Genomic DNA, 144179 nt, shown 5'->3' on the forward strand with positions numbered 1-144179 from the left:
GAAAGCTGATCCTATGCCTGTTTACCGTGTTGGCACACCATTGCTTCAGTCAGGCTGGGGATCTGTGCTGTTCCCTTTGTTCTGTGGAGCAGCAGATGACTAGGGTGAAGACCGTTGCTCCTTCCTCAGGTATTACTATCATGGGGGATTGTATTTGAAGTGCTGCTGCTCTTGTTTCTCATCTGGATCTGAGGTAGAGTTGCATAAACTCTGGTCAAGCTGCTGAGAAGGCTGGAAAGTGCAAATCAAAGTCAAAATATTCCAAAATAGCAGAAATAAAACTTCCAAAGTTTTTGAAATCATCTCTAAAAGTGAAATCACGCTGTCAGAATAAGTCCTCTGAGCAAAATTATTTCACTTAAACAAAGAAGCTCTGCATTTAAAGGCTTTCTAGCTGATGAATTATTCAGTCACATCAATCCCTTTTTGCTTTCATCTTGTTGAACTTGACATGTTTCAAACAGTGTAGGGAATCTGTATGTTGGCAGTTAAAGCCAGAATCCAGAGTGAAAGGTGTAGTCAATCGGCATTTTGCATATTTAAATTTCAGTCCCTCCAGTTGCAAGGGTGCTTTCCGGTGCTTAGAATTGTGCCTTAGTTAACTATGGAAGTCATCTGGTTCCTACAGGGTTCCCAACACATGTTAATACCCCCACACACACTGACACTCAAACCTTACCTCTCCACTTTGCAGGTTAAAATCCCTCCCAATATACTCCTAAAAGATGTAAAGAAATTAAAGTTCTGTGGATGAAGAAAGAGATTAAGACTAAACTGAAACTGAAATGACAATCTACAGAATGTTCAGTGGAACCTTTTATTGTGATGTGTGGCTGCTGTTTAGTTTTGAATATAATAACCAATGAACAGTCTTCCTTGATGGTGAGGCAATACATGTAAAAACCAGTGCCATCTTCCCAAGCCCATTTTCTACACAATCTGAATATTACCAGGTTCCCTGACAGCAAGCCTCTGAAAGCAACATTACTTTTTCAATAACTGATAAATCTCTCTGAGATTGACACACCTGAAGGTCATCAGACAATTGAAATGGCTTCATCAGTTTTCACTGCCAGTTATGCATCTACCAACATATCGCAAAGTGAGAAACTGGCAACAGTGGAGAGAAACTCACTGTATATGAACCTTCAAGACCTGCAATGCTTCCTCAATAAGGTATGGCACCATTCATTAGTGATTGCTAAGGGTTAGGTTCATTTAGGGCTCTACTGGGAATGTGTCCATCAGATAAAGTTGTGATTCGATTGTTAACGTTGTGGCTTTCCGAAGCCCACAATAAAAAGTAAGTTATTGAGGGCTTCCCAGTGAAGAGTCTGTAAACCTAAATCACCCTTGGAGAGAGGGGCATTGGACATGAGGTTACATCTGAGTGAGACTTAGATTGATTGAGGAATTGGGAATTTGATCCAGGTGGAAATACAGAGGGGCAGTTTTTCCACTTTTTATCGACCTTCAATGTTTAGTGAGTTTCATTCCTTGCCTTCAGGCTAGGTGAGTGCAACTTTCTATTACTTTATCCATATAAATTATTAACTAGTTGACTAATTAAATAAAAACGTTCAACAGAAATGGCAGGGCTGGCGGTGTGCCGTGACTGCGGCATGTGGGAATTTGGAGAATGCACTAGATTCCTTGTCCACCATATCTCTGGAAAGTTTGCAACTTAGGCAACTTCAGCTCAGATCTAAATTGCAGGCATTGTAGGACATCAGGGAGCAACAGAGTTACCTCAATACTTTGTTCCAAGAGGTTAGGCAGAACTTTAGAGCTGATCAATGATAAGGGACAAGGGTTCTGACTGCAAGTCAGAGAACCAGCTTGTAGTGGCGGAGGAACATCAACCCCTGATTTTTTTAATAGTGAGGTGCCTGTTAGCTCTGTAGATGAGCAACTGACCTTGCCCTCGTGAAGGAGGTCATTTAAGTGGGAGAGGCAAGAGCAATATAGTAGTGATAGGAGACAGGATAGTCAGGGTGATAGGTATTGTTCTCTGCAGCCATGACCGGGGGCTCTGAATGTTGTATTGCCTGCCCAGTGTCAGGGTGAAGGACATCTCCTCGCAGCTGGAGAGGAATTTGGAATGGGAGGCGAAGGATCCAGGTATATTAGTCCACGTGGGAATCAACCACATAAATAGAACCAGGAATGATGTTCTGCTGAGAGAATTTGAGGAGTTAGGGCCCAAATTAAAATGCAGAGCATCAGTGGTAATCATTTCTGGATTTTTATCTGAGCCACAGACAAATTGGCATAGGGTCAAGCAAATTAGAGAATTAAACACATGGTTCAAAGAGTGGTATAGGAAGAAGGAGTTCAGTGATGGGGCAGTGAACATAGGAATATAGGAATTAGACGCAGACATAGGCAATTCAGCCCTTCAAGCCTGCTCCGCCTGTCAGGTTCGTTTTTCAGAGGCCCCTATGTACTTGATACAAGAGCAAGACACTGATCTGTATAAGAAAACCCAATCCTTTATTTTCAAACAAGTACAAACTTCTGGAGGATCACTGTACTAACTCAGCACAGTGTGCTAAGCTTCACCAAGCAATACTCTCCAAACAGGGGGCAGTCCCACCCTTTATATGCTTTTTACAATTAGTCATGTTCACGCAGTATAATTTCACCCAGATCACGTGCTTAGCAACAGCAAGAGTAAGTACAAAGACAGTATGTGAGTAAAACCACAAATGTGGTGAAAACACATTTTGGTTGCCATCGAAACTGCATGTCTGCCATTGCTCGAATGTGAGATAGCAACCGTTCCCATATATCTTGGGACACTGCCTTCCTCATAAAGCGGATGTTATCTCCTTCAAACAAAGACAGCATCAGCCAAGTTCCATCTAAACCGGTTTACTCGAGAGGAGTTGTTATTTGCAAGGCCGTGGTGACAGTTCAGAATAGGGAATATGTGCTGATACCAGCACAAATTGTTCCAAACAGCAAGATGCAGTTAATCACAGCTTTCAAGCTAAGAATTTACTTCACTTTATCTTACAGCAGTTTTGCAGAAGCTCAGCTTGCACACCTTTTGTACAAATGGCCAAGATCATAGGAAATTCATGGGATGTTAACCCCTTAACATCTCACGCCATTCAATCAGATGATGGATGATCTCTTCCTGGTCTCAAATTCACCTCCCTACCTGTTCCCCATATCCTTCTAACCTGTTTTTTTTAAATCAGAAATAAATCTAACTCCATCCTAAAACCATTTAATGATTCAGAGAGTTCCACAAATTCACCACCCTCTGGAAAAGTAGTTCCTCCTCATTGAGTTTTAAATCTATCGCCTCTCATCCTATATTTGTTCATTTTGCCCCACAAGGGGAAATATTTGGTCAATGCTTACTTTATCAATCCTTTCAGTATTTTATACTAAAATATAGTATAGAGGATGGCACAATGGCACAATGGTTGGTACTGCTGCCTCACAGACCAGGGACACCAGTTTGATTCCTGGATTGGATCACTGTCTGTGCGGAGTCTGCATGTTCTCCTTGTGTCTGCATGGGTTTCCTCTGGGTGTTCCAGTTTCCTCCAAAAGGTGCACTGGTTAGGTGCATTGACCATGGTAAATTCTCCCTCAGTGTACCTGAACAATGCTGGAGTGTGCGGTCTAGGAGATTTTCACAGTAACTTCATTGCAGTGTTATTGTAAGCCAACTTGTGACACTAATAAATAAACTTTAAATATACCTCAATCAGATCTCCCCTCATCCTTCTAAACTCCTGTGAGTGTAAGCCCAAGCTATTTCATCTCTCCTCATAAGTCAACACTTTCATCCCCAGAATCAATCTTGTGAATCTCCTCTGAACTGCCTCCAATGCCATCATATCTTTCCTCAAAATTAAGGAGGCCAAAACTGGACACAATACAACAGATGTGATCTCACCAACACTCAAAACAATTGCACAACAATTCTCTACTTTCATACTCCAGTCCCTTTGCAATAAATGCTAACATTCCATTTTCCTGTTTTACATGCTGTACCTGCATTCCAACTTTCTGTGATTCATCCCAGATCCCTCTGCGCAATTGCATTTTGAATCTGCTTTCCATTTAGGTAATAATTTGCCTTTCTATTTTTTTGGCCAAAATGGATAACCTCACACTTATTCACATTAAACTCCATCTGCCAAATGTTGGTCCATTGTCCGTGCCTATCTATAACCATCTGTAAAATCTTTATCTCCTCTTCACTGCCTGCTTTCCCACCTATTTCACTGTCATCCACAGATTTTACTATGTTACTACTCTGTCCCTGTTTGCAGATCATTTATATAGATTGTAAACACTGACATCCATATTCAGGGAAGAGTAAGGTATTTTGTTGGTTAGGCTCCAATTTGAACTTCTGTCAGCTGGAGTACAGTGTGGGAAGTGCAGGTGTTTTGGGGGGAAGAATAAAAAAGCAGAGCATTATTAAGTGGAGAACAACTGCAGAATGCTGAGATGCAGAGTGGATTAGGTATTCTCGTGCAAGAGTCACAAAAGATTCGAATGCAGATACAGCATGTTACTAAGAAAACAAATGAAACTTTATCTTTTATTATGAAAGGAATTCAATGCAAAAGTAAGACTGTTATTCTTCAGTTAGACAAGGCCGTGGTGACAATGCATCTCAAATACTGTGTGCAGTTTTGGTCTCGTTATTTAAGCAAAGATGTAAATGCATTGTAGGTGGTTCAGAAGCAGTTTACTAAATTGACACCTAGCATGAGCATGTTGGTTTATGTGAAAAGTTGGAAAAATCACTAGAGTTTAGGAGAGTGAGCAGTCATTTGGTTGAAGTATATAAGATCCTGAATATTATTGTAAAGGATATTTTCCCTTGAGGCTGAGTCCAGAACTAGAGGACACTGTTTTAAAATTAGGGATTGCCCTTATTGACAGAGAAGAAGAGAATTTTTTTTCAAAGGGTTGTGCGACATTGCAACTTTCTGTCTCACGAAGTTGTGGGATCACTGAATACATTCAAGGTGGAGTTAGATAGATTCTTGTTAGGCAAGAAAATCTAAGTTTATCAAGGGTAGATGGGGATTGCAAAACTCAATACAAACAGATCAGCCATGATCTTCTCAAAAGGTGGCACAGACTTGAGGGGTCAAATGGCCTACAGCTCCTATTTTAGATGTTTGTATGATAGTGTTGTGGGAAATTCACCGCTTTGGAGTCAGACTTGGCGGTTCAACAAACAGCTTTATTTGGACAAAGCTTTGGGAGAAGCACTGGCACTCTGCAGTACAGGCAGCCACTTCTCAACTATATAATGGTAGTTGAGCATCTTTTATACTTTGTAGATAATAGACAGTACGGACATTAGCCATTAGCATATCATTACAAGTTGAGTAGACAGTACAGACATCGACAGTTAACACACATTGTTATACATAGACAAGTACGGACATTGACAGTTATCACATCATTGTACATAGAATAGATACATTTATGCAGTTATGTCCTCTATCAATGACTGATCTTGTTATATACATTTATACATTAATGTCCCCATCAGTGGCTGATCTTGTTATCAAACTCATTGTTCTGTGTCTGCTTTTATCTCAAGTTTAAGATGCCTCAAGGTCTGACCTGTTTCCTGCAATAATTTAAACACTACAGGTTTAACTCTTTGTGTAATGTCTGAGCCCAAAGTCAGTGCTTCTTAATGTCCCTTCCCAGAGTCCATTTTGTGTGCCAGGTAACCATTTTGTATCCTTCACTTTGATTTCACTCCAACAACTCCCCTTTTTGGTCAGGATTATAATTTAATAATCCAGAGACCAACAACAGCAGCATTGTTCAAAGGTAGATGTTCATCTTCTTTCCTTGCCCGTATTCCTTGGTATCTTCGGGGGTTCCCATCATGTATTCTTCCTCAATGATTACATTAGCTCCTGACACAATTTGAGTCATCATTACTTTGCAACAGACATTAAGGCATCCAACAATTAGCCAACAATTACTAATGCAATGAGAATGGTCAGTCCATGTATTAAATAGGATCCCCAGGATTCCACCCCCCCCAACCTCGCTGCCCCCCCACCCCCACCAACCCAACTAGCCATTTGAGCCAGCTACTCCCTTTCTTGGGTCCTTGTCTAAAGTCATCAAGCTGTTTTCTTATGTTATTAATGACTTGGGTGATGTTATAGGATTCATCTGTGACATGTGTTACACATTTGTCTCCTATTATTGTGCATACTCCCCCTGTTGGGCTAACTGGTAGTCTACTGCATATCGGGTCTGCTGTGCGTATAATCTTAATTCAGCCATTTCTTGCTTGACAGCTTCCAGTGCTTTTGACGTACTGTTTCCCAGGACTGTTAGTCCCAGATAGTATTGTTCCTGTTTTTGGCACTAATTACTCCTGCTGCTCCCCCCTCCCCCCCTCAGGACTCCAAGGAACCCGTATCCCAGTGATGATCCCAGTGTGCCCTGGGTTTCCCAATCAGGATGTGGGTATGCCAGCGTTGGACTGGCGTAAACACAGTAAAAAGTCTGACAACACCAGGTTTTAGTCCAACCGATTTATTTGATAATACTCACAAGCTTTCGAGGTTTCCCTCTTCGTCAACTCTCCATTCACCTGACGAAGAGGGAAACCTCGAAAGCTTGTGAGTATTATCAAATAAATCGGTTGGACTAAAACCTGGTGTTGTCAGACTTTTTACTGTGTTTCCCAATCAGCACAGAATTCTTGCTGATGGCCTGGGTTACTATCTTTCTCCGGATATAACCCCTCTGAGGGCATGGAATAGTGAGTGGTCCTATTGTTCCTACTGCAAAAAGGATCAGAAGGGAGAGATGGTGTTGCTGTTGTGTAGATGCCATTGAAGAGGAATACAAATTACCCCTTAGCCCAGTAGCGTTTAGTGTCCTGATTATTGGTTTGTGTATACTGCCAATTGCTCGGTTTACTTGACTCCCCGTTTGATCCCACCACTTGGTAAGTATCAAACGGGTATGTCCTTTCGGCTGAGCTGGCATGAGTCCCATTACACTGTCCACAAATGAGCTGCCTCCCCGCGGTTACATTCGGGCATCTCTACTCGTTATAGGCACAAGTAAACTGACCTCTATTTACCTGACAGTGCTGATGGACACACTATGCCTGTACACAGGAATCATTCTTGGGGATCAAGGCATATGCATATTCCCATTCCTGCCCCGAAAAACAAAGCGGGTAGCTTGCATTATCTGAGCAAGTTTTTCCTCCCACCCCCGGAGCTCCCTGCACACAGGATCTGTGGGATTTACAAGTTCCACACATCTTCCCTGTATACCCCTTTTATATTTGCCAATTTGTCCTTCACTTGGTGCATCTGAGATATCTGTTGTATGTAAGTCATGGTGGGGAATCCACCCAAGGGTGGCCACAAATAGGGCTTCTACAGATTGGGCTAACGGGTAACATACAATTGGATTCCCGTGTAAATGTATATGAGCCTTGTAGAATAGGTTATCCTTTAGCCCAGTCAAGTTTGCAGTCGCAACAACACAAAGTAGTTCAATTACATACACGATCTTATACATGTCCGCAAAAAGCAGGTATCAATCTTATTAATTTAACAATTTTCTGAAAATTAGATTGCCAACCCGAACACATTAGTTACTCTTGCTTGTATTCAATACCTGCTTTGGGAAAAGCACTCTGGTCACTTTAATTCATTCATTAATTTCTTTGTGTAATTTCAGCTGTGTCCAATGTTTCCATATACCTTTCCTTCTTATGTCTAGTCAGGCACAGGTGTCTCCACTAATTATACCTTCATATGGCCCATTCCATTTTGGTGCAAACATTACCCTGATTTTTCGGGTAATGTTTTTACGAGGACGTGACTTCCCACTGTTGGGACATCAGGGAGCATTTCAAGCTCTCTTTGTGTGCCTCTTTCTTCCTGATTATCTTTCACTAAGTTACGCATCCCTTTTAGTTGGGCGCTTAGTTCCAAAACATATTTTTTGATTTTTTTTAATGGACTTACATTGATCCCACCTGTTATGATGCTTTCTGGTAATTGCATCACCCTTCCTGTCATTAGTTCATAAGGGGTTAATCTGGTTGTCCGGTTTGTGGTAGCTCTTAGCCTCATTAATATAGTAGGCAAAACTTCTGTCCACGTTTTTCTTGAAGTTTGTATGGCATTAGCCAGAGCATTCTTAAGGGTTCTGTTCATATGTTCCACCATTCCAGAACTCTGTGGGTGGTGAAGGATGTCAAATTTTTGTTTTATTCCTATCAATTGGCACACTGTTTTTACCACCTTTCCAGTGAAGTGCATCCCTTGGTCCAAATCAATTTGTAGGGGTACTCCCCATCTAGAGATTACCTCGTCTGCCAATATTCTAGCCACTATGGTAGCAGTACAATTTGTAGTAGGGAATGCTTCTACCCACCTGGTAAACTGGTCTATAATAACCAGACAATAGGTTTTGCCATGGGATTGTGGTAGTGGTCCTGTGAAATCTATTTGCAGCTGTTCCCAGAGCCCCTTTGGTCGGGGCTGGTGTCCCATCTTAATTTTTATGGGTCGACCAAGGTTATGTTGTGCACACATCACGCATCGGTAACAATGTTGGGCTTTGTCCCATCCCATTCCTTTCCATCGCCATTCCTTTCCATCACCATTCCTTTCCTATACTAGTTGCCATGGACTCTCTTCTCGCATGTGAGAGTCCATGGTGTAGTTCCAAGAGGATGTATTGTATGCACTCCGGTGCCATTACCTTATCATTTCGTCTCCAAACATTATCAGTCCCTTTGCTTGCTCCCTTTGCTTCCCACTTCTCCTTTTTCCTCTTTCGAGGTATCTTCATGTAAGTCCCGAATATCTACTTCATCTCCTGTCTGTCCCATTACTGCTATTGGCAGCTTGCCAACTACCTCCAGCTCTAAGGCTAATTGTGCTGCTCTATCTGCGGCTTGGTTCCTTTTGAAATTTAACCAATCTGGGTTATCTCTTCCTGGTTCTTTCTGGTGCACTTCAATTTTTATTATTGTAGCTTCACAGAGTTTCTCACTAGCTTTTAGCAATGCCTCGATCCTTTGATTGATAGGAGTTCTTCCCATGGTTACAAACCCCCTTCTACCCTATGCTGTCATATAGTCGTGTATTATCCCGAATGCGTACTTATTGTCTGTATATATGTTTATCGTCTTATCTTTAGCTAACTCTAGTGCCTTTGTAAGTACCACTAGTTCTGCCACTTGCGTGGGTAGACCTCCGTCAATTCTTTCTGATCTTACAGTTTCTTATCCTTCCACATATTTGCATGAACCATCTACAAACAGGGTCTCCTCAGCTGTTGTTAAAGGTACATCCTTTATTCTACCTTCTTCTATCTATATCCCCACAATTGTGTGGCTCTCCTGTGTCTAAAATCCCTTGTGCTGGATTATTCCCTATGTCCCTTATTATTATAACTGATTTGCTTGGAGGTAGGAGGACAGCTTCCCATTTAGCCCTTCTCATGTTTGAGATGGACCTTACCTTTCCTGTTTTCAGCATTTCCACCGAAGTGTGTTTGGTGTGGAGGATTATATTCCCTGTCATTATTATTGGCTTGCTAACCTTTACGGCCCAGTCAGCGCAATCTAAGGTGGCTATGCACTTTGGCAGTCCGGTGACTACTGGCCCTTCTGCTGTTGAAAAGTAACCTGTGGGTCTCCTTTTATCACCATGATTTGTGTTACCACTGCGGAATAGAACCCTCCCTTTGTTATAAGCCTCTTCCTGCTCAGGTCCCCATTCTATGGGGTTTAAAGCTGGTTTTCCCCCTTTGAATAGTCTTTGTATAGGTTCTGCCAATTTTGCAAATCCTGGGATAAAACTTCGGCTATAGTTAAACCGTCCCAGCAACTTCCTGACCCCTCCTTACGGTTATGGGCCGCGGCATTTGTTGTATCGCCTTCTTTCAGTCTGTTGGCATTTCTTCAAGCCCTTGGGGTATTAGGTGTCCTAGGTACAGGACGTGTGTTTTCCTGATTTGTGCCTTTTTGGGGCTCAACTTTAACCCTGTGGTTTTTAGTTCATTTAATACTAGGCATAGTGCTTCCTAATGTCCTGACTTAGATTCTGAAGCTATTAAGATATCATCTACATATTGTAGAATCGTGCTACCCTCTGGTAGTCCTACCCTGTTCAGGATGTCACTCATTACCCAATAGAAGAAAGCAGAGCAATTATGGAATCCCTGTGGTAGGCAAGTCCAAGTGTACTGTTTGTCTCCCACTGTAAAGGTGAATTTGTCTTGGGATTTGGGATCCAAGGGTAGAGACCAGAATCCATTGGCTATATCCAATACCGTAAATATTTTATGCTCCGGTGATAGTCCATTCAGGATTGTCAAGGGGCTTGCTACAATGGGAAGCAACTTGGACGTGACTTTATTGAGTCCGGTGTAATCTATTGTGAACCTATAACTTCCGTCGAGTTTGCCCACCAGCCAGGCTGGGGAGTTAGTGGTACTTATGGTTTCCTTCAGAATTCCTTTCTCCGCTACCCTTTAATTATCTCCACTACAGCTGCCCCTGCTTCTGGTTTTATTGGGTATTATCAGTGGGGCTTATGCTCCGGTCCAGGTATCTTTATCAGGTCCGTTTTAGTTAAGCCAGGATCTAATTTTGTCTCAGCCAATACTCCGAGGACGAGGCACAGATGGCGCCGAACTCTCCTGTGTCTAATTCCCAATCTCTGGTGGTGGCTGTGGCCACCTTAATAGTTTCGAGGTGACTTGTGAGTTTCCCTATTCTAGTTTTCCAATGTCCCGTTTTGGCCAGATTAATTCTCCCTTTCAACAGTCCATCAAAATCTTATATTCTTTCATTAAATTATGTCCCATTATTGTACTCTTGTTATTTTTACACACATAGAATCTCATCGGTATATACAAATTATTTATTTCTAGTAACATGGTCTCGCTCAGGTAGGCGAGTGTTTTGTTCCCTCCTATCCCTGTTAGGTAGATCATCCTACTTGTAGTGGGTAAGGGTAGGTCAGTGACAGATATGTGTGCTCCTGTGTCCATGAGCATCTCCCATTGTCTGCCTCCTACTACTGCAGACACATAAATCCTTCCTTCCTTCTTACCCTTATGAATGGGGGCTGCAGACCGTCAATCTTGCTGACCTCAGGGGTTCCTTAGTTCCTCCAATTCTGCTGTGGTCATGGATCAGGTCAGGGGTCTCCTATGTTTGTTCCAACACACTGCTTCTGTATGTCCATTTTTATTACAGTGATTACACTGTTTCCCACTGCTTCCAAATTTGTTTTCTTTTCTCAGGACACCGCAATCCCTTGCAAAGTGTCCTTGTCGGCCACAATTGTGACAGGTCCGTTTGGACTTAGTTGCACTCCTGCTACTGTAAGTGGCTACTCTTTCTTGTCTTACTCTTGTCTGGGATTTTCCTCTCCGCCTCCCAGTATGCCACTAGCCCATTCCACTAATTCATCATAATCCTGGGATATAATCACTCCCATTTTTAGGATGGTTTGGTGAGCACTAGAAAGCCCATCCTTGAAAACCTGGATGAACATTTGATCCCCTCGGCCTGGGTTTCCTTGCCCTGAGCATTCCTGGTATACTTGGAACAACCATTCCTCGTACTCAGAAGCTCCCTCCCTCTTTAGCTGCTTCGTCATTGTAATTCTATTCCAGTTAGTAGGAGCAGTTCCTAAAACTCTCTGGACTTCTGTTTTAAACTGGGTGAAGGGTGCCTGTTGGGCATTTATTTCTGCTGTTATGGTGACTACATGTGTCCAATGTCCCCCACTGTAATCTTGTGCTGGGGGAGTGGCAGGTCCTCCTGCCTCCACTTATCCACTGGACATGCTGCCCTGACCAATTGGTGTATGTCCCTTAGGTGCAGTTGGTGGCCTACCCATGCCGTATCTAATTCTTCCCAAAATTTAGAGTTTGTGCTTCCAGGTTGTAGTTTACCCAGGGAAACCATTATCTGCTGTCTTTCGCCTGGGGTGAATGGTTTATAATTTGCTGTTGGCTGTGCGTCTGTACCCCCTTGGGTTACTGGCACTAAGTTGTGTTCTAGCACTTCCTATTTCTCTGGAGGGACAGTTGGTCCCTGCTGTGTATACTCATAAGAGGGCAGAGGAACAGTTTCCCCTCCCCACTGATTCTCCTCTAACACTCGGTTTCGTTTCTCCAGATCCCTTATTCTAGATTCTAACTTTCTAATCTTCTCTTTATCTTCGTTCCACTTTTTGATGGAAGAGACTACTTGTTCAATTAGTCCTGCTAATAGATGTACTAGTAATACGCCTGCCTTCTTTGTCTTGTCTCTCTTTTCCCCATCTATCGATTTTCACTGCTGTTCTAAGGTTTGAGAAGCATCCCAGTCATCACTTTGCTTCCTCTTCATTAACGCATGTTTGTCTGTCATGTACATTTCAATAAGAGATCCTGCAGGTCCCCTCTTAACTTTTTTATCTGCCATCTTGCAGACTTCATTATCCCCCGGTCACTGTTGCCTCCTTGGCAATGTGTTTCATACACTGTACAGCCACGATTACTTCCTAGCTATGTGTTTCTCCTCCGTAAGGGACTTCACTACTTCCAGCCACAATTACTACCCTAGCATTGTGTTTCTCCACCATTAAGAGTTTCTATTTATACTCACAGCTACTATTACCACCTCGGCAACGTGTTTCTTCACCGGAGTCCAGCTCTAGATCAGAGTGATCAGTTCCTTTTTCTGCACCGCTTTACAACATTGACAGTCCAGTACCCAACTTTACAAACTTTCGTGCAAACAGGTGGCAAACGCTGCGTTTGTTCGCCACTACAGAGTTTGATGTTAACCGACCTTTGCCATTTGTGCTTCATGATCCTAAGTGCCCTTGGTGCCTCTAAGTCCAGGGTCCTGACCTTTCCGTGGGGGACTTCCCCCTCTTAACAATCAGTCTAATGCGGCGGGTTTGAGATAGGCACTTCCTTGTCCTCTAGTCAGTCAGCACAAGTAATAATCAATCAATACTTATTACTATACCATCAACCATCAGTACTTATCGCTACAATACCCCTTAATTTTTACCCCTTATAAACTGTATTGTTAACTCCACCTGACTCCCACAGATTCAATGATCTCTACCCTGGTTTGCCGATCATGGCCAACCGATCGAACTTACCACCAGTAGTGAGATCCTGCCCGACTACGCCAATTTGTTGTGGGAAATTCACCACTTCGGAGTCAGACATGGAGGTTCAACAAACAGTTTTATTCGGACAAAGCTTTGGGAGAAGTGCTGGTACTCCACAATACAGGCAGCCACCTTCTCAACCATATAATGGTAGTTGAGCATCTTTTATACTTTGTGGATAATAGACAGTATGGAATTAGCTGTTAGCACGTCATTACAAGTTGAGTAAACCATTTGGATATCGACAGTTAACACATCGTTATACACAGACAGGTACAGACATTGACAGTTATCACATCATTGTACATAGAGTAGGTACATTTATGCAGTTATGTCCTCTATCAATGGCTGATCTTGTTACATACATTTATGCATTTATATCCCCATCAGTGGCTGATCTTGTTATCAAACTCATTGTTCTGGGTCTGCTTTTATCTCAAGTTTAAGGCGTCTCAAGGTCTGACCTGTTTCCTGCAGTAATTTAAACAATACAGGTTTTAACTCTTTGTGTAATGTCAGCTCAAGAACAGCTTCTTCCCTGCTTACATCAGATTTTTGACCTACCTCATATTAAATTGATCTTTCTCTACACCCTGGGTATGACTGTAAGACTACATTCTACATTCTCTCCTTTCCTTCTCTGTGAACTGTATGCTTTGTATAGTGCACAAGAAACAATACTTTTCCCTGTATACTAACATATATGACAATAATAAATTAAATCAAATTAATACATAGCATATATGCATGCTTATTAAAACACAACTTTGCCAATGAAATTGTACTTCTGGAATTAAATATGCAGCAAAAGAACAGCATGTGCCTTCAGATTCACCACTGTTTAAAGGTGATTGTTGGAGGCAAGGTCATCTTCTGGTGGGTTTGGACTAAGTAAGAGCTTCTGTTTTTGTGTTGGGATCTTCATTGAACTGGGAAGAGAAAGCAGTGATGCATTAAGATCATATGGTGGGTTGTGAAAGGAGAAAAGGCATGGCTGACTGAAGGAGGTGATAGCTCTATAAAGATGCATGGAAGGATCGAGGGAGGAAACTGGACTAGATGGAAAAGTCAATGTGTACAGACAATTGGTCAAGCATTAATTTTGGGGACAGCAAGGGTTTTTTATGGAAGATCAATGGTGAGATCCTGAGATTCTAGTGTAAGGGAGTGAAGGTTGAGGATGACGGTTGACAGGTCGAGACTAACAAGGACGGTTTCAGTGTTCCAGAGTGTTGCCCAATGACGCTAAGGGGATGTTCTAAGGTTAACGATAGTTGGTCAAGGATGACGGTGGTTGTGGGTGGGTTGAGGATCACCAAAGGCTTTAGCAAGGGTGATAGAATGAGGGCCTTGGGGTGATGGAGGGAAGGTCAAAGGTGACTGAGAGGATTCAGGGTAATGACTTTCATTGCCAAGGATTTAGGGGAGTGAGGGTGTGGGGGGTGGGGAGGCAGAGGTGGTGGTGACAGAGGTGGGAAAGGTTGCAGCATATCCCAGAATTACAAACTCCTCATAGGCAGCCAGTGACGCTGCCTGGATGCTATTTGAATATTTGAGACTTTCGATCCCATGAGGTAATGCCCATATCCGCCCATAGTTGATGAAAGCCCAAACACTGCATGTCTAATTAACTGATTGCCATGTAATTTCCTGTGACCAGTCACTCTGCCTCCAAGTGGAAATGCTGTGCACTTCTGGTCCCACTGTCAAGGCCCTCAATGAGAAAAGAATTCCACCCAACATGTGGGGGTGTTTGGGGAGAGGACATCCAAATTATCTGGCTCACATTAAGTCCCAAGTACTGCCTCAAGAGTTTTTTTAGCGACTCACAGTTCAAGATTCATGATGTGACACCTTTAAATCATTGCAAATGTCAGTTTTATCAACAAATTAAAGTTGTATTGTGGTTATACCTCAGAGTTCCTCTAATACCTAAAGAAAATCCAGAGGTAAAACAGGTGAGAACCTGAAACACTACATCAGTGTTTCCCTCCCTCCCTCCCTCCTCTAATCAAAAGAAAGGGCACTGTGAGGAGGACAAGCAAGGTAAAAACAAGGTGTGGTCTTGCCCTGCTGCAATATTAGAGGACACAAGGGAAAGAGCTGATTGGTAAGTAGAAGTTTGGATAAATATTTAATAATTTTATCACTTGTAGTCTTAGAGGTAATTTCTGTGGTTTATAGTTTGTAAAAGTTATATTCGGCAGGCAGTGAAGGGATCTCCTGTGGCTATACCCTGCAAAACGGATGTACGATTTTGGATACTCTTGAGGAATGGCCTCTCAGGGGAAAACAGCAGCAACCAAATCTGTTGCACTATGATTGGTTCTGCTGCAGAAGGAGTAAAAAGTGTGGAAATGCAATAGTTATGGGGGATTCTATTGTAAGGGGAATAGGTTGTCGTTTCTGTGGCCGCAAATGAGACTACAGGATGGTATGTTGCCTCCCTGGTGCTAGGGTCAAGGATGTCCTGGTTTGGCAGAAGGACATTCTGTAGGGGGAGGGCAAATAGCCAGTGGTGATAGTACATGTTGGTACGAATAACATAGGTGAAAAAAAGGATGAGATCCTAAAACAGAATATATATAGCAAGCTCGGAAACAAGCTGAAAAGTAGAACCTCAAAGGTAGTGATATCAGGATTACTACCTGTGTCATGTGATAGTCAGAGTTGAAACAGCTGAATACATGGCTGAAAAGATTGTATTTGGAGAAAGGTTTCAAATTCCTAGGACATTGGAACCGGTTCTGGGGGAAGTGGACTTATACAAACTGGACGGGGTTACATCAGGGCAGATCGGGAGTGATGTCCTTGGGGGGCTATTTGCTAGAATGGTTGGGGAGGGTTTAAAGTAATATGGCCCGGGGATGGGAACCTTTGCAAGAATTCAGAGCAGAGGGAATTAAGAATAAGAGGAAAAGTAAGGCGAATAAAGAAAGTGATAGGCAGAGAAATCAAGGGCCTAAATCAGATAAGGACCAGGTAAAAAATGTAAGAAAAGGAAAAGAAATGTTAAAAGTGCCCACCTTAAGGTTTTGTACCTGAATGCTCGGAGTATTTGAAACAAAGTGGATGAATTAGTTGCACAGACATATGTAAAGGGTATGATATAGTTGGCATTACGGAGGCAGGGCTCCAAGGTGAGCAAGGATGGAAAGTAAACATTGAGGGTTATTCAGAAGGGTAGGCGGAAAGAAAAAGGTAGTGATTAAAGATGATATTGATATGCTATTTAGAAAAGATGATAGATGATGTGGAATCTGTATGGGTTGAGTTAAGAAAAAACAAGGGGCAAAAGCATTGGTGGGGGTGGTATACAGACCACCAAACTATAGTGGTAATGTGAGGAAAAGCATTAGACGGGAAATCAGAGGTGCATGTGTTAAAGGAGCATCTGTGATTATGGGCAACTTTAATCTGCAAATCAACCTAGTCTATACAATAGAAGAGGAATTTCTGGAGTGCATACGGGGTGGTTTTCTGGAGCAATACATTGAGGAACCAACAAGGGATGAGGCCATATTGGACTGGGTATTGTGCAAGAAAGGATTAGTAGCAATCCAGTTATGAGAGAGCCCTTGGGGACGAGTGACCATTATATGGTATAATTCTTTGCCAAGGTGGATAGTGACATAGTTGATTTTGAGACCAGGGTCCTGAATCTCAATAAAGGTAACTATGATGGTATGAGGCATGAATTGGCCATGATGGATTGGAAGCATTACTGAAAGAAAAGACAGTGGACAGGCAATGGCAGGCATTTAAGGAATGAATAGGTGAACTCCAGAAGTTGCTTATTTCTGTTTCACACAAGAGTGGTAAGGGAATTGTGGCCAAACCATGGCTTACAAGGGAAATTAGAGACAATATCAGATTCAAGGAAGAAACATATAATTGGAAAGAAAAAGCAATAGGCCTGAGGATTGGGAGCAGTTTAAAATTCAGCAAAACAGGACCAATGGATTGATTAAGAAGGGAAAAATGACATATGAAAGTAAGCTAGCAGGGAACGTAAAAACTGACTGTAAAAATTTCTATAGTTACGTAAAGAGAAAAAGATTGATAAAAACGAATGTCGGCCCCTTACAGTCAGAAATAGGAGAATTCACAATGGGGAATAAAGAAATGGCTGAGGAATTAAATTATACTTTCCTTCAGTCTTCACAAAGGAAGAAGTGAATAATATGCCAGAAGTGACAGATTGGAGGGTAGCTAATGTAAGTCCACTATTCAAAAAGGGAGGTAGTGAGAAAACTGGGAACTATGGACCAGTGAGTCTAATGTCAGTACTGGGGAAGTTGCTTGAGTCTAACATCAAGGATTTCATAACTCAGCATTTGGAAGCCAGTGGTATAATCAGATAAAATCAGCATGGATTTGCTAAAGGGAAATTATGCTTGAAGAATCTATAGGAATTTTTTGAGAATGTAACTAGTCAAGTTGACCAAGGAGAACCAGTGGATGTGGTTTATTTACACTTCCAGAAGGCTTTCAACAAGGTCTCACATAACAGACTACTATGTAAAGTTAGAGCATATGGGTTTGCAAGTAATCTTGAGATGGATAGAAAGCTGATTAGCAGATAAGAAGCAAAGAGTTGGCATAAATGGGACTTTTTCTGATTGGCAGTCAGTGACTAGTGGGCTTCCACAGGGATCTATGCTGGGACTCCAACTGTTCATAGATATATTAATGATTTGGAAGAGGGAACTGAATGTATTATCTCCAAATTTTTAGATGCTACAAAGTTGGGTGGGAGGATGAGCTGTGAGGAGGTTGCAGAGGTGCTTCAGCGTGATTTGGACAGGCTGAGTGTGTGGGCATCTGCATGCCAGATGCAGTATAGTATGGATAAATGTGAGGTTATCCACTTTGGTAGCAATAATAGGAAGACAGATTATTACTTGAATGGGTGTAAATTGAGAGAGATGGATAGTCAACCAGACCTTGGTGTCCTCGTGCAGTAGTCACTGGAAGATAAATTATTTAAATGTCTTGATGCGATTTTGATCTACAGTTTTCCATTTTAACAGAAATTTATTCTGCACAGATTAGTTTACATCAGTGCATTTGATCCGGAGATGTCAGACAGGAAACAAATTGCAGGTATGGAAACAGTTAGTTCATAAATAATTGAAGAAATATCAGGTAAAAATGTTTTACGACTTTGCTGTTTGGAAATAGGCAGCTTTGCCGGAATTATCATCTTGATGTTCACATGGTTTATCAGAGATTGTCCATATGAAGGTAAGGAATGTAACGAAGTATGTTAATGAAGGATTTAGGGTTCCCAACCAAGCAACTTATAGTTGTGAATCTTGCTAAAAGCCTAACCAGAAACATACTATAGCCATTGGGGAATTCATTGATTTGCAGGTTCATCTGGAACCAGGTGGGAAGAATTGTGGCTCCCAAAAATGGATCCACTCATCCAGGTCCCAATCATGATCCAAGATGGTTAATTATTCATTTACAGTGATGTTAGAATACTGAGAACTGTGCACATTTATTAAATCATTGAGTCTGCTAAGGAAGGTTTACTTGGTTCTAAGCTTCCATCATTGAGGTTGTCATATTGTGCTTGGAAACTCTGTTTACCTCCAACTACCTCCAGAGGAATACTGGAAAGAATAATACAGGTTTTACAGTAATGGTGCAGCATATAGAAAATATTACAGTGAAGAATTGTGTGCATGTGTATGTGTGTGGAGGGGGAGGGTCAAGTATATTACAAAGAAGAGTGTGATTTATATTAAAAATAGAGAAAGTTCAGAGAGGGTGTGGGATATATAAGAGAGCTTTATAGTGAAGGGAAACAGAAAGGGATACAATGAAGAGAATAGCACACCCTTTCAAAGAACAAAGGAAAGTATTGCACAGGAAAAGGCCCTTCAGCCCTTCAATCCTGTGCTGATCATGATGCCCTCACTCTGTCTTACTCGGTCCGTCTCCCTCTATTCCCTCCCCATTCATGTACCCAACAAGATGCCTTTCAAATGTTGCTAATGTGCCTGCTTCTACCACCTCATCTGACAGCACGATCCAGGCACCCACCACTCTCTGCATGAAAAACTTCCCTCACACATCTCCTTTAAACATTCCCCATCTCACCTTGAACCTTTGCCCCCTTGTAATTGGCATTTCCACCCTGGGAAAAAACCTCTGACTATCCACCTGTGTATGCCTCTCATAGTTTGGTAGACCTCTATCAAGTCTCCCTTCAACCTCCATCTTTTCAGTGAAAACAATCCTTGTTTATTCAACCTCGCCTCATAGTCAATGCCCTCAAGACCAGATAACATCCTGGTGAATATTCTTTGCACTTTCTCCAAAGCTTCTGCGTCCTTCTGTTAGTGTGGTGACCATAACTGCATGCAATACTCCAAGTGCAGCCTAACCAAGGTTTTATATAGCTGCAGCATGATCTGTCAACTCTTGTAGTCAGTGCCCCAGCTGATGAAGTCAAACATGCCATATGCCTTCTTAATCATCTTGGCCATCTATGTCACCACTTTTAGGGAACTGTGGACCTACACACCTGATCTATTAAAATGCATCATCTTGCATTTGTCTGTGTAGCGGGGAATTTTTTCGATGGTGGCCTAACTTTTTGAAAACTTAAAATTACCTAAAATAAACTCGCAAGGGCGAGGTCTTTGCTCAAAGATGTAACTAAAACTTACTTAAAGCATAAAAATTCATACAAGACAAACAAACATTAACCAAAGGCCATGGAAGGCCTTTGGATGGTCGAATAACTCTGGTTCAGTACTACAAGACCCCTCCAAAGATCTGAGGGACTGAGTCAAAATACGGTACAATTATGTCTTCTGTTATCTAAGGTACTCCTTCTAATTAACTTAGATTCAATTTCATTCCATATTAACATGTCAGTCCAGAAAATGACAAATTACCTCTGCCAATTGCGATATGCTACTTAACATAACGATATTTTATTTGTCCGTCTAATTCTGGACTTCTTCCCTTTGGCAAAGCTCATTTCCTGGTTGCTATGTTTTTAAGGATGCCTCTATACCAATCCTTTTCCCACAGGCATATTGCCAAGGCAATCAGATAAGTGCCTTCTCTGGGCCCATAAGAAAGACACCTTTTCATGTCTGGACAATAGATGCCTCTATTTAATACATTATGTTTCAATAACTTTTGTGGGATTTTGAACATTATAATGTTCATTCTGCTGACCAATGGACTCTAGTTGTTGAACTCCTGAACTCGATCATTTTTGCAGCATTTGCATTTTTGACTGAGATGAGCAAATACTTTTATATATTAAAAATACTTTTAATATGTTAAAATACAGAATCGCTTGATATTTCAATATATAGATACTTTTAAAATCACAATTCATTTATTTTAATTCTGTTATTGCATTCACATATGAGCAAACCATTAACATTTTCTTGTTAGGTGGAATCATTTTAATCCTTTCCTGCCACACTGTCACTAAAACTAAAAATCTGCCTGTGGATCTGCTAGCTGATCTAAAACTCTTCTTCAGTCTGGATTAAACTCCATCTGCCATTTATGTGCCCAAGTCTCCAATCTATCATATCCTGTTGTATCCTCTGACAATCACCAGCACTATCAACAATACCACCAATCTTTGTGTCACCTGCAAACTTACTAATCAGAACACTCACATTTTCTTGCATATCATTTATATATACTACAAACAGCAGAGGTCCCAGCAATGATCCCTGCAGAACACCACTAACTACAGATCTCTAGTCTGAAAAATACCCTTCCACCACTACTCTCTGCCTTCTATGATCAAGTCAAATCTGTATCCATCTAGCCAGCCCACCCCAAATCCCATGTGATTTTTGTTTCTTACTAGCCTGCCTTGTGGGACCGTGTCAAATACCTTACTAAAGTCCATTCACAGCCCTTTTCAGTGAAAAACAAGTTGTATCAAAGAACATTATAGTGAGCTAGATATAAAAATGTAAGTAATGGTGTAGAGGTGTCAGGGAATATAACAATTAATATTAGAGTAATGAGTGGACTAGAGGATAATGTAGGCAAAGAAGGATTTTTATGCTATTTTTGTATTTGTCTTAAATATTTTGCAGTTTAAATGTTACGAATTGTGTCTAATTTTTAAGTGGAATTCATCCTCTGCTACTTTGTAGATTACTATGAAGCACTGACTCACAAATTACACTCCCAATATCAGGAAATGCCAGTAACAGGATTACTACTGATGCACTCAACCCATTATATCCATCTGCTGGAGGTGAGCGCATAATTGTCTCACTTTGAACCTGATACCATCACAATTTGCAAGAATGACTCACACTGAAATCATAGGGTTCACTAAAGTTCAATCATTCAAAACAGATTCACAACTTTAAAACAAATTGTAAACTGTTCAAGTGTTTGTCACCTTAGATGCATGAACCTCAGGAGTAGTCTTTGCAATAACTAAAGGTAGAAAATGCACTGCAATAGGGTGGAATCGTGTGTAGCTTCCGAGAATGCGAAATAACGTGGGCTGGAGAACTTAATTGTCCTGGAGGCCAAAAATCAGCTTTCCGACAGCAGGATCGTACTACAATATCACATTCTCAGAAGTTTGAAGGCAGATCAAGCTTCCCAATGGCAAGCATCAGGAAGCTCTTCCGCATTTACTTGCACGTCGTGTCTGCTCATTAAAAGGCAATCTTGCGAGAATTAAGTAGTTGGGAATGAGAAATGCATGCCTTCAAATAGATGATTGTATATAAGTGGCGTGAAACAGGCAAGGTTGTATACTTGCTGGAGTTGGAGTGAGTAGCCATTGCTTTTTTCTCTGAGAAGTGTTCAGATTGAGTGATGGCAGTCAAAAGGTAATGGGGCAGGAGGGTATGAGGCAAGGAAGCAGGGAGGGAAGGCCATGGTGCAAGGACATCAGAGGAGGAAAGAGCCTAGCATCATGGGTGGGGGTTACACTGTAGTAGAGAGGGGCAATTCAAGGCAGGGCTATTCAAAGATAGATAGCCCTCAAGGGTGAGGCCAGTGCTGTCAACAGTGGAGTCCCTTGGGTTAAACTAAGGATACTGAGCAACAGAGGGAACAATCACAGTGAGAGAGGAGAGTGGACTGCAGTATGGTAGCAGGGCCAGGGATTGTGAAACATATAAAAAACCTGGTGCAGATAAAGGGAGGGGTCAGAGTGAGTATGGAGATGGTAACAGGTGTAGTCACCTCTGAGAGAAGAGAAGGCATGCGGAGGATGATAGTTAAAGAGTCAGATGTACTGGGGGGAGGTTCAAGGATAACAGAGGAATGAGGATTGTTTGTTTTCATAGAACCATAGAATCCCAACAGTGCAAAAGGTGGCCATTCAGCTGATCAAGTATGTACCGACTCTCCAACAGGAGATCCCGCCCAGGGCCGTTTCCCATAACCCCATGAATTTAGCCCACTAATTCCCCTAGCCTACATATCTTGGGACAATAAGGGGCAATTTAGCCTGGACAATCCACCTAACTTGCATATCTTTGGACTATGGGAGGAAGCTGGAGCACCTGGAGGAAATGCACACAGTCACAGATTCTGCACAGACAGTGACCCAAAGCCAGAGTTGAACCTGGGTCCCTGGTGCTGTGAGGCAACAGTGCTAATCAATTTGCCACTATGCTGCCCTTATTCAGTGGGTCAAGGATGATGGGGCAAGCTAATAGGTGTTGAAGCTAGAAGGCAGTGGAGTGTATCTGCAATTTAACATACACCATTCCTTAAATATCATCTTAGGAAAGCAGTTGCTCTGAAAGTCTGACCATTTGAAGTGGGAGAAGGACTGTTTTGGGTGGATAGTTGATGGTGAGCACAATTGGCCAACTAAAAGGACCACCAGATAATCAAGAGTTAAATCGATGAGAACCATGGTCATGTTCTCATCTCTATAGTCAATCTCTGAACACAATAGCATTGTTGTTCTGACCCAAGGGTCTCATTCGACTGAGATCCCAGCAAAGTTGGGAGAGGGAGGAGTGGTTATGCTAAAAGATAGCTCCTGCTGACTGATGGAGGGAAGAAGGGAGGGAGGTAGGTAGGTGGCAGCCCTACAATCTCTCATGAGGGACAGAGGGAGGAAATTGAACCATGCTGTTCACTTTATATATTGCTGATTTGGAAGAGGGAACTAAATGTATTATCTCTAATTTGGGGATGATACAAAGTTGGGTGGGAGGGTGAGCTGTGAGGAGGATGAGATGGTTCAGCGTGATTTGAATAGGCTGAATGAGTGGGCAGATCCATGGCAGATGCAGTATAATGTGGATAAATGTGAGGCTATCAACTTCAGTAGCAATAATAGGAGGACAGATTAATATATGAATGGGTATAAATTGAGAGAGGTGGATACTCAGCAAGACCTTGATGTCTTTGTGCATCAGTCGCTGAAAGTAAGCATGCAGTTGCAGCAGATAATAAAGAAAGCAAATAGTATGTTGGGGTTCATAGCAAGAGGATCTGAGTATAGGAATTGGGTTGTTTTACTGTAATTGCATAGAGCGTAGGTGACACCACATCTGGAGTACTGTGTGCAGTTTTGGTGTCCCTATCTGAGGGAGGATATCCATGCTATAGAGGGAATGCTATAGGTTTGAAGGTTTACCAGGCTGATTCATGGGATGTCAGGTCTGTCATATGAAGAGAGACTTAAATTGGTTAGGATTATATTCATTGGAGTTAAGAAGAGTGAGAGGGGATCTCATAAACTTGTAAAATTCTAACAGAATTAGACAGGGTAGATTCAGAAAGAATGTTCCTGATGGTGGCGGCAGTCCAGAGCTAGGGATCATAGTTTCAGGATAAGGGGTAAACCTTTTAGGACTGAGGTGAGGAGAAATTTCTTCACCCAGAGAGTGGTGAATCTGTGGAATTCACAATCGCAGAAAGTAGTTGAAACCAAAACATTGTGTATTCCAAGAAGAAATTAAATATAGTTCTTGGGGCTAAAGGGATCAAGGAATATAAGGAATATTGAATTTGACGATCAGCCATGATCAAAATGAATGGCGATGCAGGCTCAAAGGGCCAAATTGCCTACTCCTGCTTCTATTTCCTGTGTTTCTTTGCAAGGAGCTTCATTGTCAGAAGGCCGTAGGTCCAGAATGTTCCAGACCTTGAAGGAAAAGGACAGCAGATGCATGGAAACACTGCCATCTGCATGTTCCCCGCTAAGCCACATTCCATCCTAACTTGGAACTATTTTCACCGTTGCTAGGTCAAAATCCTGGATGCCTGTTCCTAACAGCATTGACGGTGTACCTACATCATATTGAATGCAACAGTTCAATAAGCCCACTTCTCGAGAACAATTAGGTACTTGAGCAGTTCAGTTGGGATTCTGTCCTTGCGGCGTGCCCTTCTTTTCACTAGGCAATCTACAGCATTCTTGAGTTCAAATGAGAATAGTTCTTCATCTAGCTTATCTGTAATTGGAAGCTGAAAAAGAGCATCAAGCTCTCAAATATCTATGAGATACTGGCAGATATCTGACTTATAGCACGAAAACTCACAATAATGCTCAGCCCAGCACAGTATCTGTCTACTCATGTTGATGTGTACTTCATCATCTGCCAACATCCAGGCAATCTAACTCTTGTTGGTAAGGCCCAGTGCCCAATGAATTCCTTCATATATAGCTTGCAGCTTTCCATTGACACAAGCAGTTTTGGTATCTTGACATGAAGTTTGTGCAGTATCTCTCTATATTTTGCAAGGCTGTCTTGGATACTTTCAGGTCCTGCAGTGTTTTAGCTGTTGGGTTTATGTCGTGCATCATCAGTGTCAAATATCATCTCAACTGAGGAGGTCTCAAACCATTTCTTGTTGCAGATTCCACCTTTACCAAATGATGCTTCATAGATGATTGGGTTTATCTACTTGAGAGCTTCATCGATACCAGCATCTATGCTTCCTGTGAAACTTTTGGCGGATAATTGTTCTAGCAAGATGATCATCAATGTGCATCTAATATACGAAAGCAGGCGCTCTCAGCCGAATAGTGTCTATAGTACCATAATCCACAGAAAGCAGCAATGCTTGGAAGTAGAAACCTTGCAGAAAGGCTTTGGACTGTGCCTCCAGCAGGACAACAAATCAGTAGCATTTGGATCAAGGAATCTATCACCTGCCCAGATTAACTACTCAAATATTGAATGTGAGAATACCACTTGCTTTTGAAATCACTGGATTCCGGAGTATGTTTGGTAAGGAAATCATGGTTAAAAAAGTCCAAAATCTCTCAGAATTATTCAGAGGAAACCATTTATCTGTGCACTACCTCGACTCCAGAATTGGCTAATAAAGATCCAAGGATACAAAAAAAAATTGCGACACCAGGTATGAACTTGGCAGCCAGATGGTTCTCATTAGATTGCCTAAACCGGGAAAGGCATGGGACATGCCATTGGACCTCCAGGTGGATGAGGTATGCAAGGACATATAGGATGTGTACAAAAATGAACTGGTGTGTTTTAGTCATATCAAATGAGAGAAAGTCCAGAGACTTCTCAGGACTCTGCATTCAGAACCCTGTACCATCAAAGACACATTACATGACCTGATGATATTCTGGCCATATCATATTGACATTTTGAAGGGAGTGCTCTTCAGGCACTGTCAGGTTTTCATTCCAGTGATGCTTTGGATTTTTAAGAAATTCATTTACAGATGTGAGCATTGCTGGCTGGGCCTGGTATGTTTTTATGACAATTGTTTCATGGTCATCATTAGACTTTTAATTCCAGATTTTTATTGAATTCAAATTTCATCATCTGCCATAATGGGATTTGAACCCAGATCTTGGCCTGAGTTTCTGGATTACTAGGTCAGTGACAATGCCACTGTGTCACTGCATCACTACCTCCCTACTGAGAAGATGAGATGCTTTGCTCAAGAATCAGAGTTCTGGCTTGACATTAGCAAAGATATTAACTAGGTTGCAAAGGCTTGCCAATCCTGCCTCATTAGAAATAACCTATTTGTAAACATAGCAATGTTAAACTGAATTGATCCACTCAAGGAGGGTGTGGTGACAGTGAAAATAAACAAAGCGATTTGAATACATGTTTATGCCTTTGTATGCGTGACAGCTGAAAGTGGTGCAATCACCCATGTAGTGTCGTCATAATGCCCAGTTAGGGGCACATGTAAAAACAGTCTCTCATTCAGACACCAAGTACAACACCTATACTGATTCTTTGACTGAGTTATTTTGATCTAAACACTGATAATAATACAGTTCTGATATATGCTTTTCCCATTTTCATTTCAGTCTTCTATTGATGTGCTTTATTCTGTAATTCGGGATCTCGCCAATCAATCTACTGAAGAAGGGTGAGCACTTTTTTATGGAATCTTCTGTAGATTAGACAACCTTTGCTTGGCTGAAAAATATGACCATAAGAGCCACTATAGCATAGAAAGTGGTCTGTCAGCCCATCAGGTTTATGCTGGTTCCTTACTTTTTTAACCATGAATTTCTTACCAAACATACTTAGTCAAATCCCCATATTCATTTCCACCCGCTCCCCCCGCCCCCCCAACTCCTGTCTCTGTATTCCTGCAAGTTGCTTATTTCAAAGGTCTAACCAATGTGCTTTTGACATCATTGATTTTTTTTCCACTACCCCCACTAGTCATGAGGTCCAGGTCATTACTACTATCTGAATTTTAACAAATTCTTTATAAGTTCATAAGATATAACTTTAGGGTGAAGACATCAATATAGATCTTCCACTCTCCAGATTATCGGAGACAGGACATACGGCCCAAGATGAGTGTCTGGATCCTGTGGAAGTCCTGATGCACTGACTCTGTGGGAGTTGCACTTAAAGTTTGAACTTTCAATAGACAATTTCCCTTCTCTCCATGATCCCCTGTAAATGGCGTGGTGTGGGAAATAGTGGTTCCATTACGTGGGGCGCTGGCATCAGTATTGGAACAGGAGAGAACTCTACCCATGGGACAGGATCTACCTGAAACATTCTTGACCAGGACCTTAGCAGAAAGGCTAAATAGGGAAGTCACAAGGACTTTAAACTAGTTAATGGGAGTCAGGGTTTAGTAGAAGTTAATAAAGTTTCCAGAACTAGTCATAGAATAGAGAGTATGGAAAATGGCAGGAATAAAATTTCAGGCAAAGCAGATAAAGGGACAACTATGGGAAGGGGAACAGTCAACACAGCACTGAGAGTGCTGTACCTAAATGTGCGCAATATATGGAACAAGGTAAATGAGCTGGAAGCACATGTTGTAATTGGAGGGTACAATGTTGTGGGCATCACAGAGACGTGGCTGCAAGGGGATCAGAGGTAGGATCTGGATACCCAAGGATATGTATCCTATTGATGGGTAGAGGAGATGGGGTTGCCTTGTTGGTAATAACTTAAATTAAATCATTAGCAAGAAGTAATATAGGGTCAGACAGTGTAGAATCAGGCGTCTGGCAAAAGTCAGAATGTCAGACAGAAAATAAATCAGGAGATAGGCAAGGCATGTAAGAAAAGCACTATTACAATAATCAAGGGGGATTTCAATATGTGGTGACTGGGAAAATCAAGTTGATAGTGGACCCCAAGATAAAAAATTTGTGGAATGTCTACAGGATGATTTTTTGGAGCAGCTTATGCAAGCGCCCAGTAGGGAACAGGCACTTCTGTATTTGATGATGTGTAATGAGGCAGATTTGATCAGGGAACTGAAGGTGAAGGAACCCCTAGGAGACAGTGACCACAATATGATAGAATTCACCTTGCAGTTTGAGAAGGAAATGTTGGAATTGGATATAATAGTGCTACAATTGAGTAAAGGAAACTGCAAGGCCATGAGGGAGAAGCTGGCCAGATTTGATTGGAAAGGGAGCCTAGCTGGAAAGATTGTGGAACAACAATGACAGGACTTTTTGGGGATAATTCAGAAAGCACAACATAAATTCATTCCAAGGAAGAGGAACATGTTAAGGGGAGGATGAGGCAACCATGATTGACAAAGAAAATCTGGGATAGCATAAAAGCAAAGGAAAGAACATACCGTGAGGTGAGGAATAGTGGGAAGCCAGAGGATTGGGAAGCCTTTAAAAGCAAGCAGAAAAAAACAAAAAGAAAGATAAAACATGAGGGTAAGCTAGCCAGTAATATAAAAGAAGATTGCAAGAGTTTTTATGGATATGTAAAAGGTAAGAGAGAGGCAAGAATGGACATTGAACCACTGGGAAATGAGACTGGAGAAGTAGTAATGGGAGACAAAGAAATGGCAGAGGAACTGAGTGGGTACTTTGTATCAGTCTTCATGGTGGAAGACACCAGTAACATGCCAGAACTTCAAGGGAGTCAGGGGGCAGATGTAAATGTAGTGGCCAGCACTAAGGAGAAGGTACTAGGGAAACTGAAAGGTCCAAAATTGGATAAATCACCCGGACCAGATGGACCACTCCCCATGGTTCTGAAGGGGATTGTGGAGGCATTGGTGATGATCTTTCAGGAACCACTAGAGTCAGGAAAGATCCCAGAGAACTGGAAAAAAGCAAATGTAACACCCCTGTTTAAGAAGGGAGGGAGGCAGAAAATGGGAAATTATAGGCCAGTTAGCCTGACCTTGGTCATGGGTAAGATCTTGGAGTCCATTATTAAGGATGAAATTGCAGAATACTTGGAAATGCATGACAAAGTAGGGCTTAGTCAGCGCAGCTTCGTCAAAGGGAGGTCGTGTCTGACAAATCTGTTAGAATTCTTTGAGGCGCTAATGAAGAGGTTAGATAAAGGAGATTCAGTGGACATGATTTATTTGGATTTCCAAGAAGCCCTTGTCAAGGTATCTTTGGAAGAGGCTGTTAAATAAGCTAAAAGCGAATGGTTAGAGGCAAGGTACTGGCATGGATAGAAGATTGGCTGACAGACAGAAGGCAGAGAGTAGAGATAAGGGGGCCTTCTTCAGGTTGGCAACCGGTAACTAGTGATGTTTCACAGGGGTCAGTTTTGGGACCACAACTTTTCACTATATACATTAATGATCTGGAAGATGGAACTGGTTGATGGAGATGGCTGCTAAATTTATGGATGATACAAAGATATGTCAAGGGACAGGTTGTGTTGAAGAAGTGGGAAGGCTACAGAATGACTTGGACAGGCTAGGAGAGTGGCAGATGGAATACAATGTGAAAAAGTGAGGTTATGCATTTTGGTAGGAAGAATCATTTCCTAATTGGGGAAAGATTTCAGAAATCTGAAACACAAAGGGACTTGGAGTCCTGGTTCAGGACTCTCTTCAGGTTAACATGTAGGTTCAGTTCGCAGTTAGGAAGGCAAATTCAATGTTAGCATTCATTTCTAGAGGGCTAGAATACAAGAGCAGGGATGTACTGCTGAGGTTGTATAAGGCTCTGGTCAGACCCCATTTGGAATATTGTGAACAGTTTTGGGCCCCATACCTAAGGAAGATTGTACTGGCCTTGGAGAGGGTCCAGAGGAGGTTCACAAGAATGATCCCAGGAATGAAGGGTTTGCATATGAGGAGCAATTGAGGAGTCTGGGTCTATACTGAGTGGAGTTTCGAAGGATGAGGGAGATTCTAATTGAAACATACAGAACACTGAGAAGCCGAGATAGAGTGGACGTGGAGAGGATGCTTCCATTAGTGGGAGGGACTAGAACTTGAAGGCACAACCTCAGAGTGAAGGGACGCTCCTTTAAAATGGAGATGAGGAATTTCTTCAGCCCGAAGGTAGTGATTCTGTGAAACTCATTGCCATAGAGAGCTGTGGAGGCCAGGTTACTGAGTGTCTTTAAGCCAGAGATACATAGGTACTTGATCAGTAAGGGCTTCAAAGGTTACAGGGAGAAGGCAGGAAAATGGGGATGAGAATCATATCAGCCATGATTGAATGGCAGAGCCGAATGGCCTAACTCTGCTCCTATATCTTGTTGTCTTGTGGTCTAAATGTCTCTGATACTGAGTTAGAGTTATACACTTTGGAAATTCCCATTTGCTTACCTGGATTGTTACCTGGGAAATGTTGACAGAAAAATCCTCATCTAACTCCTGGGGAATTATATAACTGATCCCCCAATCACTCACACTATTTACCCCAACTTCTTTCTCCACCTCCCCTTCACTACCCCCCACTCCCTCCTGACCCTCTGATCTGATCTGACCAGCCCCTGACTTGACAAGCTCTCCCAACCTGACCAGATTACCCTGCAACCCACCTACCCACTCACCTATCTGCCCACCTCACCCACCTGCCAATCTATTCCTTTCCATCCTATCTTACCTGCCATCCCACCCCTCACCCACCTGCCACCCTATCAATTTATCTTGGCCACTTTCCCATTCACTCATTCATTCACTTACCATTCACTAACATTCACACTAGACATTTAAACTTACCTTGGGGCAGCAAATGATAGTTTTGGTTGCGTGTGAAAACTGTCGTATATACTAATGCATTTCTGTATGGCTGGTGTGCTCAATTTAAACAGCTATGATTTCTCCATTCTCTACCTGTTTGTAAACAGAACAATATTTTTCTACCCTCATTTCCCCTTTATAAATGGTGGCATATTTTCCCAACCCCTAAATTTGTAAATACTCCAATCTCTATTAATAACTTGCACAGCAAATTCAAGCTAAGATGAAACAAAAAGGGTTGGTTTATTTTTACACACATGCTCAGGAAAAGAGTTTTGCAAGTCTACCATTTTTTACATTTGCTCATTAAATGGGGGATAAGGAAAAAGGAAGGTGGTTCAGGACATGACCAGAATAAAAAGTACAAGGTTAGGTGGATTGCCCATGCTAAATTGCCCTTTAGTGTCCAAAGATGTGCAGTTTAAAGTCTTAAAGTTTATTTATTAGTGTCACAAGTAGGCTTACATTAACCTTGCAATAAAGTTACTGTGAAAATTCCCTAGTCGCCACACTTCGGCACCTGTTCGGGTACACTGAGGGAAAATGTAACTTGGCCAATGCACGTAATCAGCACATCTTCTGAACTGTGAGAGGAAACTGGAACATCCAAAGGAAACCCACGTAGATACGGGGTGAATGTGCAGACTCTGCACAGACGGTGACTTAAGCCAGGAATTGAACCCAGGTCCCTGGTGCTGTGAGGCACTGTGTCACCACTGTGTCACCATGCCACAGTCATAAATCTTGCTGAAGTTGCCAAATACTCCTAAATCATTGTGCTTTGCAAATAATTTTTAACTCTTTTCAGTATGTAAAAGAACATTCACCAGAAGCATTTGTTCCAAAATAATTTCAGAATGGTTTCCACATTTGGAAAGGTTGCCTGCAAACCATCACATGTGAGTCGGTATAAATCAGCCCGTGATCTCGAAACAAAGCTCATCAATATCAATGAAATGAAAGAATTATTTCCCTTCATCTTCAAAAAGATTTGTGATCATATCCTCCCGGTAAAATTCACTTAATTTCGTACTTCAGCAGCTTTTAGCATTTTCATCCAAACTTCTCACAAAAATACGCAAAATCAATCAGCTTTCTTTAAAAATTCATTTCTGCTCTGCAATTGCACAATTATTGTGTCATAAATACCACTGACAGTCTGAACAATGATCTCCTCTTTCCCTTTTGAAGTGAGTTCACTGTCTTTGATTTAATTGAAAATGCATCGTGTACATTTTTCATCATCAGACGGACTGATATTTTTTGTTAATGTTAGTGCCTCTGCTTCCACTGAACTATCGTCATTGTAAACTCCATGTCAAAACTTTTAACTGCGGCTAACAAATGCGCAGCAGTCAGTAGAGTTGTATCAACATTCTGCTGATTTGCTGATGGCATTAATTCTTTGAAATGGCTTACAAAAGAGAAAAAAACAGCAATATTGTATTTTACAAACTTCTTAAAAAGGATTTTGCTTCAGCTTTCATATGTGGTTTTTCTGAATTTGATGTGACAATGTCTAATAAGATTATTTTTATATCAGCAAAGTTCATTTTGAAAGCCAAAAGAGCGTCTGCGCAAATGGACTGGGTCACAGATTCATTTGACTGTCAAATGTTTTCCATTTTTCTGTTCCAAGCATGATTGCAACATATTCCATGATGCAGAGAAACAAAAAAAAATAGGTATACATGTTTTGAACAAAGTCAATAAAATGTACAACTTCCTCACAGGATTCAGTTGCAGTGCTGCAAGTTAATTTCAAGGAATGATTTTGATTTGATTTGATTTAGTGTTATCACATGTATTAAACACAGTGAAAAGTATTGTTTTTTGCGCGCTATACAGACAAAACATACCGTTTATAGAGAAGGAAACAAGAGAGTGTAGAATGTAGTGTTCCAGTCATAGCTAGGGTGTAGAGAAAGATTAACTTAATGCAGGGTAAGTCTGTTCAAAAGTCTGACAGCAGCACACTGGAACATGGATTGAATAATACACAGGGGCTTTTACTGTTCAGTCGTGCTTCTAATCCTGAATATTATGAAGCTCTACCGACAACAATTTTTGTTGTCCAAATCTAAATTTGCAATGATTTACAGTGCAGTTGTCTCTGGATGCCCAGAATTGTGAAATTGTAGCTGAACAAAACAAAGAAATTACTCCACCACTATCACTAATCACATATCTAAAATTAATGTTAATTGGTGCATTTGATTCTCATCTGGTGTTGGATCAACAAATGTGGAATTATTTGGCATCTCTTACTTCATTAGTAAATTGTTTTCTGAGCCATTCAGCCATTCTAGTGATGAAGTCATTGTAGGTTTGCATTAAAAATTTGATCTTCCCTGTGCCACAATATTGATAAATTTTAAAATGTACTTTGAGAAGTTCATCAAGTTCACTGAGATATTCAAGTTGGCTAAAATGTTACCTCTGATTAAAATGTCAGCCAAACTTCATAGAATCCCTACAGTGCAGAAAGAGGTCATTTGGATCATTGTGTCTGCATCAACTCTCCAAAAGAGCATGTTACTTAGGCCCTCCCCTCTGGCCTATGTACGCAACCCCATGCATTAATCATGCTAATCTACCTAACCTACACAGCTTGAGGCACCAAGGAGCAATTTAACATGGCCAATCCATCTAACCTGCGCATCTTTGGAGTATGGGAGGAATCCCAGAGGGAACACACAGAGTCACCCAAGGCTGGAATTGAAGCTGGGTCAGCAGTACTCGCTACTGTGCCACTCTTGAAATGCTAGCTCTGTTCTCTCTGCACAGAACACACCCATCAACTCAACAGATTGATCAAGACCTTTGATCTGGACCTTCAGAGCAGCCTCCGTGCTCTCATCCCATGTATGAAATCTCTACTGCCTCCCAAAGATACACACTTGGCTGGCCCATTGAATTGGGCAATGGGACCCTGTGTGAGAACTTCTCCGGCTACTTTGAGGGCATCCTGAAATCCATTGTACAAAGAACCTCCAGCTTTTGTCGCAACACTATGGACTTCCTACAGAAACTCAGCACACATGGAGCAGCTGAACCTGGAGCAGGAGCACTCCTCGTCACAATGGATGTCTCGGCACTCTACACCAGCATCCCCCATGACGATGGCGTTGCTGCAACTGCCTCAGTACTCAACACCAACAACTGCCAATCTCCAGATGCAATTTTACAATCATCACTTCATCCTGGACCACAACGTCTTACCTTCAACAATCAGTTCTTCATCCAGACACACGGAACAGCCATGGGGATCAAATTTGCACCTCAATATGCCAACATCTTCATGTACAGGTTCGAACAAGACCACTTCACTACACAGGACTTTCAATTGATGCTATACACTAGATACATCAATAACATTTTCTTCCTTTGGACTCATGGTGAACAATCACTGAAACAACTATATGATGACATCAACAAGTTCCATCCCACCATCAGACTCACCATGGACTATTCTCCAGAATCGGTTACATTCTTGGACACACACACCTCCATCAAGGACAGTCACCTCAGCACTTCACTGTACCGCAAGCCCACAGATAACCTCACAATGCTCCACTTCTCCAGCTTCCACCCTAAGCACATTAAAGAAGCCATCCCCTAGAGTCTCTGTGGGTGGTAGTTTGGAACAGGAAGGGGTCGGTAACTTTGCTGGGTGTATTCTATAGGCTGCCCAATAGTAACAGAGATGTTGAGGTGCAGCTAGGGAAACAGATCCTGGAGAGATGTAGTAACAACAGAGTTGTCGTCATGGGGGACTTTAATTTCTCAAACATCGATTGGAATATCCCTAGGGTAAGGGGTTTGGATGGAGAGGAGTTTGTTAGGTGTGTTCAGGAGGGTTTCCTGACACAGTATGTGGATAAGCCTACGAGAGGAGAGGCTGTACTTGATCTGGAACTGGCTAATGACCCTGTGCAGGTGTGTCGGATCTCTCGGTGGGAGAGCATCTTGGGGATAGCGATCATAATTCTATCTCCTTCACGATAGCATTGGAAAGAAATAGGATCAGGCAGGCTAGGAAAGTGTTTATCTGGAGTAAGGGGAAATATGAAGCCATAAGGCAGGAAATTAGATGAATAAATTGGAAGGAGGTGTTCTTGGGGAAGGTGACAGATTTTCAAGGAATGTTTGTCTGGAGCTCTGCACGACGACGGTCCGATAAGACAGGGAGGTTTTGGTAGGTTACAGGAATCATGGTGCACAAAGGTTGTAATGAACCTAGTCAGAAAGACAAGAAAGGCGTACAGAAGAGAGCTAGGCGATGTTAAGGATCTAGAGGAGTATACGGGTTGTAGGAAGGAGCTTAAAAAGGAAATTAGGAGAGCCAGAAGGGGTCATGAGAAGGCCTTGGCGGGTAAGATTAAGGAGAATCCCAAGGTGTTCTACAAATATGTGAAGAGTAAAAGGGTGAGAAGTGAAGGGATAGGACCTATAAAAGGTGAAGGGGGAAAAGTCTGTGCGGAACCGGTAGAAATGGCAGAGGTGCTTAATGAATACTTTACCTCGGTGTTCACAGTGGAAAATGATCTGGGTGGTTGTACTGCAGGTTTGCGACAGACTGAAAAGATTGAGCATGTGGACGTTAAGAAAGAGGATGTGTTGGAACTTTTGAATTGTCGATGGAGACGGGAGAGGTTCTGGAGGATTGGACGATTGCGGATATGGTTCCTATTTTCAAGAAAGGAAAGAAGGATAGCCCAGGAAATTACCGACCGGTGAGTCTGACTTCAGTGGTTGGTAAATTGATGGAGAGCATACTGAGGGACAGGATTTATGAACATTTAAAGAAGTTTAGTATGATCAGAAGTAGTCAGTGTGGCTTTGTCAAGGGCAGGTTGTGCCTTACGAGCCTGGTTGAGTTCTTTGAAAATGTGACTAAACACATTGGTTTATGTGGACTTCAACAAGGCGTTTGATAAGGTCCCCCATGCAAGACTTCTTGAGAAAGTGAGAGGGCATGGGATCCAAGGGGCTGTTGCCATGTGGATCCAGAACTGGCTTGCCTGCAGAAGGCAGAGAGTGGTTGTGGATGGGTCTTTTTCTGCATGGAGGTCGGTCACCAGTGGAGTGCCCCAGGGATCTGTTCTAGGACCCTTGCTGTTTGTAATTTTCATAAATGACCTGGATGAGGAAGTGAAAGGATGAGTTGGTAAGTTTGCCAACGACACAAAGGTTCGTGGTGTTGTGGATAGTCTGGAGGGATGTCAGAAGTTGCAGCAAGACATAAATAGGATGCAAGACTAGACAGAGAAGTGGCAGATGGACTTCAACACGGATAAATGTGTAGTGGTCCATTTTGGCAGGTCCAATGGGATGAAGGAGTATAATATCAAGGGTCGGACTCTTAGCAGTGAAGAGGATCAGAAGGATCTTAGGGTCCGGGTCCGTAGGACTCTTAAATCGGCCTCGCAGGTGGAGGATGTGGTCAAGAAGTCATATGGTGTACTGGCCTTCATTAATCGAGGGATTGAGTTTAGGAGTCAGGAGATAATGCTGCAGCTTTATAAGACTCATGTCAGACCCCACTTGGAGTACTGTGCGCAGTTCTGGTCGCCTCACAATAGGAAGGATGTGGAAGCTATTGAAAGGTTGCAAAGGAGATTTACCAGGATGTTGCCTGGATTGGGTGGCATGCTTTATGAGGATAGGTTGAGGGAGTTCGGTCTTTTCTCCCTGCAGAGACGAAGGTTGAGAAGTGACCTGATAGAGGTTTATAAAATGTTGAGAGGTATAGATTGGGTGGATTCTCAGAGGCTATTTCCCAGGGCTGAAATGGTCACTACAAGAGGACACAGGTTTAACGTGCTGGGGAGTAGGTACAGAGGAGATGTCAGGAGTAAGTTTTTCAGTAGAGTGGTGGGTGAGTGGAATTGGTTGCCATCGGTGGTGGTGGAGGCGAACTCATTGGGGTCTTTTAAGAGACTTCTGGATGAGTACATGGGATTTAATGGGATTGAGGGTTATAGATAGGCCTGGTAAGTAGGGATATGATCAGTGCAACTTGTGGGCCGAAGGGCCTGTTTGTGCTGTAGTGTTCTATGTTCTATGTTCTAACATCCTTGTAAACCTTTTCTGTACTCTTTCAACCTTATTAATATCATCCTGTAATTAGGTGACAAAAGCTGCACACAATACTCTGGTCTCACCAATGTCTTACAGAATCTCACCATAACGTTCCAACTCTTATACTCAATACTTTGATTTATAAAGGCCAATGTACCAAAAGCTCTCGTTACGACCCTATCTACCTATGACGCCACTTTTAGGGAATTATGTATCTGTATTCCCAGACCCCTCTGTTCTACTACACTCTTCAGTGTCCTACCATTTACCTTGTATGTTCTATCTTGGTTTGTCCTTCCAAAGTGCAATACCTCACACTTGTCTGCATTAAACTCCATCTGTGTAGAGATGCCAGCGTTGGACTGGGGTAAACACAGTAAGAAGTCTCACAACACCACGTTAAAGTCCAACCAGTTCATTTGATAGTAATCCCACAAGCTTTCAGAAATGGTGTTCCTTCGTCAGGTGTGTGGAAGGTTCTGATAAGAGAAAGGCATATAAAGCACAGACAGTTTACAGATTACTGATTAGAATGCAAGTCTTTACAGCTAACCTGCTATTCAAGTCTTAAAGATGCAGACAGTGTGAGTGGAGATAGTATTAGCATAGGTTAAAGAGATGTGTATTGTCTCCAGACAGGACAGTCAGTGAGATTTTACAAGCCCAGGCAAATCATGGGGGTTACAGATAGTGTGACATGAACCCAAGATCCCGGTTGAGGCCGTCCTCATGTGTGCGGAACTTGGCTATCAGTCTCTGCTTAGCAGCTCTGCGCTGTTGTGTGTCGTGAAGGCCGCCTTGGAGAACACATACCCAAAGGTCAGAGGCCGAATGCCCGTGACCGTAGAAGTGTTCGCCAACAGAAAGGGAACAGTCTTGCCTGCTGATTGTCGAGTGATGTTCATTCATCCATTGTTGTAGCGTCTGCATGGTCTCCCCAGTATACCATGCTTCGGGACATCCTTTCCTGCAGTGTATTAGGTAGACAACATTGGCTGAGTTGCAAGAGTATGTACTGTGTACCTGGTGGGAGGTGTTCTCATGTGAGATGATGTCATCCATGTTGATGATCCAGCATGTCTTGCAGAGGTTGCTGTGGCAGGGTTGTGTGGTATTGCAGTTACTGTTCTCCTGAAGGCTGGGTAGTGTGCTGCGAACAACGGTCTGTTTGAGGTTGTGCAGTTGTTTGAAGGCAAGAAGTGGGGGTGTGGGGATGGCCCTTGTGAAATGTTCATCTTCATCAATGATATGTTGAAGACTCCAGAGAAGATGTCATAGCTTCTCCGCTCCGGGGAAATACTGGACAACGAAGGGAACTCTGTCCATCGTGTTCCATGTTGTCTTCTGAGGAAGTCGGTGCGGTTTTTCACGGTGGTGCGTCGGAACTGTCGATCGATGAGTTGAGCACCATATGCTGTTCTTATGAGGGCATCTTTCAGCGTCTGGAGGTGTCTGTCACCATCCTCCTCATCTGAACAGATCCTGTGTATATGGAGGGCTTATCCATAGGGGATGGCTTCTTTAATGTGTTTAGGGTAGAAGCTGGAGAAGTGGAGCATCATGAAGTTATCTGTAGGCTTGTGGTACACTGAGGTGCTGAGATGACCATCCTTGATGGAGATGTGTGTGTCCAAGAATGCCACTGATTCCGGAGAATAGTCCATGGTGAGTCTGATGGTGGGATGGAACTTGTTGATGTCCTCATATAGTTGTTTCAGTGATTGTTCACCATGAGTCCAAAGGAAGAAAATGTCATTGATGTATCTAGTGTATAGCATCAGTTGAAGGTCCTGTGTGGTGAAGAAGTCTTGTTCAGGCCTGTGCATGAAGATGTTGGCATACTGAGGTGTGAATTTGGTCCCCATGGTGTTCCGTGTGTCTGGTTGAAAAACTGGTTGTTGCAGGTGAAGACATTGTGGTCCAGGATGAAGCGGATGAGTTGTAAAACACAGCCTTCACGACACATGACAGTGCAGAATCGCTGAGCAGAGACTGATAGCCAAGTTCCGCACACATGAGGATGGCCTCAACCAGGATCTTGGGTTCATGTCACACTATCTGTAACCCCCATGACTTGCTTGGGCTTGTAAAGTCTCACTTACTATCCTGTCTGGAGACAATACACATCTCTTTAACCTATGCTAATGCTATCTCCACTCACATTGTCTGCATCTTTAAGACTTGAATAGCAGGTTAGCTGTAAAGACTTGCATTCTAATCAGTATTCTTAAACTGTGTGTGACTTTATATGCCCTTCTCTGATCAGAACCTTCCACACACCTGATGAAGGAACACCGTTTCTGAAAGCTTCTGGGATTACCATCAAATAAACTGGTTGGACTCTAACCTGGTGTTGTGAGACTTCTTACTGTGTTAAACTCCATCTGCCATTTTTCAGCCCATTTTTCTAGCTGGTCCAAATCTCTCTGCAAGCTTTGAAAACCTTCCTCACTGTCCACTACACCTCCAATCTTTGTATCATCAGCAAATTTGCTGATCCAATTTACCACATTATCATCCAGATCATTGATATAGATGACAAACAACAATGGATCCAGCACTGATCCCTGTGGCGCACCACTCATCACAGGCCTCCACTCAGAGAAGCAATCCTCCACAACCACTCTCTGGCTTCTTCCATTGAGCCAATGTCTAATCCAATTTACTACCTCCCCATGTATACCTAGTGACTGAACCTTCCTAACTAACCTCCCATGTGAGACCTTGTCCAAAGGTCTTACTGAAGTCCATGTGTTGTGAGACTTCTTACTATGTTCTCTCCACAGATGCAGCCAGACATACTAAGATTTTCCGGAATTTTCTTTTGTTATTTCAGATTCCAGCATCTGCAGAAATTTGTGTTTATATTAAAAAATTACCTTTTTGATTTGATAGTAATGACTCATCATGTCCTCTTAGAGATATTGCCTAAGAAGACTGTTTGACTGTGGCAACAACACATCTCAACACTTTCCTCCAATAAGAACATTCATTTTCAAACTGAGCCAGTAACACATAATCAGTTGTTCCAGATAATTTATATCTTTGAATGAACACAACCAGCTTTGATATGAGATTTGGAAGTTTCATGATCAGCAGTATCTCTTCCAACAGTTCTCCAGTTAGAGTACTTTTCGACAAATGCTTGTTTCTATTTACTGGGGGTCAAGGAATAATTTGCAAACATAGCAGTAGCCTGTCTTAGAGGTTTCTAAAAAAAATTTCTAATTTCCATCATCCCATTTCTCTTCAACTTCACAAAATGGGACTCATGAAGATTTCTTTCCTGTTTTCAGTCTCCAGTCTAAAATTCATTTTTCAAGTCTTCCATATTATTTATGTTTTCTGGTTTATGTAGCACAAAATATTCTATCATACCCAATGGTATAGATTTTGGCCATTGACAATGTCTTCAGGATAGGTTTCCTCCCTCACTTCAACAGAAGAATCAGTAATATCATGAAGTTCTGTTGTCATTTCAGAGTTCTCTTCTTATTCAACTTTTTCAGATGATGTGGTATCGATGAAAATCAGTAAGTCTAGTTAGATAATTCATTCTATTTTTGGATGAGGATGAATGTGCATTTTCTGCACCGTTCAATACTTCAAACATTTTAAAATAAAATGACAAACTGCCTTTTGGCCTAGCTTCATCCTCTTGTTTCACCTTCAATTTTCTGTGTTTTTGACTGTAAGATTGACAGTCACTTCATATTGCTAAAGAAACTAATCTTGATTTTAGTCAGCTAATAGTGTCTGAAAGAACAGGCATTTGCACAGTCAATCCCACATTTTTATCAGATCCAAGCGCTGCAAAAATTGGATTAATCTTTTAACAATGAAGCTGTGATTCTGATCATGGATTTCAAACAACACTCAGTCTACACTCCTCCTGCTCATTTGTCCCTCACAAACTTTCCAATCCCATCACAAACTCTTCTTCCCTCCATAATCCAACCCAGCTCTCACACAGTCTCCCTCATTGCAAGTGTGCAACACAACTCCCTCAGATACTGTCCTCCCCAACACTCTCACACTCTTCACTCTCACCCCCTGAGTCTCCCCCCACCCCTCTCACTCACCTTGCTCACCTGTATTCTTCACTCTTCTAAGCCAACCTGCCTCATTTGTTTTAGCCTCCCTCATCTCTCTTTTGTGTCTGCATGGATTTCCTCCAGGTGCTCCAGTTTCGACCCACAGTCCAAAGAGGTGCAGGTTAGATGGATTGGCCATGCTAATTTGCCTCTTGGTGTCCCAAGATATGTAGGTTAGATAGATAGATTAACCATAGGAAATGTGTGGAGTTATGGAGATAGGGTGGGGGAGAGGGACACTCTGTCAGAGAGTTGGTGCAAAGTTGATGGGCTGAATTGCCTCTTCTGCACTGTAGGGATACTATACACAAAGTCTGAGATCCAGTCATCACAATTACTTCTACTATTGCTTTATAAGCTGTGGTAAGATATCACAAACCTTGAGTCATTTCAGATTTTTTTTTGCTTCTCACTTGCCAACTCTTCAACTCTGTCTGTGGCTTCAATGAACATATCCTGTTCTAGTTCCAGTTTTGTCTGTTACTTTAACTTCAGGCTTCCTGGAAACTTTTAATTTTTTTCTAATTTCCTTAACCAGTTCTTTAGATTTCTGGCATTTGCTACCTTGTTCCTTGCTCCATTGTATGGCTTTTCTTCTAGCAAAGCTACAGGAGATTTTCCCTGTCTCACTGCATAGCTCCTTTTACCCTTGTTTCCAATTAAACTAAACCCTAAAATTGACCCCTGGTTACTAAGCAACATTTCATTATTTCCCAAGCTCATGTTTACTTTCCCATCATAAACTCTCAGCACAATGGAAACACTGTTTGAAATTAAACCAAAAGCCCCCACATGTACAAAACCTTTGTTTAACATGAATTTAACAACCTACACAAAACACAAAATTAAACCCATTTAAAACAACACCTTATTTCAAATATTTAACAATACAAATATACATATATAAATTATTCAAACTACCTATGCTACTTGATGTGAGCAATAGGTAAAGATGCTGTTAACACATATATCTGTACAGCATAGAGAAATAGCTTAAAGTTAGGTAGACTGGATATAGCCAGGCACATTGATAACACACATTATGGAAACAACTGTGAGTTTAGTCACAAACATAGGACATAAGGTTCGATGCTGCTAACACAGCAATAGTTAGGGATAATAAAAAGACTGCCTGTGGTGTGGAGATAACACCAGAGGTGTGATGTGCAGTGAAGCATACACCACATCCTGAAGGAATGTAAGAGGCCCAAGTTACAAAAAGCAAATGGTCTGCAAGATGTGTTGTTTTTACAACTAAGCATAAAAGGGGGAAAAGGTCACTGAGATAGTCGGGACAGCAGTGATTAAGTTGGCAAAGGATTGATTACCGCCAATCTGAACTGGACATGTAACAGTGTTAGATAAGATGGATGAGTTTGCTAATGCACTCTTGTGATAACAGGAGACATTGTTAGATGGGGAGTAGAGGGGATGGGAACTTGGGGCACCTCGAGCCAATAGGGGAATGACAACACATAGATGGGACAGGGACCACCAATTGGGGAGAACAACACATTGCAAAGCCATTACAATGCTTGTATAAAAAGTATAAAATGTGCTGCAAATCTATGTAAGGTGTGCCTATTTTATTGGACACCCGGTCTTGCAAGAACGTTAAATAAAATATCTTGCTCCTTCAGAACTTGACTTGACTAAATTGTTTGACTGTGAGCTGCGTTTCCCACACTTGACACACTATATTAGAACATGATGCCAAAGTGGGAGTAGTGTTGTGATGCTTGCAGGAAGTGGAACTAACTCTTAATAATAAATGAGCTCTCACAACTATTACATTTATAGACACGTTGTTCATGCATCATGGTTGATCCTCAGAAAACCAAGGAAATCACAGATTTTTCATCACCTCTCAATGTCATGGAGCTTCAGCACTTCATGGTCAATCAAATAGGAAATTTCTTACCTAATCTGGCACATGTCCATGAATCAATGTGATAATTACTTAAGCAAGACCAAACATGATGTTGGGAAGAAAATCGACAAATTCATTTCACCAGACATATTGACTCCTAATACAAAACTGCTTTTAATTGTTGCAATAGATGCATCATCGACTGGATTAGGAGCAGTACTCTTTCAAATTCAGAGAGATGTAAACACAGACTCAAATGCAATGTATTTCAATCACTGACTGACTGAAACAAAACAAAGATACATTGTAATGGAAAACGAAGCGTTAGCAAATACATTGGCTTGTGAGAAGTTTGCCAACTCTGTCTTAGGCCTAAAGTTTACCATTGAAACAGACCATAAGACACTGGCTACATTATTAAATGTAACAAATTAACAAAGATGCTACCAAGAATCCAGAGATTTTGCTTGAAGTTCATGGGATTCAATGTTGCAAATGAGTATGTCCTAGAGAACAACAATTTACGGTGGATACATTGCCCAGATTTCCTGTTCACAATTGAATAAAAGGCATAAATTCTGTTGAAGAAGTGGAATCCTATTCTTCAATGACTACAATATGTCTACCAGCAACAACATAAAGGCTAAATAAAATTCAAAAGGTACACCAAGCAAATGAAGAATGTGTTCAATTTTGGAAATACTGTACCATGGAGGCATCTATGGATTCTGTTGATCAAAGGATGGCCAAATAATCTCATTCTGAAGTAATACTTCAAGCAATGAAGAACCCTCAGTGATGGATGAGTTGCTGCTTTAATATAGGAGATTATAGAGTGATCCATCTTTCCAAAGGAGAGGACTTCCATTATGGGAGAAGGCAAGCGGAGATGAATTAGTCTTGAAAGCACAGTTACAGATGTCCCAGTAGTTCACAGTGCAGATGAGGGCCAGGCAATGTACCTGGACAGAGCTCTTTCTGTACTACTTGTTAGGTGGTTGAAATCATAGACTGCCTGTGTTCAGTTCCACTTGGAAATATTGCAGATTCTAGCAGTTGGGGGATCTCATGTAACATAGCTCCCACTTTTTCACCTGGGTACTGGACAAGGAATTAATTTTCCTAGATCTGAAATCTTGAGTTGTTTAAAAGGTGTCCCTTTTGTCCTTTGTAGACATTCCATTTCCCTTGTCCATGGATTATTATTTGGTGTTTGTTTGGAGTCAGAGAGAGCATTAACACCTCATTAAAGATAATGAAGTGTCTGTTGGTTTCTGGAGGTCAGAAATTCCTCTAGTTATGAGTCATGTTAGTCTGGTTAAAGCCTTGATCCATTTTAAAAATAAAAATAATAATTTCATGGAGTAGCCAGTTGACGTGTTAACCTGGATCTCTTCCACCTTCTTCCTTTGGGAAAAAGATACAAAAGCCTGAAATCAGGTATCAACCGGCTCAAGAACAGCTTCTTCCCAGCTGCAGCCAGACTTCTGAATGGACTCACCTTGCATTAAGTTGATCTTTCTCTACACCCTAGCTATGACTGTAACACTACATTCTGCACTCTCTTGTTTCTTTCTCTATAATAGTATGTTTTGTCTGTATAATGCATAAGAAACAATACTTTTCATTGTATGTTAATACATGTGACAATAATAAATTAAATCAAAATCAAAGCCAGAATTGAATTTGGGTCCCTGGCGTTGTGAGGCAGCAGTGCTAACCACTGTGCCACTGTGCTGCGCTCTTGGTATTGATCCTATATGTATACCCCTTGATCATTAATGGTAGAAATAATATTTTTCACTATTTGCCCTTTCAGACTTTGCCATCATTCTGATGCATTGAAGAGAAAGGGACGTGGGAACAGTCACCTGCAGTCGACTGGTATTTTGGTCATATTTTATCTGAGACCATGAACAATGAGCATAATTTGGACATCATCCCAGCTAACCTCAACCTGTTTTTAATTGATGTCCTCACTTGCATGTGGTCCCATCCTTTAAGACTTTAGCTACCTGACCTCCCCTTACAGCACGTGTTAATCGAGGAGCTTGTCAAAGCTGCAGGTCTACCATCACTCACAATAAATCTTGGGCAAGTCTGCCAGTTCCCAGCTTTAAAGCCTATGGAATCATTGCTTCTCATTCAACCCTGTTTCTTTTGCCCCTGTTAGGTTTAGATTGTTTCAGTCAGATATTAGGGTCCTGGTATTATCACACAATATCCCAGACCGACTTTATCGACAATGGCTGCAGCGGCCAGTAAATCTGCCCCTCACCCTAATGATGGACACTTCGGAAATGGAACCGGTGGAGAAAGTGGTCTCAGAATGCCTCACTCTCCTGTTGAAACTTGGAAATTTCATCCAGCAGAATCCAAAGGTCAGCATTTTAATATAGCATGCAGGTACTGAATTGATTGCAATTTTGTATTCACATACTGTAACAGAGTATGTCTATTAGAGTGAAATTGCTGCCAGCTTCACTGAAACTCCACACTTAAGTCTTCCATTGCTCAATGCAAAAGGAGCAGAAGTCACCAGACACTAGGTATTGGGCGTTTTCCACACTTGGTAAAGAAATATTGCAGGAGATTGTTTTGGGTATATACAGAGCACTGCTTTGTTCTAATCAGCCCTGTCACGTATCAAGCTCACAATCAGTTTTATGAATATGAGTAGCACTGTTGCATCACCAGCATTGTTAAGTAAAGTGGAATCCATCCGTTTGGACATAAACAGTGAGGGCGGGGTGACGCTGAAGGAGGGAGGAAAGTCTTTCATAAACAATACATTTCCAGCTTTGGTAAGGAATATTCAGTTTAACCATTCCTTCATCATTTTTGAGCCTGGATGTAAACTCTATCCCAGAGTTTGACAATCACTGCCCACCCTTAAGAATCTCACAATACAGTGAACACACGAGAAGGTCTCTACTAGGCACAGAGAGGAAACACAAATTACCAAGTGAACTGAATGCATTGTAGTGTAAGAAGAAAGTAGGTACCCCTTTTTGTTAAATTAATAGTTTAAACTAAACCAATTGAATTAATTACATAAAGCTTTAATTAATTAAACATATAAACAAGGTTAAATAGTGATGGTTATATGATAGTTGTGCTGCATGTGCATCTTACATGGGCTGGTGGAGAACAGTATTAATCCAGGCAAGCACATCCACAGCATTAGTCCAGAACCAGAGGAGCATTGTCTCAAAGTTGTCAAACTCCAGTCCAAGATGCAGACAATGCAATATATGCCTAGATAGTTAGCTGAAACTTTTACCCAGGATTAGGTTAGATCAGGGGCAGGAGGATGTGACTGCAAATCAGATAGATAAGGAAGTTACAAATAATAAAGCTAGAGGCTGTTAGAAACCCTCAGTAAGTTTGGAAGCATCTCTGGAGATCTTTCAACAGAATGGGATCCCAGATGCAATGATAGAACAGCCTGAGCCTTTGTCATTATCAGCAAGTAGCAGGTATATTCCATTGGTGTGGATGAGAAAAAGCTGCTGGGAGAATCGGCAAATTGATCATGGAATTGAGAGGAGGGCATTCAAGTAGGGGGGGAACATGTGGAATCTGGTAGTTGTAGATTCTCTGTTTGGAGGGATGTGGTGGGGGGAAAGTGTTGTCATGTTCAGCTTTGAGCTCTCAAGGCCATGTTTACTGACTAGTGCCAGGGTTAAGGAGATAATCTTTGCACTGGAAAAATAACTTGAAGAAAGGGGGACAGGAGCCAGCTGTTGTGGACTACATGGCAACAGTGACACAGGATTGCATTGCTGCTGAGGGAGTTTGAGGAGTACCAGGTAAAAAATTTAAAACAGAGCCTCAAAGATAATAATTGTTCCAGTTCAGAAACCTAGCTGGTAAAGGAAAAAACTAGAGTAAATTTTACATTTACGAACACAAATTAGGAGAGGGGAGTGTGCAGCATTGGGTGACCTTGTGCACTAATTGCTGAAGGTAAGCTGCAGGTACTGCAGGCGGTAAAGAGGGCAAATAGTATGTTGGCCTTTATTGTGAGAGGTTGAATACAGGAGCAGGGATGTGGTGTTGCAATTATACAGGGCCTTTGTGAGGCTACACCTATAACATTGTGTGCAGTTTTGGTCTCCTTTTCTGAGGAAGGATGTTCTTGCTCTCAAGGGAGTGCAGTGAAGGTTTACCAGGCTGATTCCGAGGATGGGGGAAATTGATGTATGAGGAGAGATTGACTAAGTTAGGATTGTTTTCGCTGAAGTCAGACGAACGAGGGGAGATCTCATAGAAACTTATAAAATTCCAACGGGACTACACAGAGTAGATGCAGGAAGGATGTTCCCAATTGTGAGGGTGTCCAGAACTAGGGGTCACAGTCTGAAGATTCAGGGTATATCATTTAGGACAGAGGTGAGGAGACATTCCTTCACCCAAAGAATGGTGAGCCCGTGGAATTCATTACCACAGGAAGTAGTTGATGCCAAAACATTGAATATATTCAAGAGGTGATTGGAAATGGCACTTGGGGTCAACGGGATCAAGGTTATGGGGAAAAAGCAGGATTAGACTAGGACAATCCGCCATGATCTTAATGAATGGTGGAGTGGGCTCAAAAGGCTGAATGGCCTTCTATCTTCTATGTTTCTATGTAACTCCAAACTCAAGCACCCCACTGTTTCAGTAACTATCTTTTTATAGGTGTTCATATGAAACCCTGATCAATACACTCCACCTTAAAATTCTTCAATACAACTAACAATAATTTCTAGATTACCAGTTGAACCACAGGCAAAATGGCATTTCACCAAATCTTTTGTGCAAGTGGCTACATTTCAATCTTTTCTAACTCCAGGGATCAATGAGCAAAGTTCAAAAAGATATGATTTGATGTAACATTAAATAAAAATTTAAAAGGTTGGCATTTGAAGAAAATAAACAATTTTTTGAGCTAAAATAAAGCAATATCAAAGCAATAAATTGATTATTTCAAATACTGAGTAATTAATAAAGATGACCATGAGTGCATGAGGTGGTGAAATTGTGTTTTCCTGTCTCACTCTCATACTGTGAAAATTGGGATGTGGGAGTGGAGGGTGAGCCAGACATTTACACACACACACACACACACACACACCAGACAGTCTTTTCCCCCCCACCAGCAGCCAGTGTCCGTCCTTGGCCCGATAGTCTCTTCCTTCTTTCTGTTCAGCAGCTACTTTCCCACCATCCAGCAGCCCCTTTCCCCCTGCCCAACCACCACTCCTTCCCTACTCAGGAGCCACTTTCCCCATTCTTATTCCCCACCTTTATGATCCTTATTCCTCTTTTCACTTCCATTTTTCCACTTCTCTATTCCTGCACTCCTTATCTTCTTCCATCCTCCCCCGCACCCCATCATTCCCACCCTCGTAGTATAAATCTCTGCTGATTTTCTTTGCTCTTAGGTCTGATGAAGGGCCATTTAGACTCAAAACATTGGCTCTATTCAGATGCTGTCAGACCTGCTGAGATTTTCCAGCATTTTCTGTTTTTGTTACCACTTTCCCCTGTCTGATAGCCACTCCATCCCTGTGCCAAGCCACCACTTTGATTCCTCTCCCTGCCTCCCACACCAGTCTCACTATTGCTATTGCACCATAGTTAGAATCAGAGAGGTTACAGAATGGAAACAGGTCCTTCGACCCAACTTGTCCCTGTTTTTACCACTAAGTTAGTCCCAATTGCCTGCATTTGGTCCATATCCCTCTATATCCATCTTACTCATGTAACTGTCTAAAAGCTTTTTAAAAAACAAAATTGTACCCACCTCTGGCAACTTGTTGCAGACACTCACACCCTCTGTGTGAAAAAATTGCCCCTCTGAACCCTTTTGTATCTCTCCCCTCTCACTTTAACTTTATACCCTCTAGTTTTAGATTCCTCTACCTTTGGGAAAAGATGTTGACTATCTGCCTTATCTCTGTTCTTCATTATTTTATAGACCTCTATATGATCAGTCCTAAGCCTCCTACACTCCAGGGAAAAGTGTCCCAGTCTATCCAACATCTTCTTACAACTCAAACCATCAAGTCCGGGTCCATCCTAGTAAATGTTTTCTGCACTCTTTCTAGTTTAATAATATCCTTTCTATAATAAGGTGACCAGAACTGTACCTAGTGTTCCAATGTGGCCTTACCAATGTCTTGTACAACTTCAACAAGACATTCCACCTCCTGTATTCAATTTCTGACCAATGAAACCAAGCAAGCTGAATGCCTTCTTCACCACCCTGTTCACCTGTGACCCCACTTTCAAGGAGCTATGAACCTGTATTCTTAGATCTCTTTAATCTATAACTCTCCCCAATGCCATTAACTGAGTAAGCCCTGCCCTAATTCAATCTACCAAAATGCATCATTATGGGCGGCACAGTAGCATAGTGGTTAGCACTGCTGCTTCACAGCTCTGGGTTTGATTCCTGGCTCAGGTCACTGTCTGTGTGGTGTTTGCACATTCTCCTGATATCTGCGTGGGTTTCCTCCGGGTGCTCTAGTTTCCTCCCACAGTCCAAAGATGTGCGGGTTAGGTTGCTAAAGTTGCCCCTTAGTGTCCTGAGATGTGTAGGTTAGAGGGATTAGTGGGTAAATGTGTAAGGATATGGGGATAGGGCCCGGGTGGGATTGTGGTCAGTGCAGACTCGCTGGGCCAAGGACCTGTTTCTGCACTGTAGAGTTCTATGTTCTATCACCTTGCATTTGTCTAAATTAAACTTCATCTGCCATTCATCAGCCCACTGGCCCAATTGATCAAGATCCCTTTGCAATCCTAGATAACCTTATTCAGTGTCCACTATACCACTGATCTTGGTGTCATCTGTAAACTTACTAACCATGCCTCCTAAATTTTAATCCAAATCATTAATGTAAATGACAAATAACAGTGGACCCAGCACCAATCCCTAAGGCACACTGCTGGTCACAGGCCTCCAGTTTGAAAAACAACCTTCTACAACTACCCTGTTTTTTGTTGTCAGCAATTTTGTATCCATTCAGCTATCTCACCCTGGATCCCATGAGATTTAAACTTATGCAACAACCTACCATATGGTACCTTGTCAAAGGTCTTGCTAAAGTCCATGTGGACAACATCAACTGCACTGTCCTCATCTACCTTCTTGGTTACCATTTCAAAAAACTCAATCAAATTTCCACTCACAAAGCTATGCTGCCTGTCCCCAATCAGTCCTTGCCTCTCTGAATGCCTGTAGATCTTGTCTCTCAAAATACCTTCTTACAACTTACCCACTACAGATGTGAGGCTCACCGGCCTGTAGTTTCCAGGCTTTTTTATTAAACAAAGGCACAACATTTGCTACTCTCCAATCTTTAGGCGCCTCACCTATAGCTGTTGATGATTCAAATATCTCTGCTAGGGACCTGCAATTTCCTCCTTAGCTTCCCACAACATCCTGGGATCAGAGTGAAGAAAGCTGCCTGTCCCATCAGAGATTGGTTTTTCCCCACATTTATTGCTGATTAACTAACAAGTGATTCTAGCAATAGAAAATGATGGTGAAGAAAAGCCTGTGACTGGAGGAGCAGTTTTTCAAATTCACTTACTGTTATTTTGAATAGGGGTCTACAGCCCGGGTGGACGGGCCTGGCAGCCCCAGTGGAGAGACCTGACAACACGGATGGAGGGGCCTGGCAGCACGGGTGGAGAGAGCTGGCAATCTGGGTGGAGGGGCCTGGCAGCCTGCGTGGAGGGGCCTGGCAGCCCAGGTGGAAAGACCTGGCAGCCTGAGTGGAGAGGCCTGGCAACCTGGGTGGAGGGGCCTGGCAACATAGGTGGAGAGGCCTGGCAGCCTGGTGGAGAGGCCTGGCAGCCTGAGTGGAGAGGCCTGGCAGCCCAAGTAAAGAGACCTGCCAGCACGGGTGGAGAGGCCTGGCAGCCCAGGTGGAAAGACCTGGCAGCCCACATGGTGAGGCCTGGCAACACAGGTGGAGAGGCCTGGCAACATGGGTGGAGGGGCCTGGTAGCTCTGGTGGAGAGGCCTGGCAGCCCGAGTGGAGAGACCTGCCAGCATGGGTAGAGGGGCCTGGCAGCCCAGGTAGTGGCCTACAGGCCATGCATTGGCCACACCTGGGTTAGAGGTTGCAACATGTGGGTCAAGAGTGGTATGGGAGGCAAGTGTTTCAATTCTCAGAGAAGGGGCACCAGTACCTGGTAAAGTGAGCTGTTTCATTAAGATGGATTCTACTTCAGGCTGAGACCAGCATCCTGGCAAATTGAATAACTAAGGCTGTAGTGACAGAGGATTCAGATAGGGTAAATTTATAAGTCTGAAGAGGATCAGAGGGCCACCTTCATCCTACCTGTATACAGTCACATCCGGTTTCCACCAAATTTGGAGACAGTGCACATATAAAAATCATGATCACTGCTCATTTCTCTCATGCAGAAAAACATAACTGGACCAAATTACACTGTGTCGGAAGAAATCCGCCATCTGATCATCAAAGAGAATACCATCAAATATCTGTGTGGCCGTTCAGAACTCATGACTCCTCAGAACTTCCTTGAATATTATGAGAAATCAACATACGTTGTTCTAGACTCAGGTAACTGGACATATTTTTTTTCTGGGCAAGCTATATTCATGGTGCAGGATATTAACAGTCCTAAAAAGATCAGAAGGTGATGAATGTAACCATTTTGAGTGATTGGGGAAACTTGAGGGATAAACACTACAAAAAGCAGCAATTTCAATCAGGTGATGATGCCAGGAAGAGGTCAATTGTAGGACAGTTCAGTTAGAGATTGGGAGGAAAGAGAAAATTATTCAGGCCAGGGAAGCATCAAGTTAATAAAATAGAAATTCAAACAGGATTTCAACTACCCTAATATTAATTGGACAGAAGAAGTAGCTAAAGGGGATAATGAAATGGAGTTCCTATATTGTGTTTAGGACTTTTTCCAAAGTGATTATGTACAAAAGCCAACAAGGGAGGAATCATTGGCTCTCGTGGTGGCTTATGAATTACAGTAGATAGATAAGGAAAGTAAAGGGAGGGGAACATCTGGCAATAGTGACCAATATAATCCTTGAGGTAATAATAGATAAAGACATAAGTGTGATAACATGGTAGAAAAGCTGATTTTGAGGGGCTAAGAGTAAGACTTGGGGAAAACAAAATGGGCAACAATATCAGCAAACAATGATGTAGAACAACAATGGAAGACATTTAGAATGGTATTCAACAGATTGGGTTGGGAATGGGGTCATTAAGGGCTAGATAGTATAATACCACAGGAAATAATAGATAACAGAAACATTAATTAATTGTTTTGGTTTGATATTTAATAGAGATATGAACAGGTGGACATGACATTGAATGATGAAATGACAAATAAATGCATTTAAAACAAAAAGATGATGTATGAAACAAACCAGTCAAATTCAAAGTGGTTAGAACCCCAGGTATGGACAAATTGCATTCATGCTTATTAGAGGAATCCAGGAAAGTGATTGCTGAGATATTACAACACAAATTTAATAAATTGTTAGACAAAGATGTGTACCAGAATACAAGCAGGTTGTTAGCACAATACCTAATGGGCAGATTTTCCAGTCCTGTCAAAGTCAATGGATTTTTGAACTGTTCACCATATTTTACATCCCTGCCCCTGTAAGATTGTCCCCATTGTTAAGAAGGGCAATATAACATGTCCAGTGGATTATAAGTTAACATCGTTGGGAGGGAAAACAATGGAATGCTTCGTAAAGGAGAGAATAAAGAAACCTGAGGATTGGGAGCCTTTTAGAAACCAGCAAAAGGCCAGCAAGAAGTTGATAAAAAGGAAAAGAAAATTAAAATGAGAGTAAACTAGCTAGGAATATGAAAAAAAATGGATTGTAAGAGCACATGCACATAAAAAAGGAAAGTAGCTCAGTAGACATTGATCCCTCAAAAGATAGAGACAGGAGAAATTATCATAGGGAATGAGAAAATGGCAGTGATATTGAAGAAATATTTTGGGCCAGATTTCACAGAGTTGGATCAATTCCAGAGGTCTTTAAAAATGGTGGAACCAAGTTTTGGGATTCCCACCCTATTCCCAGTAACAGCGATTTTTGCTGGCACAGGATAAGATACTAAGTTTGAACCCTGCACTCTCAACATAGCCTGTTTAACGATAGGGATAAGCATCTCATAATTTTCATGGAGTCGTGCCACAGTAACTTCATTGCAGTGTTAATGTAAGCATACTTGTGACACTAATAAATAAATTTAAAATTATATTTCCAAGTTTTGTGTCAGCTACAAATTTTAAAATTGCCCCCTGTACCCTGCAATCCAAATTATTAATAATGCCAGGAAAAGCGGTGGTATTAGTACAGACTTTTGGTCTTAGTACATACTTCCAGTCCAAAAATCAATTGTTTGTCACAATTGTCTATTCCCTGTCACTTAGTCAATTTTGTATCCATGCTGCCACTGTCTTGTTTTTAAAAAAAGCTGTGACGTCACTGGCTAGGCTAGCATTTGTTGCCCATCTATGGTTGCTCTTCAGAAGGTGATGGTGAGCTCCTTCTTGAATCACTGCAGTTGATGAGATGTAGGTACACCCAAAATGCTAATAGGAGGGAATTCCAGGATTTTGACCCAGTGGTAGTGAAGGAATGGAAATATATATCTAAATCAGGATGGTGAGTAACTTGGAGGGGAACCTTCAGCTGATGTTGTTCTGCGGCTCTTGTCCTTTTAGATGGTAGCAGTCATGGGTTTGGAAGGTGTTCCTTGAAGAGTCTTGGTGAGCTCCTGCAGTACATCTTGTAGATGGCTCATGCTGCTCCCACTGTTTATCATTGGTGCAAAGGCTGAATGTTTGTGAAAGGGTCAGCAATCAAGTCAGCTGCTTTGTCCTGGATAGTGTCAGGCTTCTTGAATGTTGTAGGAGCTGCACTCATCCAGCCAAGTGGAGAGTATTCCATTGCACTGCTGACATGTGCCTTGTAGCTAGTGGACTGGCTTTGGGGGGTCAGGAGATGAGTTATGTGCCACATGATGCTTTGTCTTTGATCTGTTCTAGTAACCACAGTATTCATATGGCTAGTCCAGGTTAGTTTCTGATCAATGGTAACCCTCCAGAATGTTGATAGTGTGTGATTCAGCAATGGTAATTCCATTGAATATCAAGGGGCACCCCCATCCCGCACCCACCCCAACCACCCACCCCCACCCCGCACCCACCCCAACCACCCCCACCCCCACCACTCCAACCACCCCCCCCCACACCCACCACCCCCACCACCACCACCACAACAACCCCCCCCACGCCCACCACCCCCACCACCCTACACCCCCCATCCCCACCCCCCCAACCCCCAGCTCTCCAATCCCCACCCCCCCAGCCCCCACCCCCACCCCCAAACCTCCAACCCCAACCCATACCCCACCCCCCACCCCCCACCCCCCACACACCCCCTCCCCAACCCCACACCCCTCACCCTCCCTACACTCCCCCACCCTCCCCACACTCCCCCACCCTCCCCACACCCCCCTCACACCCCCCCCCACACCCCCACCCCCCCACACCCCCCACCCCTACCCCTTCACCCTCCCCACCCTCCCCAACCCACCCCCCAACCCCCCCACACCCCCTCGTCCCCCCCACCCTCCCCACACCCCTCCCAGCCCCACCCTCATCCCCACAACCTTGCCCCCACCCCCACCCCCACAAGCTCATCCCCACCCCCATGACATCCCCACAACCTCATTCCCCACAACCTCACCCCCCCACACCGTCACCCCACCACACCCCCACACTGTCAACCCCCACACTATCACTGCCCACCCCCCACCCCAACCTCCCCACCTCCCACCGGCCCACCCCTCCCCCTGCCCCACCCCCCTCCCTCCCCCCTGCCCCACCCCCCATCTCCCTCCCCACCCCCCCACCTCCCCCCACCCCCTGCCCCACTCCTCCCACTCTCCACACCCTCCACCCCCCCACCCCCCCGCCCCACCCCCACCCCCCCCTCCGCCCCCCACTCCCCACTCCCCCGCCCCACCCACCTACCCCCTCCACCCCACCCCCCCACAGCCCCCCACCTGCCCCAACCATGCCCCCCCACAACCCGACCCCTGCCACCCCCACCCCACCTCCCCCCTGCCCCACCATGGACTTGACGTGTGGGATGGCTTCTTTCTTCACTGTCGGGATCCTATGGTGCAGGATATACCTGGGCACTTTTACACATTGCCAGGTAGATATCAGTGTTGTAACTGCGCTAGAACTGTTTAGTTAGGAGCACAGAAAGTTCTAGAGCACAAGCCTTAGGACTATTGCCAGAATCTTGTCAGGGCGCAGCATCCAGTGCCATTTACTGATATTACATGGCGTGAATTGAATTGGCTAAAGACTGATATCTGTGATCACCGAATCTCTACAGTGCAGAAGAGGCCATTTGGCCCATCGAGTATCTTACCTATGCCCTCACCCCTGCTCTATTCCTGTAACCCTACACATTTACCGCAGCTAATGCATCTAACCTACACTTTGGGATATTAAGGGGCAATTTATCCCCATCTGGTTTCATTTCTTTTTGTTTTCTTTGTAGTGGTTGAATACAACTGAGTGGCTTGCTAGGCTAGAAGGCATTTAAGAGTTAATATGTAGGCCAGACTAGGTAAGGATGGCAAATTTCCTTCCCTGAAGGACATTAGTGAACCAGGTGGGCTTTTATGACAATTGACAATAGTTTCATGGTCATCACTAGAATTTGAATTCCAGATCACCCGTCATGGGATTCAAACCTGAGTTCCCAGAGGATCATTAACCTGGGTCCAGCAAGAATGTGACTGCACCACCACCTCCCCTTTATTCCATAAACTTCAAACTTACTGGCAAGCCAATTATGAGCCACTTTACCAAAAGCAATTTAGGAATCCACATTAAAAAAAATTATTCATGGGACTTTGCTGGTTGTGCCAGCATTCATTGCCCATCTCTGAATGCATCTAAGAGTCAATTACATTGCTGTGGATGTGAAGTTATATATAAGCCAGACCAGGTAAGGTTTTTATCACCATCAACAATGGTTTTGCCATTAGGCTTTTAATTCCAGATTGTTTTTAATTGAATTCTATTTTCACCATTTGCTGTGGTGGGATTTGAACAGAATCCCCAGAGCATTATCCTGGGTTTCTAGATCACTGGTCTAACAACAATATTATAATACCACTGCTTCTCCTTCATCAACCTTCTCTGTTGCCTTATCAAACATCTCAATGAAGTTACTTAAACACGATTTGTCCTTCACAAATCTACATTGGCTGTTCTTAATTACTTGTTCAAGTGATTGTTTTGTTTCAGGTAATTGTTTCAAAAACTTTCCCACCACAGCTATACTGACAAACCTGAAGTTGCTGGGTTCTGGGTTCATCTTTTATGAACAAGGGTGTAACATGCAGTTCTTTAGTCTTCTGGCGCCATCTCTCGACCTAAAGAGGATTAGGAGAAGATTATCGCTGATACCTGGACAATTTCTGTTCTTAGTTTCTGCAGCATGCACGATGCATCCCAACCAGTCTAGGTTCCAATCAACTTTTCGTAGACAATGTGATGGAATGGATGAACACAGGTTGGATGAAATTGAACTCGGGAAAGTGTGAGGGGGTACAATTTAGCAGGGAGACCAAAGGAAAACTAATACAAGTAAATGGTACAAATTTAAAAGTAATCATCTAAAGGTACACAAATCTTTGAATAGGTTAATTATAATGACACATATGATTTTCAAGATTTTAAAGGTAGACAGGCTGGAATTTTACTGAAAGTAAGGAAGGCCTGCTGCTGGGATCAAAAGCAGGTGGTGTGCCTGTGCAAGTGGGAGGCAAAGTTGCAATTGCAATATTCTCAGGGCTGGCAAGGGTGACAGGTGGTGTGGGCTGTAGAAGTTGCAGAAATTCTGGTGCTGTCTTTAAAAGGCAGCCAGCAGGGCTTATCTCATAGCAACCCCCAAGGAAGAAGTGCGGGAGCCCTGTCGGCCATACCCATTGTTGAAATAGGATCACAGAATGATTACAGCACAGAAGGAGGCCATTTGCCCATCATGTCTATGCTGGTTCTCTGCAAGAACTTAACGAGTGCCACTCCTTACTATTACCTGTAGCCCTTCAAGCTTTTCTCTTCAGATAATTGTTCAGTACACAATTGAAAACCATGATTGTCTCCACCACATTCTCAGGCAGTGAATGCCAGATCCTGACCGCTCACTTGGCCTAAGGGAGATCAAAAATCACTTGAAGAAAGGTACTCATCTTATTTTCTCCAAGCAGAAAACTTGGCAGCGATGACTCCAACAACAATTGCTGACTGGCTGCATGCAGGAGACATACCTATGATACCAAGTAGGCTGCCAGCTGCATAGGAGTTGCGCATCTCCTTGATGGCTGAGTAACAATGGAATTTATATGCCCATAGGTTTAAAAAACTCAGAATTTAGAGGAAAGTGCCAAAAACTGGAGCCGGCATGCCCTGTGTATCCATCCTTAGAAGAACAGGTGGCACAGTAGTTAGCACTGCTGCCTCACAGTGCCAGGGATCCAGATTCAATTCCAGCCTCAGGTCACTGTCTGTGTGGAGTTTGCACATTCTCCCCTTGTCTGTGTGGGTTTCTTTCAGGTGCTCCAGTTTCCTCCCACAAAAATGAGTGGGTTAGGTTGATTGACCATGATAAATTGACCCTAGTGTCAGGGGATTATCAGGGTAAATATGTGGGGTTACAGGAATAGGGCCTTGGTGGGATTGTGGTTGATGCAGACTCGATGGGCTGAATGGCCTCCTTCTGCGCTGTAGGGATTCTATGATTCTATGAAGCTGGGGAAAAATGGCAGCAGGAAGGCAGTCCTAAATTGTGAGAGGCATGTGGACTCCTGAGAAATTGAGTGACCTAATGGATTGATACAAGACACCTTCTGTTGAATGTAAAGCATAATGCCCATTGTATACCACCAGTCATCTGGATGATGAGTAGTCAGTAGAATTTGTTGTTAAGCGCATTGACCTCATCACTCCCGTCTGTTGTAGGCCATGGACAAAGGTAATTAACATGTCAAGTCTGAGTGACAGCTCCTCACTTCTGAGGAGGAGAAGACGCCAGAGTGTGCACTGTCATATCATTGCTTCCAGAGCAGATATTCTTATGTAAATAGTCAGTCTTATTTGATTAGTAATGGGGGTCACAATCTGGTGCACACAGCATAGCTGTGCTCAAGCAGCTGACGGAAAAAATGACAGTCAAGACCACTTGCATTCAAAAAGCTCTGAGGGTAACTGGGCTGGCCATCCTCAGGCTGATGGTATACCTGCAGAGCTATCCACAAGGTGACATATTCTGAAGTTGCAGCATGAGGTGAACATCTGGTAGAGCCTCCAGCAGCTATCCACAGATATATGAGGATGATGGGGTGTCCGTCCAAGCAATGAATCCAGCTATGATTCTGGTTGATGCACGCAAGGCTTTCTCCATCGGGAATTAGTGACCTTCATGGAGAGCCATATCCAACATAATACAAAGTGGATGTTGCAAATGCGTGTGACCTGCATGCTTTCAGCCACTTTGTGAGCTTTGTGGAGAGATAGCCAGGTCCTCAAATTCTCAGATAAGCAATGAAGACCATATTGAAATTAAAAAGTAGAGAAATAGATGTCCGCAGTATCTGTGTGCTCCTCTCAGGATACTCTCATATGGATGGTGGCTACTCAGTCAATCTGATGGTGACACCAGTGCCTTAAGCTGTGACAAAAACAGAAGGAGTTGATGCACCTTCACACGAGACCTTCACTATGCCCAGATCCTCAATGTTCAGGCTAGAAGAAGATGATCACCATGGTCATTGACAGTCACTGAGCAGCAATGTCAGCAGTCTGTCTCCATCTCTGCTAACAGCAATGGAGGAATATCATGTAGGAAAATCTGCATGGGCAAGAAAATGTCCACCTAAGTGTACTTGGGTTTGCCAGTTTAATATTTTGATATTAGATCTCACCTGCTATGTGTGTCTCTTCAGTGAATTCTGAAATATGGTGCACCACTAAAGGAATCCTTTATTCTTTTAAACATTATGGGCCATTTATGTTTCCTGGCTCCCACAAAAAGTGCGATGGAAAGGACCATGCTGGATGAAGCCATGCTATTGCCTCAAGTAATGAAGGGTTTGGGGAAATGGTAAGGACATTCAGGAAAATGCAACAGGTTTGCAGAAGATTGAGGATTTATTTGGTTGACTGGGCGTATAGGTAAGGCTTATACGGAGTTGAGGAGGAACTTCTTCACTCAAAGGGTGGTGAATCTCTGGAATTCTCTGCCCGTTGAAGTGGTGGAGGCTACCTCGCTAAATATTTTTAAGACGCGGGTTGATGGGTTTTTGATAAGAGAGGGGATTAAGGGTTATGGGGAGAGGGCGGGAATGTGGAACTGAGCCACGACAGATCAGCCATGATCTTATTGAATGGCGGGGCAGGCTCGAAGGGCTAGTTGGCCTACTCCTGCTCCTATTTCTTATGTTCTTATGTTCTTATGAAATGTACCTGCATTAGCAAGTTCTGAGTCTCCCTTATTTAGACCTCATTGTGCCTTACCTACCATGGTCTTAAACTTGTTGTGCATGCTTACCAGTCCCTCCTTATTCTTGGAAAAGGTATCACTTTTGACGAAATACTTATTGTTCAAGGTTCCTCCCTTCTGTATTGCTAGGTTGTAAACACAGTAAAAAGTCTGACAACACCAGGTTTTAATCCAACCGATTTATTTGATAGTAAGCGCACAAGCTTTCGGGGTTAGTCCCTTCGTCAGGTGAATGGAGAGTTCTGGCCTCAGACAGAGCATATAAAGCACAGACTGTTTAGAGATTACTGATTAGAATGCGAATCCTTACACCTAACCTGCTGTTCAAGACCTGAAGTGGTTGACAATGTGAGTGGAAGGAGCACTGATCACAGGTTAAAGAGATGTGTATTGTCTCCAGACAGTACAGTAAGTGAGGTTTTGCAAACCCAGGCAAGTCACGGGGGTTACAGATAGTGTGACATGAACCCAAGATCCCTGTTGAGACCGTCCTCATGTGTGCGGAACTTGGCTATCAGTCTCTGTTCAGCGACTCTGCGCTGTCGTGTGTCGTGAAGGCCGCCTTGGAGAATGCTTACCCGAAGGTCAGAGGCTGAATGCCCATGACCACTGAAGTGTTCGCCATGGGCAAAGTCATGGGCATTCAGCCTCTGACCTTCGGGTAAGCATTCTCCAAGGCGGCCTTCACGACACACGACAGCGCAGAGTCGCTGAACAGAGACTGATAGCCAAGTTCCGCACACATGAGGACGGTCTCAACAGGGATCTTGGGTTCATGTCGCACTATCTGTAACCCCCGTGACTTGCCTGGGTTTGCAAAACCTCACTTACTGTACTGCCTGGAGACAATACACATCTCTTTACCCTGTGATCAGTGCTCCTTCCACTCACATTGTCAACCACTTCAGGTCTTGAACAGCAGGTTAGGTGTAAGGATTCGCATTCTAATCAGTAATCTCTAAACAGTCTGTGCTTTATATGCTCTGTCTGAGGCCAGAACTCTCCATTCACCTGACGAAGGGACTAACCCCGAAAGCTTGTGCGTTTACTATCAAATAAATCGGTTGGATTAAAACCTGGTGTTGTCAGACTTTTTACTGTGTTTACGCCAGTCCAACGCCGGCATACCCACATCATTGCTAGGTTGTGTCAGCACAGTACACAACCACAGTATGTGAGACCTTTACTGCAGAATATTACATGGCTCTACCAGATTTATCCCAGCAATTGCAACTCCATCTTTAGACCTTTGGCATTTTTGATGGTTGCACAAGGTGTGCCATGGCAACTGTTGTATTTCACTGTGCATTTGTGCATGGGTTATTCACAGGCATAAGTAGCCATCTCTTCAATGTATACCCCTTAGCATCCATCCTTGAAGGCATATGGGGGCTTGAAAAGATTGGGCACTGTCTTAGTTTGAAGATACTGTGAAAGTTTCCCAGGAACCTTGTACAGACTTAAAGCATTCATTTGAGGTGGCTATAGACTAGTTGTACATTGAGGAGTGGAAGCTTTTTCTGCTGATTAAGGATGCTGCCTCGTCTCTCCTGCTTCCAAGCACACCATCAATTGCTGGTAAAATTCAGTTCACAGAATACAAAAGTCAGGAAGTTATATCAACTACAAATTTGGCTCTGGTTGGAGTATTGTATCCAATTTGAGTGCCACACCTTTGGAAGCATGTGAAGGCTTTGCAGATTGTAGAGATTTATTATAATGGTTCCAGGGATGAGGGACCAGTTATCTTGCTAAATTAGAGAAACTGGAGTTGCTCTCCTTAGAGCCGAGATGGCAGAGAAGAGATTTGAAAGAAGTGTTTAAAATCATGAAGTAGCTCATTTCTTACCAGCTGCAACAATCCACTTACACCACATCCTCCTAACTTTTACTTTTAGATAGTTTCTCTTCATTTCGTCTATTTCCAATGGCTGAAGAATCAATAACATTTTGGCACAAATTTAAGGTGATTGGCAAAAGAACCAAAGGTGACGTGAGGAAAATAAAGTCTATGCAATGGGTAGTTAGGATTTGGATTGTGCTATGTTATCCAGTTTCAAGATGTTAGCCACCTATACTCTTTATTTAAAGCCAAAGTAAATATTCTTCAGATTCAATAGTAACTTTCAGGAGGGAATTAGATGTATTTCAGGAGAAGTAAATTGCAGGGATATGTGGAAAAGAAGGACAAGAGGGATTAATTAGATTTCTTCTTGAAAGAGCTGGTGTAAACTCTTTGGGCTGAATGGCCTCTGTCTTTGACATGCTGGCAGGTTCGATATGGTCTGTGAAGAAACACGTGAGGAGCAGCAGATTTGTGAAACCTCTCATTTGAAAGTAAGCCTCCCTCCAATTAATATTCTGCAACTCCTCTGCATCAAGCTTCCTTAGAGCAAGAGCAATTCCCAGCAAAATGTCCACTCTACCAATATAAACTGTTTGAACAAAGAACAAAGAACAACACAGCACGGGAAACAGGCCCTTCGGCCCAACGAGCCCGCGCCGCCGTCCCACTGTCTCAGTGACCTATTCATGATTTTAGTCTACGCCTAATGTGCGAGGATCAGGGAGGTCCAATTTAGGGACAATTTAGTACCCAATCAATCAGCCTAAAAGCACATCTTTGGGGATGTGGGAGGAAACCGGAGCACCCGGAGGAAACCCACGCAACCACGGGGAGAACGTGCAAACTCCCACAGACACAGGCCCAAATCCATGTGTCCGCACAGTAACAGAGATAGTCTCTGAGCTGTCATGTTGCCCTTGTGATGGTCCAGTTTAAGCACACGAACGACATGAAGCAATAGGCAACTCCCGAAGCAATGTCCAAGAGCAGCCCACTACAACCTGCCGCATGCATGCCCCTTGCTGGACTTAAATGCCTGTGGAGACAAAAAAATTCATTATTAAACAGGCAAAGACTAACATCCCTGAGGCGAAACGTATTCCCAAGCCTACAATGTTTAGTAAGGCCTACTATATCCCCCTATATGTAGCCCGCTCATGTGGCTGTCTAAGTGACTCTTAAACAACCCTAGCGTGCCTGCTTCCACCACCTTACTCGGCAGTGCATTCCACACCCCCACTACCCTTTGCGTGAAAAACTGCCCTCTAATATTTGTCTTATACCTAGCCCCCCTCACCCTAAGCCCGTGACCCCTCGTTCTATCCATTTCTAATAGCGGAAAAAGCTTACCACCATTTACTCTATCTATCCCCTTCATAATCTTATAAACCTCTATTAGATCCCCCCTCAGCCGACGTCTCTCAAGGGAAAACAGCCCAAGTTCATTCAATCTTTCCTCGTAAGACAGCCCTTCCATACCAGGCAACATCCTGGTAAATCTCCTCTGCACTCTCTCCAGGATCTCTACATCCTTCCGGTAGTACAGCGACCAGAACTGGACGCAGTACTCCAAGTGAGGCCTAACCAACGTTCTATACAACTGCAACATCAGACTCCTACTCTTATATTCTATACCTCTTCCTATGAAGGCTAACATACCATACGCTTTCCTCATCACATTCTGCACCTGCACCGACACCTTCAGGGACTTGTGCACTTGCACCCCCAGGTCTCTCTGCGTATCTATACTCCGGATAGTTCTACCTTTTATCGTATAACTCCCCTCCACATTATTCCGGCCAAAGCAAAGTTTGATTTGAGAAAGAATGCTCTTCATTCAAAATGGAAAGAAAAATTAAATGTAATATAAAAAAAAGCTGCATAAATGCATCCAACAGCCAAATAGCATAATCACAATCTGCCCAAAGTTTAAAGAGAAACGCCAAGTGACTTACCAGATGTACCAAGGGACATTTGTGATGGACTTCAGCAACTAACCCCAGAAGTGAAATAGTAGGGATTAGTCTTGTTTATACTTTTTTCAAGCTCTTAATGATGCTCACACACTCTAACTGAACAAGCCACGTATATCCTCAGTGCAGACTGGTTAAAAAATCCAGGGCCTGATTTTGTTCCCTTGGGCGCATGGGCTCGGAGGGCCAAGAAGCAGGTGTGAAATGAGCTACTGGCTGTGATAGGCCTTAAAACATGATTTCACTGGCTGGCCAATTCATGGGCAGCTATCCTGAAATGTGGAGGAGGGTGAGCACTGAGAAAAGGGAGGGTAGATAGGAACAACCACTCTGGAGCTGTTTCAGGGAACTGCAGGCATGTACAAATTTAATCCCAATGAAAAAACACAGCAAACAGTGTCAAGGCAGCAGATTCAACACAAACTTCAGTAACCAGACACCTTTTTAAATTTTATTTTCAGCTCTGACATTTCATTCCACTTAGATCGTGGTTACAACTAAAACGTAAAGGCCATCTGGCCAATCGGCCTGCCCACCAACTGTAAAAATGGATGGGTCACGAAGAATTGCTTTCAACTTATTCCTTAATAGGTTAAATTGTCTACTTAATTGTCAGCAGATGGTGCTTCTGATACTCACTGCCCGCCTGGGATCAATGCTGGACCTTTGCTGATATATATAAATGATTTGGAGGAAAATATAACTGGTTTCATTAGTAAGTTTGCGGATGACACAAAGGTTGGTGGATTTGCAGATAGCAATGAGGACCATCAGAAGATACAGCAGATCGGTTGGAGACTTGGACGGAGACATGGCAGATGGAGGTTAATTGGACAAATGTGGGGTAATACACTTTGAAAGATCTAATACAGATGGGAAATATACAGTAAATGGCAGAACCCTTAACAGTAGTGATAAGCAGAGGGATCTGGGTGTACAGGTACACAGGTCACTGAAAATGGCAATGCAAGTGGAGAAGGTAGTCAAGAAGGCATAGAGCTGGAGCACTGAGTTAAAAATTGGCAAGTCATGCTGCAGCTTTATAGAACTTTAGTTAGCTCGCTCTTGGAATATAGTGTTCAGTTCTGGTCACCACACTACCAGAAGGGTGTGGAGGCTTTGGAGAGGGTACAGAAAAGATTTGCCACGATATTGCCTGGTATAGAGGGCATTAGCTATGAGGAGAGGTTGGAGAAACTTGGTTTTCTCTCACTGGAACGATGGAGGTTGAGGGGTGACCTGATAGAAGTCTACAAGATTATGAGGGGCATGGACAGAGTGAATAGGCAGAAGCTTTTTCCCAGGTGTAGAGTCAATTACTAGGGGGCATAGATTTAAGGTATGAGAGGAAAGGCTTAAAAGAGATGTACAAGGTACATTTTTTTTAACACAGAGGGTGATGAGCGCCTGGAAGTCACTGCTGGGGAAGTAGTGGAAGCAGCTATGATAGTGACTTTTAAGGGATGTCTTGACAAATAATGTGAATAGGGTAGGAATAGATAGATATGGTCCCCATAAGGGTAGAGGAATTTCAGTTCAATCAGGCAGCATGGTCAGTGCAGGCTTGGAGGGCCGAAGGGCCTGTTCCTGTGTTGTAACTTTCTTTGTCCTTTGTTGACTTAAATATTGTGTTATGATGTTGGGATATGTTCCCTACAAATTCTCGTGCAATTTCACATTCCTCCACATCGGCTGTGCACCCACTCTGTGAATTTAAATTCTAGCTTATTTCTTACCAGCTGCAACAATCCACTTGCACCAGAACCAATTCATCCTCACTCTCTCATATTTCACCTTGGAGTTTCAACATTCCCTTTGCTCTTCCCCATTCACCATCACCCCATGCACTCCTCCCCCACCCACCTGATCCTTTCCAGATGTAGTGTGTAGGAGAAAAGAGTGTCTTTAAAATGAAACATGATCAGTTTATCCCCTGTATAAAAGGGGGAGGAAATGGCATGGGCCATAAAGAAAAGCATCAGGAGCTGCAATCACATATTGGAGTTACCTTTTTGAAGCTAGTGAATATGATTCTACTTCACACTGCATGAATTGCAATTGTAATATCCCTTTAATATGAAGTTAAAGCTGGAAAAGTACAAAGAATCTTGCTGATAAAATAGCAACTTAAAGCCATTTGTTAAGTTGTGGCAGGTCACTTTTAAATATGGGTCGGAATTTGATTCCTATATTGTGTGAGAGAGAAATTATGGCATTATTTGAGATTGCAGGTTGTCTCAAGACTTAAAAGGAGGAACATTTATATCGCTTTTATTAATTTTTCAACATAGTTCTTTCTACAGTGCTCATAAAATGGAAGCATTAGAAAATACATGGCCAAACTTTAGATTTCATCTACTTCACCATCAAGATCTGCAGAAGAGCAGAGGAGGATTTCACTATGGCTGGTTTTCCTTTGTCATTCCTATTGATTAAATGCAAACAAATGAAAAGTTTGATTCAGTTGTCTGGATATTTGTTATTTAACATAGCAGATAAGTGCCTATTACTATTAATATCTAATTTTTGGATGTGACATTTTGAGATGTGATGCTCTGGCATCTAATAATTTTAAAGTAAGACATTTCAGAGACCACACTTGCAGATGGGACATCTTTAAAAGCTATGACAAGGCAAAAACTTCAACAAGATTTTTAATTATACAGATCATTGAATGATACAGAATAGGAGGCAGTTTGGCCCATCACACCTGTGGTGTCTCTCTGAAAGAGCTATTAACTCCTGTTACATTTAATAACTAATTCACTCAGAGGGCAATGCCTATAAAGTAACATTGAAGAGTAGACAAATTTCGTGAACCTTGACCAGTATGTTAAGTAGGCAACAGAAATCTTCTTTCCTTAATTTACTGGTGTGAGTTGCCAATGTTTTACCCAGAGTTCTCCACAATCCACAGTGTGTTTAGTTCTTAAAGGCACATTTGTTACTTCATGTAATACCATTAGTTAGAGATGATCCATCACTAATCAATAACAAAAAGAACACAACACCCAAGCGATGAATGAATGTATAATTCATCTGTGAATCAAGACACCATCTTGAGATCCTGTGGATAATACCAGATTGCAAAAAATCGATGTTTGAAACAATAAATAAATAATGCAACACTCAGCTCTTGAAAATAGATTTAAGGATTTCTACCCAAGAAGTTAAAATTTTTTTATCTTAAAATATTCAGGCTGTGGGACTGTACTGCCATCAACTGGTGGATTGCATAACGAACAAGCTTGCTGTCTTATTCTGTTCATTTAGTTACCAGCAGCTGTACTTGGCTGATGATGCATTAACACAGATGTCTATGCTGGAATATATTTAACTGACAGTGTGAAGTTTGTTAATTCTTTTCTTTTTCAATTTGCAGAACTTGTTTGGCCATCTCCTCTTCATCTGTTCCTTGGGGATTAACAGATTCCTCTTGACTCTCTGAGACCAAGCAACCAGCTTCCTGACAGATTCCCTACACATTTAAATGCTTACAGTGAATTACAACTATTTTTATTATTACATTTAACTGTTAGTTTTCAAATTAAATAATCTTGATCTTAAGCATCTACATATTCATCTTTTGAGCTGTGTATGGATTCATTAAAGGGAAGAATCACTGATGTCTGTATGGTAGAGACATCCAAATGCTGTTAGAGAGAATTTCAGGATTTTGACCAGTGCCAAGAAAGGAACTGTGATATAGTTCCAAGTCAGGATAATATGGAGTTTGGAGGGGAACTTGCATGTCCTGGTGTTTTCATGTATCTGCTGCCATTGGCCTTTTAAGTGGTAGTTATGGATTTGGAAGGGGAGCAATGGCCAGTTTCTGTAGTGCATCTTGTGGATGATACACATTACAACCACTATGTGCCCATGATGCAGGGAGTGACTGCTTAAAGTGGTGGTTGGTGTGCTATCAAAGTGGACTGCTTTGTCCAGGATAGTTTCAAGCTTCTTGAGTGTTGTTGGAAAGGCATTCATAGAAATCATACAGTACAGAAAGAGGCCATTTGGCCCATCAAGTCTGCACTGACCACAATCCCACACAGGCCCAACCCCTATATCCCTACATATTTACCCATTAATCTCTCTAACCTACACATCTCTTGACACTAAGGGGCAATTTTTAGCATGGCCAATCAACCTAATCCACACATCTTTGGACTGTGGGAGGAAACCGGAGCATCTAAGGATAACCCACGCAGACATAAGGAGAATATGCAAACTCCACACAGACAGTGACCCAAGCCGGGAATTGAATCCAGGTCCCTGGAGCTGTGAAGCAGCAGTACTAACCACCGTGCTACCGCAGGCAAGTAGAGATAATTCCATGACACTTCTGTCTTGCACCATGCTGATGATTAACAATCTTTGGAAGTCAGGAGCTGAGTTAACTGCCACAGTCTTCCCAATCTGACCCATTTTTATATGGTTGATGCAGTTAAGTTTATGGTCAATGGTAACCCCTAGGATGCTGATGGTGGGGGAAGTCACTGATGGTAATCTTGTTTAATGAATATCAAAGGGGGATAGTTCAATTCTCTCATTTGAGATGGTCATTGTCTATCACCTGCTGTTTATCAGTCCATGCCAGAATATTATCCAGGTCATGTTACATGCAGGTACCAACCCATTTTGCTGTCTGAAAGGATGCAAATGGCACTGAATATTGTATAATCATCAGGAACATCTTCATTTCTAACATTATGTTGAGGAGGGTTATGGGTGAAGTAGCTGAAGATGGTACATGGTGGGCTTAGGACACTTCCCTGAGAAACTTGTTTTATAGCTGAAATGATTGGCTTCCAATAACCACAATCATCTTTCTTTATGCCAAGTAAGATTCTAACCAATGCAGAGGTTTCCCAGATTCCCATTTACTTCAATTTAGCTAGGCGTCCTTGATACCACATCCCATGAAATGATGCCTACTGTCATCTCTCTCACCTCACCTTTAGCATTCAGACCTTTTGTCCATGTTTTGATCAATGCTGTAGTGAGGTCTGGAGCTATGTCACCATGGCAGAACACAAATTAACTGTCATAGTGTGGCAAGCATATGTATTTGTTATGTCAAAACATTTTTTTCTAAACTCTCCTCTACTTATTGTGATTCTTTTGCATGTGTGTACTTTTTAATGGCCCACGTCGTGATACTTTCAAGGGCTCAGCTATGCTGTGGATAGAAAACCCCTGTTCAATTTATGAGAGGGAATGAGATTCATTTTGCTTTTAGATTGTGATTGGTGATATCAGTGGTGTAATTAGCAAGATGTTTAATTGCTGCCCCTGAAAGCAGGAGAACAATAATTATCCAGCATTTTGTCTCGAACGTGCAATCTAATGCTGCTCACACACTTCATCGGCCTGTATAAGCGGCCCAGCTTGTAAATACAACACTTATTCAGCAGAGATATCGAGAACTTCAGTAGACAATGTCAATGCAGTACTATTAGTCTAAAACCTGACTAAAGTTATAGAGGTTTACAGCATAGAAACAGGCCCTTTGGCCCAACTTGTCCATGCCACCCTTTTTTTCAAAAAAACCCTAAGCAAGTCCCATTTGCCTGCATTTGGCCCATATCCCTCCATACCATCTTATCCATGTAACTGTCTAAATGCTTTTTAAAAGACAAAATTGTACCTGCCTTACTACTACTTCTGGCAGCTTGTTCCAGACACTCACCCACCTTCTGTGAAAAAACTGTCCCTCTGGACCCTTTTGTATCTCTCCCCTCTCACCTTAAACCCTCTAGTTTAGCCTCTCTCTACCTTCGGGAAAAGATCTTGACTATCTAGCTAATCTATGCCCCTCATTATTTTATAGATTTCTATAAGATCACCCCCTCAGCATTCTATGCTCCAGAGAAAAAAGTCCCAGAATATCCAGCCTCTCCTTACCTCAATCCATTAAGTCCCGGTAGCACCCTAGTAAATCTTTTCTGCACTCTTTCTAATTTAATAATATCCTTTCTACAACAGAAAGTTGACCAGAACTGTACACAATATTCCAAGTGAGTCCTTTCCAATGTCTTGCACAACTTCAACAAGACATCCCAACTCCTGCATTCAATGACTACATCACATGATATTTCTTCATTAGTTACACCTACAGTGTAACTAAGCTCAGCCTTTATATTATTTTCATTCTGTACACAGGTTTTCTCAGTTGTGTTTAGTTATAAGCAGCTACTATTAATAAGCAAATCATGGTATATTATTGAAGTGAAATTTCATGCAGTCAGGCTGTACACTGACTACAGTATTGAATTCTCTGGAAAGCTAGTCACCAAACAAATTATTGCTCTTTAACACTTGTCATTTTATCTCCAAACTCACATTCATCTTTTACTGCTCTTGTATGCCTCCACCAACCAGCAATGGGAGACAGTTACCAGAGTACATTGTAACATATTCACTGATATTCATCCCTCTCTCTTGTCAGACAAGGTGGCCCATAACCATAGGAAGCAGCAGAGAATAGACCAAAAGAGAAAATGCTGGAAAATCTCAGTAGGTCTTGCAGCATCCGCAAGGAGAGAAAAGAGCTGACATTTTGTCAAAGCTAAAAGTGGGAAATATTTATGCTGCAGGGTGAGGGAATGAAAGATGAGTCATAGATATAAAAACCAGGGAAATCAGTCACTAGCTGTCCACAGAGAGAATAAAACATGTGAATGGCCAAACGGCAGAGAAGCTAAAATGAAAATGTTAGAGGGGAATGGATGGGGCAGAGGCAAGATTTAAAAAAGAAGTAAAGAATGGGAAAAGGTAAGGGGTGTAAAGTAAGGCGAAAGAGTGGGAAGGAAAATGAAGAAAGACAATAAAGAAATACAAGGTAGAGAACAGTTAAAAAAATAAATAAAATAGAATAAAAGGAGTGGAGGTAGGGTAGAGCAAATCATAACTTGGAGGTGGGGCGGGTTATAAACAATGAAATAAATGATGCATGCAGAAATGGAGCGGCGATAATTATGGGGGATTTCAATCTGCATATTGATTGGTTGACCCAAGTCAGACGCGGTGGGCTTGAGGAAGAGTTCTTGGAACGCTGCTGGGATAATTTCCTTGAACAGTGTGTGACGGAACCAACGAGGGAGCGAGCTATCTTAGATCTGGTGTAATGTAACAAGGCAGGAAGAATTAGGGATCTTGTTGTGAGGGATCGTCTTGGGACGAATGATCATTGTATTGTTGAGTTTTTGATGCAGATGGAGGGTGAGAAAGTAGGGTCCCGAACCCATGTCCTCTGTTTGAATAGAGGGGAGTACAATAGGATGAGAGAGGAATTGGCAAATGTAGATTGGGGGCGCAGATTGGTTGGTAGGACTGCTGAGGAACAGTGGAGGATCTTTAAGGAGATCTTCTTCGGTGCTCAGCAGAAATATGATAATAATGTTTTTTCTCTTTTCATTCACAGGTTTTAAGTTGGTCCACCTTATGTCCAACGAGGGGCATACACGCGATGGGTTGTACTTGGGCTGCTCTTGATTGTTCGAGATTGGCCTAGTGCTTCATGTCGTTAGTGTGTGCCTTTTAATTCGCATTTTAATCAGTAATCTCTAAACTGTCTGTGCTTTATATGCTCTGTCTGAGGCCAGAACTCTCCATTCACCTGACGAAGAGGGTAACCCCTCGAAAGCTTGCGAGTATATTATCAAATAAATAGGTTGGACTAAAACCTGGTGTTGTCAGACTTTTTACTGTGTTTACGCCAGTCCAACGCCGGCATACCCACATCATGCCTAAACTGGACCAGATACTGGGCAAGATGACAGCTCAGTGACTATCACTGATTGCTGTGCAGACACATGGATTTGGGCCGGTGTCTGTGGGAGTTTGCGCATTCTCCCCGTGCTTGCGTGGGTTTCCTCCCACACCCCAAAGATGTGCTGTTAGGCTGATTGGCAGGAATAAATTGTCCCTAAATCAGTTTCCCTCAATCTGGATGGCCATAAAACATTAGACAGGGGTCGTGGGTAGAGAGGTGGACTGGTGGTGTTGAGATGGCAGCGCGGGCTTGTTGGGCCGAAGGGCCTGTTTCCCGGGCTGATTTTGTTCTTTGTTCTTTGAAATATATTCCAATGGTAAAGAAGGAATGTAGGAGAAGGGATAACCAGCCGTGGTTATCGAAGGAAATAAAGGGGCATATTAAATTAAAAACTGATGCATTTAGAGTGGCTAAAAGTAGTGGGCGAGTAGAAGATTGGGAGAGGTTTAAAAATCAACAAAGAATGACTAAGAAGTTGATAAAGAAAGGAAGGATAGACTTTGAAGCTAAACTAGCACTAAATATAAAAAAGGACAGTAAGAGCTTTTACAAATATATAAAGAAGAGGAGGCTGGCTAGATGAGCGGGGGGATTTAGTGGTGGGAGATGAGGAAATGGCGGAGGCCTTAAATAAGTTTTTTGCCTCGGTCTTCACGGAGGAGGACACGAATAGTTTGCTGGATATTAAAGATAGAAGGATGGTAGGAGTTGAGGGCCTGAATGCGATTACTGTCACTAGAGAGGTAGTGCTTGATCGACTAGCGGGACTGATGGTGGACAAGTCCCCAGGACTGGATGGAATGGATCCCAGGGTTCTGAAGGAACTGGCAGAGGTGATAGTAGATGCCTTAGTGATTATTTACCAAACTTTGCTGGATTCCGGGGAAGTGCTGGAAGATTGGAAAATGGCTAATGTTACGCTACTGTTTAAGAAAGGTAGCAGGCAAAAGGCAGGGAATTATAGGCCGGTTAGTTTAACGTCTGTAGTTGGAAAAATACTTGAATCCATCATCAAAGAAGAAAAAGCGAGGCACCTAGAAAAGAATGGTTTGATAGAGCAGACGCAGCATGGATTCGTTAAGGGGAAGTTGTGTTTGACAAATTTATTGGATTTCTATGAGGATGTGTGACTAGTGCGGTAGACAGAGGGGAACCGGTGGATGTGGTGTTTCGCGATTTTCAAAAGGCATTTGATAAGGTGCCACACAAAAGGTTGCTTCAGAAGGTTAGGGGGCATGGAGTTGGGGGTAAGGTGTTAGTGTGGATAGAGGATTGGTTGTCTAATAGGAGGCAGAGAGTTGGTATCAATGGGTGCTATTCTGATTGGCGGTTGGTGACTAGTGGAGTGCCGCAGGGATCGGTGCTGGGGCCTCAGCTATTTACCATTTATATAGATGATCTGGAGGAGGGGGCCAAGTGTAGGGTAACGAAATTTGCTGATGACACAAAGATGAGTAGAAAAGCAAATTGTGTGGAGGGTGTGGAAAGTCTGCAGAGGGATCTGGATAGGCTGAGCGAGTGGGCAAGGACCTGGCAGATTCTTGAGGAGAATTGTTTGGTAGAGCAGACGCAGCACTGTTTCGTTAAGGGGAAGTCGTGTCTGACGAATTTATTGGAGTTCTATGAGGATGTGTCTAGGGCAGTGGATAGAGGACAGCCGGTGGATGTGGTCTTTCTTGATTTTCAGAAGGCATTTGACAAGGTGCCTCACAAGAGGTTGTTGCAGAAGGTCAGGGGGCATGGAGTTGGGGGTAGGGTGTTAGCGTGGATAGAGGATTGGCTGTCAAATAGGAGGCAGAGAGTGGGGGTCAATGGGTGCTATTCGGATTGGCGGTTGGTGACTAGTGGAGTGCCCCAGGGGTTGGTGCTGGGGCCTCAGCTATTCACCATTTATATAGATGATCTGGAGGAGGGAACCGAGTGTATGGTGTCGAAATTTGCTGATGACACCAAGATTGGTGGAACGGCAAATTGTGCGGAGGGTGTGGAGAGTCTGCAGAAGGATCTAGATAGGCTGGGCGAATGGGCCAGGAATTGGCAAATGGAATTTAATGTTGGCAAGTGTGAGGTGGTCCACTTTGGTAGGAATAATGGTAGGAAGGACTATTACTTACGTGGCAAAAAACTGCAGCATGCGATGGTGCAGAGGGACCTCGGGGTCCTTGTGCATGAGTCGCAAAAACCCAGCCTGCAGGTGCAGCAGGTGGTCAGGAAGGCGAATGGGATGCTGGCTTTCATAGCGAGGGAGATTGAATATAAAAGTAGGGAGGTCTTGCTGCAGCTGTATAGGGCATTGGTGAGGCCGCAGCTGGAGTACTGTGTGCAGTTTTGGTCGCCGTACTTACGCAAGGATATTTTGGCCTTGCAGAGGAGGTTTACTAGGCTGATTCCGGAGTTGAGGGGGTTGAACTATGAGGGGAGGTTGAATAAACTAGGCTTGTACTTGTTAGAGTTTAGAAGAATGAGGGGAGATCTCATTGAGATGTATAAGATGTTGACTGGGATGGATAGGATAGAGGTGGAGAGGCTCTTCCCGCTCTGAAAGGACAGTAGGACTAGAGGGCACAGCCTCAGGATAAAGGAGGGGGGGGGGGGGGGTGCGGTTTAGAACAGAGTTGAGGAGGAACTTCTTCACTCAAAGGGTGGTGAATCTCTGGAATTCTCTGCCCGTTGAAGTGGTGGAGGTTGCCTCGCTCAATATTTTTAAGACGCGGGTTGATAGGTTTTTGATAGGCAAGGGGATTAAGGGTTATGGAGAGAGGGCGGGAATGTGGAACTGAGCCACGACAGATCAGCCATGATCTTATTGAATGGCAGGGCAGGCTTGAAGGGCTAGATGGCCTACTCCTGCTCCTATTTCTTATGTTCTTATGTTATGTTCTTATGTAGATGGAGTACAATGTCAGCAAGTGTGAGGTTATCCACTTAGGCAGAAATTATAGTAGGAGGGATTACTATTTAAAGGGCGAAAAGCTGCAGCATGCTATGGTGCAGAGGGACCTGGGGGTCCTTGTGCATGAGTCGCAAAAACCCAGTCTGCAGGTGCAGCAGGTGAACAAGAAGGCGAATGGGATGCTGGCCTTTATAGCGAGGGGGATAGAATATAAATACAGGGAGGTCTTGCTGCAACTGTACAGGGCACTGGTGAGGCCGCAGCGGGAGTACTGTGCAGTTTTGGTCACCGCACTTGCGCAAGGATATTTTGGCCTTGGAGGGAGTGCAGAGGAGGTTCACTAGGCTGATACCAGAGATGAGGGGGTTAGACTATGAAGAGAGACTAAATAGACTGGGTCTGTACTCATTGGAGTTTAGAAGGATGAGGGGGGATCTTATAGAGACGTATAAGATAATGAAAGGGATGGATGGAGTAGAGGTAGAGAGATTCTTCCTACTTAGAAAGGACAGCAGGATTAGAGGGCACAGCCTCAAGGTAAGGGGGGGTTGCAATTTAGAATGGAGTTGAGGAGGAACTTCTTCACTCAAAGGGTGCTGATTCTCTGGAATTCTCTGCCCGTTGAAGTGGTGGAGGCTGCCTCGCTAAATATATTTAAGTCATGGGTAGATAGGTTTTTGACAGACAAGGGGATTAAGGGTTATGGAGAGAAAGCGGGAAAGTAGAACTGATCCACTTCAGATCAGCCATGATCTTATTGAATGGCAGGGCAGGCTTGAAGGGCTAGATGGCCTACTCCTGCTCCTACTTCTTATGTTCATCTGAAGTTGTTGAATTTGATGTTGAGACTGGAAGGCTGCAAAATGCCTAGCCGGAAGATGAGATGCTGCATTGAGCTTCATTGGAATATTGCAGCAAACCAAGGACAGACATGTGGGTATGGGAGCAGGATTGTGTGTTAAAATGGCAAGCAACCAGAAGGTCAGGGTCCCGATTGTGCACAGACTGAAGGTGCTCAGCAAAGCGATCGCCCAATCTACGCCTGGTCTTTCCAATATAGAGGAGACCACATTGGGAGCAGCGAATGCAATACACCAAATTGAAAGAGGTGCAAGCAAAACACTGCTTAACCTGGAATGAATATTTTGGACCTTGGATGATGAGTATAGAAGAGGTAAAGGGACAGGTGTTACACCTTCTGCAATTGCATGGGAAGGTGCCATGAGTGACAGGAAAGGTGTTGGGTATAGTGGAGGAGTGGACTCGGTTATCTTGGAGGGAATGGTCTCTACGGAATGCTGACAGAGGGAGTGAAGGAAAGATGTGTATGGTGATGATATCACACTGGAACTGGTGAAAATGGCGGGGTTGGGGGGGGTGTGGAAATTATGCTTTGCATGCGGAGGCTGGTGGGGTGAAATATAAGAACATGAAATTCTATCCTTGTTCTGGGAGGGAGGGTGAGGGCCGTAGCGCAGGAGATGGACCACCCACTTGAGGCCCCTGCTGACTTTGTAGATGGGAATCCACGGTTGAGGAGAAAGGAGCACATATTAGAAGCCCCACTTTTGAAGGTGGCACCATTGGAACAAATGCAATGGAGGTGAAGGGGGTGAGAGAAAGGGATGGAGTGCTTCTCGGATGTAGGGTGTAAAGAGCTATAGTCCAGACAGCTGTGGGAGTCAGTGGGCTTGTAGTGGATATTGGTAGATAGCCTATTGCCAGAAATGGAGACAGAAAGCTCAAGGAAGTGAAGTGTCTGAAGGCGATGGAGGAGTGGAAACTGGAAGTGAAGTTGATGAATTTTTCAAGGTCTGGATAAGAGCACGAAGCGGCACCAAAATAGTCATCGATGTACTGGTAAAAGGAGTTGTGGGAGGGGACCTGGGTACAAAGAACAACACAGCTCGGGAAACAGGCCCTTCGGCCCAACGAGCCCGCGCCGCCATCTTGACAATGTATTTTTCCTACACCTCCCTTGACCCATGTCTATGCTTACGGTACCCCATTGGAAACCAGATTCAGGGGAGAATAACTTAGGGACAATTTGTTGCACCAATCAGCCTAAGAGCACATCTTTGGGAGTGGGAGGAAACCGGAGCACCCGGAGGAAACCCACGCAACCACAGGGAGAATGCGCAAACTCCCACAGACAACTGGCCAAATCCATGTATCTGCACAGCTAGCAGTGATAGTCACTGAGCTGTTGTGGTGCGCATCTGCTGGTCCACTTTTAAGCATACACAAATGACGCAAAGTACTAGGCCACTCTCGAAACATCCAAGAGCAGCCCTCACATGACCCACCGTGTGCATGGCCCTCGTTCGACGACAAGGTGGACCGACACACCTGTGGAGTAAAAGAGACAAAACATCAACACATGTAGCATTAGATTTCTAGGAACGTCCCGAGGCTATGACCCTTATTTAAAACCGTCTCCTCTAACCCTCCATCCCTGTTTTGCTCATGTGTCTATCCAAGTAAACCTTAAACAAGTCCAGTGTGCCTGCCTCCACCACCTTACTTGGTAGTGCATTCCATACCCCCACGAACCTATGTATGAAAAACCTCCCTCTAGCATCCAAATTATATTTCTCCCCTCACCCTAAGCTCGTGGCCCCTCGTGATATTTGTCTCCAATCTAGGAAAAAGCCTGCCACTGTTTACCTATACCCTTCATTATTTTATATACCGCTATCAGATTCCCCCCTTAATCTCTGTCATTCTAAGGAAAAGAGCCCCAGTTTACCCAATCTTCATAACCCAGTCCTTCCATACCAGGCAGCATCCTGGTAAACCTCCTCTGCACTCTCTCCAGGGTCTCCACGTCCTTCCGGTAATAAGATGACCAGAACTGGATGCAGTACTCCAAATGCAGTCTAACCAATGTCCTGTACAACTGTAGCATTAGACGCTAGCTCTTATACTCTATACCCCTTCCTATAAAGGCTAGCATACCGTAAGCTTTCTTCGCAACCTTCTCCACCTGAGTTGCCACCTTCAGAGACTTGTGCACTTGCACTCCCAGGTCCCTCTGCATTTCTATACTCTTAATAGGTCTACCCTTTATCATGTAACTCCTCCCTACATTATTCCTTCCAAAATGCATCACCTCGCATTTATCAGGATTAAATTCCATCTGCCATTTATCTGCCCAATATACCAGCCTATCTATATCTGCTATGTCACTTGACACTCCTCCTCACTATCCACCAATCCTGCCATCTTTGTGTCATGTGCAAACTTGCTGATCACACCACGTACGCCCACTTCCAAGTCATTTATATATAATTACGAATAGAAGAGGTCCCAGTACTGAGTCCTGCGGCACACCACTGATGACAGATCTCCAGTTAGAAAAGGACCCTTCCACTACTACTCTGTCTCCTGTCGCCTAGCCAGTTTTCAATCCATCTAGATACCTGTTCCTGTATCCCATGAGCCTTAACCTTTTCTACCAGCCTGCCGTGAGGGACTTTGTCAAACGCCTTACTGAAATCCATATAGTTGACATCAATGACTCGTCCTTTGTCAACCGTTTTTGTCATCTTCTCAAAAAATTCTACCAGATTTGTAAGGCAAGACCTCCCCTGAACAAAGCTATGCTGCATATCCCTAATCAGATCGCAACGCTCCAAATGCTTATACATCCTATCCCTAAGAACATTTTCCAACAACTTTCCTACCACTGTCATCAAACTCACCAGCCTATAATTGAACAGAGGGGAGTACGGTAGGATGAGAGAAGAATTGGCAAATGTTGCCTGGGGGAGCGCGTTGGAAGGTAGGTCTGCTGAGGAGCAGTGGAGGATCTTTAAGGAGATCTTTCTTGGTGCTCAGCAGAAATTTATTCCGATGGTCAAAAAGGACCGTAGGAGGAGAGGTAATAAGCCGTGGATAACGAAAGAGGTGAAGGAAAGTGTTAAATTAAAAGCGGAGGCGTTTAGAGTAGCTAAGAGTAGTGGGCGAGAAGAGGATTGGGAGAGGTTTAAATGTCAACAGAGATTGACAAAGAAGTTGATAAAGAAGGGTAGGAGAAACTATGAAGCTGAGCTAGCGCTTAATATAAAAAAGGATAGCAAGAGTTTTTATAAATATATAAAAAGGAAGAGGCTGGCTAGGGTGAATGTTGGACCCTTAGAGGATGAGAGGGGGGACTTAGTGGTAGGGGATGGGGAAATGGCTGGGGTCTTGAATAACTTCTTTGTTTCGGTCTTCACGGAAGAAGACGTGAATAATTTGCCAGCTGTTAGCGATGGAAAGGTGGTAGGACTGGAGGGTCTCAATGACATTATTGTTACTAGAGAGGCGGTGCTCGACAGACTGAAGGGACTGATTGTGGACAAGTCCCCAGGACCGGATGGAATGCATCCAAGGGTTCTGAAAGAAACGGCGGAGGTGATAGTGGATGTCTTGGTGGTTATTTTCCAGATGTCGCTGGATTCCGGGGAAGTGCCGGAAGATTGGAAAGTGGCTAATGTTACGCCGTTGTTTAAGGGTGCCAGGCAAAAGGCAGGGAATTATAGGCTGGTTAGTTTAATGTCTGTTGTAGGTAAAATGTTAGAATCCGTCATCAAGGAGGAAATAGTGAGGCATCTTGAGGGGAATTGCTTGATAGAGCAGACGCAGCACGGTTTCGTTAAGGGGAAGTTGTGCTTGATAAATTTATTGGAGTTCTATGAGGACGTGTCTAGGACGATGGAGAGAGGAGAGCCGGTGGATGTGGTCTTTCTTGATTTTCAGAAGGCGTTTGACAAGGTACCTCACAAGAGGTTATTGCAGAAGATAAGGGGACATGGAGTTGGGAGTAGGGTGTTAGCGTGGATAGAGGATTGGTTGTCAAATAGGAGGCAGAGTGTGGGGGTTAATGGGTGCTATTCAGATTGGCGGTCGGTGACTAGTGGAGTGCCCCAGGGGGTCGGTGCTGGGGCCTCAGCTATTTACCATTTATATAGATGATCTGGAGGAGGGAACCGAGTGTATGGTGTCGAAATTTGCCGATGACACCAAGATTGGTGGAACGGCAAATTGCGTGGAGGGTGTGGAGAGTCTGCAGAAGGATCTAGATAGGCTGGGCGAATGGGCCAGGAAATGGCAAATGGAATTTAATGTTGGTAAGTGCGAGGTGGTCCACTTTGGTAGGAATAGTAGTAGGAAGGACTAGTACTTACGTGGCAAAAAACTGCAGCAGGCGACAGTGCAGAGGGACCTCGGGGTCCTTGTGCATGAGTCGCAAAAACCCAGCCTGCAGGTGGTCAGGAAGGCTAATGGGATGCTGGCCTTCATAGCAAGGGGGATTGAATATAAAAGTACGGAGGTCTTGCTGTGGCTGTATAGGGCATTGGCGAGGCCGCAGCTGGAGTACTGCGTGCAGTTTTGGTCGCCGTACTTACGCAAGGATATTTTGGCCTTGGAGGGAGTGCAGAGGAGGTTTACTAGGCTAATACCAGAGTTGAGGGGGTTGAGCTATGAGGAGAGGCTGAATAAACTAGGCTTGTACTCGTTAGAGTTTAGAAGAATGAGGGGAGATCTCATTGAGACATATAAGATGATGAATGGGATGGATAGGATAGAAGTGGAGAGGCTCTTCCCGCTCAGAAAAGACAGTAGGACTAGGGGGCACAGCCTCAAGATAAAGGGGGCGGGGCGGTTTAGAACAGAGTTGAGGAGGAACTTCTTCACTCAAAGGGTGGTGAATCTCTGGAATTCTCTGCCTGTTGAGGTGGTGGAGGCTGCCTCGCTAAATATTTTTAAGATGCAGGTTGATGGGTTTTTGATAAGCGAGGGGATTAAGGGTTATGGGGAGAGGGCGGGAATGTGGAACTGAGCCACGACAGATCAGCCATGATCTTATTGAATGGTGGGGCAGGCTTGAAGGGCTAGATGGCCTACTCCTGCTCCTATTTCTTATGTTCTTATGTGCTTATAATTACCAGGGTTATCCCTTCTGCCCTTTTTAAACAGCGGTACCAAATTAGCTATCCTCCAGTCCTCAGGGACCTCACCTGTGTCCAAAGAGACAAAGATTTGCGTCAGAAGCCCAACAATTTCATCTCTCACCTCCCTAAGCAGCCTGGGATAAATGCCATCAGGCCCCAAAGCTTTATCAGTTTTTATGTTGCCTAAAAACCCTAACATTTCGTCCCTCGTAATGGATATTTCCTTCAACTGGTCTACAGCTCCCTCCAAGACATTACAAGACACCAAGCCCCTCTCCTTCGTGAATACCGATGCAAAGTATTCATTCAGGATCTCCCCCATTCCCTCAGACTCTATGCACAGTTCATCTCCTTTGTCCCTGAGAGGTCTGATTTTCCCTCGAACCACCCTTTTGTTCCTAATGTGAGTAAAATGCCTTTGGATTTTCCTTAATCCTATCAGCCAAAGCAATTTCATGCCCCCTTTTCACCCTTCTAACTCCCCATTTGAGCTCCCTCCTGCTCTCTCTATATTCCTCCAATGCTCTCTCCATTCCCAGTTGCTTAGACCTAACATATGCCTGTCTCTTCTACCTGACCAAGTCCTCAATATTCCCTGTAATCCACAGCGCTCTAATCCTGCCTTTCCCATTCTTCCTCTTTACCGGCACGTCTTTCCTGCAACTTTTTCAGTTTTCCCTCGAAAGCCTCCCACTTGCCAACCGTGGACTTACCTGCTAACAACCTCTCCCAATCAGTTTCCATCAGCTCCTTCCTAATCCGGCTATAGCTTGCCTTCCCCCAGTTCAGCACCCTCCTCTTCAGACAGCACTCATCCTTTTCCATTTTTATCCTAAAGTAGACAGACTTGTGGTCACTGTTAGCCACATGTTCGCCTACTGCAACCACAACCACCTGACCCGGCTCATTACCCAAAACTAAATCCAGTATAGCCCCCTCCCTAGTCCGGCTAGTTACGTACTGCTCCAAGGACCTTCCATCACACATTTTACAAATTCCTTCCTATCCGAACCCCCAGCTCTAGGCACCTTCCAATCCATTCCGGGAAGATTAAAGTCACCCATTACAACAACCCTATTCTTTCTGCGCCTATCTAAAATGTCTTTACATGTGCCTTCCTCCACTGCCCTTGGGCTGTTGGGTGGCCTATAGTACACCCCTAGCATTGTAATCGCTCCCTTCCTATTCCTCAACTCTACCCACAGTGACTCAATCCCTAACTCCTCCATATTATCCTCCTTCTACACTGCTGTGATGTGCTCCTTAACTAACAATGCCATGCCCACCGCCTCTCCAACTCTCCTCTGCCACACCTAAAACACTTATACCCAGGAAAATTCAGCTGCCAGTCTTGCCCTTTAAACATGTCTCTGTCACTACCACCACATCTAAATTCCTCACGAACATCAAGGCCCTAAGCTCATCCATTTTACCCATTACACTCCTCGCATTAAAACAGACGCAATCCAACCCTCCAGGCCCACTCGGATCCTCCTTCCCCCAGATAATTTTCCTTTCAACCAAACCTACCCTGTCACCCAACTCGCTCCCAATCCCAGTACCTAATGAGCTATCAGTCTCATCCCCACCCCCCCCCCATTAGTTTAAACCCTGCCGAAACACTCCAGCTAACCTCCCAGCTAAGATATTTGTCCCCCTCCCATTCAAATGTTCCCCATCCCTCCTGTATAGGTGCCCTTCTCTCATAAATACTTCCCAGTAATCGACAAAAGTAAAGCCCTCTACCTTGCACCAATCCCTCAGCCATGCATTCAGCTGCATGATCTCATTATTCCTAGCCCTGCTGGTGCTAGGCAGCAGCCCAGAAAATGCCACCCTGGAGGCCCTGCTCTTCAGCTTGGCCCCCAACTCCCTGAATTGCCTACGTACATCCCCCGTGCTCTGCCTTCCTACGTCCTCTCCTATGTGTATAATTACTTCAGCCTGGTTCTCTTCACCCTTCAAAATTCCCTCTATCCTCTCTGATACATCCTGTACCCCTGCTCCAGGGAGGCAGACTACCATCCTGGAGTCACGCTTTTGCCCACAGAACCGCCTATCAATTCCTTTAACCCTCCCATCCCCCACCACTATCTCATTGCCAGCCCCTTTCCTTCCCTCTGAGGCATTCTGGTTCTATCTTACCTTTTGTACCCCTGTCAATGCCTTTTGGGGGGCCACTGGGGTAGTCTTTGGACCAGGACTATTCTTCTTCTTCCCCTTCCTAACAGTTACCCACCCGTCCCGTCCTCCGGGCCCTGGGACCTCCACTTGACCATGGTTCATAGCCATTATCACCTCGTTCTCCCTGACCAGAAATGCATCCTCTAAACGCAGGTCTAATTGCCTGACCCAGGCCCTCAAACGCTGCAGCTCTAGACATGTTCCACATACCCCATAAAAAGACAAGTGTAGCTAGGACCCATGTAGGTACCTATTACTATTCCTTTGATTTGGAGAAAGTGGGATGAGTTAAAGCAGAACATAGACCCAAGACAGCATGCCTGCATCACTGAGCATATACAGGATGACAGCATTTTCCTGCCTTATGTCCCTTCTGAAATTTGTTCTCAGCCTTATCCTGTTATCAGGCATGAAGTGCAACCACCAGATGGTGCAGCAGTGAACATCTGGTCTTCCACCCCCACCCTCCCCCTTTCTCCATTCTAGTTACTTATACACAAAAGTGGTCACCTAGTCAGCTATTGACACTGCAAGTACTTTAGAGAGATTTATGATGAATCATGAGTGGGCTGCAGCTATCCAAGGGAAAAGTATGTGCCAACTCATCAGAGGATACGGTTGCAGATGAATTCTGTTGCCGAGAAATCAGATGAATACATTGATGGGGTAGTATATGGAAAAACACTGATTTGCATGCAACTAAAAATGCTTGCCACATTGGCAGGCCTACCACAGAACCATGTCGTTGTCAAGGAACATGGATAACTCCGGTTCAAAATTGGTACAGAACTTTCATACAAAGATAGAAACTAAAAGGGGTAGGCCATTCAGCCCTGTGAGCTCTCCGCCATTCATTTGGATCATAGCTGATCATCAAATTCAATATCCTGATTTCCCCCCCTCCCCAACCACTTCCTCTCATATCCCTTTTTATCCCAAGAGCGATATCAAAAATCTTTTTGAAATCAGATGTTTTGGCCTCAGCTGCATTCTGTAATCATGAATTCCACACATTTACCACCCTTTGGGTGAAGAAATTTCTCCTCACCTCAGTTCTAAAAGGTTTATCCCTTATCCTCAAACTATGACCCCTAGTTCTGGACTCCCTGCACTATTGGGAACATTCTTTCTGCATCTACCCTGTTTAACCTGTTAGAATTTTATGTTTTTGAGATCCTCTCGCTTTAAACTTCAGTGAATTATAATCTGAACTGACTTAATCTCTCCTGATATGACAGACCTGCCATCCTAGGAATCAGCCTGGTGAACCTTAGCTATACTCCCTCTATAGCAAGGACAACCTTCCTCAGATAAGGACACCAAAACTGCACACAATACTCCAGGTGTGGCCTCACCAAAGCCCTGTACAATTGCAGCAATACTCAATACTATACTCAAATCCTCTTGCTATGAAGGCCAACATATCATTTGCCTTTTTTACTGCCTGCTGTACCTGTGCGCTTACTTTCAGTGACTGATGCACAAGGACTCCAAGGTCTTGTTGAGTATCCACCTCTCAACTGTCCCTATTATACGGCATCTGCTGTACAGATGCCCACCCACTCAGCCTGTCCAAATCACATTGGTGCATCTCTGCATCCTCCTCACAGCTCACACTCCCACCCGACTTTGTAACATATGCAAATCTTAATATATTTAGTTCACTCTTCCAAATCATTTATATATAATGTGAACAGTTGGGGTGCTAGCACAGATCCCAGCAGAACCACACTAGTCACCGACTACCAAGCAGAAGAAGATGCATTTATGCCAACTCTTTTGTTTCCTATCTGCAAACCAACTTTCTATCCATCTCAAGACATTACCTGCAATCCCATGTGCTTTATTTTACATAGCAGTCTGGTATGTGTGACCTTGTCAAAAGCCTTCTGAAAGTCTAAATAAACCACATTCACTGGTCAGGATATTCAATTCGACTAGTTACATCAATAAAATTCCAATAGATTCGTCAAGCATGATTTCCTTCTGTAAATCCATGCTGACTTTGTCCGCATGCCAAGTTATGAAATCCTTGATAATAGCCTCTAGCAACTTCCCCACTAGTGACGTTAGGTTCACTGATCTACAGTTCCATTTTCTATCTGCCTCCCTTTTGAATAGCAGGATTACATTAGCCACCGTCCAATCTGTAGGAACTATTCCAGAGTCCAAAGAATTTTGGAAAATAACTACCAACGGGTCTACTATTTGGTGACGATTCTTTTCAATGAGCAAGTGGTGAGCAGCTCCATGGTAGCACTTGTGGGTGATGGCCCAGCTTCCACTGAAAAAGACTGTAATCATGAGATCAATGCAAGCTCAGACTGCTGCCATCATGGCTACACAGATTCCTTCAGCAGTCTAGCAATTCATCCTTCAACAGTTTATTGGGATTGTTGAGATGCCTCAGGCAATGAAAGTGGTTCCATGATGAATGTATCTCCTGCCTTCTCAAAAGAGGACATAATTCATATTTCAACCACTGCTGCTCTCTTTACACCCTCATTGTTGCCTCTCAACAAGTCAGCTGAGATTGCTGTCACCTATACTGACATCAAGTAGTCCAAAGCCAGGTTCACAAGAGCTGTTTGAAGTCTTGGGCAAAGCCACCTGCTATTTCCCCTAATGAAAGTCAACAGCTTTCCATGGGACAACACTGCATAGGAGAAGACATCCATAAGTCAGGTACAAAAGGAATGCACTAGGATGAATAGTTCAGTTTTGCATGCTTTATCCAAGACACTTCCAATAAAGTTATTCCATAACTTTATCCAAGACACTTCCAATAAAGTTATGGAATAATTTATTGTAGTTTTTATTTCAAGTTTTCTAACATGAGGATGCTGTGATGGTACAGAGCACATGCATTGAAAGGTGGGAAATTTGGAGCAATTTTGCCGAGTGTATGACATTTCAGGGGAACTGGAGTTTGAGTATCCACGAGTTGATAACATGTCCATAGTAGAGACATTCCAGATACCTTCTCCTGAGGCAGCCTCCAAAGGCTGGTGGCAAGGGCTGTATGCTCACGACAGCAAAGCTGAGAGGATGCAGCAGACCACCACAAATTTGGAAACATGCTCCAGGGAGCACTGGAGAGTACTACCAGCACACATGAACAGTTCAGGCAGCAGGATCACTGTTTCAGGATGCTGATTGTTTGCACATTGGTTCTCAATATTGTACATCTGGATTTGGATGGTAAAAGGGGTCATGAATCATGGCATAAAGTAAGTATCCCTCATTGCTCCATAAGTCTTCGTAATTGACGAAAAATAGTGGTTATGGCTAACTGGCACAGAATGAATACATCTTGACTGCTGCTAGCATAGCAGGTAGTCACTGACAATCATGTACCAATCGGATGTCAATAGTCTGGAAGCCCTTGCAGGTCAGGTATACCTCCTTATTAACATGAGGGACCCACTGAGCCACGCATGGAGTCAATTGTACCCTGTATCACTGACAATGCTGCTAGCTATGGGCTCTCTCTTCTTTCTGGTCAATGACAACACCATGAAATGCCCTCATACACAGCCTCTGTCAGATTACTGATGTTGTGATGGATCACAAAATGAGGTATGCTGCTTATGTCACCTGCTCCCACCATGAAGGAACCATGAGCATAGAATGAACTGGGTGATCCTGATGGTCAATGACAAAACCATCCTCACTCTGTTGTGTGGCAGGATGTAATACAGTTCAGTCACCATCTGCCTGGCAAAATACAAACACCTATCTACCAGACAGCTCCTGGCTGAGGTGAAGTCATGCTTCCCAAAGATTCTTGGTGTGTTGGACCTCCTCCCTCTGCACACCCTTTCTCTTCTCTCTGCTGCTTGTGCACTAATTGCATCAGTAACTTCCACTTACGCACCTAATAAATAATTGTTTTCCAATATATGAACAAAGTTGGCCTATCCAAGATTTGAGTACTGCTGTCACATCTGGGAAACTTTTCTAATATTATACACAACTTGCTGTCGAAAAGATTCTCTCTCAGGATAACTTTTCATAACTATTGAGACTACTGCAGTCAATGCACTTCAGAACTCTTCTGTCTTGTTTCTCAATCAAGAAATATATGGACCCCCACGCGCTTTCTCACTGCATCCTCAATATGTTGAAATGAAGATTACTTGTATCATAACATTGTTTTCCCCAGAACCTTAAAACTATGGAACTCCTTACCTTCAATAGTTTTCAGGGTTTTCCAAATCCAAATTTGGCATGACCTATTCACCGCTTATTTTGTATCCTCTTCTGCCCTTTCAGTTTAGTTGCTGTCTGAAAATATGAATCTTAGTCCTTCACCTGGGTGTGTCAATCTTTTTTAAAAAGTGCCATGAACATCAGGCACATGTCCAGAAGCAACCAGCTTAATGGTTTATTTTATTTCCTTTTTAGTACACAAATGTAATTTATACACATTTTTAGATGTTTATAATTCATAACAGATTTTCAGTTTAATGAAAACAGCAGTAAGATTATTTGTTCAGATTTAATCAGTTATAAAATTGCCTTGTATGCAAAACAAGACCTAAGGCAAGACATGCACTTTACATTAAACAAAACATAGCAAAGTGACTACCAACCGATTACAATCAGTTTAGCATTAATCTTACAAGCAAACTGCATCAAGGATAAATATAAATGTACAGATTGAGCAGACTCAGTCTCAGCCCAGTACCATTTTCTCATAAGTGTTGAGCTCAACACAGAAATAATTAACATGTACAAAATCTGGATACAGCTCAAAGTATAACTTTTAAAAAAGGGAAAAAATGTAAAACCACAGTGAGTTTCCATCCAGAAACTTGGTGACAATCGAACAAGGCACTGTTTACCCAACTGTAACCAAACGATTGGCTGTTAACCCAGTCAAAATCCCAGAGAGAGATTTTCATGTAATCATAGTTACCTGCAATAAGTGAATGTCTTTCGGAAGCATCTCCGGTCTGAACCAAAAGCAAAAAGCATAGGATCAGTCCAGAGATCATAATAGTGGCATTAATGAATCCATGATAGTGGCATTGATTAGGTCATAGTGGCATTGATGAGACTGTGGTAGTGGCACTGATGAAACTGTTAATTATATTCCATGCAACATGAGCACATCCAGTAGAAAATAACCAAGAGGGATATTTTCTTGACTTCTTTTGCAGATGGCATATTCTTAGAACAGCAGCAGAATCAAGCTTCTTAGAGGACAGTTTAGCGGTGCAAATGGCAGAGTGTTGGGTCTCTTCACAAAGCAGTACTCTCTGAGTCATCGTCAATGTCTTGCTGCTCGTGTTTTCTAAGTTCCATGTTGCCTGCAGCAGGCATCAACTCCACAGGAGACTTAGATTCATTCGAGTCCTGCTCTTGAACAGTAGAATCAAAATCTAGCAACAAACACAAAACATCAGCGATATCTCATGCAGTCAGGATACCATTCCAGAATAATCTCCCCCTAATCCAACCTTCTGAAACTTCCACCATCACAGCAAAGGCGAAGGCTTTAAACACACGCACCAAAGGTAATTCAGTGAGTAGTGCACAACATTGAAAATCTAACCTTTATAAACTAAGAGGAAACATTCCTAGAATTTTACAATCTAGTCTATATAACTTTTCCCCCGGAAATAAAACATCATGGACTCTCTATCATAATTTTACTGTAGTATTTTGGTACCCTCCTACTGGGATAGTTCATAGCACTAATATAACCCTATAAGGTATAAAAGTTGGTTACAATGATATTACACAGAAATTAAAGCTACCAAACTGCTGTCATTTGTACATTAGCCACTGAACAGCCTAGCTGGATGCTTTTAACAGTATAAATAATTCAGTGTACATGTAGGCATTTTCCCTGATGTCTGAGAATCTGCTTTACCCATGCATTATTAGTATAAGTGCAGGCAAGCTGTGTGATGAATGGTTAGTAACAGGGCTGGAAAGCATGCACTAAATTAACATTGAATTAGCAGGATTAATTGGCCAAGCATTTGCCTAAATCTTACCATTAACTCTCCCCATTCTGCTCAAACAGTACTTTTCTTGTCAAACATCTGCATTTTTTAATAAAATAGTTGACAATTAGAAGCGATATTGCTGAAAGGCTTTTTCATATTGACGGAAAGCCTATACAGTGGTTAGATGCATACTAATGCATATTATCATGCTATATGTATGCAATATCCAATGGCTCTGTGCCAGTTATAGGGCTGTCAGCTCTTTCTGAAATTAAAAAAATGCCAGTTCATCAACTATCAGGAAAGATCAACTTGTTCTCAGGCAGTGTTTCTTTGAAGTGATCACTATCATGCCCAACAGTCAACAGACCACAACTATCAGCACAGATCCACAACAGAGTAGCATGTTATTCAACTGGAGGCAAATTTGACCTATTCTCTTCAAAGTAAAGAACGCAAGACTTTGAAAGCAACTTAACCCATTCAGCCTAAAGGAGCATAGAATTCATTGATTATTCAACATACACATCTTTCAATTCTGGTGTAGGGATCACACAGTATCTATTCTAATATTACTCCTGCGTCTTGTTACATATGAACAAGTGAATTAGGTGCAGGAATAAGCCAATCAACGCCATGAGCCCGCTCCATCATTCAATAAGATTATGGCTGATCTGATTGCAACCTCAATGCCACATTCCTGCCTACCCCTGATAACCTTTCACCCTGTTAATCAAAAATTGATCTAGCACTGCCTTAAAAATATTCAAAGATTTGTCTCCCACTGCCTTGTGAAGAAGTTCCACACACTCAACCCTCAAAAAAAACTCTCATCTCCATCTTAAACAAGTGACACTTTATACAGTAATCCCCAGTTCAAGATTCTACCAAAAAATGAAACATCCTCTCCACATCCACCTCTATTAATACGCCTCAAGATCTTAAAGGTTAAGACCAAGTTGCTTCTTATTCTTCTAAACTCTAGTGAGTACAAACCTAACCTTTCCAATCCTTTCTCAAAAAGCAACCTGTTCATTCCTGGTATTAGTCAAGTAAATCTTCTCTGAACTGTTTCTAATGCATTTACATCTTTTCTTAGATCAGGAGGCTAGTACTGTACTGTACTGTACACAATACACCAGATGTGGCCTCACCAATGCCCTGTACAACTGAAACAGTTTTGTTTCTAGTTTTGTAATCAATTCCACTAAATAAATGATAACATTCTATCAGCTTTCCAAATTACTTGCTGTACCTATATACTAGCCTTCTGTAATTCATGCACGTGGACACCCTTGGCATCTCATGAGCTTTGCAATCTCATACCACTCAGATAAGTCTGCTGCCATCAGACTTTTGAATGGACCTACCATGCATTCAGTTGATCTTTCTCTACACCCTAGCTATGACTGTAACACTATATTCTTCACTCCCTCCTTTGCTTCTTTATGAATGGTACGCTTTGACTGTATAGCACGCAGGGAACAATATTTTTCACTGTATACTAGTACATGTGACAATAATAAATCAAAAAGTTTCTTTTTTATTCTTCCTGCCAAGATGGACAACTTCACATTTGTCCATATTATACTTCATTTGCCAGATTTTTGCCCATTTACTTAACCTACATCTGTCCTTTTGTAGCCTCCTTAGGTTCTCTTCACAATTTACTTTCCTACCTATTTTTGTGTCATCAGCAAATTTAGCAACTGTACCTTCAATCCCTTCATTTATATAAATTGTAAAAAGGCTCAGCACTGATCCGTGGCATGCCACTTGTCACATATCTAAGGAAAGATATACTGGCATTGGAGGCAGTCCAGAGAAGTTCACTAGGTTGATCCCAGGTATGGAGGGATTTTTTTTATTTTAAGTAGGTTGGGCCTGTATTCACTGAATTTTAGAAAAATTTGTTTTTTTTGAGACATATACGATTCTCAGGGGACGTGTCAGAGTAGATGCTGCGAGGTTGTTACCCTTGTGGGAGAGTCTAGGATCAGAGGCATAATCTCAAAGGGGTCGCCAATTTAAAACAGATAGGGAGGAAATTCTTCTCTCAAAGTAGAGAGTCTGTGGAATTATTTACTGAAGAGAGCTGTAGAGGCTGTGTTGTTAAGTATATTCAAGGCTGTGATAGATAGGTTTTGACTCAGTAAGGGAATTGAGGGTTTTTCCAGTAACACAGGAAAATGGAGTTGAGGATTACCAGATCAATCATGACATCATTGAATGGTGGAGCAGACTTGACAGAAGGGTCTACTTCTGCTCCTATGTTTTATGGTCAGTCCTGCCAACCAGTAAAAGGCCCATTTATGCCAACAAATTAGTTTCCTAATAGCCAATCTTTAATCCATGCCAATATACAACCCCCTATACAATGAGCTTTTATTTTGTTACTTTACATTTTATCACCTTAATGGTTAGCTTTTACCATGGGCTGCTTGTTTTACATGAAGCAATCTTTTCTAAGGAGTCTTGAACCTTTGTGATGTCAAGGAGAACCTGATAATATGCAATCAAAAATGTAATATAAATTTTTAAAGCAGTTGTACTTGAGTGGTCAGGAATCATCCCTTCTAAAATATATGAAGCACTAGCAACTTAGCAAAAAAAGTACGGATCACATAAAAGAACCACCACACCCAACAAGGCAAACTACAAATGCAAATCTTCAGGATCTGGATGAAGTGAATTTTTTTTTGAAGATAGAAAGTTACTGTTTTTGGATTCTTACAATGATCTGGCTTACGCACACTGGGGAGGTGTCAGCATTCTGGAATACTAGAAAGATTTTAACATCTGAGAGCAGAAGGAAATTCTGTTCTGCTCTATTTAACAAAAAACATATGCTTAAACCTTCTGATAGCAAGCGTTTGATATAACTAATCTAGTTTAAACTCAACAAATATCCTCTGAATGATGGATTCAAAATTAGACTCAAATGATAAAGCGTCAGGAGCAACATACATCCTGGTACATTGAAAGTAATTGCTTTTCCTGCTTAACACCTTATCATCTCATCAATGCACAAATAGCATCAATAGGCAGCTAATCGAAGTTTCATGGGGAGAAGACATGTGCATGTAGATATTTATGAATGTAGAATTACTTTTAGAATTATGCTTTGTGAAGGGAGCTTATAATTTATTTATAAGCTTTTATTTGTTTTAAATATTCAATTTAATTTGTCAACAATAAAAAGCAGATATTCGCTAGCAGCTGATTATGTTCAACAGTTTGACTGACATTCAGGAAAAGCCAACCAGGAAGTCTTTTATTATCAATTTTGATCCTAAAATGAAAAAATAAGCACTTGGTGAAAATTATAAATAAACATATCTTAAATAATCTACTTAGCTTGTCAGCCCTCCCAGTTTATTTTCAATCATTTTAGTTTTATTTAACTACCAAATGTAACCTTCATTTATTTCTATCATTAAATTTAAAATGGCTTATTTACTTTCTTTACTGAGCTGCTTAAGTCCCATGTTTGAAAAACAGGACACCTGAGAGTACATTTTCATCGAATTGAGGCTTAGCAGTCAGCACTGTGGACAGGCTGATTCCTACTGTGATCTTTTGTGTCTAAATAAGATCACTATGGGCAGATGTAACTAATCTGGAGTTAGTCATAAAGCCTGATTGTAATCTAATTTATGCGGTGTGAGGAAATACACTGAATAAAGAATAAGCCCTCAATGACCAAAATAATTAAGAAAATATATGCATACAAGTCACTAGGAATCTGCTGGTCCAAAACACCCAAAGAGTTAGTAGTGGAAGAAACTGAGGTTTTGAAACATCCACAATTCTCTGATGTATTATTCTCCTACATTAATTAAAGGATCTTCAACAAAAAAAAAGTTTTTAACAAAAAAGTTAAAAATGTTAAAATTAAAGTTTTCTTAAGCAAGCTAACTAGATTTGTTTTACTTTACAAAAGAACAATACAGCACAGGAACAGGCCTGCGCGACTCATGTGCCCAACTAGACCATTCATTTGTATCCCTCTATTCCCAATCTCTTCATGCGGCTATCTAGATAAGTCTTAAACGATCCCAGCATATCCGCCTCAACCACCTTGCTTGGCAGTGCATTCCAGGCCCCCACCACCCTGTGTAAAATACGCCCCTCTGACATCTGTGTTGAACCTTGTCCCCCTCACCTTGAACTTGAGTCCCTGTGTTCATCACCTCCAACATGGGAAAAAGCTTCCCACTGTTCACCCTACCCATGCCCTTCATAATTTTATACACCTCTATTAGGTCACCCCTCATCCTCCATCTTTCCAGGGAGAACAACCCCAGTTTACCCAAGCTCTCCTCATAGCTAAGACCCTCCATACCAGGCAACATCCTGGTAAACCTTTTCTGTACTCTCTCCAAAACCTCCACGTCCTTGTGGTAGTGTGGCGACCAGAACGGGACGCAGTATTCCAAATGTGGCCAAAACAACGTTCTATATAGCTGCAACATCATATGCCAACTTTTATAATCTATGCCCCATCCAATAAAGGCAAGCATGCCAAATGTTTTTTTCACCACCCTCTCCACCTGTGCTGCCACCTTTAAGGATCTGTGGACTTGCACACCCAGGTCCCTCTGTGTCTCTATCCTCCCTGATGGTTCTGCCATTTATTGTATAGCTCCCCCCTACATTAGATCTACTGAAATGCATCACTTCACATTTATCTGGATTAAATTCCATCTGCCATTTCGCCGCCCAATTTTCCAGCCTATCTATATCCTGCTGTATTCTCTGACAACGTTCATCACTATCCGCAACTCCAGCAATCTTTGTGACATCCGCAAACTTACTGATCACACCAGCTACTTCTTTTTCCAAATCATTTATATATATCACAAACAGCAGAGGTCCCAGTACAGAGCCCTGTGGAACACCACTAGTCACAGACCTCCAATCAGAAAAAGACACCTCCACTGCTACCCTCTGTCTTCTATGGCCAAGCCAGTTCTTCACCCATCTAGCTAGCTCACCTATTATCCTGAGAGATTTAACCTTTTGCACCATCCTGCCATGAAGGACCTTGTCAAACGCTTTACTAAAATCCATATAGACGACATCCATGGCCCTTCCCTCATCAATCATTTTTGTCACCTCCTCAAAAAGCTCAACCCAATTTGTGGGGCCAAGTTTGTCTGTCTTGCCCATTATGCTCCTTGCATTGAAGCAGATGCACTCCAGATCTCCAGGCTCACTGAGGTCATCCTCCCCCAGAATGCTCTTCCTCTTAGATAGCCTTGTCCTGGCCCCAAGCTAGTCCCCAGCCTCTATGCTTATTGACTTATTGTTTTGATCCCCACCCTCCTGCCACATTAGTTTAAACCCACCCGAACCACACTGGCAAAACCACACTCTGGCAGAACTATTTCTATCAGATGAATTTATTGTCAAATAGCGATATAACAGGTACAGAAAATGTTGCAAGTAAAGCTAAAGGGTCCACAAGGTAGACAAAACGCTAGTGAGGTCACATGCTTAAAAAGGATTGCACAATTATTCGAAATTATGGTAAGAGAGACTAATCAATATTAGAACATGCTCTAACGTCCTCATGCAATATGTTGAACATTATTACAATTATAACCAGTTCAAAATGCACTACATATCTCTTCAGGCATCCACAGAGCTGGCATTGCAGCCCATTCAATCCAAAAAAATTAATCAATCTAACATCTGTGGTTAGGGCAGGGTAGTAACTCTAGCCTCTAGATTAGTTCAATAAAGGGATAAAGATACAATACATAGGAATTTCAGAGGAAGAGTCTGAGTTTCCAAATTTATTTGAAATATATCGTTATAACACCCTACACAGTATTACAAAGATGATTACATTTCCAAAAATACCGAATTATCCGTAAAATGAGTATTTTAAGGTTGTGAAAGGCATTCTAAGTATTTCCTCCTTTCACAACATATGCTTGTGAATCAGCTGCCAAAATACCGTGCTGTAAACTTTATTCTGCAACAGCTATTTTTTCTTCATCCTTGAATACCATCAGGTACCATGGTATTGCCACTCTTACTTCACACCATTGCTGATTAACATGGACTCTATCTACAACATCTGTAAAGAGTTTGGTTCCTTGTTTAAATTTTTCAAGGCCAATGCCATTAAACTCTCCATAACCTCTTTCAGTTCACAATACCTCATCTAAGACTCAGCTTTGACCTCTTGTACATCCCCCTTCTCTTTACTACCACTGGCTATTGTGCCTTCAGCCACCCTGGTCTCACTCTGTAACATCCTTTCATTTCCTTATCCTCTGTAAAACCCAAGCTTTTGATCACCCTCCTTATCTTTTGTGTAGCTCGTCAGTACATCTCAAACTTCTGGGAAGCACTCTGGACATTTTTTTCCAAAAAGGCACAATAGAAATGTAAACTGTTGGGCTTGTCTTCAAAGCTCTGAGCTTTGTTTTAGTTCTTTAATCAGTATGGATATCCTCATGTGGCATTAGAATGCTGAACCCAAACTCCTTTTTGTTCACAAATGCAAATTTTCAACAGGACCCACAGTAACACAATCCAGAGGATAACTCAGTTTCCAGTTGAGACAGTCTATGTCTAAACTTGCTGAGAGCAAAGCTGGGACTTTTCCAGTCTGCCTGCACGATACCATAACCCATTCTTCCACGGAGCTGATCAGCAATGTGCTGTTTGGTGTGAGTTAGACGTTTATTTTGAGGCGGGGGCTACAAAAAGGAGCTGGAATACTAGTTACAATACTGTTAAATGACACTACTCCATAAATCCCACTCTTTATCATAAGACTGTTACAGAAATCTTGGACTCGAGATTGATCTCATATTCCAGCTGATTCTCCATTACTTGATGCTTCCTTTCACACAACAAAAATATGACATCTCCAGAATATAAAAGATTTTTATTGTAGGCTTCATTTTTTGGGACAAAGGTTGTATGATTTCACTTTCCTCAGCTCTCCCCAACATAACCCTCACTCCACTTATACACTCTACTTATCCACAGGGTTGCTTAGTGAAAAGGTTGTACCTAGTAGAGGGTTGTAAATCATCACAAAACATAACCATTCATATCAAGAGTCACAAAAACAAATCTTTCACACTTGTCTCATGAGAAGTTATTTTAAAGGGAAGAAATGGTACAGTACGAACATTGGGGAGCTTAATCTCCAAGTGTTGGACTTTACTTTGAATACAGATGTTGCAAAAAATAAATCAGGTGCTAATTTTAGCATGAATCAAAAGCACATCAGACACAACTTTGACAAAGCATTGCCCAGCGAGCAATAGCAGGACTAGTTGCTAGTGCAAAGGGTTTGAAATTTACAAACCTCAACGCAGAGTCTCCTCCAAAACCTGTGAAGGCATTGGCAGGTAAAATCATTAGTCATGAATTAATCCACTGTATTAATATCAACTCAATCATATCTGGGAATGAATTTTCTTTAAAGACTAATCATTTCTAATGATTAAAAAACACAAATTAAATTCTAACTTTAGTTTCCAAGCATAAAAATCCCAATTTGAATCTATACAATCTCTTCAGGTGCCCCTCAATAGGGCAATTTTTCAAAAATTCTTTCACTGTATCTGGGCATTGCAGGGCTAAGCCTGCATTGCTGCCCATCTCTAACTGCTCGAGAAGATGACGATGGGCCTCCTTTTTAACCGCTGCAGTTCACATCGCATAGGTACACCCACACTGCTGTTAGGGAGGGAATTCAGTATTTTGACCCAGTGACAGCAAAGGAACAGTGATATAATTCTAAATCAGGATGATGTCTGGCTCAGAGGGATACTCAGAGATAATGATGATCCCATACATCAGCTGTCTTTCTAGGCGTTAACAGAGGTCATGGGTTTGGACAGTGCTGTCAAAGGAGCCACACTGAGTTGCAGTAGTGTATCTTGTACGTCAGCAGCAGAGGGAGTGAACGTTGAAGGTGCCAATCAAGCGGGCTTTGTGCTGGATGATGTTGAGTTTCTTGAGTGCCGTTAGAGCTGCACGCATCCAAGCAAATGAGTGTGTTCGATCACACTCTGGACTTGTGCTTTGTAGTTGGTGGACAGACTTTAGGGAGAAAGGAGCAGTGTTACTCACTGCAGAATTCCTAGCCTCTCACCTGCTCCTGTAGCCACTTAATTTATATCGCTAGTCCAGTTCAGTTTCTGGACAAAGGTAAATCCCAGAATGTTGATAGCAGGGCATTTAATGATGATATGAATGTCATGGGAAGATGGCTTGATTCTCTTGATGGAGATGGTTATTGCCTGGCATTCAAGTGTTGTGAAAATTATTTGCCATTTATCAGGCCAAGCATGAATGTTGCCCAAGTCTTGCTGCAGATGGACAGAACTGTTTCATCATCAAAATAGTTGCAAATTGTGCTAAACATCGTGTAATCATCAGTGAACAACCTCATTTCTGACATTATAATGAATGAAGGTCAGTCACTGTTGAAGCAGCAGAAGGTAGTTGGGCCTAGGACACTATCTGGAGAAACTTCTGCAGTGATGTCCTGGGGCTCAGATGATCGACCAACGACAACCACAACCATCTTCCTTTGCACCAGGTATGTCTCCCACAAGTACTTCTCCCACACATCTCTCACCTTCTGTTAAAGCACATATCCTAATACTTCCCTCTCATTCAGTGACACCATTAAGAGTCTGATCAATCATTTACTACCCTCCTATTCCACAGAATTTTCTTGCAAAAATTTTCTACCTTGCAAAATGCCCCTTGAAGTGTTTCCTTATAAATTTTTGGTTTTGGAGTCTTCCCCTTCTCCCTATCATTGAGGGAGGTTTAAAGATCCCTCCAGAATTCCTGCTGTTAATCGACCTAATTTTTTTCCATTTAGCACATTCAATTTTCAAAATTAAAAGTTTTAGATTTCTTAGAAACATAATACAATTGTATTCAAGTGAGAATCTGGCCCCCAATTACTTTCTGTTTGCACATGTAGACGACAAATTATAAATACCTGCTGGTTATTTAAAGATACTCACCAGTAACTATTTTTGAAGCTGTGGCTGCCACACTTGATGTGTGCTCTGCAGGAGCAGAACAGTTTGTTGCAGGGGCTGTTACAGGTGGCTGTGGCGGTGGTGGAACATTGGGTCGACTTCTTGGTTTTGGTACTGGCCGCGCTCGCGGCAAAGTAGCAAACTGTGGGGGAAGCGAATGGTCTTGATTCGCTGGGAGAACCTGGGTATGTGTGGAGTGCTGAGTTAGGTGGAAGTTTGCACTATGTGCTCCTAATGGAGGCGTGTTTGGGGGTGTTGGTGTGCCAGGTGGGCTACTAGACGACTGATCCATTGCTTGCTCACAAGTTGCTTTACATGGATATGGATTGATCGGCTGTGGGGGAGGTTGAGGTGGGGGGTGACTGGGGGCATGAATAACCATTTGATTACTGGAATGTCTGCGTGGCTGGATTGTAGGTTGAGAAGATGGCAGACCATGGGATTGAACAGGACTCCAGTTTCCAGGCTGAGCAGCAACTTGGTTAGGCTGCTTTGATGACTGTGAAGAAGCTTGGTTAGTAGGCTGGTTTGTTCCATGACCCATGGGCTGTCCAGGAGGTGGATTTGAAGGTTTTGGCGGAGCAGGAGCAGGCTTTTTTGTTGCTTAAAAGGGGAAAAAAGAATTCATATAATTTGAACATTGAAGACCCACAAGATTACAAGTTAATTGTAGATGAAGAAAGCATTCATGTCATTTTAATTTTTGTGAAAAACTCTCAAGTCTCACAATAGTAACATCCAATTGTTTCCTTAATGATTCTTAAGTTATCCGTCACCCATCTGCTCCATTAATTCATTATTGTCTGCAAAAAAATGTTGATCTCAGTCCTAAATTCACCATTTATTAAAATAAACTTGTTTTCCAATATTCTGCTCTTGTAATTTAATCTAAATAAAGTTCATGATTTACTTTTATCCATTCCCAAAACTATCATATACGGGTCCATTTGAGCACTCCTCTGAAAAAGGAAAAAGGAGGGAAGGTTAGGGGTTTTTTCCAGTGGAACAGAAAGGTTTATCGCTCTGTTTACGAGAAAAAGGTCACTCAATTTTTTTAAAGGAAGAGTAGGTAAACATCTGAAACAAAGGTAATTATATGACTATGATAGAAGTATTCAGATTGTTTCAGAGTATTCTAAGAAAGTGTGAATATTTGATCTGGGATTTCTTAATCAAAGGATGGCAATCCCCCACCCTCACCCTCTTCTTTCTCTATGTCCTTGCAACTTTTTTTGCCTGCAAGTATTTATCCAAGTTTCGATTGAAGATTACTATTGAATCTCTATCCACCGGGTAATGGATCCTAAATTCTAAAGGATTTTTTTCCGGAAACGCTCTTCTTCTTTCTCCCCCCCACAAAACCTCTTATCAAATCTCCTCCTAGCCTTCTCTGCTCTAAGAAGAGCTCTCTGGCTGATTCATGTAACTGCAATCCTTCAGCCATGAACCCGTTCTTATAAATCTCTTTCCACCTTCTCCAAAGGCTTCACATGCTTCCAAAAGCATGTTGCTCAGAATTAGATACAATACTCCAGCTAGGACCAAACTGCTGTTATATCCAAGTTTAGTAAAACTCCCTGGCTTTTGACCCCTTTTATAAAGTCCAGAGTCACATACATCTTATTAATTCCTTTGTTAGCAAAATCATTTGTGCAAAAACATATCCCAGGGCTCTCTCTTCTTGCATCATCTTTGAAATTGCACCATTTAATGTATTATCTTTTCTCATTCTTCCCATTAAAATGTTGCTTCATGCTTCTTTATAGTGAAGTCAATTTGCCACACACTTCTCATTCTTCCAGACAGTATCCTTTTAAAGTTAAACTTCGTCACTGTTTACTACACTTACATATTTCATCCCATCTTCAATTTCAAATAAAATAATGCCCTTTACCCATCCAGTCAAAGTTTGTGATGTATATCAAAAATAGAAGTCGCCCTAGCACAGAGGAACTCCAGTGTAGATCTTCCCCCAGTTCAAAGAACAGTCATTCATCACAACTACCCAGGTGGAATTTAATTTCCTCCTTGGAGGAGTTTGGTGGCAGCATTAGGTTGGGGATTTAATCAGGCAGGCAGGTGGAGGGCTCATGCCCCCCACCCGCTTTCAACCTGATAAAGACTTATGAGCTTTCCCCTTTTCCTCCATCCCTTCCTTGGCTTAAAACCTGCTACAGCTCCAAGTACTCCTAAATCTATCAAAGCAACATCAACTTGAAATGCTGGGCAGAATCTTAAGCCTATTGAAACATTTCTAAGTCCTGACCCATATGGCTCAGAGACGCATTCACAGTTGGGATGTTCCAGGGCATGCCTAACTAGTAGCCTGCTGCCTCATCAGCCTCAATAGGAAGGTCATCTGACATTGGGAAGTTGGCATCAGGTTGTGGAGCTGTCATCTGACTGAGGCTTTAGTTGCCCTGGCAGAATGCCAGGCAACATGGAGCCAGTTGCTGATTCCCACTGTCCTCTCAGTATAATCAAATGGAAACAGGAAGATTGGAGGGACTATTCCAATGTATAATTTTTGAAAATTCCTTCCCCCTACCCATAAACCCCTCCTTTCCCCTGATAGCCTGATCAAATTCAGCCTGTTATCTGATTTTTTTTATGGATGCTGCATAATATGAATTTTTCTGATTTTACTGCCCTTAACCAATCTATACTGTTCTTTTTTATTAGTTAATGCTTGTATGAACACAAGAAACAGAATGAGTAGACCATATGGCTCTTCAAGCCTACTCCCATTCAACACACTCATGGCTGATCTTCTGCCCAATTCCACCATCTTGCGCACTCCCAAAGTCCCTTGGATCCTGAGATACCAAAAACTATCTATACCAACCAAGAGAGCATACAACTGGGTTATTCTTGTACTCCAATCCCTAGCAATAAAGGTCAACATGCCATTTACCTTCCTAATTGCTTTCTGCACTGGCATGTTAACCTTCTATGTTTCTTGTATACCGAAGTCCCTCTGAACACCAACATTTCAAAGTTCCATGCCTTTTAAAAAAGTAATCTGCTTTTTCACTTAATGCAAAAGTGAATAACCTCACATTTCCTGAAATTATCTTATTGTCCACTCACTCACTGTCTATCTTTTTTTTTACAGCTTCTTGAAGCCGTCCTTACTTCTTACATTTCCACGTTGTATTGCCAGCAAACCTAAATACATTATATGGTCCCCGTGGCTGTTAATTTTCTAAAAGTTTCCCATCGTCAACTTTAAATTGACTGACCAGTAATTGTTAGGTGCAATATTTTCCCTTGTTTTAAACAATATTTGTAATCCTGTGGCACCATCTCCTTATCCAAAGACGACTGTGGCCAACATCTTGACAAGTTTTATTCTTACTTCTGGAAACTGTATGTTACTTGAGGAAATTAATTTTAGACTGTGAGAATAGACTAATGGGAATGACTGCATTGCACTACCAAGTGCTGTGATTGACTCGATGGGCCGAATGATCTATTTCTATGCCTTGACTCTCTGACTATATTTCTTTCAGTAATTTAGGAGGCATTCAAAACAAGTGAGATAGCACTTTAATTACCTGTACGTCCTCTTTATTTTTGTCCCATTCAGCATTTTAATAAAGCTGGGCAAAGATGCCATAGCAGTGAAATCTTCAATTTTAATACTAAGCAAAAATCAGCTATATTACATGTTGTCAAGCATACAACATGGCCTTAATACACTGCAATAAATGTTAGTCATTTGTAATGAAAACTCACCTCTTCTGATTACATGTGGACTAGGACCAGTTGTAATTGATCCTGCTGCAACATTCAGCTGATTGGGCCCTGTGCAAGTTGGTTGTGACGGGCTGTGTCCTGCACAGGTTGTGCTAGCCTCATTTCTCACAGGTGGAGTGCTAGCAACATCTTTGGTCTTTGGAAGGCTGAAGGAAAGAAAAAGAGTATTGATCCAAGATCTGAAAAGAATGTGACCTCTATAAAATACTACATTCCACAAAAGGCTGGAAGATACAACTGTTTGATTCAGACACTCGGTTCTGTTTTAATTATCCATTAGAATAATTGAAGATGCTTAAGTATTTAAAGTTCCTGGATCCCCCAACTGTTAGAATTAAATAAAATCACTTTTAAACATCACTAAGGGTGAAAAGAGAGAGAGATCAAGTCAAATTTGTATCAAAAATAAGCAGACATTTAAGCTCCCCTGAGAACTGCCTCATTAAATCCTTTGAAAGATACACTTCAGCAATGCCATAATTGATGGCATGAATGCAGGACAAAAGCAATTTTCTGCAATAATTTTTTTTCTAGTCTATCACTAATATGATGATATAGTAACAATGTGAGGTTACGTGCTGAAAAGATTAGGAGAAAAAGAGAGCACAAGAAAGGTAGGGATGGATTACAAACCAGAGAATCCCTACAGTGCAAAAGGAGGCTATTCAGCCTATTGAGTCTGTACCAACTCTCCAAAAGAGCCAGGTGCTCCCCCCCTCCCACCCCACACACACACCCCCTATCCCTGTAACCCTTTGCATTTTACCACAGCTACAAATTTTTGGACACTAAAAGCAATTTAGCATGACCAATCCATCTAATCTGCATACCTTTGGAATGAGGGGGGAAACCACAGCGCTCAAGAAACCCAGGCAGATGCAGGGAGAATGTGCAAACTCCACACTTTCACCCAAGACCAGAATTGAACCCAGGTTCCTGGCATTGAGAGGAAGTGGTATGCCACCATGCTGCCCTAATTACATTTCTATATAACTTAGCAGACCAAAAAGGGGGGAAAAACAGATAAAATATAATCAGTGAATGATTTGTTTTTAAAGAATATAACTTTAGTGGAAATTTAATAGTTTATAGCAGTTTCTAGCCAAGCTTATACATTACACCTTTCACAAAGGTTACACGAGATAGACCAAGCATAACTCGTTCATTTGGTTTCAGAAATTGTGATGAATCTCATTCAAAACAAATCAACCTTTTCATCAGATCTGTAATCTGTCTCTGATTTCACTTTAATATTCCCAGTGTCTGTTCCCCACCCCGCAACTTTGAAAGCACACACAGCTGGTCTTTCCAGTAACACAGGTAAAGCAAGTTTTTGTAAATTTGTGCTCTGGGTTAGAATATGCCCTAGAGTGGAACGAAAGCAAAGCAGAACATGTTGATGCACAGAAGCTACAAACCAGGCTACTGACAATCTCAGAACGCCAGTGAATTGCTGAGGGAAAGGCACAAATAAGTTTGGCTTGGTTAGAAATAAAACTACTCTATCTGCCGAATGGGTAAACTCTTCTTAACCTTATCCATCCCATAGGAAAATACCCAGCTAATGGAATGGGTATTTTCCTATGGGATGGATAAGGTTAAGAAGAGTTTACTATTACAAGGCAGTTTAGAGGAAAAATCTACCATTTGTGCATTTAAGCAATGCTGATAGTGTCACATTCAATAGTTTATAAATACCTGAAGAATTCCTGTAGTTGCATGAATCATGTCTCCATAACCAGTAATGCAACAGAAAGCATGCCTATTTTACCCAATGCTGGAAATTGAAAATAAATTAAATTGAGGTACGTTTGTTATAATGCTAGCTTGAGAGGGGGGTCAAATATTTATGAATTTCATTTAAAATAAAAACATCTGGAATTTTCATACTTCTTTAAAAGATGCTGGCCTAGAATTTCTTTGAGCCTAAGGTATATGTGAAAGGACAGGATTTGGATACAGCATCTGAGGAGGCCAGGTCTCTGTCTCAAAGTAGCCGCCACATGGATTCCATTTGGGAACGTTATATTTGTCCAAAAATGTGTGGGTTAGGTTGATTGGCCATGCTAAATTGACCCTAGTGTTAGGAGATTAGCAGGGTAAATGTGTCTGGGGTTATGGGAATAAAGCCTTGGTGTGATTGTGGTCAGTGCAGGCTTGGATGAATTGTCTCCTTCTACACTGTAGGGATTCTATGATTGTTACCTCTGCCTGTCTCTGATGCATTAAAAAACACTGGAAGGGCAGAAGTGGAACCTGCAGAAATGTTGCAGGCTAGATTCAGACTGAAACACACCAATTCAAGAGTTCCTCTGGTCCCAGTGTAATTGGTCTAGTTGAAAAGGAGACACTTGACATGTGCTCTGCGTTTTCAACTAGGCCTATCAGACATGCCTCATGCAATCTGTTTAGTACTGCTCCCCATCTCCAAGTAGCTGCCCAGAAGTTAATACTGTTGGAACTGCCATCATGCATATGTTCTTACCCCAAGATCTTCAACTGTGTCAAGGGCTTGGGACAGTGGCAGAGTCAGGATCACTTATTTTGAGTCCACTAATACATGATTTCAAATGTCAAGTTCTGGTTCTTTTTGTTCAATTACTTCTGCACTTAGTGTAACCTTCCACAGAACAGCAATCAACTACACTTGGGACAACAATGACTTCTAGTTGGTAAAAAGATTCCATGTCACATAACTGATAAAATACTTGATATTCAGTCTGCTGATGTTCTAAACTTGTTACCACCCTAAAGCTAGAAAAACCAGGCAAAGACCCAAAAACTTAGCGGCACAACATCCGATCTACAAGATGGTCAAACATTTACTATTTACTAGTTAAAACTGGTTTTAGAAGCCCCACTCCCAAATGAGCAAGCAAGCTTTAGAGGAGGAGGAGACTGCTCTGACAAGGTTGAATTTCGCACTACCAATGAGTTCCAGAAACAGTTCAGACTGGAGCTGCCTTCAGAGTCTTGTCATATAACATTGGTGTGAAGGTCTGCTATTGATGCAAAACTGGCCTATTGAGCAACTGGAAGTTCCACATCTTTGTTAAGACCAGTTGAATACAGATGTTCACAAACTGTCTGCTACAGGGTTCAGTGTGAGCATGCAAATTCTTTTCAAAATCGATATGGAGAATACGGCCGAGATAAAATCCTAGAATGTCACCTATGCTGATGCCATTGCACTATTGGCATGGGCGTCAACATTTGAGTAAGCAAGCAGAATGCTCACTAGTGACCTGGACTACTGGAATGCTGCTTCTGTGCTTGGTGCCTCCACCCCAATTTAAAGTCAAAGCGTGTTCACATTTTCTTTTTGAAACAACACTTTCAGGTAAGAACTCATTTTCTTTGTGGAATCCAATTTACCCATGACCCCCACGCAAAATACTTAGACATCCCCTTTGACAGGAATCTCACTTATCAGATTCATCTCATCACCACTGTCCAAATGTAAAAACAGCATAAACCTGGTTCCAAAACCCACTGGAATGACATGTGAAATTAAACACAACCATAATATATCATACTTTAAAAGTGGCTCTAGTTTATGCTGTAGAATAATATTCTTTTGCCTCATGGTCCTGTAGACCAGCAGCTAAATGTGGCCATGACAATTTTTCAGGAATCCTTAAGTCCATTTCAACTAAGTGGCTCCCATTTTATCTCACAATGCCCAGGTTACATTCAGTGCTATCATGGTCCATGGGATGAAACAAAATCATGGGCAACATCGTTTGTGAAGCCCTAATAAATCCATCAAGAAAACATCCAAAATTGTGCCAACCATTTTGAGAAGCAGCAGCTGATATTCATGCAACTGGTATCAAATCACTATTTTTAATGCATCAGAGACAGGCAGATAGACAAAATCATGGGAAAAGGCAGAATAAAGAACCAGCATCTCAAAGCTGTACCATTGAAGACAATGGCCAGCACTCAACCAAATCCTTACAAGCTACGGACAATGCAGCCACCTGTTTTACAACGAGGGACAATCTGGTGAGATTGTAAGCCAGGAATCTCTGACTGTGGAATACATTATGTTAAATTTCCAACTAAGATCTGTTGCAGATGGCACTTTATTTCTCCACTTCGCATCACAGAAGACCATCAAGTGAATAGCCAACCACATGTCCTATTATAAACTTTCCCCGACATGCATAAGTAGCTGTACACTGATATGATATTGCATTTGAGGAAAAGCTATCTTTAAACTTTCATGTATTTAGCACCAAAAGATCTGTTGCAATAAATCCACAAAATACAGTCAACAAACTGGATATTGCTATGACTTGTTGGACTGTTCATTAAACACAAGTAGCCCTTGGGACAGATTTCAGGTAGTCCGTTTCATAAAGGGTCCAATCTGACTTTTTTCTAGGATTGTTAGGTTGGGATAGGTGTTTGCATCAATTTAATGTATTTGGGTCCATTCCCAACCATACATAAATGTCAGAAGATCACATGCAACATATCAAATATTGCAATCTGAAAATACCAACACTAAAAGAAACCGAAGAATGTGATGGCGAGTTGCTGAGAAGTTAATGTTAATGTTAAACATGAACTACTTGACTGTTTCTACAGGAGTTCATGCACAGATACACACAAACACAAGAATTTGAAAATTTAACTGCAGTGCAGGGACAATTCTATTAGAATCAATCATAAAATTACCTCTTTAAAAATGAGCTATTTGTGACTAATCAAGCATGATGTTAGAGGAGGTGGTGGAAATGTCACTTCCAGGGGCCTTGGCTAATGCTCGAATCCCATCAAGGCAGCTGGTGGAACTTAATTTCACTTAATAAATCTGGAATTAAAAAACTAATCTCAGTTGATTGCCCCATCTGGCTAAAAAAAAAAATCAATAAGAAATTCTGTCACTCTTACCTATATGTAACTCCAGACTCTCAACAACGTGGTTTACTCTTAACTGCGTTCTGAAATACCACTCGACTATATCAAACTACGACAAAGTCTACAAAAGAGAATGAACCCGGACAGGCCACTAAGCATCCACCTAGGCACCATAAATGACAATATAAATGACTAGGTCAAAATCAGCCCTGTTGATCCTGTAAAGTTCTCCAAACAGTGCAAGGAGAATGCAATAAATAGAGTTAAGCAATCCCTCCCCATCAGATCAGGTCTAAGCTCTGCAGTCTTGCCACATCTAGATGTGAATTATGATGGATAATTAAACAACTAACTGGAAGAGGGTGCTTCACAAATATTCAAATCCTCAATAATGGGAGAGGCCTGCACATAAATACAAAAGGCAAGGCTGAAGCATTTGCAACAATCTTTAGCCAGCAGGATCGAGTGGATGAAACTCAGCCTCCTCCTGAGGTCCCATTCATCATAGCTGTCAGTCTTCAGTCAATTCGTTCCACGTGGTATAAAAAAAGCCTGAAGACACTGGATACTGCAAAGGCCATGGGCTCTGACTAAAAACTTGTGCTCCAGAATTAGCTGCACCCTCACCTAAGCTTAGGACAGACAGAACACTGGCATCTACATGGCAATGTGGAAAACATAATATAACAGCCAGGTGTCAGGTTTAGCAATAGTTCACCAATCACTGTACAAAAGAGATTTGGGCTTTAAATGAACAACCAGCAAGATATCACATTACAATGAGTTTTAAGGACATTTGGCATAAAAGGTACAATAAGAGACATTCACTTCTAGTTGAAAAAGGAGAAACATCAATAAACCTAAGGTTCAAAGCACAACTGCTAATGTAAGAATTACAATGATCATCTCCATAAAAAACGTGAGAACAAGTAGGAACTGGCACCCATTTACGCAATTAATTTAAGGTGGTTCCCAAAAGCAGCGGATATTTAGTATATAGAGAAAAGGCAAGGAATTCGAATGAAAAAGACAGCTGCAAATGGCTAATAAAAATGGCAGAGTAGGATTTGAGAGTCAAATGGCTTGGTCCTGTTGCTATGATCTGAACAAAGTTTACAAATGCAGACGTTAAGGACACATTATCAAAGTCTGTAACATTAAATGTAAATCTGGGTTTATTTCAAAGTAAAGAGTAGATTCCAGAAATAGGTAAAGAGTAAATTTCAGAGTAATAGGATTTAGCATCATGCCTGCATTTGTTTACTGAAAGAGCTATCCATTTTGTTCCACTGCCTTGACATTTCCTCATACGCTAATATTTTTATTTTTCAAATTTGCATTCATTTCTCCGAAAGGGTATTATGAATGCTGTTTCCAACACTGTTTCTGGCAGAACATCTCTGTGCAAATATCCTAAATTCTCCTCCAAATTTATCTGGTGATGCACTTGGACGACAAACTCATGGAAAAATGGAAATACTTTTTCTCTATTTACATTATTCAAACCAGTTTAAATTTTCAACACTGCCATGGCCAAGAATCATATAGGTTTACAAAACACAAGGCGGCTCAATGCTGGAACAATCACAAACTAATCCCATCGCAATCCAAAAATTAATCCCAAAATCTCTTTATTCATATAACAACGAATATTGGAAATAATCTTGGGTAGAGAAGACAAAAGGACTAGGGTCATTCAAAACTCAACCGGATTCTTAGGGTTTTGGAAGGAGAAGCTTTCATGGATGAGATAGTCTTTTATTATTCCTAAACATTGTTATTTGAAACATTAGGTTTTAGTCTATCATGTCCTGTAACAATCAGATGAAGCTTCTTTTGCTCACTGTCTTCAATGCAGAAGATGGATGACAGTCAAGAGTGACAATGTACATAGAACAGGAGGAGGAAATTCAACACCAAGCCTATTCTGCTTGTTACATTCGGATTGGGATTGCTGTGGGAGGGAAGAGGACACATCCTCAAATCTTATCTATGTGGTTGATTGTTCAGAAGTGTGAGGTAATTCATTTTGGTAGGAGTAACAGATGTGTTCAGTATAGGGCTAATGGGAGGACTTTGAAAAGTGTGGAGGAGCAGAGGGATCTAGGTGTTTGTGTACATAGATCCCTGAAAGTTGGGAATCAAGTAGATAAGGTAGTTAAGAAGGCATACGGTGTCTTGGCGTTTATTGGTAGGGGGATTGAATTTAGGAGTCGCAGCGTTATGTTGCAACTGTACACAACTCTGGTGCGGCCGCACTTGGAGTACTGTGTGCAGTTCTGGTCCCCACATTACAGGAAGGACGTGGAGGCTTTGGAGAGGGTGCAGAGGAGGTTTACCAGGATGTTGCCTGGTATGGAGGGGAGGTCATATGAGGAGAGACTGAGGGATTTGGGGTTGTTTTCGCTGGAAAGAAGGAGGCTAAGAGGGGATCTTATTGAAACATATAAGATGATTAGAGGTTTAGATAGGGTGGATAGTGATAGCCTTTTTCCTCGGATGGAGAATGCTAGCACGAGGGGGCATGGCTTTAAATTAAGGGGTGGTAGTTATAGGACGGATGACAGGGGTAGGTTCTTTACCCAGAGGGTGGTGAGGGATTGGAATGCCCTGCCTGCTGCGGTTGTAAATGCGCCTAGTTTGGGGGCGTTTAAGAGATCTGTGGATAGGTTTATGGACGAAAAGGGATTGGTTTGGATTAGTGGGTCAGTGTTTTTTAAAAAAAAAACTGGTCGGCGCAACATCGTGGGCCAAAGGGCCTGTTCTGCGCTGTAATGTTCTATGTTCTATGTTCAATGGGGATTGTCATTCAGATTTGTTGAGTGATGAAAATTCCCAGATTTCCCTTAATTGCCTTTCTTCTAATACAATGTCTCCAAGTGGCATTTTCTTACCTGTATCCATCAGTTTCTTGAGGTTGAGGCTCAGTCACCTTAGTAGCAGTATGAGGAGCAGCAGCAGCTGCTGGGTTAGAGTCAGGGCCTAACCCTGATGGCTGCTGCTCATTGTTAGGTACAGCCTCAATAGGAGGGGGAGGCGGCTGGACAGTTGGACATGTGTGCTTCCTGATCAGAGTACCAGCTCTGCGAGGATTCAACTGAGGCTCAATAACTTTTACACCCAGGCTACAGAGAGAAGAGAGAGTGAACACAGACGATGCATATCGCAGCTAACAAAGTATTTCAAAGACAGGTACAATGAAGTACCAGACAAGGGAAGAATGCACAGCACAACAAAGCTTGGACTTGGATGTGGGAAAGCTTTTAGTCATGATCTAAGGGTGCAAGTTAATACATACAGCCCACAGACTAGATGATTTGACTTGAACATGACAATTTCAAAAAAGCACAGGCACAAGCAAATGTGGAACAGTACTGGGGTTTAAATAAGTCACATTGACAGGCCTCCCATTTGAGTGCTTTCCAACAAGGATGAGCTAACAAGGCAAAAATCTAACTCCTCTTTGTTAAACATTAAAAGATTTGTCCCCAAGTTCTCTGCACATCAATTTCAAGTCGGATATGAACATTTGGACAGCTATGCCATGGACTCAGTTGCTCAAACAGAAGACGCTACGCCTTTTAGACCAGCTGTCTGCATGCCCAGACATGCATCAACATATTGCTTTTACCATTAGCCACATAGAAGAGAGGCACCCTGCAAAACAAGGGGAGAGCTCAAATTATAATACCTTGATACCTTCCTTATGCTGCAAAAAGGGAACATTTTTATTGGGGGGGGGCAGGAGAGAGGCACATAGAGAACAGTTATTGACCATCTGTATCAGAACAATTTAGTGAAACATTTATCAGCGTGAAGATACAAATCATGAACTCCAGGGATGTCATGAAGGCCAACCAGACCCTAACAGTTTTTCTGTTTTGGCGTAAGTGCAAGGATAAGGTTCTAATGACACACTGGAAAGCTTTTATCAAAGCAAACTTTATGTAGCAATACAGATTAACGATAATGAATGAATTAGCTTAACGTTTACTAATTGAAATAAATAAAAACGATAAAATACAATTTTTAACTGCTAAACAATAAGTCTGAACTCAAGTATATACTCCTCTTACAGACTTAAACTTCTATTCAAAATCAGTTTGCGACACAGAGGCTCATGCACTTGTACTTCAGCCACCAAAACTCTCTGGAGTGTTCTGGGAGCGCGCGTGCGCGCGCCAGAGAGAGAGAGAGAGAGAGAGCGCGCGCGCGCGCCAGAGAGAGAGAGAGAGAGAGGGGGCGGGCGCGCCAGAGAGAGAGAGAGAGAGAGGGGGCGGGCGCGCCAGAGAGAGAGAGAGAGAGAGGGGGCGGGCGCGCCAGAGAGAGAGAGAGCGAGAGGGGGCGGGCGCGCCAGAGAGAGCGAGAGGGGGCGGGCGCGCCAGAGAGAGCGAGAGGGGGCGGGCGCGCCAGAGAGAGCGAGAGGGGGCGGGCGCGCCAGAGAGAGCGAGAGGGGGCGGGCGCGCCAGAGAGAGCGAGAGGGGGCGGGCGCGCCAGAGAGAGCGAGAGGGGGCGGGCGCGCCAGAGAGAGCGAGAGGGGGCGGGCGCGCCAGAGAGAGCGAGAGGGGGCGGGCGCGCCAGAGAGAGCGAGAGGGGGCGGGCGCGCCAGAGAGAGCGAGAGGGGGCGGGCGCGCCAGAGAGAGCGAGAGGGGGCGGGCGCGCCAGAGAGAGCGAGAGGGGGCGGGCGCGCCAGAGAGAGCGAGAGGGGGCGGGCGCGCCAGAGAGAGCGAGAGGGGGCGGGCGCGCCAGAGAGAGCGAGAGGGGGCGGGCGCGCCAGAGAGAGCGAGAGGGGGCGGGCGCGCCAGAGAGAGCGAGAGGGGGCGGGCGCGCCAGAGAGAGCGAGAGGGGGCGGGCGCGCCAGAGAGAGCGAGAGGGGGCGGGCGCGCCAGAGAGAGCGAGAGGGGGCGGGCGCGCCAGAGAGAGCGAGAGGGGGCGGGCGCGCCAGAGAGAGCGAGAGGGGGCGGGCGCGCCAGAGAGAGCGAGAGGGGGCGGGCGCGCCAGAGAGAGCGAGAGGGGGCGGGCGCGCCAGAGAGAGCGAGAGGGGGCGGGCGCGCCAGAGAGAGCGAGAGGGGGCGGGCGCGCCAGAGAGAGCGAGAGGGGGCGGGCGCGCCAGAGAGAGCGAGAGGGGGCGGGCGCGCCAGAGAGAGCGAGAGGGGGCGGGCGCGCCAGAGAGAGCGAGAGGGGGCGGGCGCGCCAGAGAGAGCGAGAGGGGGCGGGCGCGCCAGAGAGAGCGAGAGGGGGCGGGCGCGCCAGAGAGAGCGAGAGGGGGCGGGCGCGCCAGAGAGAGCGAGAGGGGGCGGGCGCGCCAGAGAGAGCGAGAGGGGGCGGGCGCGCCAGAGAGAGCGAGAGGGGGCGGGCGCGCCAGAGAGAGCGAGAGGGGGCGGGCGCGCCAGAGAGAGCGAGAGGGGGCGGGCGCGCCAGAGAGAGCGAGAGGGGGCGGGCGCGCCAGAGAGAGCGAGAGGGGGCGGGCGCGCCAGAGAGAGCGAGAGGGGGCGGGCGCGCCAGAGAGAGCGAGAGGGGGCGGGCGCGCCAGAGAGAGCGAGAGGGGGCGGGCGCGCCAGAGAGAGCGAGAGGGGGCGGGCGCGCCAGAGAGAGCGAGAGGGGGCGGGCGCGCCAGAGAGAGAGGGGGCGGGCGCGCCAGAGAGAGAGAGAGGGGGCGGGCGCGCCAGAGAGAGAGAGAGAGAGAGAGAGGGGGCGGGCGCGCCAGAGAGAGAGAGAGAGAGAGGGGGCGGGCGCGCCAGAGAGAGAGAGAGAGGGGGCGGGCGCGCCAGAGAGAGAGAGAGGGGGGGCGGGCACGCCAGAGAGAGAGAGGGCGGGCACGCCAGAGAGAGAGAGGGCGGGTGTGCGCGCCAGAGAGAGGGCGCAACAGCGAGAGCGAGAGAGACAGCACCCAAACTCTCCCAGCAGATTCGAGAGAGAGAGAGAGATAAAGATACCTCTTACTTCTTTCAGGACCAAGCAGGAACCACATGCTTTTCCCTGTAAACTCTCTAATCAAAATCTTACTCTGAAACCCCAGGGGAAAAACCGAAATAAATAAAATGCATTAAAACAAACACATCTCTAGCTATAATCAATTATTAACCTGCATTCTCAGCATATTTGGCATAGTGTAAATAGCTGAATTTTAAACAAACCCCCTTACTAGAAACATGATATCAGTGCAAAAGACGTGCTGGTTAGGTGCACTGGCCATGCTAAATTCTCCCTCAGTATACCTGAGCAGGCGCCTGAGTCTGGCGACTTGGGGATTTTCACAGTAACTTCATTGCAGTGTTAATGTAAGCCTACTTGTGACACTAATAAATAAACTTAAACTTCAGGTAAAGTATCAACACATCAGTGATGTTCAGAGCTGAGTCCAGCTCACTCACTTGCAACAATTCCCAATTTACACCTCATGAAGTTGCAGAACCACAGTGTGCATTTAATAGCTTCCTCCTGACTACCTTGTACAAGCAAGGCACAGGAATCGTGGTTAAAGTCTTCACACAATCTTTCTGAACCTTGTAAAGGTCGTTCAGATCAGGGCTCAGCATCAGTATCAGTCTATGTACCAACTCAAAGGCTATGATACTGAAAGCCACTTATTTGGCAGAGGATTTGCAATGGCAGGCTGGAGCAAGCCCATGGATCCATCACACATTGAATAAACTTTACATGAACCAAGAATTTCAATTGTATTGCTTTAAAAATTCTTTAAAATAATCAAAATGCATGTAAGCATCATATCTTTTCCCAATGTTTAATGGGAATTTTTGTTAACTTTGTCTATGAAAATAAATGAGGAAAATAGATACAATGGAAAATGAAGTGAAAAATTCTCCAGTAAAATGTTTGGCTTTTCTCTAAATTGAAAAGCTGAGTGAAATGGTGCATTTTTAGCAAAGGCAAGTAAACATAGTGAGGGTATAAAACTGCAAAGTACAAAATGAGCAAAAACTTCCCTGCACTGACAGTGCACTACCTTTCTTGAATAAATGTGGTCTAAATCTAGTTGCCTCTTTTATGTTAGCTTAGTTTAATTGGTATTATCTTCAGCATAGAAGATTGTGGGTCAAACTTCTGCAGGGATACAGGCATAAAATCCAGGTTAGCACTTCAGTGTTCCATTATCAGAGGTGCAATCTTTCACACTAAGAATTAGATTAAATCATAAATCAAATCAAACTAGGAGCCCCATCTCCTGCAGAAATTAACAAAGCATTCCCTTTGCACTATTCAAAAAAGGCCACCTTCCCAGCATCCTATGTTGCCATCATCAAAAGCAGATTGTGGTTATTTGTTGATTGTAGGAACTTACTGTTCACAAATTGACTGCTGCATTAAAGCAGTGATGCGCACTTCAAATAAAAGAATAATTCTAAAACATATAGGGACATTCCCAGGTGTGATACAACATTACACAGGAATGTAAGAATTAGGAACAGAAATAGCCCCTATTGTCCATCCATCCTGCATGGCCATCAAAAAAGATCATGGCTGATCTCCAATTTCAACACCACTTTCACATTCAATTCACACATCCCTACATCGCTTGATTCTCTTGAAGTGCAAACATCTTTTAATCTCAGCATCAATATGCTCAACAATTAAGCATCCACATTTGTCTAAGGTATGGAATTCTAAAGAGTCACAACTCTCCGAATTAAAAAATTTCCCATCTCAGTCCTAAATGGTCAACCGCTTATCCTGGACTATGTCCACTAATTCTAAAATCTCCAGCCAGGGGAAATAGTCTCTCAGCATCGATCTCGCCAAGATGCACTTCAGTGGGATCACCAACAATTTCCTGGAGGTTAACATTGACCAGAAACTGAACTGGTCTAGCTATATAAATACAATGGCTACAAGAGCAGGTCAAAAGATAGGAATCCGGGAGTAGCAGCCAGCTTGATTGTTTTTGGAAGGAGGACCATTCACGAGGGCAGCACAAGTGGCTAGCACAGCGCCAGGGACCTGGGTTCGATTCCTGGCTTCGGTCACTGTCTGTGCAGAGTCTGCACATTCTCCCCAATGTCTGTGTGGGTTTTCTCCCACAGTCTGAAAGATGTGCTGGTTAGGTACATAGGTCATACTAAAATTCTCCCTCAGCGTGCCCAAACAGGTGCAGAGTGCAGCGAACAGATGATTTTCACAGTTACTTCACTGCAGTGTTAATGTAAACCTGCTGGTGATACTAACAAGTAAACTTAACATTAAGCTCTTACCACCTCTGATGTACTATGGCAGCAGTGTGGACCATCTTCAAGGGGTGCTGCAGTAACTCACCAAGGTTCCTTAGACTGCTCATTCCAAACCCAGGCCATCATCATCTAGATGGACAAGGGCTGCAGAAATCTGGGAACACCACTATCTGGAAGTTCCCAAAGTCATTCACCATCCTAACTTGTAAATATATCACCATTTCTTCGCTGCTGTTAGGTCAAAATTTTAGAACAACATGACCTCATTTTTCTCCACATTATACTCCACTTGCCCACTCATTTAATTTATCATGAGCCCATCTATTGCACTAAACTTTTGTGAGACACCTTATGGAATGCCTTTCAAAAACCCAAATATATCACATCCACTGTTCCCTTAAATCTACCCTGTTATTGCGCAAACACCATTTTCCTTTCAGAAAACTATGAGAACCAAAATGATTTCTGCAGCCATCTCACTCAGAATGCAAACCTGTTTCAAGAGACTTCTATTGTTAGCAAAAATGTGCCATAGAAATTAATTACTTTCTCCCTTATTTCCCAGCTTTCACTGGACCCTTACTTCCCCACTATTTGTTTTTTTATGTCTTCTGCTGTGAAGATGGATACTAAATAGCTGTTGATTTTCTCAATACCTATGACAGTTGTTCCTGTCTTTGCCTCTAAGAAACCAATGCTTACATTCTTCACTCTCTTTTTGCATTCTTCTTGAAGCCCTTACAATCTATTTTAACATTACTTGGGAGTATGCTTGCACATTCTATTTTCTCCTTCTGTCAATTTTTGATCAATCTTCTATGATCTCTAAAACTATCCGAAACTTCAGTTTGCAGTACTAGAAGTCTCTTCTTTTAGTCAAATACAGTCTTTAACCTTTTTTGCTGGCCAGGAATGAATCATTTTTCCCAAACAATTTATATTTTTCAATGAAAAATATATTGAGAATTGTGAAATGCTAAAATGTTTGCTATTGCTTACCGATTATATCTTTTAATATAATTTCTTAATTTACCTTGGCCAATTTGTCTCATCTTTATATGATTATCTCAATTAATTTTAATATTCTAGTTTTAGTCTTACGTATATCACTTACAAATTCAAAATGAAATTCTGTCATATTACGATTATCGTTCCCCAAAGGGTCCCCAGAAATGTGATTATTAATTAACCCTGCCTCATTACACAATACAATATTTAAAATAACCTCTGCCCTTATTGGTTTTATGATGCATTATTTTAAGAAACTGCTCTGAATGCATTCCACGAAATCTCACAACCTACTTTGACAATTTGATTTACCCAATCTATACGTAGATTAAAGCTCTCTACCGTTATTGCAGTGCATTTATTACAAATTCCCTTATTGCTTGATTAAGACCTTTCCTACAGTATGGTCCATATACTATCCATAAGCATAAATAAATTCATACATAAATTTAAGCTGTTTCCTTTGTACTTGCAAACATACCTTTCTTTTTTCAGTAAATCTTCAACTACTCCCACACTTACAGGCCTCTTTCTCTCCAGTGTGCCACTATCATAATCACCAATAATGGATAAATTATTAAGGTGATTGGCAGGAGTCATTGGTGTAAACATGCCTGATACATTGAAATCCAAATCTATTGAAACAACAGGAAAAAAAGAGTAAATACCTCCAAGTGCCACACAGTAGTGGTTAAATCAGTTTAAAAGAAACTGCAGCAGCAATTCATGAACTCAGAAATTGGTGAAAAGAAATAGTACTATTAAGATAAAAATAAAATACTTCAAATGCTGGAATCAAACAAAAACAGAAAATGCTGGAAGATCTCAGCAAGTCTGACAATATTGATGGAAAGAGAATAGAGCCAAAGTTTCGCGTCTGAAAGCTTCTTAAGCTCTGACAAACGGCAGAGTTCTAACAAAGGGTCATCCAGATTCAAAATGTTAGCTCTATTACCACAGAACCCTAGAGTGCAGGAAGAGGCCCTTCGGCCCATCGAGTCTGCACCGACTACAATCCCACCCAGGCCCTACCCCCATATCCCTACATATAATACCCACTAATCCCTCTAACCCATGCATCCCTGGACACTAAGGGGCAATTTCTTAGCACGGCCAATCAACTTAACCCACTCATCTTTGGACTGTGGGAAGAAACCAGAGTACCTGGAGGAAACCCATGCAGACATGAGGAGAATATGCAAACTCCACACAGACAGTGACCGAGCCGGGAATCGAACCCAGGACCATCTATTCTCTCTCCATAGATGCCGTCAAATCTGCTGAAATTTTCCAGCATTTTTTGTTGTTGTTGTTGAATGGTACAATTAACGTTACTTGTCACTGCATTGCGAAACAAACCAACACAAAAAGACAATACCAGTTAGTACTTACCATCTGGGAAGAACCAATCTGCATGCTGGATTATTGGCTCAATGATCGTAACTACTTGGACAGAGGTAGCTGCGGCCATGTCTGCAAGCGTTCTTCAAAGAATAAAAATTGGTGCACGTTTATAAATGTTCAAAGATATAAAACTTGTTCATACTGGAGATCCCAAAATCATCATTTGCACAATATCTGTATTGCAATTTTCAGACACAGAATATTCCTCTGAGGACACAAGTGTACACAAAATGGGATATGTGTTTGACCTCCAGAAATCCTGAAATGTTCATATAGTTTGCCATCCAAATATCACCACAGTTGATGAGCTGGATCATAAGTTCTATTGTAGCAGCTAATCTGACAATATTGAGCTTGCCAATACATAACCACCAACATAATTAACAGACAAATAAATCAAATGCTCAGCTGCGTATGTGTGCATGCGCATAATGTGTGTTCCCATCACCCTGCTTACATGAGCTAGAGTGGTCTTCGCGCTCAGTCTCCCTGCTATTTTCTCACATTTCAAAAACATGTTATTATTTTAGGGGAGAAACATCACTCACTTGATAGCAAATGTTAAAAATTACGAGTTGTAGCAGATTAATGGGACTGATTGGACTACTGGTGCATGACGCAAAAGTAAAAACAAATTGAAGAAATAGATCAGGTGGCTAAGAAAATAGATAAGCAGGTGGCCATAATAAAAGGCCACAAGTCAAATCTCTCATTTGTGCCAGATTAGCTGATCTCATATGGGGTAGTTCAGAGGAACCGTACAATTGACCTTAGACACCCCAGGAGAGGAAGAGTTTTATTTTTAATTCCTTCAAGGGATTTGGCCAGCATTTACTGCATACCCCTACTTCCCCTTGAGCTGCTGGTGGTAAGCTGCCTTTTTGAACTGCTACAGTCCATGTGGTGCAGGTATTAGCCAGTCTGCCCTTTCCAGTTCTGTCTTTAACTTCAGTGTACAGTAACCTGCTCAAACCAAAGTTCCTGTTTTCCTCTGCAATCTTCCTGAGAACCTCTATTCTTTCCCTAATTTCTAGAACTAACTATCCATTAATTTCTGAACTACTTCTTGCCCATTTCTCCATTGATATGGTTTTCCTGTTACTAGCAGAGCTGAGAGCTGTTCACTCTCCAGTTTCCAAGCTCCAAATGCTACGAATTCAATTAGGACACAATCACAGGGTCTGTCTTTGCTAAAGTGGCACAGGTTGTTACACAACATCTCATTGTTTCTCCAAGCTCCTGTTTACTTTCCATATCGTAAACTCTCTCAACACAATGAAGAGACAGTTTGAACTGAAACCCAAAAGCCCCATATGTACAAAAAATCTTTGCTCATAACATAAATCCAACCAGAATTTTACTGGTTCTTACCCAGAAACACTAATTTAAACCCACTTAAAATCTATATCTCATTTCTAGCAATGTTAGTGAGAAGGCTACAATACAAAGCAGGGATGTACTCCTGAGACTTTATAGGGCTCTGGTCAGATCACATTTGGAATGTTGTGAACAGTTTTGGGCCCCGTATCTAGGGGAGGATGTGCTGGCGTTGGAGGGAGTGTAGAGGAGGTTCACAAGAATGATCCCAGCAATGAAAAGTTTGACGTATGAGGAGTGTTTGAGAATTCTGGACTTGTACTCAATGGTGTTTGGTGGGTGGGGGGGATCTCATTTAAACTTAGGGAATATTGAAAGGCCTCGATGGAGTGAACGTGGGGAAGATATTTCCATTCGTAGGGGAGACTACAATCCAAGGGCACAACCTCAGAATAGAGGAATGAGCCTTTGGAACTGAGATAGAGAAAGAATTTTTTCCGCCAGAGGGTGGAGAATCTATGGAATTTATTGCCACAAAAGGCTGTAGAGGCCAGGTCATTGAGTGTATTTAAGACCATGATAGACTTGTTCTTGATTGGTAAGGGGATCAAAGTTAACAGGGAAAAGTCAGGAGAATGGAGTTGAGAAACATCAGCCATGATCGAATAGTAAAGCAAGCCTTCATGGGCTGAATGGCCTAATTCTGCTCCTATATCTTATGGTCTTATGGGAGGGAGTTCCAGAACTTTGACCAAGAGACAGAGGAAGAACACTAACACTACTGAACAGTCCTTATGGTGATAAAGTCCCATCTTCACAGTGAGGATACCCATCACCCTGAGTGGCACTGTGCTAAATGGGATAGACTTCGAACAGACTGAACAACTCATATTGGGCATCCATGAGACTTTAGCAGCAGCAAAATTGTACTTGACCACAAACTGTAACCTCACGGCCTGATATGAGGTGTCAACCTGGTGAAGCTACAACATACGATTACTTGCATGCCAAACAGCAAAAGCAGTAAGTGATAAAGCGAAGCAATTCCACAATCAACGGGTCAGATCTAAGCTTTGCAGTCCTGACAGGTCCAATCATGAATGGTGATGGACAATCAAACAGCTAGCTGGAGTAGGATGCTCTGCAATATTCCCATCTTCAGTGACGGAGCCTAGCATATCTGGGCAAAAGACAAAGCTGAAGCATTCGCATCAATCTTCAGCCAGAACTACGGAGTAAATTACTTATCTCAGCTTCGTCCTGAGGACTTCAGCCACTTCGACTCACTCCACATGATATCAAAAAATTACAGAAGGCTTGGATACTGCCAAAGCCACGATCCCTGACAATATTGTGGCAATAATAGAGGAATTGTGTGCCAGAACTTGTTGCATCCCTAGTCAAGTTGTTTCAGTACAGCTACAGCACTGGCACCGACCTGGCAATATGGAAAATTGCCCAGTTATGTCCTGCACACAAGAAACAAGACAAATCCAACCCAATCAATTAATTACTCATCTGTCTACTCTTGATCATTAGTACGGTAATGGAAGGGGTCATCAACAGTACTATCAAGCTTAGCAATTACCTGCTCATGGACGTTCAGTTTGGATTCTGCCAGGATAAGTCAGCTCCTGACCTCATTACAGATTTGGCTCAAACAGGGACAAAAGAGCTGAATTCCAGAGGTGAAATGAGAGTAACTGACCTTGATATCAAGGGAACATTTGACTGAGTACCGCCCCCCACCCCCGCAATTGTACAATCCAGTACAAAATTGAATAATCCAATAAAAAAAGAGTTTGCTCATCTCACCCATGGATTTCTTGTTTGGGATATGGATTCTTGCAATTTTATTCCTAAAACACCTTGCTTTAAAGTAGGGATCAATATTCCAGACAAAGTATTTATTAAGTTTGGCTACATTAATAAATTCAAGTTCTGCTGCAATTCAGTCTCTGCTGTCCTCTTTATTTAAGAAGCTCTTTTACCATTAAGCCCTAATAAGATAAGTGCTCCAAAGAAAGCAAGCTATCCAGTGCAACACAATAATGAAAGCAGCAAACTCTTACCCTTCACTTTTAGCCCACAGAAGGTTGGGCCCCAACACAATTGCAATGTTGCTAGGAGTCATTTTGTTGATGTCACTATTCTGTGCAAGTTTTGCGAGAAATTTTATAAGATACCTGTTCAAAGACAATTCAGGTTACACGTCTGAGAACATCTCCATTTTACAAATACTTAATATATTTTACTTATGTTTGAGGTCCCAGGTAGTGAAGATAACAGGCCGAAGGGCCTGTTTCCCGTGCCGGGTTGTTCTTTGTTCTCATAAAGCGACAAGGTTCCATGGTTTCTGAACAAATAAGTAAACTTTACAAAAAGTGAAACAATTTACAACATATATTGTATACTCTCAACATTCAGAAATAACACGAGGTACATGTGAATTAGCGACCAAGGCACATTCCATCAATTTTCCAGCAACCCAACCAGAAATGAGCATTCAGAGTTACACAATCTCATTAAAATTCTGCTTCCTTCACAAGGGATTTCAAATCTTTTCCTTCCTAGATCTAACCCCGAAATCCCTCTAGAAGCTGCTCTGACTTGGACTGTCTCAATGATATTGTCTACGTGGACTTTAGTAAGGCCTTTGACAAGTTACCACATGGTAGGTTGTTGCACAGGGTGAGGTAGCCAACGAGATACAAAATTGGCTTAACGAAAGGAGACAGAGGGTGGTTGTAGAGAATTGTTTTTCAAACTGGAGGCCTGTGACCAGTGGTGTGGCTCAGGGATTGGTGCTAGGTCCACTATTATTTGTTATTTATATTAATGATTTGGATGAGAATTAAGGAGGCATGGTTAGTAAGATGACACCAAGATTGGTGGCATGGTGGACACTGAAGGTTATCTAGGATTGCAATGGGATCTTGATTAATTGGGCCAGTGGGTCTATGAATGGCAGATGGAGCTTAATTTAGATAAATGTGAGATGATGCATTTTGATAGATCGAATCGAGGCAGGACCTACTCAGTTAAAGGTAAGGCGTTGGGGAGAGTTATAGAACAAGAGATCGAAGAGTACAGGTTCATAGCTCCTTGAAAGTGGAGTCACAAGTGGACAGAGTGGTGAAGGTGGCATTCGGCATGCTTGGTTTCATTGGTCAGAATACTGAATAGAGGAATTGCGACATCCTGTTGAATTTGTACAAGGTATTGTAAGATCACAGATGGAATACTGTGTTCATTTCTGGTCACCCCATTATAGAAAGGATATCATTAAACTCGAATGAGTGCAGAAAACATTTACTAGGATAGATTGGGACTTGAGTTATAAGGAGAGGCTGGATAGACAGGGACATCTTTTCCTAAAGATACGGGACTCTAAAACTAGAGGGCATAGGTTTAAGGTGAGAGGGGAGAGATACAAAAGGGTCCAGAGGAGCAGTTTTTTTCACTCAGAAGGTGGCGAATGCCTGGAATGAACTGCCAGAGGCAGTAATAGAGGCGGATATAATTTTAGCTTTTAAAACGCATTTAGGCAGTTACTCGGATAAGATGGCTACAGAGGGGTACGGACCAAATGCAGGCAATTGGGACTAACTTGTTGGTAAAAATTGGGCGGAATGGACAAGTTGGACCAAAGGGCCCATTTCCATGTTGTAAATTGCTATGACTCTAACAACTGTTCACCTCCCAGTGTTTCAATTGTGTTGCCAGAGGCTACGTGCATCTAGATTCCTAAGTTTGCATGCTAACACGAACTCTCAGGCACAACTCTGCCTCATCAACTGTGTCGAGCAGAACTCTGATGCTCCAAAGGCTTCAGCACCTTTATTCCAACACATCGCAGCACAGAATCACCAACTTTTCAGCTCCCTAAGGTTTTTATCAAGTCTTAACTACTTGTAGCCTGCCAACAGCTGCACTGTAACTGCTTGGACTCTCTTTCTTTCCTCCTCTCCCCTGTGGTTCCTATAGTTGGGTCTCCTCCTTCTGGTGGCTTCTTCCCTGGTCCTCTCTCTCTCTGGGAACTCTCCCTGGATTCCCACTTCCTTGTCCTGGACCCTTTGGTGTTAGGGCTCCTGATTGAGATTTCACACTATTCTATATCCCACACAGGTGCATTGGGCACTTGTGCCTGGCCTGAAGATCTCACAATACTGAATTTCCCATGGTTAAGATCCAATTTCAGAATTATACAAACAATGGAAACAATCTGGTTGTAGAATTAAAAAATGCTTACAAGAACTTTTTCTTTCATGGTTGATCAGTAACAGTGTTCAAGTTTTAATTGTGATGCATCATTTCCATAGGCTCTAATTTTAAAATAAATTTTTACAGAAGATTTTTCCGATTTTTACACAAACAAACCTTCCAGAATTGTTTCAGCATAGTATAATCATTTCTCCATACCCACAACCTCTGCACCAAATCAGTCACCCATCTTCCTGCAGTGGCACCACTCATTAGTCATGACAACAGCAAAGGATACCACATAACATGTAACACTATAATAAGTGCAAGGATTATAATGGTTAAACATTGCAGTGTCTAGTATCCTACAATCTACCCCGCATGCTCCCAACACACTCAAACTCTTTAAGCATATTAAATCACAAGTAGTCAATTTTGACTCAGGACCAGAAGCAATGCAGGTAGCCCCCGTGCCACCTTACACCCCTGGCACAACGAGGATATAGAAGGGTCAAAACTGGATCTTAAGCTTGTAGTAATTAAAAGGAACATACTGACAGATACATTCCATTATAAATAAATGGACGGCTCTGGTTTTCAAAGGATGACAAGTGGAATTTTGCCTCGGTGCTCATACTATTTATGTTGACAGAGGAGATCTAATATCACAGAATCAAAAAAAGGAATGTAACAACAAGGCGTCGAGTCCAGGATTAGCAATGAACTGCAGATCATGACTCAAAGTGAGACCAAAGCTTTAGCAAGACTGTCAAAAAGCCTCAAGGATCCATCTGATGTCACCCTCAGGAATAGCAGGATAAAGAAGGGCAAACAGCGCTCAGACACTCTCCAGTTTCATCAAAACCTCTGTGAATGAAGCCATGAAAACCCTTGATTATAGGCCCATGATCAGACCTTGCAAACAGGATACGATGTGCCCCTTAAAGGTTAATACACCTAGCTGCTGTGTCAAGATTGAGAAAACATGGTAACCAGTTCTCAAAAGATTTAACTAAGAGATCACCCTCAGGTCCTTCTGGAAAGCTGGTCACATGACACTCCTCCTCTGGCCCCAGCTCTCCAGATCGATCAGAATGTCTGACATGCCATTTAGCTGATTTTTCAAGGATTGAAAGTGGGCATCAACTGAGAAAGCTGCGTTCTCAACGATACGGATTTTTTCCTCCTCTTCATCAAGCTTCTTATTGGTACTCTGCCGTTCAGCAGCACGAGCATTGAAATTCTGCGCTATAAAGCTGAATTTGTCATCTATAATCTTAATCATACGGTAGTCATCAGCAACAATGCCTTCAACGTTGCCAGGTTAAGAGCTCACTCACTGACCAAATCAGCATATCAAGAGCTTGGCTTCATCCCAACTGTCTCTGACTGTTCCTTCCCATTGAGGATTTTCATGACTTTTCTTGGCATTTTGTCCGAAAACTTAACCACAAGTCTTCTAGGGACATAATACTGAGTTCTCACTCCAAGGCTAGGTACCTACAGGCTGTGCATAAGGATAAATGAAAGGATCAAAAGATGAGTAGTGCCAGAGCTCACGGTAACATAGCCACACCTACGTTCACATCTGCCCCAGATTGTAGGCTCTATTTTTACATTTAGAAAATGTACCTGAAATTGGAACTGTTTGACTTTGGCATTTTGTTGCAGGTTACCCAGAGGGCTTGTAACTTCTTGTCAGATTCTGGTACACTGCAACAGAATAGAACTGAAGTTGTAGTCATTGGGAAATTGCTAGTTCAACATATCCACACTATTTACACAATACAGCATTGCGTGAAATGCAAGTGCAACATGTGCTTAGTCCTCACCTTGCAGCCTGGACCCATTCATCGTAGAGTTGGAATGTCATTAAAGGTTCTGGCAGCTCTCTCAGATATGATTTCAAGGCACCTTAAGGCAAAAGGGACAAAGGCTATCAGGAAGAAGGCACTCATCAAGCAAATCTAAATGTGACAATGATTTATTTTTTTACGTACAACAGATACATTAATGAATAATGCAAGACAACAAAATGTGCCTCACGACATGAGTTGAAAGGGTAATTATTGTTATTTCAGCGCTGCCCCCTTACCAAAGGTTGCTAGCTTATGCCAGGACATGTTTCCAATGGCATTAGCTGCCTCTCTCCCAAGTATCCATTCTTCATGAAGGAGCTTTAGTGAATACTGTTAGTATTCAATCAGCCCCATCCATCAGTTTTTAATCCCAAACATGGCTCAAATGTTCTATTCTGCTAACACTGTTGCCTTCCCAATCAATGGCACGGTTAAAGACCAAAGAAGCCACATTCATTTTCTTGCACCTCCCCAAATTATTAGTGTCCATCCTGCCTCAACCAAAAAAGTCTAATACTGCTGAGATGTGTGGAAAGTTAAAATCCATTTATTTGGCTGTTGAGTTTAACTATTTTACACTATCCCAAAGACATCAGCATCTATGACAGCAAATTTTCAAAGATCCTCTCCATTAACCTTCCAAGATGTTGCCAATAATCAGTCACTGAGCTGGATCAGTCACATAAGTACTGTGATTACAAGAAAAGGTCAGAGTTTGGATATCCCGTGACAAGTAATACATCTCCTGACTCCCCAAAGCCTTTCTGACATCCACAAAGCAGAAGAGAACTGTGATAGAATATCCTCACTTGACTGGAAGAGCACAGCTTCAACAACACTCAAACAGCTCAATGCCATCCAAAAAACAGCAGCCCACTTGATTAACACCCTATCCATTACATTAAACATTCACACCTCCACCAATAGTACAACAGGGCTATAGTGTATCATCTACAAATGCAATGCATCAACTCATCAAGGTTCCTTTTGACATCATAAACAGCACGATAGCACCGTGGTTAGCACTGCTGCTTCACAGCTCCAGAGACCTGGGTTCGATTCTCGGCTTGGGTCACTACCTGTGCGGAGTTTGCACGTTCTCCCCATGTCGCTGTTTCCTTCGAGTGCTCTGGTTTCTTCCCACAGTCCAAAGATGTGTGGGTTAGGTTAATTGGCCATGCTAAAATTTCCCCTTAATGTCTTGAGATGAGTAGGTTAGAGGGATTAGTGGTTAAAATGTGTAGAGATATGGGGTTAGGGCCTGGGTGGGATTGTGGTCAGTGCAGACTCGATGGGCCCAATGGCCTCTTCCTGCACTGTAGGATTTCTATAATAACAGAACCGTAGTTGAACACATCATACTACAAAGTAAATGACAGATGCAACTAAGACAGAGTCCATGCATTTCTCATGAACCCATCTAGATGTCAGTAAACAATCTCAGCGTCCTTTTTTTAAAAATAAGAATGTCATGATTTCCACATTCCAATCCACCCACCCACCACTACCATTCGTAACCTGCAATGTAAGCCATACAGCTGTCAACTTACATCTAGGCATAGTCAGCCTTTTAGGAAATCCTGCTCATTTGTTTTGCACCAAACAATCAATCAAAGTCAAACAATCTCATTGAAATCTCATTTAGGGATTCCCAGCATCAAATTCAAAAATCTGTCCTTGGAATTCTCTCCAAAATGGGCGATACGGTGGCACAGCCGTTAGCACTGCTGCCTCACAGGCTCCAGGCACCTTAATTCGATTCCCGGCTTGGGTCACTGTCTGTGTGGAGTTTGCACGTTCTCCCCATCTGCTTGGGTTTCTTCCAGATGCTCCAGTTTCCTCCCACAGCTCAAAAATGTGCGACTTAGCATTAGCCATGCTAAATTGGCCCTTAGTGTCCTGGGATACGTAGGTTAGCAGGATTAGTAGGGTAAATATGTGGGGTAACGGTGATGGGGTCTGGGTGGGATTGTTACTGGTGCTGACTCAATGGGCCGAATGGCCTCCTTCTGCACTGTATTGTTTCTATAATTCTATGAAAAGTTACCTCCTCCACTCAGTTAGCTTTAACAATGGTCCACCTCACAGGGATTCAATCTCACCTGAGATGCCTTCTCTCTAGATTGGAAGCACACAAACACGAGCACACAAAAACAATTTCAAATCTATAGCCATGCCAAGCAGAACACCACTGCTCCAAAAAGATATCTTTGCCCCAGTGGCCCTCTTTACTTAAAGGCTCCTTGTAGCCCTTTCACTTAATTGGACTTGTTTCTATCTTGTGTCTTTGTGACACTTGTTGGCTGGCAGACTGTCTCAAACTGATTGTGTCAAGAGGAGCTGTTCACTGACCCTTAAACTGGTTATCTTCAAAATGTTTTGGACCTTTACACAAGTAACCTACCTGCAACAGCATGTTGATCAGAATAGAATTCCTCAAGTTGGGAAGTGGAGCAGTCCAATGCAGCTTTTAGCTTTTTCAGTTTGGAGGCTCCAGCAGCAATCCTGAACAGCCCCTGAGTTACAACAGGGAAATGATCATCACACATGATGAGGGAGACAGAAAATATGATGAAATTAAAAAAGAGGATGCATGATGTACATCAGGTGAATTCATCAAGTGAGAACCAGGCCACAATCAATCAACTGGGAGGGAAAGTGAAGACAAAAATAAGACCAAAGACAGAATATGAGAATAGAATGGCAATTAACATAGGAAAGGAAACCAAAACTTTTCTCCCAGCATGTAAATAGTAAGCAGGCAGCAGTAAGAGGTAAGGTCGTGCCTATTAGGAACAAAGGGCATATGCGCTCAGGAGTAAGGCAAGAATGTACGATGAGTACTTCATATTAGTGTTTACTAATGGGGAGGATACTGACAGAAGTATCTGTTGGAATAGAGATGGTTTGGAGGTAATGTATGGTGCAAAACTGATGAGCAGGATATACTAGAAAGGCTGACTATGCTTAGATGGGTAAGTTGATGGCTGTACGGCTTACATTAGAGGTTACAAATGGCGAGGGGAGGGTGGGTGCAGTGGATTGGAATGTGGAAATGTGATATTCTTATTGAAAAAAGGTGAGGACATGCCAAGTAACTACAAGCTGATCAACTTAACATCAGTGGTTAGTTAGGTTTAGAATTAATAATCAAGGAAAAGGAACGCTTGGTGAGGTTTGAATAAGTTGAGATCATCCAGATTTTGTCTGACTATTCTGAATTAATTTTTTGATTAATAGAGAAGGTTGATGAAGCAAATGTGAGCGACGATACTGATATGGTTTTTTAACAAAGTGTTTGAAAAATACCATAAAAGGCAGTTAGCAAAATTGAGACTCATGGAATAGAAGTCTGTCACCAAAATAATTGGCAAAAGGATGAACTGTGAGTTGTGACAAATGATTAGAAGCTAGGACACAGTGGTGTTCCCAAGGGTGAATGTTAGAAACATTGCTTTTTTTTTGATATGTATATAAATGACTTGGATATTGGAATATAGAGTAAAGTGTCAATATTTGCCCATGATGCAAATATGGAGGCATGGCAAATGAACAGCACATTATCAATTGACTACAGCAGAACACAGACTAGCAGAATGGGGGCCAAGCAGGAGATGGAATTCAATACTGAGAAGTGTGAAGTGATGCCTAAGAACATAAGAAACAGGAGCAGAAGTAGGCCATCTAGCCCTTCAAGCCTGCCCCACCATTCAATACAATCATGGCTGATCTGAAGTGGATCAGTTCCACTTTCCCGCTTTCTCCCCATAACCCTTACTTCCCTTGTCTATCAGAAACCTATCCAACCGTGACTTAAATATATTTAGCGAGGTAGCCTCCACCACTTCAACGGGCAGAGAATTCCAGAGATTCACCACCCTTTGAGAGAAGAAGTTCCTCCTCAACTCCGATCTAAACTGCACCCCCCCCCCCCCACTTATTTTGAGGCTGTGCCCTCTAGTCCTGCTATCCTTTCTAAGCGGGAAGAATCTCTCTACCTTTACCCTATCTATCCCCTTCATTATCTTATATGTCTCTATAAGATCTCCCCTCAGCCTTCTAAACTCCAACAAGTACAGACCCAGTCTATTCAATCTCTCTTCATAGGCTAACCCCCTCATCTCTGGTATCAACTTAGTGAACCTTCTCTGCATTCCCTCCAAGGCCAATATATCCTTCCGCAAGTGTGACGACCAAAACTGCACACAGTAGTCCAGCTGCGGCCTCACCAGTACCCTGTACAGTCGCAGCAAGACCTCACTGCTTTTATATTCTATCCCCCTCGCTATAAAGGCCAACATTCCATTCGCCTTCTTGATCACCTGCTGACTGGGTTTTTGCGATTCGTGCACAAGGACCCCCAGGTCCCTCTGCACCGTAGCATGCGGTAGCTTTTCAACTTTTAAATAATAATCCCTCCTATTATTATTTCTACCAAAGTGGATAACCTCACATTTAAGGAGATCTTTTTCGGTAGTCAGCAGAAATATATTCCGATGGTAAAGAAGAACTGTAGGAGAAGGGATAACCAGCCGTGGTAATTGAAGGAAATAAAGGAGAGTATTAAATTAAAAGCTGATGCGTTCAGAGCGGCTAAAATTAGTGGGCGATTAGAAGATTGGGAAAGATTTAAAAAAACAACAAAGAATGACTTAGAAGGTGATAAGGAAAGGAAACAGAGTATGAAGCTAAACTAGCTCTAAATATAAAAAATGACAGTAAAAGTTTTTACAAATATATAAAGGAGACTGGCTAGAGCGAATATTGGACCCTTGGAGGACAAGAGAGGGGATTTAGCGGTGCACTTCGGCAGAAGGGAAAGGAGGAGACAATACAGACTTAAAGGCACCAGTTTAATGATTGTGCAGAGACAGAGGGACCTTGGGGTTTTGCTTGCAAAAATCTTTGAGGGTGGCAGGACATACCGAGAGAATATTTAGCAAGTATACAGTATCATGGGTTTAACAAAGAGGCACCAAGTACAAAAGCAGGGAAGTTACACTGAATCTTTCTGAAACTGTACTTAATCCCCAGAGTAGTGTGTCCAGTTCTAGTCACCACAATTTAAGAAATAAAAACAATTTAGGAAAGATCACGGCACTTATGTGAAAAGGAGATTTATCAGGATGATTATGAGCACAGTGATTTTAACTATGCATTTAGATTGGAGAAGCTGAAGCTGTTCTCCTTGGGGTAAATGAGGTTGAGGGGACAATATCATGACAGGTTTAGACAAATAGGCAAAAAAGCTGTTCCCATTTGCTGATGGTACAAGGACTAGAGAAAACAGATTATGGGTTTGCGCAAAAAATGCAGGGGTGTAAGAAAGAACATTTACACACAGCAAGCATGACCTACTTTGTGTGGTGAAAGCAGGGATGATCAATAATTTCAAAAGGAAAACAAAGTGGCAGGCTTATGGTGATTGAGTGGGACTGACATGATCACTCTACCAATGGCTGCCATGCACATGAGGGAACAAATGGCCTTCTCTGCACTGATTGGACTCTGATATTAGAATATCTTTACAAACTGCATTTTCCAAATGTGAACTCAGTAGGCCTATGTGGGCCAAAATCTCCCAAGCATGGTGTCTGCATTTAGTTAGACTTGGCCTTGCCAGTGATATTTTGCACTGCAAATTGATGGGGGGTGTAAGATTGAAACGATATGGCACCCTCTACAGGGCAAACAACCATCAGACTAAAGTATTGTAAAATTAATAGTTCAATGACTGAGAAGGGTGTGTAAGCTAAAATGGCTAATTTAGTAACAAATAAAAGTACAGAAGGAGAAACAGAGGAAAAAGACTGGATTGGAAGAGAGAAAGAGAGAAAGTAAAAAAAATTAAAATTCTTCAATAATTAACACCTGAAAGAACAAATCTCTACACTTCTAATAATTATAATTTTCAGTGCCAGAATGTTTTACTAGCATGATTTAACTTTTATCACAACTTAGCAGAACATTTAGACATAAAATTACTTCACTTAACTCTCTATGGCACGTTTATCTCATATCAATGTTGCAAATATAAAAACTTCACACTGCTTAATCCACTTCAGTGCTGATCGAGTGCTGCTTTCATGGGTTAAGTTTCATCTCTGAAAGCAACTTTGGATATATGCGTTTAATTACTCTGTTGTTCTCACCTGAGGTTGCTGTTAAATTTGAGCATAAACAATGAGTGAGAACTAAATGGCAAAGTTTAGACCATACATATTTTGGACCAAATAGGAAATTTATATTAGGTTCTCCTCTCTCCTATGGAGGTAGTTTGTTGTTGGGAAATTTTTCCATTAATGCAGGTGCTCATGAGTGAGCATTCTTCGCGTGACCCCAAACTGTATCCTAGTATAAGGATATTAAATCATTAGGCATCACAGTCTTTTCCCTACAACGTGCACATACATCCAATCTCAGCTAGGCTGCACTTGCTCTCATTTCATTGCTTCAATTACAAGGCCAAATGCAATACTGGAACAAGACATCCTTGCTGATCTAGTTAAATTACTAGAAACCTGAACCCAGGACTTTGCATCAAAATGTTAATGTCCATTTGTTTATATTTCAAGTTACATTTAGAGAATCTTAACATATATTACATTCTATGCAAGGATTTTCCTTCTAATAGCAGCTGTTGGAGTAAGGTCCTAGCACATTCACAGCTGAATGAATAAGCACTGTAAAAATAACTGTGCTTGTTAACATAATCAAATCACTGAAACTGCTGCATCCAGGTCACATATTACACACATCAAGCATGAAAATTTCTGCTGTAAATTTAATAACTCATGTTTGAGAGCTAAATTTGAGCTACAAAAGTGAACCATAGAGATGGTGCAATGTGGCTCCAGCTCTCTCTTATATGGCAGGCAGGAAGGTGGAGCTGATACGCAAATCAGCCAAGATATGAATGAATGATAGAATAAGTTTGAGAACCTGTTGTACTTAAAGTTTCTAAAATTGAATGCTGATTGTTAAAGAGAAATGGGATGCAGGAGTTGCATATTCCTGAGAAAGGAAGTGAGCATTTTGATTAGTCATGCTTGTGCAGATACGTTTTAATCAACCAGCACTCACCTCCTCTTTCATACCAGTTTCTAACAACATCATTACACAAGCCTCAATAGGGAGTGCTATCTCACGACCGCTACGCTTGAGGTGTTCTTCTAATGCTGTTCCAAATGCAGGCTTCTCTGTCCATGTATCTAAGTGAGAGCAAGCAACGGCAAATTAATCTGCCAATTAACAAAATAATTGCTTGAAGTACCAGTTTATTAAGGTGTCTCTGTAATATTTAAAATATTTATTATTTAAGCATGGAGGTTACTTGAATAAGCCAGTATGTTACATAAAACACTTCCAATGGGGAGTTCACAGGTTCTTGACAGATACCCAAGAAATTTACCAAAACCATTTAATGCTGTAATTAATTGATTTATTAGATCAAAATAGAGAAAGTACTAATGACTTCATATTAATCAATTAGAAAAAGAACTAGCTGAACAATCAGATAGAAAATTGCAGAAAAAGAATTTATCCAGAATAAAGGGCATAAAAATAGTGAGAAGAAAATATTACACAATTGAAGCTCATACAGGAATAATGCAACTAAAAAAGTCATTTTATTTGAAACTGTACCTTGCTGAGTTTGGACTGTAGGGAGAACTCGCTCTAAGACTGCTAGTGATTTTCTATGGTAATCGGCTTGTGCTTCTAATAACTGAGAACAGAACCCACATTGTCAACAAAAATTCCATTACCACCAGTGCTTACAAAAGCAGTAACTTCAAGTCTACCAAAACAATTCTGGTAAATCTCAGCAAAAATCTTAAGGCTTGATGAATGAAAGCTAAATAATCAGTACTAATGCACTATGTCAAACACTCACCGTTACAAAATATCTTGCATAATCCCCTTCTTTAGAAATGAAGTTGTACATATCAGCTGCAAGTTGATCCTGTGAACAGAAATAACTTTTTTTGGAATTCTAAAACACACAGCACACACAACTGATTGGTTAAAAATGGTTTAACTAAACAACCTATTAATGAAATAAAAAGTTAGAAGAACTTGCTGTTGCAGAATTTATTCCTTCGCGTTTGAAAATAATTGCATCCTATACTCATTAAAAAAAGAACAAAAATACAGAAGTAATTAGTTCACCTTATAAGAACATAAGGACTAGGAGCAGGAATAGGCCATCTGGCCCCTCGAGCCTGCTCTGCCATTCAATAAGATCATGGCTGATCTTTTTGTGGACTCAGCTCCACTTACTCGCCCGCTCACCATAACCCTTGATTCCTTTAGTGTTCAAAAATGTATCTATCCCTACCTTAAAAACATTCAATGAGGTAGCCTCAACTACTGGGCAGAGAATTCAGAACCCTTTGTGTGAAGAAGTTCCTCCTCAACTCAGTCCTAAATCTGCTTCCCTTTATTTTAAGACTATGCCCCCTAATCCGAGTTTCACCTGCCAGTGGAAACAATTTCCCTGCTTCTATCTTACCTATTCCCTTCATAATCTTATACATTTCTGTAAGATCTCCCCTAATTCTTCTGAATTCCAATGAGTATAGCCCCAGTCTACTCAGTCTCTCCTCATAAGCCAACCCTCTCAACTCCGGAATCAATCTAGTAAATCTCCTCTGCACCCCCTCCAGTGCCAGTATATCCTCTCTCAGGTAAGGAGACCAAAACCATACACAGTACTCCAGGTGTGGCCTCACCAGCACCTTAGAGCTGCAACATAATCTTGCTGTTTTAACTCCATCTCTCTAGCAATGAAGACAAAATTCCATGTGCCTTCTTAATCACCTGCTGCATCTGCAAATCAACAGCTTAAGATTCCTGCACAGAGACACCCAGGTCCCTCTGCACAGCAGCATGCTGCAATTTTTACCATTTAAGTAATAGTTCATTTTGCTGTTATTCCTATCAAAATGGACGACCTCACCTTTACCAACATTGTATTCCATCTGCCAGATCCTCACCCACTCACTTAGATTAACAATATCCCTTTGCAGACTTTCAGCGTCCTCTGCACACTTTACTCTTCCACCCATCTTAGTGTCATCTGCAAATTTTGTCACACTACACGTGGTCCCCAACTCCAAATCATCTATGTAAATCGTAAACAATTGCGGTCACAACACTGATCACTGAGGCACACCACTAGTCACTGATCGTCAACCAGAAAAACATCCATTTACTCCCACTCTTTGCTTTCTATTAGTTAACCAATCCTCTAACCTTGCTAATACATTACCCGTAACACTGTGCACCTTTATCTAGTTTATTCTCTTGTGACAAAGGGATCATCGTCATTTGGTATGAGGCGGAACAACACCCACAATTCTTGTGGTGACATGGGGCTAAAGCATTTCACCTGCAGAAATCAACCAGCGGTGAATGTGCCCACCCTGCCAACAGAAAGAGGAAGTATAACTGGAGTGCTAAGGCCAAAAGTAGAAACACAACTGGCACAGGCCACATGAAGCATCTGAAGGAGGTGTAGCGTCGATTCAGGAACAGAGTCCGTGAAGGGACCACCCCAAAGCCCAGACGTTCCAGAATGACTTCCTCCAGCACTGCACAAAGTACCAGTGTACCTACACAACAAATAAAGCTGTGGTTTGGAAAAATTTTAAAAAACAGTCTTTGGTGCAGCACCTTGTCAAACGCCTTCTGGGAATCCAGATACACCACGTCCACAGGTTCTCCATTGTCCATTGCACATGTAATGTTCTCAAAGAATTCTACCAAATTAATCAAACATGACCTGCCCTATATGAACCTATGCTGCGTCTTACCAACAGGACAATTTATATCCAGAAGTCTTGCTATTTTTTCCTTGATGATAGATTCAAGCATTTTCCCCACTACAGAAGTTAAGCTAACCGGCCTATAGCTACCTGTCTTTTGTCTATACCTCCTTTTTTAAACAGTAGTATCACATTTGCTGTTTTCCCATCTGTGGGAAACATCCCAGAGTCCAGCGAATTTTGGTAACTTACCACTGGTGTATTTGCTATCTCTCCCACCATCTCTTTTAGTACCCCGGGATACATTCCATCAGGGCCAGGAGATTTGTCTATTTTTACCCCATTAATTTGCCCAACAGTACCTCTTTGATGATAATGATAGTTTCTAGGTTCTCACTCGCCATAGCCTTCCTGTCATTAATTTTTGGCATGTTATTTGCATCTTCCACTGTGAAGACCGACACAAAATACCTATTCAATGTCTCAGCTATTTTCTCATTTCCAGTTATTATATCCCCCTTCTCATCCTCTAAAGGACCAATGTTTACTTTCGCCACTCTTTTATTTTATATATTTGTAGAAACTTTTGCTATCTGTTTTTATATTCTGAGCTAGTTTACTCTCATAATCCATCTTACCTTTCTTTATAGCTTTTTTATGGCTTTCCGCTGACCATTAAAGATCTCCCAATCCTCTAGGTTCCCACTAAACTTTGCCAATTTGTATGCCTTTTCTTTCAGTTTGATACCTTCCTTTACTTCCTTAGATATCCATGGTTGATTATCTCTTTTTCTACAGTCCTTCCTTATCACTGGTATATACTTTTGCTGAGCACTGCAAGGTCACTTTGAAAGTCCTCCACTGTTCCTCAATTATCCCACCATAAAGCTTTTGCTCCCAATCTACCTTAGCCAACTCCTCCCTCATCCCTTTATAGTCTCCTTTGTTTAAGCACAAGCCACTGGTATTGGATTTTACTTCCTCATGCTCCATCTGTATTTTAAATTAAACCATACTGTGATCGCTTCTTCCAAGAGGATCCCTAACTGCAAGATATTAATTATTCCTGTCTCATCACACAGGACCAGATCTAGGATAGCTTGCTCCCTTGTCGGTTCCATTACATACTCTTCAAGGAAGCTATCACGGATACATTCTATGAACTCCTCCTCAAGGCTGCCTTGACCTATCTGGTGTGACCAAATGATATGTAGATTAAAATCCCCCATGATAATTGCTGTATCATTTTTACATGCATCTGTTATTTCTTTATTTCTCGCCCCACCATGATGTCATTATATGGTGGCCTATAGACTACGCCTATCAGTGATTTTTTTCTCCTTACTACTTCTGATTTCCATCCAAATAGATTCAACCTTTTTTTTCCCCCCATAGAACCTTTATCATCTCTCACTACCACCCTGATATCATCTTTAAATATCAGTGCTACACCACCTCCTTTATCTTCTTGTTGGTTCCTCCGAACAGCCTGATACCCCTGGATATTCAACTCCCAGTCGTGACTATCCTGTAATCATGTCTCTGTAATGGCCAACAAATCATACTCGTTTGCAATGATTTGTGCTGTCAACTCATTTACCTTGTTTCGAATGCTACAAGCATTCAGATAAAGTACTCTTATGCTAGTTTTTGTATCTTCATTTTGAATTCTAACACTTCTCCCGAGTTCTCCTTCCTTTTAACTTTTTTTCTGATTTTGATGTAATTGGAACCTTCTCCCCACATTTTGTCCTTGCTGCCTCCTTCTTGGGCTCCTAACATAGGCTCCAATCCCCTTGGCATATTAGTTTAAATCCTCCCCAACCACTCTAGCAAACACTCCCCCAAGGACATCAGTCCCAGTCCTGTCCAGATATAACCCATCCAATCTGTACAGGTCCCACCTCCCCCAGGAATCTGAAACCCTCCCTCTGACACCACCTCTTCAGCCACGTAATTATCCCATATATCCTCTCATTTCTACTCTGACTAGCAAGTGACACTGGTAGTAATCCCAAGATCACTGCCTTTGAGGTCTGATTTCTTAACTTCCTTCCGAACTCCGTATTCTGCTTTTAGGACTTCATCCTTTTTTAAACCTATGTCGCTTGTATCAACATGTACTATGACCCCTACCTGTTCGCCCTCCCCCCTCAGAATGTCCTGCAGCTGCTCTGAGACATTCTTGACCCTAGTGCCAGGGAGGCAACATACCATCCTGAAGTCTCATTTGCAGCCACAGAAACACTTGTCTGTTCCCCTTACAATTGAATCCCCAATAACAATTGCACTGGCACACTTTTTACCACTCCCCTCTGCAGCAGTTCCAACCATGGTGCAACAAGTTTGGCTGCTTCTGTTTTCCCTTGAGAAGTCATTCCCCTCAACAGTATTCAAAGGAGTATATCTGTTTTGCAGGGGAATGGTCACAGGAGATTCCTGCACTACCTGGCTATCTTTCTTGCTCTGTCTGGTGGTCACCAGAGGTTAGAGGTTTATAATTACAACCTCCCAAAACAGTCCAATAGGATGTAAAAAAAAATCTCAAACATAAACCCGAACCAAATCCGTCCCTTCCAGTTTTAATGGGGACAGGACAGAGATAGGCAAACAAACAGCTTCAAGAGGCAGTCCACTCATTTAAATATTTTCATCTGGAGACCTGTCCCGATTACATTTAATCCTGGCTTGCCAGGTTTTCCAGGTCATGGGAAACCTAGCAGCTGGAGTGAGGGAGGCAAAACTTGCCGTTTGGAAAATCTAAGCGCCTTTCTGACAATGTCTGTGGGAAAAAGGAAACAGAAGTGGTTCATCTCCAACTCCTCCAGCTAACCTGCTTCCATCCCTTTAAGACCCACTCTTCCTTATTACTGACCAACCCTCATCACCCAACCTATATCCAACATCCATAGTCAACCATAATGCTGATTCCAGCTCAAACAAGCCACTCTTTACTACCCCATAAAGAAACTAAAAGCTTCCATTTACATAGTGCATTTCATAACCACTGGACATCTCTAAGCATTTTACAGCCAACTATGTACTATTTGAAGTGTAGTCACTATTATAACGTAGGAAATGTGGCAGCCAATATGAGCAAACTCCTGCAAAAAACGGGATTATGACTAGATAATGCTTTTCTCGTGATGTCAATTGAGGGATAAACAATGGCCAGATACTAGGTTTAACTTGCTTGCTCTTGATTGAAGTAGTGTCATTGCATCTTTTACATCCACCAGAACAGGGTCTAGGTTTAACAGCTCATTCAACAGACCGTGTAGCGCGCTCTCAGTACTGCAGTTTTGATTTTTGGACGCAAGTGGAGCATGAGAGAGTGTTACCAACTGAGCCATGGCTGACACCACTTCCTCAATTGCCACTCCAGCAACACAACCTAACCTGTTCCTGCACTGCAACTTCTGCTACAGCAGTCCTGGCCTGACAGGAAGCCAAACCCACAAGCCAAGCAGGCCTACAGGCAGGGGTCATATTTAAAACAAAACACATGCTCTAGTATCAAAATCTGGTTCTGTCTGGGATTTTTGATCAGAATTCCGCCCATTACGCTTGGAATTCCTGCATCAGTAAAGATAGTGGCCTTTCATTGCCATATTCAAACTAAAGGAAGTCCATTCCTGGTATTAAAATCACTCCATGTAAAAGATCCTTAGGCTTAGGGAAAAGTTGGTTAGTCCCAACAGGAATTAAAAGGAAGTCAGTTCAACTATGAATAATATCTGACCCTGCATCCAGTCCCTGCATTAAAATGTGGTATTTCAATGAAATACTGATTCTCCCCTCCCAAATTTAATTCAGGAAGCAACGAACCTCACAACAACCATTTTTGTAGCTCAAACTACTCATCATATTCCCCATATCCCTTGTTGTCCAAAATCCATCTAATTTTTTACCAAACATTCACAAAGAGATTTTTTTCTGGAAGAAACATCATGACTTCTTAAATCTGCTGCAAGGTTTACCTGCTACATCAAATCTGAGGGGTTACTGATGCAGTTAAGCTTCTACTGTTTAAAATTCTTTTGCATGAATCAACAAAAGTTAGAAGACAGACACAGCAAGTGATTAGGAATGTAAATGGAAGGTTGTCATTTATTGCAAGGGGAATGGAATAACATAGAAAGGATGTTTTACTGCAACTATGTAGGACCTTGGAGGGACCGCAATGGAGTACGGTGTACAGTCTTGGACTCTATTTGAAAAAGGATGTAATAGTGTTGAAAGCAGTTCAGAGAAGGTTCATTCAACTCATTCCAGGGTTGAAAGGTTTGAAGAAAGGCTGAACAAGTATACCCATTGGTGTTTAAAGAATGAGGGGTAATCTCATTGAAACATACAAAATCCTGAAGAGATCTTTATGGGGTGAATATCAGGAGGACATTTCACCTTATAAGGAATATAGTGGATAACATGGATTTACAAATGGGAAATCATGTTTGATGAACTTGGAGTTTTTTAAGGATGGTACTAACGAAACTGACAAAGGACAGCCGATTATATTTGAACTTTCAGAAGGGTTTTGCTTAAGTCCCCCATAGGAGGTTAACTATAAAAATAAAAGCACATAGGATAGAAGGCAATTCACTGATATGGATTAAGGATTGGCTAACAGGTAGAAAACAAGTAGGAATAAATGGGTCATTCTCATGTCAGCAGACTGTGGTTGGTGGGTACAAGGATCAGCACTTGCACCCCAGCTGTTCACGATATACATCAACGGTTTGGATGTTGGGACCAAATGTAATATTTCCAAGTTCAGGGATGATACAAAAGTTAGGCAGGACTGTATGCTGTGCAGAAGATGTAAAGCAGCTACAGGCAGATTTGGATACTTACTGAAAGGGCAAGAATGTGGCAGATGGAATATAATGTGGAAAAATATGAAGTAATCCACTTTTGTAGAAGGGACAGATGTGTAGAGTATTTCCTAAATGGTAAGGAATTAGGAAGTATAGATGTACAAAGGGACCTGTATGTCCTTATCCATAGTCACTGAGCACTAACATGCAGATTCAGTGAACTATTGGGAAAACTAATGGAATATTAGCCATTAATACAAGAGGATTTAAGTACAGTAATGAGGTCTTGCTTCAATTGTATAATGGTTAGGCTGCACCTGGAGCAGTATGTGCAGTTTTGGTCTCCTTATCTCAAAACATATTGCTGCCAGAAAGGGAGTGCAACAAAGGTTCACCAGACTTGTTCTGGAGTTGGTGGGGCTATCTTATGAAGAGCGATTAGGCAAACTGGGCCTGTATTCACTAGAGTTTTGATAAATGAGAGGTGATCTTATTGAAACCTACAAAATACTTACAGGAATAGACAGGGCAGATGCAGGTAAATTATTTCCTTTGGTTGTGGAATCTAGAACCAGGGACCACCATTTCAAAATAACCATTTAGGATTGAGATGAGGAGAAATTTCTTTACATAAGGGGTTGTGAATCTTTGAAATTTTATACCCCAGAGAGCTATGGAAGCTCAGTCATTGTGTGCGTTTAAAGTAGAGATTGATAGATTTCTGATTAACAATAACAAAGTGTTACGGGGATAGTGTGCATAAAAGGCATTAAAGTGTCCAATCAACCATGACAGTATTGAATGGCGGAGTATGTGCGACTGGCTGAAGGCAGAGTAGGTGCAATGGGTTGAATGGCCTACTTCTGTTCCTATTTTCCTATGCTTCTAGTATGCCACTCGGCCTCTTGAGCCTGCTAGACCATTCTATAAGGTTGTGGCTGATCAAATTACTCAACCACAGAAGACCCAAACTTGCACTCTTCTCCAGAAAGCAAAGCTGATTATGGAGGTCTGATAGGGATCTTTAGCTTTATGAAAATATTTGCAAAGTAGACGCAACGAAATTGGTTCCACTTGCACATTAACTGGGGGCCACAATGATATGGTAATCACAAATAAATTCGATGGGGAATTCAGGAAAAGCTTCCTTACCAGAAAATGGTTAGAATGTAGAACTTGTGAAAACAAAGGAGGAAATTTTATGGCCCCTTCCACTGGCAGGATTTTCCAGTTCGGCTAAACTTGATGGACTTCTGCACGGCTCACCTCATTTTATAGCCCCTAAAATTCTACCCAAGGAGTAATTGAGGCAAAGAGTATCAAACCATTCAAGGATAAACAAAATAAACAGAGGAGGAAAAGGGATAGGTTGATACGTTGATGGAGTGGTGGAAAGAGGCTTAATTGGAGCATAAAACAGCAGCATTGTATTGTTAGGCTGAATGGTCTGCTTCCATGAGATTAAATACTTTGTAGGATATATGGAAATTGGTAGACAGTATAACACCCTGATATTCCACCTGTAGCATTGCATTCATACAACCATCTCATATTCACTTGGCAATTAGTCAAAGTTTCACAAAACTGCACAGGGTTTTGTCGGGCCTTTCCAGTCAATGCTTAACAATCCTCGCCTAACTCCCCATCATGTTGGATTATGGTTTGGCCTCAGGTTCTAGGTGAAGCTGATAACTGAACTGGGAGCTTCATTCAGGAGCAATCTGTATTTGGACTCACATGTAAACTGCCATGATTTGGTTTGGTCAAGAAAATTAAACTACCGACAATATCTGCACTCACATGCAGAATGACCATCTGGGTGACAATGGAGGACACCACCAGAACCATTAATTGCAGCAATCAGTAATTTCAGAGGGGAGAAATTTGGAGGACAAGAGAAGAATGTAGGTGTTATTCAAACACAATCCCCAAATAGATATCATTTTAGCCCCTTCTAGATTAGTGTTGTTTGTAACTGATCATGTGAACACTTCGACCTCTTTCACATAATATAGATTTACTGCATTTGTGAAAACAGATTTTATAGGATAAGAAACTATAATTTTGACCATTTAAAAATACCTCCAAGCAATGAGCAACAGTTTTAAACATACCCATTGCCAAATTGAGAAAGGTCACCCAATAAGTCTATCTTCTTTTGTATAATGAGCATAAGCTCACATTTGAAAGTCTTCCATCAAAATGTAGGATCAAGGAATTTTCTGCAACCCTCTGTACCACTAAGTTACAGAACAAATTACTAATCAGGGAATGGTAAGAGATCAAATGGCTGGTTTGGTGTGTATTAAAAATAAAACCATTAAACATCAATGGTTAACAAAACACACTTTTGATGTCTGCATTCAGATTACCACATAAACATACCTTACACAGTTCTACTTTATTTCCAGCTTCATCCATTTCCTCTCTCAGCGAGTCCACCTTTGCTGCTACTGCTGGGAAATTAGCTCCTGAAAATGCAGCTTTGTGTGCTTGATTGTATCTGAAACAAATCAGGCCCATGCAATTACATTCCAAATCAAATCCATTTCCTCAAAGCCCAAACCAGACTCCACCAAGCAAACTAAGATCCCTTAGCTGAATTCAAAACAGTGCATTATTTTCTTAGGCCTCAGATGCAAGCCTGTTCCAACTTCACCAAAACCCTAAATTCAAACTAGTCTGTTCACCTTTAAGGAACAGATCAGCAGCAGTTTCACTTTATTAAGCTCATTTTTCATCTTTCATAAATCTTTTCAAAACCTCATTTTGGGTTTTTTGTTTTTTAAAAAATGGTCCTTAGCTTGGTTTGAATACAATGATTAAAATAATCTTAGAGTCATCAGTGGTTGTTGTATTGCTACTGATGAGAATGCTGGCTAGTGTCAAAGCTGAAAATTTCAAAATCTAATCTCATTCCAAAATGTCACCCCTGAAAGGGTTTATAACCGCACAAGTTTTAAAACCATAAGCTGCAAGTTACTAAACTCAGTCACACAGGAAAACTATGAGAAAACCACAGGTCCTGATTAAAGCAGCCCCAGATAAGTGTTGAGAACCATAAAACTCCTAGTTACAAGGGAGGGCTCAATCATACAGCATACACACAGCTCGATTGGATTATATACAGCTGTAACTTGTCAGTGTCTGTTCTAACAAGAGACAATGGGACAGGGCAGTTGATAAACTATTGGTTAGAAAGATAATTTCATAATTGTGTAGAAAGAAATATGTGCTTGGTGATATTATAATTAGGTAGATGGGCACAAGTTGCAATTGGACAAATAATTATGAGTGGATATAGATAACTCCTGTTTCAAATGTATATCTCTGATTGGTATATGCTAATTATTTGAAATCAAATCTGGAAGTATATCTGTTTGTGTGAAGCTGTATTCAGTGCTCTGGACTGTGCCACCAGTTAGCACACTGGAGCCCTCGCTATAGACTGTGATAAAAAGCCAGTATTAAAATTCCAAGTTCTTCATCTTGAAGGGAACAAAGTTTGTAAACAGCTGAACACCATAGAGCCCCACTACACTTCCAACTATGGACTTTAGAGTACCTCTTTAAATTACAATGCAAAATCTCTCACCGCATTTTTGCAGAGTCCCAGTCTAGTACTAGTTTAGCCAACTGTTTCCTCTGTTTCTGAATGTTAGGAATCTCCATCTTTAAAAAAAAATAAAAGCCATTGTAACAAAACAGATATTTGCTACTATTCCTTTCAGTATTATGTTTTGGCCTTCTGTTTGAGCAGTAAAAATAAGTGGTTTCAACCTGAAAATCTGGGCAATAAGAACAAAGGTGGAGCTGGAGTATCATCCACAGATGAAAGGGTATTCTGAAGCTGAGTGACTTAGAGATAAAACAAAAGCTACACTTTAATATAACTGTTTTGGGAGAACAAAATGGGGAAGCATCCAAAGATTTACTCACTTCAGCCAGATTGCTGAATGGATCAAGGATATCTCTTTCAATTTGTGATTCATAACAGGCAAGCTCAAATGCCAGTTTATTCTCTGCTTCAGAACATGTTTCCAGCAATTTCCTGAAACCAAAGCAAAAATTATCATGGTCACAAAATAATAATGTTGACATTGCTCAGGAAAATATTCAGATACTTTCTGGACCAGCTCTTGTTTAAGAATTTCCCAATACAAATGAAACTGGTGTTAGATTTTCCTTCTGTGCCCCTCCACTACACAGCTTTATAATGCTGACAGATATGAATACATTCAAAAGAAAATCCTAAAATCAGAAAAGTTACACCATGAAAAGAGATTCCTTAATCACCAGGAAATCAAACAGAAAGAAACTGTAGCAATGAACTATACAGCAAGTAAATGTACACACAGGCTACTGGTTTGAATTGGAGACTTGGTGACATGCACATCCAGGCCCAGAGAGAAAGTTGTTACCTTACCTGAATAATCTATCACAAAATAAAGCAAGAAGAATTTCATTTTTAACAAAGTTGCATGGTCAATGACACTTCAGTAAGGTGTCCAAGATGTGCACAAACTTCCAATAGGAAGTGGCCAGCCACAGGAATTTCTGTGGGCACATAACAATGACTAGCATCACAAAAATGAGACTGATTATGACATTAATTAGTGTGTAACATTGATTCGACTTCAGTACTACTATTTTCAAATTCCATATTCCAGCTTACACCCTTAATCTCACAGTTGACTACGTCATCAAACAGCATGAAGCAACTCCATCAATATTACTTAAGGGTGTGTGTGTGCGCACGTGCGTGCGCGCTGGCGGCAGGGGGAGGATACGTAGCACATCAATGAAAGGGAGTGCAATTCTAGATTTAGTGTCAAGAAATGAAGCTGGACAAGTGAACATAGGAAATAGGAGCAGGACTAGGCCATCTAGCCCCTTGAGCCTGCCCCGCCATTCAGTAAGATCATGGCTGATCCGAAGTGGATCAGTTCCATTTACCTACCTGCTCCCATAACCCTTAATTCCCTTATCGATCAGAAATCTGTCTACCCATGACTTAAACATATTCAACGAAGTAGCCTCCACCACTTCAATGGGCAGAGAGTTCCAGAGATTCACCGCCCTCTAAGAGAAGTTCCTCCTCAACTCTGTTCTAAACTGCCCCCACCACCCTTATTTTGAGGCTGTGCCCTCTAGTTCTGGTTTTGTTTCTAAGTGGAAAGAATCTCTCTACCTCTACCCTATCTAGCCCCTTCATTATCTTGTAAGTCTCTATAAGACCCCCCCCTCAGCCTTCTAAACTCCAATGAGTACAGGCCCAGTCTACTCAATCTCTCCTCATAAGCTAACCCCCTCATCTCCGGTATCAACCTGGTGAACCTTCTCTGTACTCCCTCCAAGGTCAATATATCCTTTCGCAAATAAGGGGACCAAAATTGCACACACTACTCCAGTTGCGGCCTCACCAATGCCTTGTACAGTTGCAGCAAGACCTCCCTGCTTCTATATTCTATCCCCCTCACGATAAAGGCCAACATTCCATTCGCCTTCTTGATCACCTGCTGCACCTGCAGATTGAGTTTTTGCGATTCGTGCACAAGGATCCCCAGGTCCCTCTGCACAGTAGCATGCTGCAACTTTTCACCATTTAAATAATATTCCATCCTACTATTATTTCTTCAAAATTGGATAACCTCACATTTGCCAACGTTATACTCCATCTGCCAGGTCCTTGCCTACTCACTCAGCCGATCCAAATCTCTCTGCAGACTTTCCACATCCTCCACACAATTTGCTTTTCCACTCATCTTCGTGTCATCAGCAAATTTTGTTACCCTACACTCAGCCCCCTCTTCCAGATCATCTATGTAAATGGTAAACAGTTGAGGCCATAGCACCGATCCCTGTGGCATGCCACTAGTCACCAACTGCCAACCAGAAAAGCACCCATTTATTCCAACTCTGCTTCTCGTTAGATAACCAATCCTCAATTCATGCTAACACTTTACCCCCAACTCAGTGTACCCTAACCGTCTGCAGCAACCTTTTGTGAGGCACCTTATCGAACGCCTTCTGGAAATCTAAAAACACCACATCCACTGGTTCCCCTCTGTCTACCGCACTAGTCACATCTTCATAAAAATCCAGTAAATTCGTCAAACACGACTTTCCCTTC

At 42.4% G+C, this 144179-nt stretch overlaps 2 protein-coding genes and 1 pseudogene across 7 annotated transcripts in view; 2 read left to right on the forward strand and 1 right to left on the reverse strand.

Annotated features, from left to right (window-relative positions):
• Positions 1 to 1050: 1050 nt before the first annotated feature.
• Positions 1051 to 56293, forward strand: LOC145355184 (testis-expressed protein 47-like). The gene is made up of 7 exons (XM_080207097.1): positions 1051 to 1176; positions 18215 to 18287; positions 21335 to 21438; positions 26470 to 26531; positions 44830 to 45031; positions 51076 to 51235; positions 55995 to 56293. The coding sequence occupies exons 1-7, from the start codon at positions 1051 to 1053 to the stop codon at positions 56291 to 56293; spliced, it is 1026 nt and encodes a 341-aa protein (XP_080063223.1).
• A 29943-nt stretch (positions 56294 to 86236) lies between these two features.
• arhgap17a (Rho GTPase activating protein 17a) overlaps positions 86237 to 144179 on the reverse strand; it is a 156062-nt gene continuing 98119 nt past the window's right edge. The window contains exons 5-23 of one of the 6 annotated variants that reach the window (XM_080206526.1): positions 141986 to 142097; positions 141642 to 141718; positions 140432 to 140549; positions 131357 to 131425; positions 131107 to 131188; positions 130546 to 130673; positions 125867 to 125978; positions 123436 to 123517; positions 123236 to 123316; positions 119473 to 119586; positions 116072 to 116163; positions 115161 to 115314; positions 109177 to 109194; positions 108380 to 108610; positions 100596 to 100762; positions 96840 to 97460; positions 95159 to 95183; positions 87871 to 87918; positions 87134 to 87249 (exon numbers count right to left, since the gene is read on the reverse strand). In XM_080206526.1, coding sequence (XP_080062652.1) covers positions 87873 to 87918; positions 95159 to 95183; positions 96840 to 97460; positions 100596 to 100762; positions 108380 to 108610; positions 109177 to 109194; positions 115161 to 115314; positions 116072 to 116163; positions 119473 to 119586; positions 123236 to 123316; positions 123436 to 123517; positions 125867 to 125978; positions 130546 to 130673; positions 131107 to 131188; positions 131357 to 131425; positions 140432 to 140549; positions 141642 to 141718; positions 141986 to 142097 — 2329 coding nt within the window. In that variant the 3' untranslated portion in view covers positions 87134 to 87249; positions 87871 to 87872. Of the gene's footprint in view, positions 87250 to 87870; positions 87919 to 95158; positions 95184 to 96839; positions 97461 to 100595; positions 100763 to 108379; positions 108611 to 109176; positions 109195 to 115160; positions 115315 to 116071; positions 116164 to 119472; positions 119587 to 123235; positions 123317 to 123435; positions 123518 to 125866; positions 125979 to 130545; positions 130674 to 131106; positions 131189 to 131356; positions 131426 to 140431; positions 140550 to 141641; positions 141719 to 141985; positions 142098 to 144179 lie in introns of all 6 variants that reach the window. The other 5 variants (XM_080206527.1, XM_080206528.1, XM_080206524.1 and 2 more) reach the window with 5 other exon arrangements.
• Positions 132768 to 134009, forward strand: LOC145355153 (large ribosomal subunit protein eL37-like; annotated as a pseudogene).

This window comes from Carcharhinus amblyrhynchos, chromosome 18, assembly GCF_965287045.1.
Source record: "Carcharhinus amblyrhynchos chromosome 18, sCarAmb.v2.hapA, whole genome shotgun sequence".
Classification (NCBI taxonomy): Eukaryota; Metazoa; Chordata; class Chondrichthyes; order Carcharhiniformes; family Carcharhinidae; genus Carcharhinus; species Carcharhinus amblyrhynchos.

Coding starts and splice junctions, on each gene's coding strand:
- LOC145355184 (XM_080207097.1), top strand. CDS start 1,051: ATGGCTTCATCAGTTTTCACTGCCAGTTATGCATCTACCAACATATCG. Junction 1,177..18,214: donor TGCAATGCTTCCTCAATAAG/GTATGGCACCAT, acceptor CCATTTTAACAG/AAATTTATTCTGCACAGATT. Junction 51,236..55,994: donor ATACGTTGTTCTAGACTCAG/GTAACTGGACAT, acceptor GTTTTGTTTCAG/GTAATTGTTTCAAAAACTTT.